We start from the raw sequence: 121,896 nt of genomic DNA, 5'->3' as shown, positions 1-121,896 counted from the left end.
AAAGAACAGATTTTTTATTAGTATAAAAAAAAATGTCCTTCTACACTCTACCTGTTGTACAATGTATGTGTTAGTCCGGTTGTGTGTGAGTGTGTGTATGCGAGTGTGTGGTTTTTGTATTGTATCATTTCGGTACATGTATATATTTGTTGAACCGATGAGCCGTAAGGCTCAAGGAAATAAAGAACTTGTAACTTGAACTTGGAGTCATTTCACACCCCTTGAAATAATACAATACCAACATCGAAGTGATATCACGCCCCATTGGAGTGATTTCAGTCACTCTTGAAAGTGATACCATATCCCCTCCCAGATTTTCACATTTTGCCGCTTCCGTTTTTTGCTGTCCGCTTTTATTGAAACAAACGAATTGTTGGCATGTAATAACTGCGGTTTTATGGAACATGGTTGAAAAAATAGATTAACGAAGCCCCACCAAAATATCTGGATGGCCTCACTTCCGGTTTCACATGACGTCTGCATAAACAAAGATGGAGACTGGCGAGGACATTTGTCAGGAATTGGCAGAAAAGATTGTTGAATTAGACAAATTAATCGACCACGAGCAAATGGAAAAGGAGACAAATCGTGTTATGGATACAAGGGAACGATCCAATCATACTAATGATAACGAAACTGTCATGGGAAACATGGAAAAGACATTGCCAGAAAAACGCAATCGGTCATCAAAACATTCACGGATCCAAAAGAAAAATGTTTGTGCCGGTATCATCAACGCTCCTCAACTGAAGGAATTTCCTTAATTTAAAATGAATTTGACTGATAAGGGATGTGAAATCAAAAGAGATAGATAATTAACCATCTCTAAATATCATCCTGCAACCAGGGCTATAAAAGAAATTTTACTGGTACTCGAACAAGGGGTTATGTTGTTTGCTAGCTGTTGGGTTTACTCGAGCTAAGTAAACCCGTGATATGAAAGGTTTACTTTGTTCGGGTTAACATCAATAGCATTGTAGCTTTCTGCTAGCGTATCAAATATTTTAAGATATTTCCTGTACGGTTGGCTTGATAAGAATTACGATTTCAAAATGTTTTGTTAACATTTTATGTGGTTCCAATGGTTAAATGGTTTTCTTATTAATAAGATTTGCATTAAATTCAATCATTTCTTTCTCCATTGACCTTATTTCATTGACCGAAGGTATCACTTCAAATCTGTTTGTGCCTGAGTGGTCAGATTCTGATGGAATTTCATACTTTTCTTTATGAAAGCAAATAAATGGATACCGACATTAGTACTACTGTGACCAAGATAATTAAGAGATTCAGGAAAGACACTTGACATTTCTAAGTGATTACAATTAACACATTATTAATTAGATCTAAACCACTGTCTACGCAAAGGATCGAATAGGGGACCTCTGGATTGCAAGTCTTACTCTCAACCGACCAAGCTAAAGAGAAGTTAACTCTAGCCGAACGATATATTACGGCTAGTATTTTTCATGGTTATACAGATGTTGGTTGTCTTGCCAGACTCAGTTTAATATCAATATAAGCCTTGAGTGAGTTTATGGAAAATCCATATGGCTACTCGCTGTATAATCTTGACCAGGTCAACGACACGTGTGGTCACTCCCATAAATGATTTTATTAATTGCCTTTTTTGTGCCCACTCTAATTAATTACTTAATATATAAGTGCCATCGCCATTTTTACTAATGCAGTATACGATGAACTATAAGATATTTGTTTAACTTTATAAGGTATTTATTTCAGTCTGAGTATAGAGAAAAGTTATAGCATCACTAAATTTCAGGTTTTTATTCCCGTTTTAGAGTTTTAGAAATAAAAGATAACACTACTTTATATCAAACAAAATAAGCTTCGATATTCAATACACGATTCCTTTTCTACTAAATATCTGAATGATAAAACATTATGAAAAAATATATTTGCAAAATTACCAATTTTTAGTTATTATAATGTTATTAAACAATTCTATAACCTAAAGAGAAACTTACACAGAAAGCATTATCAAGTTGAATTTTATTTTATCTTTTTACGAAAATGGAAACTCATTATCATATTCATTATATGAAGAGTGAAGAGTGCGGATCTGTTTCATAATTTTCTAATCAGCATTTGTGTATGCACCAGTGTAGCAATGCTATTCGACCAAGGAACTCTCTACCAGAGAATGTTGGATCGGCTCCATCCAACAACACCTTCTAAGTTAGACTTAAGTTCTGTTAAGATTACCGGAAAATGTTTTTAAAACCATCATTTCTTCAGTGTCTGAGCTGTGTCTATATATGGAGTTACTGCCCCTTCCCATTCATCCACATTTTATGTACTATGTTATTTATGATCTGTCCCTAATATGAAAAAGAACAATTTGTGTGTATACATATAATCCCCATTTATATATCAACAGCCAGGAGGTGCAATATTATTATTGTGAAATACGAGGGTTGATTGATATGTTGTGAGTCTCGTATTGAAGGAGGTACTCAAGGATTTTCTTTTTAAGTCCTACTATTCTCTGACTATATAGGGCTGTGTACCCAAGGACTGGCCTCATTTTGCTAGTTTATATCGACGACGTAACACTCTAATGTAAACAAGATAAGCAGCTTTTGCAAAATAAATAAAATCGGTTAGGGTTAGGGTTAGGGTGAAAGAGTCTGTCATTGCCATGGCTGCCATTCATGATTGTGGCTTTAGATTGATTGAGCATCCGCCTTATACACCTGACTTCGCTCCATCAGAATTCATCCATTTCCAAACTGAAAACAGCTATTTCATGAACCCTAACCCTAACACTAACCCTAGCATGCAGTGGATGACTTTTTGAACAGCCAAGAAATGGAGTTCTATAAAAGTGGCATTTAGGTCCTTAAACAACGCTGTTAAAGTGTATGGATATTGAAGGGGATTATGTTGAAAAAAAACCCCAATATGTCCGACAAAATTAAAATTCTTCAATATGAGTCTCACAACTTATCATACAGCCCTGGGAAAAAAAATCAATGCGCAACGGGTATGTAACCATGTATGGAGATATTACCATTACTCATTAACGAAATGACGATTAAGTGTCATCAAAAAACTAAACCAAGCTTTCAACGACACCAAGACTGCGAGTTTGTGATTAGTTTGATAAAATGAATAACAATGACACTGTAATATTGTACAACTTTTATTAAATAAAAATTTCGGAGAGAAATTGTAGTTGTCTTCCTTCTATAGGGTGAAACATTTAAGGCAGAATAAACTCTATCAAACTTAAACATGAACGCTCATAAATATAGTTTTATCATTAAGGGATTCATACCAATTGGACAGGTATTACGCTGGTTCTTTCATACGGATTGACTATTCAGAATTATTTAAATGGGATGTTGAAATATGCAAAATTACTGGAACTAACCATTGATTAGATATACCCCGTCTTTTAACGGCAAAATTATGAATTCCCAACAACAAATTATTACAATTTATAAATTCATGTTTTCGTTTAAACTTAATCTTTTGTGTACAACTTACCGAGGTAAAGAAATGTTTTCCCCACTGACAGACCAATGACTTCAAACAGACAAATATTAAGGAAATAATTTACAATTTAAACTTCCATTTAATTACGACTGATACGGGCATACATCACCTTATCAATCACCATGCCTTGTACATAGTCTACTGTCTTTGTTCACGTAATCATGTGTTGATACAATAATCACAATTAATTATTCAAACTATAGCATTGACCAAAATAGTCGGACAAGGGGCAACGAAAACTACAGCAAACAATCAATTTGGAATCTGTACATAATCATTTATCCATACGAAACAGGAAACCAAGTATGAACCTAAACGTTGCACCAGTTGATCTGATGTGGTTTTATTTAGAATTTCATTTTTAAGGAAATTATTTCAGAGTTGTAAACTAAAAAACTCAAAATGAGACTACCTTATAAAATACAGGATACAGGCTTAACCAATCAAATATCTCCAGTTTAATATCACCAGTAATTAATATACGACAAACAATATCACTTCCAATGCCAACGAAAACAATTCACACATGATAAAAATGTTTAGTTGAGTTCACGTCAAAAAATATTTGATAAAAAAATTGCCGTTTGAAATTTATTGTTTCACTTCCATGCTAACTCAGAGAAATGGATTTCATGTCATATTCTCCGCTGTCTTTCTATTGTCTAAAACACACCCTGTGAAATATACACTGACGTAAAACCTTTTGTTGACCACGTTTACTTTTTAATGACCGCATGTATCTTTTAATGACCTTGTTACCTTTTAATGACCAAGTGTACCTTTTAATGATCACGTGAACCTTATAATGACAACGTATAGTTTCTGTCATTATCACTTTTATTCAAAATGTATGAATGAATACATGCATCGGATTAATACTGCAATTCTATGGATTTGTCAAGAAATTCCATCGCTATATTTTCAGAATGATTTCATTACCCTAATGCTTGTACCAACAAAAGTAGATAAAACACCATTACCTGTCGACCAAGGTGATAACCCGAGTGTTACAAATTAGAGTATAAGTACCAACGAAAAATACTTATCTACTATTTCATCGTCAGACATCTCTTAAGCTACACTATAAGTAATCCCATTACTTGTTTTATCGTTAATATCAAGAGTCAATGACGTCATTTATTTTCATGAAGTTGTCCTTATATATTTGGTATAAAACTATAGATATACTTGCTGTATTAATATCTACGTCACGTGATTCGATCCACTTTGGTACACGTACACCGATTGGTTGTTATAATTACGTTTATAGAGTTTTTCAGTCAATCCTTATTCAATACGATAATTATCCACTTGCGCACTCGATATTACTCAACACAAGTTTATATACGGTAAATGAATCCATTGGAATGGAGACAGTTATATATGTTACGTTTGACATTACAGTAGACGATACCATTCAACCCGAGACAGCTATATCCGTTACGTTTGACGTCACAGCAAACACCCTATATGACCTCAATGACTGTTCTATAATCGTCTAAAATCACAAATGTGCAAGTAAGTTAACAGACTCAGAAACATTCGCTACATTCAGCTATCAACTCGGTACGGCGCCATCTTTACAGATCTCAGCGCCACCTATAGTCCGAGTATGTAATCCCGCACACAAGGATCTCTGCACTCGTCCAGAGGCCGGCCATTGTACTGTTGTCCACTCTTGATGAGCCAGAGAAACTGTGCGCCGTCTCGGATGCAGCTTTTGTTGGGACCACAAATCTCTATGACCTCTGACCCGAAGCCCTGGTCACATTGGCTTTTTGTCAAACCATGTCCATTTCCCTGTAAAGAAACATAAGCTTATCTTAATCTACATATTCAATCTAAAAAATGTCCTGACATCTCGTAACTCTATTGTATTCATAATATACTAACACCCATTTTCTTCTGAAATATGTTTTATTCATGAGCATTAATTCTAGACACAACTATCCAATAGTGGTCGAATACATTGCACGTGGGTGTTTTACAGTCGAAACAATTCGGGATTTTCTGCCATCTTGTTTGAGTACTCGAGGAACAACATAAAAATATCATTACTTTTTTTTCATGAGCTCTTTATTACCGGTACGTAAAAAGAAATGTAATACAGCAAATAAGGTCCTAAATAAAACTTCATTATTGCCGAAATTTCGTTATTATTCTCGTTGAATGTATGATCAAAACGCTAATGCGTATTTTTTTTATCATAGATTGTCAGTATCGAAAAAATCATCAGAGCGAAAGAAAAAGAATATTCTAAGTGGAGAGGCTCTCCATTCTTCGTAGTTATGATAACGATTAGATTAAATATATACGACTTGATATGTCTAGTGTGTTTTCCCGACATGAATGGTTCAATCAGGTTTTTTTTCTCTCACGATTATTGAAAAAAATGAAGTTCAAATTATGAATACAATTAATAAGATAGAAAACACATTCACATACAAATCTGGAAAACTTACACAAATATAGCACATTTCGTGTCGGTTACAGAGTTCCCTGGCCTCGTCATCTATGGGAAGTCCCATTTTGTCTGCTATTGCACAGTCAGTATTCAACAGGTCAACGGCCAGGCAAGTGTCTGGAACAGTGCGAAAAAAACCCAAATTTTAATGATAGCTTGCATAATGATACATAAAGGTATATTATCCTCTTGGCTATATAGAAATTCACTAAAGCAGAGAGTGTCATAATTCCACAGTGTTTGAAGGCCAAAAGATATATAACACATATGCATGCTTGCTATGGATACAAACCGACATTAAGGAGTCTTGCAGTAAAATTTTGCGGTTTTTGGTCTAAACGTCATTGATGGGCAATACTTTACAGCGATCGATAATTTAAAGTAAAAGTAATGTAGAAATACATAGAAGAGAGTAGCATCGTATAAGGTGACTTTATATACCAATCCTGGAGATGTGCGTGCGTTATACAGTATAACTATCAATTTTGATACACTGCATTATATATATGTACATGTATATTGTAGTAGTGGTCCAAATGAAAGAATGCTCCGTTTGTTGCCATGGCAGCTGATCCAAACTTCAATCACGAATGAACTCAACGCAATAACGAAGTAAAAGTTGAAGTCTTATTCATAATATTTCTTTTTTGAAAAACCAAATTCATGCCTGGTTAAGAAGTTTCATGATTTTTCTCATCAATTCAAAACATAAACTAAAAAAGAAGATATCCCAAAGGAATCTTAGTGCACATCATTGAATGATCTTTGTCGGTTCTATAAAAGACTATTTTTTTCTACTTCCCCTCTTCCCCTTAATCATTTGATAACATGATAAACCTACATATGGGGTCTAAGAAAGATATTAAAAGAACATGCTGAAATGTATCCATCATCATGGATGTAAGTAGGGACAAAGAGGAACTAACATGTGAAGTTTGAGAAATATATATCGAGTACTTTTCAAAAAACAATGACAACAATGATTGTTTACAGACGGATGACGGACCACGGACGCACTGAAAGACACAAAATACAACAGCCTTGTCAAGTAGTGCAGAAAAAAACCGTAAAATTGGTAAACTATATAACGTCCTCGGACAAATCGGAGCATTAATCCTCATGAATTTGGTTTTATATAGCTTGACGTCCTATTAACAGCCAGGGTCATTTAAGGACGTGTCTGGTTTTCGAGGTGGAGGAAAGCTGGGGTACCCGGAGAAAAAAACACCGGCCTACGGCCAATACCAGGCAACTGCCCCACTTTGGTTTAGAACTCGCAACCCAGAGGTGGAGGGCTAGTAATAAAGTGTTGAGACACCTTAACTACTCGGCCACCGCGGCCCCTACCCACATACGTAACGTGCTCAGATCTAAATAGCAATATATATATATATGATTTCAGGATTTCTTGACCTATCGATTAGTAGATGATGTCGCAATAGATATATTAGCATTTGACGTATGTTAATTAAATCCCATTACCCCCACACTTAACAATTTACCGCCGTATGCAGAAATCAATTTTTACCGCCTAAAAGTCAGTACAAATGATACCGATGAAATAAAAAGCTACGTCATAATCTTTTCACCATAGCATTTCAAAGGTCGGCGTATAAATCTGTTTTGGTTTTTTTTTTCCTAGTTGTTACGTCATCTATACTTTTGATGTTGCTTATTTATCTGCAAACATGGCACATGGGTTGTCTGTAATCGGGATCATTATATGTATTTGGTTTTTTATGCGAGTTCATCAATGGCGATAATGGCCATAAGCCGACAATTCATACAAATTAGACGTCTTTAGAGAGTAATGCCTTCCGCACAACACTGTTCTTTTGCATTTTCATCATAATAGTCAGTATATAATCACCTTTATGGTTCACAATGCCATAAACACTATTGACGTCAGCAGTATGATCAGGCTATACTTGTTAATACATGCATTAGGTCTATTATAGATTATGGGTATCGTCAATGTTGTCATCACAGAAAGGGACACCAGATTATGGGTATCGTCAATGTTGTCATCACAGAAAGAGACACCAGATTATGGGTATCGTCAATGTTGTCATCACAGAAAGAGACACCAGATTATGGGTATCGTCAATGATGTCATTTCAGAAAAAGAAACACCAGATTATGGATATTATTAGTTTTTTAAAATGAGTGAAGCCTTGTCATGTATATCGTCGCGCTGCCATGGTAGAAAGAGTCAAAACTAAGGGTCTGCTAAGTAGTCTTGGAGATTGAGAGAAGTCAGATTGTGGGTATCGTCGGTGTTGTTATGGTAAAAACCCCACACGATTATTGGTATACTTAGTGATCTTTTGAAATGAGAGAAGCCATATTACATGTATGTAGCATATCGTCACCGGTGTCATTGTAGATAGGGCAACCAGAATATGGTTATCCTAGGGTTTTTCCATTGTAAAAATTGGCACACGATTATGATAATACTTTCTAGTCTTGTAGAATTAGAGAAGCTAGACTGCTTGGTATACTTGGTAGTCTTGAAGAATTAGGGCAGCCAGACCGTTTGGTATACTTGGTAGTCTTGTAGAATTAGGGAAGCTAGACTATTGGTATACTTGGTAGTCTTGAAGGATTAGGGCAGCCAGACTGTTTGGTATACTTCGAAGTCTTGTAAAATTATGGTAGCCAGATTATGGGTATATTTCATAGTCTTGTAGAATTAGGGAAACCAGACTATGGGTATACTTGGTAGTATTGTAGAATTAGATAAACCAGACTATTGGTATACTTCGTAGTATTGTAGAATTAGATAAACCAAACTATGGGTATACTTCGTAGTGTTGTAGAATTAGATAAACCAGACTATTGGTATACTTCATAGTATTGTAGAATTAGATAAACCAAACTATGGGTATACTTCGTAGTATTGTAGAATTAGATAAACCAGATTAAGGAAGCCAGATCTTTGGAGTCGTCAGTAATATGTTAGAGAATGACAGACGTAAAATGATAGCTAATGTCGTCCTGTTCTACTATCATTGTCTATTGTCATTGTGTTATGATACACATGGGATTGCTTATTGTCTATATATAGAAGGAGAAACAACAGAACAAGGTAATTGTCATTAATCCCTTCATAGTAAAATGAGTCCAATTATCCTTATCACCAGTATTATCGTCACAGAACGCGAGACGTTTGATAATTAAATATAATTATTAATGCAAATTGAACTGCAAATAAATGTATCATAATTAAGACGATAAAGCATTGCTTTACTGTATATAATTGAAACCAGTAATGAATTATTATGCCTATCGACAACCATGAACCTCTTCTCATCATTGTAAAAGCATTTGGCATATATCTTAAGGTCTAATTACCTTATTGTGGATGACATATGTTTTAATTAGTTTTCCGCAGTATGTTTATCAAATTAATTTTAAAATTGCAGAAATCATAATTCATCATAGTAATGTGGAGTTGATAAATTTACCTGACGTTTCAACATCTGCATTTTCTGAACCCCGCAACAAATTTGCACAGATCTTCCAATTTTTAAATACGTGAATTGTAATGAAATAATAATTTAAATACTGAGCAGAGCTCTAAAAGCCTAAATAATGTTTTACAAAATATAAATAATATATACATTATATGTATTTATGTAAATATCCCCATATGACACCAATACATTTGCCTTTCAGTTTTTTTAAGGAATCGTATCATATATACAATGTATATATATATCAGACATTTCATACTCGAGGTGATTAAGAAGCCTGATCTACAGATGATGTTTTCATTTACTGGATCAGCGACTAAAACATCTGACAGAAGCATGCTACAAATCATATAAATGTACATAATAAGGCGAATAAATTAATGTTTTCACTGTAATCACATCTTTTCCGCATGAACTAAAACGTGTATATTTCCATTTAATGATAGTGAATGTCATAGATATCATACATCTTAATCCAAAGAAAAATATGTTCCTCCTACTGGGAGACATATTTCTAACAAAAATACAGACGCTTACTATCTAATACGCATTAAAATATATTTACACATATGCATGTAAGCTTTATCATACAATTCAATGAATAACAGATTCATGAGTTAATAGTTCATATATATAACAAACTGTTTTGTAAATTCTTCATAATAATCATAATTTTCTAAAAAAAAAGTTTCAATTTATTTTCATGAATATTCAGTTTTGTTTTCTGAGAACTGATCAAGGTCAGTTCAAGGACGGATAAACCCCTTGTATTGCTACGGTGTTAATTGGCGCTACAATATTCGTTAAATGAATTGTTTTTTAGTTTAAACGTTACACCCCGTGGATTCAAAACAACAACAACCTCTGCCTACAGCAGTATTAAGAATTATGGTATATTTTATAATCGTTCCGTGTAATACAAAACCTTTAATAAAAACTGGTTGTATCACTATAGGCACGATTCATCTCATATGTCATACATTAATTAAACACAATACAATTGGGTGTGTCTATTTCATAAACACGTGACACATTGTATTTGGAGAAGTTGTGTGGCTTTTCACTAAGGTATACATTTCAGGTTATATATATTCTACCAAAAGGAGGAAAGTACAGTTTTATAATGATCAACGCCGATCTCATTACAAGGGAATACGATATCTACTTAGCTTACACAACAATTGTTCTAAAGTGTTTAACACCACGTACTATATATGGAGGTTTCACACATGTGGTTTAGCTCGTGTCTTTCGTAACTTTTGAAAAATAAATAACTCCAGTAAAATAAATACCATATCCAACGGTCACGAATCGCGTGACTTATTTCAGCTGCAATACTATGAATCGGCATATGGTGACCTGGTATGTATACACATGCGTTTACTGACATATCCAAATATGGCGGAGGGATATTATCATAAGTCACCGATTAACATTTGAAAATAAAATTAGATTTCCATTAATATTTTATTATTTTCATATTTTACTAGCCAGACTAGCCAGAAGTATATGACAAAGCCATGGTACTTAGAAGTGTCTAAAGCTCTTTAATCCATAAACTAAACAATTGCTAACTATATGCAGGTATGTATGTGGCGCGGCGCCATCTGGTTCCCGCCAATAAAGTCGACTAATCCCTGTCACTATCGGAGTTAAGACCCGTGGTCTGGAGCTATTCTGCGAGACAGACGTTTAATTAATGTGCATTGTTAATGTGCAGTCGTATACAGGGCGTCTTAATATAGATATAGTTACATTCTGTACGACTGAAATTGTTAAAATCGGTCGCGTGTTTGCCTGAGAACATTTTGAAAGGAATCCCGACTTTCTTCAAGACACCGTGTTCTGCGTTTATGATTACAATGAAGCCATGAGTAAAACATCGAAAAAGACAAATTGTTACATTGATCAAAGTGTTATTGAGACACGCAGCAGTTTGCGACAGATTGATTATTCTAGTCACAATCTGGTCGTGATGGTTTGACGCCGAAGAGATTTCTGATGACGTAAACAAAGGTCACGGGGTAAAAATTAAGCGAAAAAAATCTGCTCACAATTAAGAATTTCGACCCATCTGAAGACTTGAAGGTCATACACCGCTAATTGTATATCATATATTTATTCAACAGTTAGACTGTTTACACAGTGGTCCGAGAATAAAATAACTTAATTGCTGTGGTAGACGCATTAAGTCATGTATCACTACTCGTCATGATGATTAAGGTTATAATAATGTTTGCTAATTGGGAGAGAATTACTTATATTAATATATACTATTTACAAGTTTTATTAAGAGACATAATGACACCATATACCAGTGTTTTTGTTTGCGAGCGATAACCAGCTATGGTGACATTTGTCTTTAGTTTACTATGTTGCAAATAAGTTATAAAATAACAAGAATATATTGATTCATATCATTATTTTGCTAGATTTTTCTGCAATAAAAACATTTTTTCACGGAGTTAAATGTAAACTTATTAGAATGGACGAGATAAAGGTATTTCTCTGCCGACTGCTGGTAAGATATTGAGAACATGTTTCCATGTATACAATGAATTTATTGCCGTTAGAACTGTATATCAACTGAAGTGACCTAATAACCGCTTTGTGATTGATTGTGAACTTCTTATCCTGACAAACGTAGGGCAAAATGGCACCACTCGTGGTGCCGGATACAGTAAGTCCACATATAGGTCTAGGTTTTTGTCGTGTTGTCTGTATGACACCATAGTGCGATATTTGTTGTCAATTTCGTGTGTTGGATTTTCCTAGTACATGTATGTTGAGATGTCAAATATATTTAACACAAGATCGAATATTTGAGCTTATTTGTAGACGCAGTATAAAACTGCGAATCTGATTTCTATATATTAATCTTTATTGACAGATTGGGTGTTATAAAAGCCAATTTCATTTCAACCAAATATTTCAGTCATCAATAGAACAAATATAACGTGATGGATAATTAATTGTTTCCGGTCGAATGTCTCCCAGTTATTCCGCTCTCTTTATTGACATCTCAAGAAAACCAATTTAAACGTTTCCCCCAATGCTGTCATTGTTGTGATACTAAGAACTTGAACTGTTTTATTAATTATCAACTCCTCAGCTCTGGTGAACCGTTCCTACAGGTTTGACAGACTGGAGTCAAGAACTGAGGATTAGAGATAGAACCTGAATTCCCAGAAGACAACAAGACGGAAATAATGACGCTCATGTCTGATTGTCTTGTAATAATTGTTAGAAAATTGATATTTTTATATAATTATTTTAAAATTTGTATCCCTACAATTATTTGTAGGAAATGGAAAACTTGTTTCTCTATTTCCATCAGCTTAGTCAGGGTTCACGAGTACGGATACATTTTCTGAAAAGGAAAACGAAAATGAAATGTATCAATACTCACCTTCTTCTATCTCATCCGGCGTATCTTGATCTATGTCTTCTGGTTGAGTTGCGAGGTACTCCGAAAGTGCCAGTCGGACGGCCTTGTCGTTCATCGTACCACCGTTTCTTCTTCTTAAATCTGGAACACCATAAATAGGAGTACTAGGTGGTAGTATTCATGCTTCCTCTGCCTAGTGTTTAAATATTGTACTTGTCCCAGTTGTTCGATGTTTTCGGTGTGGAAGCTTTTAAGATTGTTGTGTCTTTTGTGGAAAACAAATAACCAATTTAAAACTCACCTATTTGCTTTTCGTTAGAATCTCCTTGTTGAAGATAGTTTTTAACGAATCTTTCTAGAACTTTTTGCGCATCTACAAAAGAATGGGAAAATATGGTATTATGTAGAAAGATAAAAAGCTTCAAGAATATATAGATCTGGGCTTTTAACGAAACAAAAGCATATGCTATATTCAGAAATAAAGATTTTACATCACCAAAAGAAAATTATATTTGAACCCACCGGCGTCTTCTATTTCTTCCTCATCATCTGGCAGAGGATTCTCGTACCACCTTCCCATTCCATCCTCATAGGTCGGTTTCTCGTCGTCTGCATCTAGTTCGGTATCGGTACGTTTATCAATGATATCATCAGTGTCCTCATCGATTTCGTCTTCGTCGTCTTCCTCTGCGTCCAATCCGTTTTCGTTTCCCAGTTGTGCCAATGAAGCTATTTGTAGTGCAATTGATGGGTTGGATTTCAGCTCCTGAAGAATTTCCTCGTTTCTAAAAATAAATACCAAGGAAAGACTGATAATACAACGGAAATCCGAAAAAGGAGTGGCTTATTGAGAAGGGTTTAATATAGAACTTTTAAACATGTACATGCATACACTGTCCTTCGAAGAATACAATTTTTTTTCTGATAAAATAAAAGCTTAACACCAATAATAAATAAATAACATTTAGATATGACGTAAAATGCTCATTATTGATTTCATTGTCCAACAACACATGTTAAATTGGCTATTATTTGTACTTTGTGTCCAGAAATGTTTGCATTGCTCTTGGAATTAGGTTTCCGGATATAGTTTTTCGATTTATTCCTCAGTATAAATATACTATCAAACTAATAAACTTGTTGATTCCATGCAGCATTCCATAATTTTTTAGCTTTTATTTGACCAAACTTGTGTGCTATCTTTATTCCCAAATACAATATGCGTTTTAATATCCCAGTGTATAACAGACATTTAAAAGAGGAATTATGATTAGGAAACATAATCACTTGTTTGATAAATCCATTTTATTAGAGGAAGGAGGGGGAGGGGGGAGGGGGAGAGGAGGGGAGGAGGGGATTGGTTGAGGAAAACTGGCTGGCTTAAAGATTATACAAAACCTTCCCATTTCTATATCACCTGTATCATGAACTTGGTTATAATTAGGGTATATGCCGAATGAAACTTTATCCTAAATGTGTTTGTCCTTCAATAATCTAGAACTTCATCCTTCACTTATTTGTCCTTCTAAGACGTTTAAGTGATGCAAATGCTCATCTTTATTTTTTGTCTCTACTTTTCAAGACGCTACCATCTTACAAAACTTTATTCTAAGCCAATGTGTCTTTAAACGATAAGGAACTTCATGCTAAACTCATTTGTTCTTCTAAGATATTTCAGTGATGATGAAAATGTTCATCCTTAATATATTAGTCTTTCTTAGACGATTCAGTGTTACAAATCTTCATAGAAAATCAAAAAAGAAATAAAATGACACCGACATAATAATGAAACCAAAATTCAAACTCAAAATCGATTAAACGAGGGCAAAACTTATTTGTCCTTCAAAGACGCATTGATGATACATAACGTCATCCCAAAAGTATTTGTCTAAGAAGCTTCAATAATAGAAAGCTTCACCCTAAACGTATTTCCATTCCAAGACACTCCAATGATACTGAAAGCCAAAATAAAAATAAAAATCGGTATACATAATATGGTAGGAATGCTGCACATAGCCCATAACTTGATCAAGTGTGTAATGTATGGTGTTAAATATAATTACATGTACAATGAAAACTAATTTGATGTATTCTTGTTATCACTAAGAAATAGCAGCATTGTTGCATATTGCAACGTCCTTATCATTGAATTACTTTCAAACGTGTGTAGAAATCTGGAATCCGAAACAGATACTGTTTATCTATAACAAATACCAGACTAACACGCATGTTTTTATCAATGAAATATCGGATATAAGAGAATTATCGGTACCAGTATATGCTTAATGTGTGTTGGTAAGTTTACCTTATCGCCTTCTCTATGTCTTTGTACTCCGGTCTGAGATAGGAATCCGACCCATCCATCTGGGATAATGTGGCTTCTTTTAGAGCCGAGGCAAGGTTATCAATTTCCTGATCCTCGATACCTTCCATCAAGTGAAGTAGGGCAATCTCGTTATGCAAATCCGCTTCCTCTGATCTCAAACTTTCAGCATTATCTCTCTTGGCGACTTTCTTTTTCTTTTCGGTAGGAAATGAGTTGATCTGAGGAACAATTTCCTCGCCAGTGGAACTGCCATCCTCTTGGCTATCAGTTGGTGTATCCTTGCTCTCTTCCGACGATTCCTGACCTCCAAATAAATCTTTTAGTTCTTCTTTAGTAACAATTTCTGGCTTTGCAGCACCCCCCGAATGAGATTTGTCTCCAGTCTCCTCTACGACAGAAGGTGTTTCAGATTTCTCTGTTTCCTTTGAGTCTTGTGTTTCTGCATCTTGCACTTGATTTAGTAGATTTTCCATTTGCGATTTTGTAATTTTTCTATTATTTGAATGACTATCATCTTTTACTTTGATAGCTTCATCCAAAATTGAATCATGTTCTTTTTCTGACGTTCCAAATAGATTTTTCAATTCGTCAAGAGATGGAGTTCTATTTGGCAATTCTTGCTCCCCGTCCTCTTCCAGCTCTTCTAGGTATTGCTGATAGGCAGGCAAGAGATCCTCGAGACTATAACTCCCATCCAAGCCTCCATATTCTTCGTAAGGGTCATATGATTCTTGCATATCATCTAGATTGCTTCGAAGGTAGTCGCTCATATCCACTCGCCGTCTCTGACGCTGCAACACTTTGAGAGCTCGGGTGAGGTCCGATGGGTTCTGAGGGGACCGCTTTCGTATCGTAAAACTCAGTGCGCATGACAGAAACATAACAAAGACGGCCGCTAAAGGTAGAATGAACTTCCGATCCATGACTTTCTGATCTGTAAAAATAGAAACAGAAAATACATTGATAACGGTTTTAGATTATGAAACAACAGTTTCCTTGATGCTATTTCGAAAACAAAATACACATAAAAACATAGGATGTGCAACATAACTTTGTACACGCAGATAGTAGTAACTTTTAAAAACATTTTATGTAAAGTTCAGTAAAAAGTGTAGAAAGATAGTTCATTATTTGTAAATAACGTCCATATTTTGCAGGGCGGTGGACCTTTTGTTCGAATACAAAATCAACGAATATACATATTTTACGGGTGCATATTCAATTATATTTGTAATTTCATTAATGGAATTTATTTTTGTATTTATTTTTCAGTTATAGAATATGTCAACACATCAGACCACATAGGGCAATTATATAACTTGTATGTTGTTTAAAACCCCTTTTCAGGTTAATATATCTATGTGACGACCTCATCAAAAGGCTATATTTGTAAAGTACTTGTCTATTGGAATCAGCATGTCCTAAATGAAATACAATGCGATAGCATTAGGATTTAGAATGCTGCACCCAATCATGATCTGTTAACCGTACCTAGATAAAACAATGGAAGCGACTATCCAAACTTCCTCGTTATTGGTCTGTCTAGACCTGTTAATCTCACATTCATGCTATGATAATCCAGAAATTGATTCCTAGAGGGTAACGAGATACCTGCATATTGCTGATCTCAAATAATCATTTATTCCATTGTTGTTGATATATAGGTATTTGCCTCACGCCCATACTATGACGTCATAGAAAGGGGTTCGGGTTTGAGGAGCGGCAGAAAGATTATCAAACAGACACGCCTACATTCTATATATGCCTTAACATCCGACTGATTTCCAGCCTCTAATTGCATCACGAGGACACTCTAAACGACTATTGATCTGTACTGAAAAGGAATCCTGTGAAAACAACACTTTTCTCACTTTTGTCTCACCAATTTTCGATATTATTTGACACATACGAATTGCGTGTTGAACACCAATTATTAAAAATACACGCGCGGCATAAATTGGCTTAGGAACATAGATAGAATCGGGCCTGATCTTCTAAATTCAACTAACCACGCTGACAGTGTAGCTGCAGATTATCGGTAGCTTGGTCTTTACGATTAAATCATGTTATCAGTATAATGTTATTACAGAGATATCGTACACGTTACGCTAAAGCCATCCTTGTGTTATTTAATGTCTAGGGCCTTATAACGGAATGATGTCGATCAGACCAGAATGGCACAGAAACCAGTTCCAGCTAGGGGGAGAAACCAGCCTATCAAAGACTCACTTTAAAGTTCTTGTTTCGTTTGGAATATTTCTACTTAAAACAAAGTTAAAATGTGAATTATGATTTCTTTTCCGATTTGTATTTTTGGTATAAACATGGTAGTTGCTACTCTCACAGAACGCTCAGCATTTTGGGGGTTGGGTGACTGGTTGGCCCGTTGTCAATACCGATATGATGTGACCAGGTGGGGTGTCCTGCTGGGTGTTTCGGTATTATCATTCAGTAAGTAAGCACTATAAAATATGCACCAGTTACATGCTATTACAGGGAGGCAAACATACGGATACCACCTCCCCTCCGGAATATAGTATACATCACAGTGGTGGCTGTTCTCAAATGATCATATATAGCTGCCAAAAACAACTTACTTTACACCACTGTCTTTGTTCATTAAGTCGCACTTTTGTTAATTTAGTTATTGCAGATATTTAAGCAACCAACCTTTCATGTTTACAGGAAATAATATTCATCAATATATTTACGGCTAGAGAGCATCATGATAACTAAGTAACTAAGTCACGATCTATATATTTCAATTACAGAAAGACTATAAACCTCTACCAATAACCTTTGATCAATATTCCCATTTATTAACATAAGCAACATCTATTGTCAGCACATTTTAAACAATAGCATAGAACACAAAGCAGATAAAACAATGATTCTATAGCTGTCATTAACTATTCAGTGTTTAACTGTGTTAGTTTGTTTGATAGGTTGGCTGATATTTTGTGCACGTACAATTTACCATTGATCTAATGTCACGTAGTAATAAGTTGATCTGTTTATTTTTTTCTCAGCAACGCGTCCGGGATATATCTACTTTATAGCTCTGCTATTTGATTTTTGATGTTCATTAATACCATGATTCTAAATAGGACGAAATAAGATTTCCTCCTCTCACCATTTTCATTTTACTCCATTTTGTCATGATTAATATTTTATGGTTGGTATGGCAACAAAAATAGTTTCTGTTGGAAACGATTGCATGATTTTGGGATTATCCACATCAGCTATAAATTCATTGTTCTATTGTATCGAGGTTATCGTCTACGTCACAAGTATCGCATTACATGTACTCGACAATGAGACATATATCATATTTGCAATTATCACTCTGAAGAGATAAACTAAATTGGTAAAACAAAGGTATAAAATAAATGAAGTATAACATTATTTTTGCGTTTATCAGCATTTTATAGAATCTATTTAATTCGTTTGTATATGTGTATGTATCTGTCGGAAACTACGGTAAATGTACTGGTGGCGCATTTAAAGTTTAGGAGCGCATTTCCGACTCTTAACACATCGACACATTGGTGAATTGCATGGTGCGCCAAAAATATTTAATATAGAAACAGTTGATAGAAAGTGCAATTAGTGCATTGATAATATATCAAAATTATTTTATTGCGAATAACGCTAAAATAAGTTTACCGCTAAAATAAGATTACCACTAAAATAAGTTTACCACTAAAATGTGTACATTTACAGTAATATATATGATTTTCAAAGTAATATTTTCAAATTTCGAAAAGTACACCATGTCTTCTATTTAAAAAAATTATTGGAAAATCTATAGTATCAGTCACGACACGTTTTTAAATGTTAGATATTTATAATAGTTGTTCTGTGATGATTATCAACATTATAATGTCGATGGTTCGAAGGTTCCATTCAGCTGAACATATTACGAAGAATTCAATTATTGTTATACACTCTGAAAATTAATTAAGCCGTGCATGCCTTGGTGTTTCTATAACAATGCTTTTGGTATCAGCAGGTGTCATATGATAAGTTTCCAATGAACAAGACCTAACTCGTTATACACAATCAGAGTCCAGCAACGTGTGGCCATTCTCAGGTATCAGTTCCACGCTGAGGCTGAAGGTTAAATAGAGGACATAAGAAGCTAGTGGAATAGGATTCGTAATTAATTGTAGTCAGTTTCATCAGAGATCACGACTAAGAACAGATTTTTATTTGTAACCTGACCGGACACTGCACTTACAAATCCCAACGTACAACATAAGACCATTACGGATTTATTAGGCTGTGCCTCTGAAGGTTTGTTATGTCATGTTTCTTAATGGTGTGAGGTTGTTAAGAAGTCAAAGACCAGGTTACTTCCATATAATTCTAGAAATACGGTTTATATTTCCAGTGTTTTCCATATTTTTACAGTAATTGAAACAATATGTGGCAATCAAAGATAATGTTAGGGACAGTTAAATATACATTCCGTGACGTCATATACATGTATATATACTCCGTGACAGTCATACATACACTCCGTGACAGTCATACATACACTCCGTGACAGTCATAGATACACTCCGTGACAGTCGTACATACACTCCGTGACAGTCATAGATACACTCCGTGACAGTCGTACATACACTCCGTGACAGTCATACATACACTCCGTGACAGTCATACATACACTCCGTGACAGTCATACATACACTCCGTGACAGTCATAGATACACTTTGTGACGTCATATAACACTACGTGACAGTCTTACATACACTCCGTGACAGTCATAGATACACTCCGTGACAGTCGTACATACACTCCGTGACAGTCGTACATACACTCCGTGACAGTCATACATACACTCCGTGACAGTCATACATACACTCCGTGACAGTCGTACATACACTCCGTGACAGTCATATAACACTCCGTGACAGCCGTACATACACTCCGTGACAGTCGTACATACACTCCGTGACAGCCGTACATACACTCCGTGACAGTCGTACATACACTCCGTGACAGTCGTACATACACTCCGTGACAGTCGTACATACACTCCGTGACAGTCGTACATACACTCCGTGACAGTCGTACATACACTCCGTGACAGTCGTACATACACTCCGTGACAGTCGTACATACACTCCGTGACAGTCATACATACACTCCGTGACAGTCGTACATACACTCCGTGACATTCGTACATACACTCCGTGACAGTCATACATACACTCCGTGACAGTCGTACATACACTCCGTGACAGTCGTACATACACTCCGTGACAGTCATACATACACTCCTTGACAGTCATACATACACTCCTTGACAGTCATAGATACACTCCGTGACAGTCATGCATACACTTCGTGACGTCATATAACACTCCGTGACAGTCATACATACACTCCGTGACAGTCGTACATACACTCCTTGACAGTCATACATACACTCCGTGACAGTCGTACATACACTCCTTGACAGTCATACATACACTCCGTGACAGTCGTACATACACTCTGTGACAGTCATACATACACTCCCTGACAGTCATATAACACTCCTTGACAGTCATAGATACACTCCGTGACAGTCATACATACACTCCGTGACAGCCATACATACACTCCGTGACAGCCATACATACACTCCGTGACAGTCATGCATACACTTCGTGACGTCATATAACACTCCATGACAGTCATAGATACACTCCGTGACAGTCATACATACACTCCGTGACAGTCGTACATGCACTCCGTGACAGTCGTACATACACTCCGTGACAGTCGTACATACACTCTGTGATAGTCATAGATACACTTCGTGACGTCATATAACACTCCGTGACAGTCTTACATACACTCCGTGACAGTCATACATACACTCCGTGACAGTCATACATACACTCCGTGACAGTCGTACATACACTCCGTGACAGCCATAGATACACTTCGTGACGTCATATAACACTCCGTGACAGTCTTACATACACTCCGTAACATTCAATAATATACTTCGTGACAGCTATTGATACAACTCGATGATATTAATAAATACACCTCGTGACAGTTATAGATAGACTTGGTGACATTCCTAGATACACTACTTGTTACTTACAGATACAACCAGTGAATTTCGCTTACATTCATACTATGATGAATATCGCTTCATAAATAAATTATTCATATCCCATGTTCTGCTATCGTGTTTTATCTTTTGATGATCATGTTGATTGTGAATTAGCTCGGAAATCAATTACAGAAGTCCTTTTATCAGTATGACTACTATTGTATTTCTATCTGGATACCTTGTGTCATTGCACTTTCTAAATAGAGTTTAAATATCATATTAAATCAAGAGTTGATTGTTGGATTATGTCATAGTTTCCACCGCACAAAGACTTTTTCTGTGACGAATGTCATATTAACAATATACAGCATTAACAAAACACACATTAAAAATCGATACGGGAGAGATGACAAGTAACCAAAACAAACAGAAAGGCAGCATGGACCCTAGAAACTAAACATATAAGTTCCTGTGGGTGTCAAAACACAATCTCAGAGGCAGATCAATGATTTCCAGGTTGACGACTCCCTGTTGAATTGTTGATAAGCTGTGGGCAGTCTCTCAGGTTACCTCCGCGATCAGATAGTGTAGGATTAGATATCAGGAATGATGGATGTGTCATGCGATTTACGCATTGTTCTGTATATATTTATTCATGGCTTTATATAAGGATCATCATGTTACTGTTATTGTCGTAGCTTCTGTTGTTGTTGTTGTCGTCATCGGATGTTGTTTTGTTGTTGTTGTTGTTGTCATTGGTCGTTGTTGTCATTGATTGTTGTTATTGTCATTGGTTGTTGTGTTGTTGTTGTTGTCATTGGTTGTTGTGTTGTTGTTGTTGTTGTTGTTGTTGTCATTGGTTGTTGTGTTGTTGCTGCTTGGTTATTGTTGTCATTGATTGGTGTTATCATTGGTTGTTGTTATCATTGGTTGTTGTTGTAATTGGTAAATGTTGTTGTCATTGGTTGTTGTTGCTTCTGTTGATGTTGTTGTTATTGGAGGTTGTATGCTGCTGTTGGTATTGTCGTCATTGGTTGTTGTTGCAATTGGTTGTTGTTGTAATTGGTAAATGTTGTTGTCATTGGTTGTCGTTGCTACTGTTGATGTTGTTGTTATTGGAGGTTGTATTGCTGTTGCTGTTGTCATGAGTTGTTGTTGTCATTGGTTATTAGTCATTGGTTGTTGTCATTAATTGTTGCTGCCATTGGTTGTTATATTGTCGTCATTGGTTGTGCTGTTGTCATTTGTTGTTGTTGTTGTCATTGGTTGTTGTTACTACTGTTGTTTTGTCAATTGTTGTTGTATTGTTATCTTCATGTTGTTGTTAAAGTCGTTGTGGTGTTGACGCTGCTTTTCAAATTCTTGTTTGGATGTTTTTGATTTTGCAGTTGATTCCGTCATCGTTGTTGTCGTAGTTCCCCTTGTTATTAAATTGTTAAATTTCACCAGAGCAGGAGTGAGCGTAAACACGTTTCACAACAGACACTTTTTTGTGATATATACGAATACAAAGCACGCAGAGAAGCATATGATTGGTTATACCTTACAGCGTTAGGCCGTATATAACGTAAATGGATTTTTGTCTGTCTTGCCAGTTCTGTTTATTTTGCCGTCAGACAAATGAAGATAATGGATGCAGGCACGTAACTGTTGAGATTAGTTCATAAACCCACACCTGTGTCAATATTAGGTCTGGGAGTAGTAAACATATATTGGAAATGCATGACAAACACCTTGGCGTCTAAGAAAATTGCTTTACCCTATACACGCTATATACCAAGTCCTACAGTTTTATTACGAACAGAAACGTTTTGTGCGAATTAATGTCAACCGATTCAGTCACAGAACGAACTAGTTAACGGATATATACATAATTGATAGACAATGTGTATTGTCATTATAATCTGGATGATGGTGTTTCCGTGATGACAATAGAGCCTATTGATTGATAGATTGACCGATCGATCGATCGATCGATACATGGCCAAATGGGCCAAGTACGTCGACTATAAAAAATGACGAATTTAGTTTTTAACAATTTTTTAAACAAAGTTGGACACCGTGCAAAAAAAGAAAACAAAACCAAACACGAACCCCCCCCCCCCCCCCCCCCCCCCCCGCCAAAAAAAAAAAAAAAAAAACCCTGCTGGATTTATTGTACATGAAATACTGAGGCCAGGTGTTTAAGTAACAGAAAAAAGAAGCTTTTAAAATTTACTATGATATCAATGACCAGTCTTCAGCATCGATCGGTATAAGACGTATATACATATGTATAATAGATTATTAAGATTTATAATCAATACTACTACGAAGAGTGTTGTTTATATAAACATCTCTGATCTATAAGTGAAGAGCTTTATCTGAAAGATATCAACACAAATATTGATGAGACACCGAAAACATGGAAACAAAACTGTAACAGGACGAACACCCCCCCCCCCACCCCCCGCAAAAAAAAACCCCGGCAAATTATGAAATATTATCAAATTATACGAGAGAATAACAAATTATGAAATATATTCAAATTATGAAATATGATCAAATAATGAAATATAACCAAATTTTGAAATATAATTAAATTATGAATCTTTCGTGCTCCCGACCTGATTTTGACTTTTGATTCCGACCTACATGTATTTAGAAATTCTTGGTCGCCTCTAAGGATCTACACCTTAGGTCTTTAGCATCACTGACGAGTCTTAAGGATGGAGCAAACTATAAAATGCGATTTAATTCATTTTGTCTCTGTTGTACCTACCTATCAAATTGTTTTCAAAGGTGTCCGTATCCTATGTGACTTTGGTAGAATCCTTTGTTTCTCACTACGTCAACAAAAGAAAAGCTTCAAAAATAATGGTTGAACGTAATAAATATGCAAACTATTCATAAAACAAAAATGTGTTTAAGGTGACGAAATTGTAGGCAGAAAGTCTCATATCGTGTCACGTGTTCCCAGATAATACCTGCTTAAATGATCTAGTTATTTGCGACAAATACAGCGTCATGAAGGTTCTTTTTTTAACTATGAGGCGCTGCTATTGGATACTGCAAAAATCTCGAAGCCATCTTTGTTTAGCGTGTCTTTATTGAAACTATCATAATCATTTTCATTCATTCAGATAAAAGTGTTACTTCGAAGGCATCCCAGGATTACAGACTGTTGAGATTGCAAAGCGTATTTATGAAGCTTCATCAGAGCCATTTTACACTCTAACTAACGAATACACAGGCAAAGTAATTCACAAGAAATTCAACTGAAATGTGTTCACATGAAATTCACGTGGATTTCACGCGATTTTCACATGAATTATTTTCACATGAAATTCACATTAAAATTTTGACGTGAAATTCACCTTAAAAAATTCACATGGAATTTATGTAAAATTCACATGACATTGATGTGAAATATTGACGTGAATAATTTCATTGGAATTTCACTTTTTTTTCCCTTTTACGTGAAATTCACGTGAACATTTTCATGTGAAATTCATGTGAAGGAATTTTGCCTTTGTACCTTTATTACACGATACTTAACATAAGTAAAACGGAGATGGCTGAATAATTTTGGTACAGTTCATAATTGTTCATTGTGTGTTGTTGTTATTTCACCATTGTCTGTTGATAACAACAGTATTCAGTGAGGCGCTAGTGAACAGCTACATTGAATCATATATCGTTAGTACACAGAATACGTAGGCCGAATAAGCTGTATATTTATTAAAAGTACATTTATATTTAATTATGATTCATTTAATAAACATTCGAATTTCATCGCATGGTTATCCTTAATTAAATGCAATTAATTCTTTTACTCTTTGATATTCACAGGTTGGATTCTTTGATATTCCATATCTGCTCATTAGCCAGCCATTTGGATCGAGAAGGAAGAACCTGAAATTCAGTTTTACTTTTTAAATTTCATTCTCGGTATTGATAACATGTCTAATGGATTTTACAATGTTCTGTATTCGTGTGCTTAGCCATCCAATTAATATGTTGGTTATAAATGTTCTCATAAATTGATTTAATTTAAAAAACATATTGTCATAACAAATGTCATGGTGACAATGGAAAATGTCACAGAAGTAAAAGTACTATTTTCAGGAGTGTTAATTGTGATGAACGAAGCAGAAGACATTTATGCCGACCAATTAGTATTGATTGACAGAATTTACATCACCTGTCATATTAACGGTTTCTACCGAGAAGGCTGGTTCAGCTCTCTGTAATAGGAACGGCGCCAAGCTCAACATACCAAGTACATACATAACAATTATGTTCAACGACCCTTCTGTAACTATTGAAACTGGAAGGTGGGAAAATATAGATAGAGCTGAAAGGATATGTAAATTGTGTAGAAGTAATAAAACTGGTGATGGGTTTCATTCTATTTTAGAATGTCTAGAATTTATAATACAAAGAAGAAATTTACTTGGAAAATTCTACTGTCAATAAGTTTATATTTTGAAATATTCTCCTGTAAACTGTTCATGGATAAGAAAGCTCAGAAATTTATGTAAGTTTATCAAATCTATTAATGACAAAGTCTGTTCTCCTGTGTAAATAAAAAACTATAGTATATGTATACTATATTATGTTAATGTATTATCTCTGTACCGTTAAGTTGGATGAGAAATAATGAATCTTGAATCTTGATATAATATTCAACAATAAAATGCACGAGCTCCAAAAATGTCAACTGACCGGCCAACACGACCACGTGACCTCTTACCTACACACACACACACACACACACACACACACACACACACACCCACACACACACACACACACACATATATGTAGTCTTATACACCTTGTCCTTTTCAAGTATCACATTGTTAATTTGGTTCATATTTTGATAATATTTTCGATATATAGTTAAAGTTGTTGTTTTCTTTAAACGTCGCAATTTTTATTTTGTTGAATATCTGAACATCAGACGTCTACATCACGCCATTAGAAGTCCGTAAATTGTATCGTTCCGTATTCGATTACCCGTTATATAATTACAAAATACATTATATTAAAGTGAATGCTTCCTGATCAAATAATCTGTGGTCCATTACTACATGATTGGTCAATCGCCTTATCGATCTAACCCGGATATAGATAAACACTTGAGAGATGAACAGACCGGGAATCACGTGACAGACAAACTCGGGTAACGTCATTACCATAAGTGTCAATACGTCCGTCATACTAATAAATCAACTGTTTACTCTACTTATCTGTCCACACCTCCTCGATATGTGCCACTCCATATATAAATGATTCAGATACATTTTCAGTGACTGATCAGTATATGAATTACGATAAAGGCGTTAGTAGTATTTACATTATCAATTAAAACTTGTTTTGTTGAATATGGCCCGACAAGTGCTCCCTATAGAGGAAGTGTCGTAAAATATGTAGTATCAACAACCCTCTACACACAATAACATCAATTTGTTTATTTGTTTGCTGGATTTATTATCCCGTAAGTAGCCAGGGTCATTTTGATGCGTTGTCTAATTGTAGTAGTTGGTGATTACCTCACTGAACAACTTACGGCAGGCCCATCGCATGTCATCCAGAGCAATTAACGTAAGGCGTCTACCCAAGGACACAACCACGACAGCACAGACCTGCCTATTTCCCAGCTTCCATAACATAAACCGAAAACGGAAGGGAGTGTCAAACCACGCATCTCGGATCTTCACCTGAGATCACGAGATCGGCGCTCTAATCGACTTAGCTATCTTGGCCCCTAGCATAGAGTACAAGTACACAACATTGGACCAATCTAATTTTTAAAACAGAAAAACAAAATCATAGAAATATTTTTTTTCACCCAGAGCCAAGAGGTTATGACTATCAGCGAAACAAAACTAGCCGAGGTCTATAGTGATCTCGACTCTTTACAATTCTGTCAATTTATACAATACGCAACATGTTTCATGCCTTCATTGCTTACTTTCATTACTATTTCTTTCAAAGCTAAAACATATCTCTGATAAAGGTTATCAAGAACCATCATAAGTTAACTGAATGTGAAACAGCCTCACTGTGTCTTACACGTGTATCTAATTGTACTGTGAAGAGACGGACAAAGACCGACATCACTAAACAAAAGAATCATTATACACAAACACCCATATCGAGGCCACTTGTTCTATATAATGAAACTATTTATACATTTTATGAGCACCAGTAGCAGGCATCAATCGCAGAAGAAATTGTAGCGTCAGCTGGACGCGATGAAGGTTACTTTGATTAATAAAAAATAAGAGCCGGACATTGGATAGGTTTCATTGTAATCTGGCAGATTCATCAAATAGTGCGCGTGCGATTTCGGATCTTAATCACAGAACGACCTTCACCCTGTACAAGGAGTGGTTGACTGTTAGATACTCCTCGAATATAGAATACATCTTAAGGAAATGTAATTTGGCCAATCCTTTAAAAGAACAATAGTGAGCACGACGAGAAGCCATTGAGCACCAGCAGCTTCTGTCAAACCAACCAATGCCTGGTATTTGCACTAGTGGATTTGACAGTTGGAGAGTTCCAATGGTCCTTGTAAGATGCAGCAAACCCAGATTTTACAATATCATACTTTAAATAATTCTAAATCGTTTGGAGAAAGCTGCATTTGTCTGTGAATGGAATTTATCTTTAGAATCAGTGGTATGGTCAAGATATTGCGCATGTTCAATTTATACGTAAATAGTTAAGAAATGGTAATTGAAACAAGAGGATAGGAATAAAATAAACGGAGCTGATGCTTTTATCACGGAAGGAGGATGGAAAAGCACATCGCATTTTAAATGAGGTTTCATGGAATGTTAGTTTGCAGTGCGAGGGCTGAGGAAACTGGAAACATATGTAATAATTTATCCTTTTGTTATAAGATAATGTATTCTGCGTGTTGATCTGATGAATGAGGTATTTCACTTTGAACATACTGGTATTGCAACTAGAGTCACGAGAAAACGTTAAATTGTTCTTAGATTCAGGGAAAGAGTTTCTATATCCAGGTAATCATCCCAGAAAAAAACAATATTAAACAAAATCAATAAACATGTCCCCGAAGGAAATACGAAATTGATTTAAGTCAAATGTTTACTTTATCGACCTGAAGCCAGCACGATATTTACTGTTCTAAGTCCATGGCGAGTACATGTTGGTGTGGACATGCCGATTTCATCTCCTGTACCGTCAGTATAATGAAATATGCATTATTCCCCATACATCCAGGGAAACTAATGTGTGAATAGTCCTACATAAATAGTAACATATTTAATAATTTCAGTAAAAGGATATCAGTTTAACTGATGTGGGTAATAAATAGTGTGACGACCATAACGTTCATTATGACTTTGAGATGATGTAGTAAATGAAACCTTTCGGATGGTTAATGTCATCATTAATATTCCCTTAATGAGATTTTAACTTCGTGGAGACAAGAATAGCTAAGCGCGCAGCAACCACAATCTAACGAATGGTAAATTTCTCCCGAGAAATAATTAATCTATCGTTTTAAGGCTGTTATATGTGATTAGCTTCTGACGATATACGATGACGTATTTAATTATCTTGTATCTGTTAATAAGTTGAAGCCGTTGTCTTTCAATATTCAGATAAGCAAATGATGTATTAGGTACTGCAGACATTCAGTATAGCCGGTAATATTAGCGGTTCAAAATTTTCGCGATTTTCATCTAAAATGAAAGAATAAAATTTCATCATCTGACTATAGGATATATAATTTTCGCGAATTTTGCAATCGATGTTAATTTACAAAGTCTTTAACACGTGATTGTATATATAAAGATGATTTATATGTTAATATGTCTATAACATACCTTTCTTATGACCCTAACTTAGTAATCTAACATAGCTATCTTAGACCCTAACTTAGCAAACTAGGGCTCTATATTTCTATCACTGGACCCTAACTTTAATGTAAGGCCCTAACATAGCTATCTTAAGCCCTAGCTTAGCAAACTAGTGCTCTGTCGTTCTATCATTGGGCCCAAACTTAGTCATATAAGGCCCTAACGTAGCTATCTTAGGCCCTAGCTTAGCGAACAAGAGCTGTACCTTTCTATCATTTGGCCCTAAATTCAATGTAAGGACCTAACATAGCTACATGTTAAGCCCTAGCTTAGCAAACTAGGGCTCTATCTTTCTATCATTGGGCCCTCACTTAGTAATCTAAGGCCCTAACATACAAAATGTAGTTATCTTAGGCCCTAGGGATCTAACAGAGCTTAGTTAGGGCCCTGTGACAACTGGGTTAGGACCATAGAACCATATTAACCCACATTATTGAAATAGTCAAATGTATCACATTATCATAATAATTACACAAATAACGCACAAGATTCAAAAAGTATAATAAATGTCTTAAATTAAAGTTATTAAAACGAATAACTAACATTATGAAAGTAGTAAGATAAATGACTAAAATCATGCAAGCAGTCTATGTGATCACTCTCGTGACAAATTCAATAACTCACAATATGTAAATAGTAATACAAATTAGTCGCTTTATCAAAATAGAAAAATAAACAACTGGTATTACAAAATAAAAACACTGAAAATATACAAAATATTAAAAAAAATTGTGTAAAAAAGCACAATATTTAATTTTGCAAATGCTATATCTGCCTTACTGTCCTGTAAAACGCAGATTACTTGTCGACAAGCTAAATTCTCGAAACGAAAGTAAAAAAACTAATTCTGTACAAATCTATTAAAGAAGACTACAAAAGATAAGCACATATATGTACCTTAATATGTCTGCCTTTAATATGAGGTTTTCACTAAGTAAAAATTGTGTGAACAAGACCTCGAAATAACTAAAGGTAGATTAAAACACATTCACCCAAAGCAAAGCCAACGTACAGCATGTATTTTTTGTAATTCACCTGATGATGAATTGCATTTCTTTCTCAATTGTTGCATTAGTCAATCGGCTAGATCCAAGCTCTTTCTTCAGAAATCTTTAAAACAACTTTGCTCACACAACTTTGACAAACATCATGTCGTCATCCAACACGAAGATCATACATGACACCTGATATCTATCAAACACTCTGTAGATATGCAGAAGATGGCCTGAATCCAGTTTATGTTGGTTTTATGACGACATTATCTTGTTAAATATGTGATGTTCTTGTTTAGCCATCAAAATGTACTGATAATGGGCCTAATTAAGTTTAAATTGAATTGCATTGATTTTCAAAATGCGTCTCTATGAAAGTACACGTCATTTTGAAGTCTTTAGGAAAAGTACTTGTGCCTCTTATACACCCAGGACTTGTTTCGGAAGTTGTCATGGATTAACCATCAAAACCCATTAGCCATAATGATAAAAAACTAGCTTTCCGTTTAAAAAAAAAACCAATGAGTTGAATTGTACTATTGTAAATCTTCTTCATGATAAATGATAACATTCCATTTTATTTAATCAAACGTTTTTTTTTCAAATATTTTCCCTTGCCCCGTCAGCAGAACAGAATTACACAGAATGAAACATGGCTGACTTCCGGGTTTACACGTGTGCATGTCTGTCATGTTTGCGTTTCTGTATCTCTTTTAGTACGTTTTGGCCTCTGTGCTTTTTGGTGTTGTTTGTTTAACACTGTGTTTTGTAATATTGTTTTATATTGCTGTATCAAGATGTTGAATTGAGACATCTATTGCCTTATATTGATTTAAAACTTAATACTGTAACGGTCTGACACTTATGGGTCAATGGCCCAAAGTTATGAATCCAACTTGAAACTTGAACTTGACCTACCTTACTGCCGAAGTAAGCAGTTCAACGAACATCTGAATATTGTTAACTTTTAATAGAATTCCAGGGACATTTGTTAATTTCTTAGTTGCATGCATTGATAGCAATGCAATCTCTTTTTTTTCGCCATTTCTTCTCATAGTTTAACAGAATTTGGGCTAATCGAGATGGTTATACCTTATAGGTATATTCACTAGTTAGTTGAGATTTCATAGTTTAGCCTTCATGCACATACTAATTTAGGTCTCGTCAGATTAGTGTGTTTATTGATATATGAGATGTTAAGAATGAATTAACAACTAAGCCAGGCCATGAGAGGCATTTTTGAAAATACAGCTTATAGAATTCGGCTAGTCACAAATGCAGATATTAGAGTCGACGTCAACGTTTTTGTTGTAGAGAGGAAAACAATATGCTTTTGATATAGATTTTGAATGCAATTATTACAATGATAATTCGAATTAGAAATCAGATCGAGATATAAGCATACGCGAGGCAGAGTGATATTGGACTTATAAAAAGCGTACAATGGCGTAAAATAAAAGCTGTCATGATACAAGATAGCAATGCAAAGCGGGAGTGGTCGTGTTACAGGTTAGCGATGTAGGTGCAGTAGCCGTACCACAGGGTAAAGGTGTAGGGTGAGAGTGGTCGTGTTACAGGTTAGCGGCGTAGGTTGGGAGTGGTCGTGTTACAGGGTAGCGGTGTAGGGTGAGAGTGGTCGTGTTACAGGATAGCGGCGTAGGTTGGGAGTGGTCGTGTTACAGGGTAGCGGTGTAGGGTGAGAGTGGTCGTGTTACAGGATAGCGGCGTAGGTTGGGAGTGGTCGTGTTACAGGGTAGCGGCGTAGGTTGGGAGTGGTCGTGTTACAGGATAGCGGCGTAGGTTGGGAGTGGTCGTACTACAGGGTAGCGGTGTAGGGTGAGAGTGGTCGTGTTACAGGATAGCGGCGTAGGTTGGGAGTGGTCGTGTTACAGGGTAGCGGCGTAGGTTGGGAGTGGTCGTGTTACAGGGTAGCGGCGTAGGTTGGGAGTGGTCGTGTTACAGGGTAGCGGCGTAGGTTGGGAGTGGTCGTGTTACATGGTAGCGGTGTAGGGTGGGAGTGGTCGTGTTACAGGGTAGCGATGTAGGGTGGGAGTGGTTGTGGTACAGGGTAGCGATGTAGGGTGGAGTGGTCTTGTTACAGGGTAACGGTTGTAGGTTGGTAGTGGTCGTGGTACAGGGTAGCGGTAAAGGGTGGGAGTGGTCGTGTTACATGGTAGCGGTGGAGTGTGGGAGTGGTCGTGTAACAGGGTAGTGATGTAGCGCGAGAGTGGTCACGTTATAGGGTAGCGGTAAAGGGTGGGAGTGGTCGTGTTACAGGGTAGCGGTAAAGGGTGGTAGTGGTCGTGTTACAGGGTAGCGATGTAGGGTGTAGTGGTCGTGTTACAGGGTAGCGATGTAGATTGGGAGTGGTCGTGTTATATGGTAGTGATGTAGGGAGGGAGTGGTCGTGTTACAGGGTAGTGATGTAGATTGGGAGTGGTCGTGTTAGATTGTAACGGTGAAGGGTGGAAGTGGTCGTGTTACAGGGTAGCAGTGTAGGTTGGGAGTGGTCGTGTTACAGGGTAGTGATGTAGGGTGGGAGTGGTCGTGTTACAGGGTAGCGGTAAAGAGTGGGAGTGGTCGTGTAACAGGGTAGCGGTGAAGGATGGGAGTGGTCGTGTTACATGGTAGCGGTGAAGGGTGGGAGTTGTCGTTTTACAGGGTAGCGGTGTAGGTTGGGACTGGTCGTATTGCAGGGTAGCGGTGTAAAGCGGGGATGGTGGTGCTACAGGGTAGCGGTACCCTGGAAGTGTTTGTGTTTCATGGTAGCGGCGTAGGTTGGGACTGGTCGTATTGCAGGGTAGCGGTGTAAAGCGGGGATGGTGGTGCTACAGGGTAGCGGTACCCTGGAAGTGTTTGTGTTTCATGGTAGCGGCGTAGGTTGGGACTGGTCGTATTGCAGGGTAGCGGTGTACAGTGGTGCTACAGGGTAGCGGTACCCTGGAAGTGTTCGTGTTTCATGGTAGCGGCATAGGGTTAAAACTGTAAAAAGAGTTGTCAAAGGAGCGGCCGAGATTGGGAGCGGTCGTATTACAAGGTAGCGATGTAGGCGGCTATGAACTACTTTATCTACGTAATTGTGCATATCTGATCATTAATTCAGCACTATGCGCGTAACTCCGCTGTCGTAATATTAGATGTTCTACGGATCAATGTATTGACCGATCATTAAGTTCAGTCTACTCTGATTTCAGCCATCAGATCGAATCAGGCCGCTTTTTATCACTGTATGACGGTTGTATGCCTGGTTACGTGTTTAGAATCACTTCGATCAAATGATTATGATCTTATCGAGAAGCTCCATATGGCACTGCGGGTAGTGTACGATTGATAAACCCTCTATTGTGTAGGCGTATATAACGCCTATCTTCATATGATTGGTAAATAGCAGCGTCAGTCAACACAGCGAAAGTATTATAGAGAGTTAATATGAGAGAGATAAACAGATGTTAACAGTAGCACGTTAAATATCAGGTTGTGACATACGACGAACCTTGGGGATACATGTTGATGTACATTCCAAAACGAAATGGCCACCAAACAACATGTGACTTTTAAGTCAGGTGTCAGGTGTTTTTCAATATGTGATGTATGAACTGCAGATGCCGAGTGTATATTACTTACTGTTAAGTTCTTACGAGTATTATACGAAATACAGATGTCGTCATACATTAGTACCAATATTCTCAGTTCTAATATATAAATTTAGAGATTATTATATGACCATTCTGACAGCTCACCCCTCATCAGCCCTAGAGTCTTAATATCAGCCTGAGGGCGGAAGGCCCAATGGCTGATATCAAGACTCGAGGGCTGGTTACGGGTATGGTATAGAAATGGTCATGTTACAAACTTTTTATCATATTTCTTTTTCAAATATAAATACAAAGCAAACACGACCTTAAATACATCATTTGATTTATTTATACCGTCGTCATTGTTGTTTATATTTACGCAGACGACAAGTTTAATACACACTTATAAGAAAAGCAAAATCCGGAAACGTCGTTGTTCGGAAACTTAAAAAAAGTTTGTAATTTTGTTATTTTTTATGCATGTAAATTGTTAGTCTAGCCTGATATAAAAGATGAAGATTTCAACAACTCGTTTATTTTCACATTGAAACGGTAACAATATAGGGGTGTGATATCACTTTCGAGGGAATTCGAGTTACCAGTGATTTCAGTATTTAGTAGGAAATGCTTATGTCGAATTCAATCTTTTTATCAAGTGTACAAAATATCTTTGTCCAATTATCTCTTTATCAAATTCTGTCATATATGTATATAGTTAGCATCAGTAATGGTCACCCTAGAACTAAACTATTAGCTAAGGTATTATAATATCCCCATTGTCAAACACCGAGAGACGTGATGACTACATTTGACCTTTGTTCCCTCCTGCAACGTGTGTTGATAGAATCACAGTTCCGGAGAGGTAACTTCCTTGTGTGTACGGGTTCATGCTGTATCTGATTGGTGATTTATTTAATTCTTTCACACCGTATCAAACTGTAAATCACAGTTTGCCTTTTTAGCATGTACCTGACACGTTATGTTGTGTTCAGTATGGAAAATGCGGAGTACTGAATACGTAGAGCATTCATTATGCAGAGTACGTATACTGTCGAGCAGGAAGATTTTTGTTTTGATATTTTGAATTATTGATATTTTTTGTCTCCATTTTGTTGGTTTTTTTTTTTTTTTTTTTCTCATTTAATTATTGCATAAATTATAATTTACACATTCTGGTCATTCAATAGGCTAAGCTTATACATAGTCCTCTCCTCCAAACAACACTGAACATTGATGGTACGGTACATTTGTGTTAATCGCCATTGTGTTGACACTTTGGTATTTGCTACTTACTAATTACGCACCCATACTACCCTTTAAAAAAGTTTTTTTCTTATGAGGTGAATTTCTGACCCCTTGATTTCATTCGATTTAATGTTTAATCACAGACTATGTATATGATGAGAAATGTATAAAACTCACTGTAAATGTTTTACCATTCCATTCGCACTCACAAAAAGTTTTCTGATGAACGAAAATGAATACGTTGGTAAAAAACTAAATGCATGAATTGTATTATGGCACGTTAAAAAGGCAATTCTTTTGTACATGTCTATCACTTTACCGTTTTCCAGACACCGTAACCTCGCAATATGCATGTAGATACATGAATATTCAACAAATGAAGCCTAACCTCAAAAGCCCTGGGTGTTTATACGTCAATCTCGCAGCATATCTCTCTGAAACAAAAGCTTCGAAGGAAATAAGAGTTCGTCTGCATTCTTGCTGTTGTTCTGTATGAAATATGCTCATTGCGATTAGACCTTATAATCAGAAGGACACCAAACAGAAAAACATCTGAATTATTCTATTTCATTCCAATGAATACGTAATTTTAGCCAACTTTGACCACAGACATTCAGTAACTCGAAAACATGTCGCATACATAATGTAACCCAATTTTTCTATACATAAAATACACGTAATTTCCCATTGATAACAAAGACATAATTATTATGATACAGCATTTAATCGCAAAACTGGTCCAGATATTTTCGATAATAGCTTGTAATACATACGGTATCGTATTTGTAGCCCGGCTTTGTGATTGTTGACACTAGACAACAATTCAATATCTGGACTTACATAAATCTTTTATGGCAAGAGTTGATTCTCAGTTTAATCAAAATCCAATAAACACTTTCAAAAAAAAATATCTGGGAACGTCAACAAAACAAAAACAATTCTCATTCGAAAACATCAAATAACTGTCACATAATATAAAAAACATTATGTTGATTTGAAACTAACGCAAAATCAATTTTTCTATGACTAAACCACGGATTGAATTCAGATTAACTTGATTTTAGAAATATTCCATTTTGTAGTTTTCTCTTTGTTGCCCAGTTTCTAACTTGATAATGTGAAACAGGAAATTGGATTATAGTTTTTTGTTTAATGTATTAACAACTGACTGTATAATAATGGGATATTTAGCTAGAACAATCGATCATTGCTGTACAAGGTATCATCCTTGACAACACAATACTAGCCTACGGTGGCGGTGATCCATCGGAGAGGCGAACAATATTTCATTACCACAGCGACGCTTCATTTCAAAGTTATTAATAGATAGTACCTAATCATTGTCAAAACAATTCGAAATTTAAAACGTATCATTTATCCGTGAGCTGATATATGGACAGGTTATATAGCAATGCATAATTTATGGCGGAGTTTCCATCAGGCCGGAAGTGATGTTTTAACGTAGCCGTACATAATACAAACCAGACAGCTAGAATACAATAGTTAGAACAGTTCCGTCTAGATTTTACTGCATGCATTTTCTGAAATTTGCTCTTCAATGTTGCCACGAGATTTTTCTGAGCTTGTCAATATAAAGCATGCACTACATGATTTGATAAGACAACGCACATGTATCTCGAACGTCAATGGAATACACTCAGTCACAAAAAAGTGATGAAATGACCTTGTTGTCACAGTCTATCACACGAAAACATTTAGTGGTTGTTTTGAAATGTATCCGCTATAGAGAACACAGCCTTAGAAATATTATTACATGTAAGAAATATTATCTCTATTTTATATAAATAAATATCAGGTCATGAAAAGAACATTCAAACATAAAATGCAGGAGACGAGTTGATAATCCCTTCTGTATAAGTTATGCCCCAGCTCCAAATCCCCATGGATATATTGTTGCGATAAAGAGGAAAATAATGATTTACATTCTATTGGCTTCAGATCTTTTCTATATTTCATCGCCAGATCATTCCAACAAGCAATGGAGATATGGAAGCTATACAACAGCTTTTAACGGGTAAAACCCGATATTCACCTATGTACAATTGTAAATACTACCGCCAACAATACGCGGAGTAGTCATGTCATATTGCATACTTTATTTATATTGTGTCACAACCAGGATATATTTCAGGTAACAACTAAGGATGATATATAAACTTGAGCCCCATTATCAATGTCAGTAGTCGAACGCTGTCTCATAAAACCTGGATTTTTTTGTTTGTTTTGACAGCAGAATTTTAGTTTCGTATTGCAAATAAATCATTTATCGGTGCATGTATTCCTTTAAAATGCATCTTTGATTTTTCATATCAGTAAATATTTAACTTTATAATGTTTCGTAACATATTACTGATGACATAACTGCTTTGCACTCGTTTACCTTACACAAGTATCACTGAGAAATTTCAATGACTTCCCTTGGTTCACTATCTTACTCACAGTTTAATGGTTTACCTTGCTTTAGTAGCATTGCACAAATCAACGATTTTCGACAGCATTTTCACAGTCCAATGATTTATCTTGCATCAACATCATTGTCACATGTCAATGGCTTACTTGTCATGGTTGACATCATTATCACATCTGGAAATATTCTATTTCCTGGTATGATATGAAGTCAGACGTGTTTGACGCTTGTTATTTTGCCTAGTTGTTCCGTTATCGCCACCCTAACTCTTGTTTAGAGAATGTGAATGTGACCCAGGTATGACCCAGATTTGTTCCTAGATTGCGGGTGTCATCGATTGATCATAAGACGCTCACTTTGCTTGAGCACATGGTCCTATTTTCCTTGTACTTTGTTCGCAGTCTTCATGCAAGTCTATATTGTTGCTTATATTTTGCACTCATTCAATCGATTTTGAGATTTACGGTTTTGTTATTATGTATTCTTTGTTGTTTTTGTTGATTTATATTGTTTAATAGTAACGTCACAGTTCAATGATTTATATTGTTTAATATTAACGTCGCAGGCCAATTATTTGCATCGTTTTAACAGTAACGTCACAGTTTAATGATTTATTTTGTTTCAATAGTAATGTCACACTTTATTATTTATTCATGCTAGCATTTTAACATTTCTAATAGTCATGCAATAGAATTTCAACATTTCAGCAATTTTATATGACGCAAAAGCACTATTGTATATCAATTGTTTGCCTAGCTTCCGGTGCTTAAAAGGTTGGTCCGCGCGCTGATTATTAACCGATTGAATCAGTCTGGATAGCTTCACGTGGCACGTAACAATTGCACGATGAAATCAACAGCTTGATCGATTTCACAAAAGTTTAATGTACATCCCGAAATGGATTACTTGGTGTTAACATAGTAAGGCAGGCACTATATAGCGTAGTATAGTCTAGCATAATTTCATATTCACAAGTAAACTCGGAATCCAGGCAGATACGACAATAAAACAATCACGAACCGTTCCAGTTTGTAATTAAAGCTTACTGCATGCCAATGTATCAGAGACGAAATCCCATCAATGCACGAAATGCAATAAGCGCGATCTAAATTTTCGAATTGCACATTCCTATTTTAAATCGGCCGAGTTAATCGTAGATTCTTCCTCATAAACATTTCTTGTTATATCGAGCGAGTGTTTTGATGTCGCTGTTGTCGTTGATGTTGTTGTTGTCGTTGTTGTTATTGTTGTTGTTGTTGTTGTTGTTGTTGTTGTTGTAAACACTAGGGAAATATAGTATTCTGTTCATTATTTTATATTCAATGACCTGAACAACATGACAAATCACATTTTAAATATCCAATTTATGTTTTGTAATTTTAATTTGATTTCACAAAATGGTAAAAACTCTTCCTCCAATATAGCAGCCAGAGGGATAAGCTTAGGAGTTTATGAGATAAAAGCGGATTAAGGACGTTAGGGAAGACATGTTGATTGTTTTAAGAGATGCAAGTAAATTGTTGCTATCCGAATAATATCATTTCTCTTTGGATCTCACTCCTCTGCGTTGAACTACTCCTATAGTGTGTAATGGAAAAACAGAATTTTCTATGTGGGTCCCACTCGATGTATGTTAATTCTAGTTGTGGGCGAACAATGGATTTGCATGATTGTTTTATACCTATCTTAATTTTAAATCTTTTGATTTTCACATGAAGGACTATTCTAACCGTTAAGTTTGATGTAGACCCGATTTATTTTACCCGTAAATCTAAATATGTGTATGCATTGCAAATAGTATATGTTCCGAAATGTGATTGTGATGCTTGAGATGATCCCTGTAGCGTGGGATTCGACAATGTATTTAGAGACAGGAGGTCACACTGCAGTCACGGTTGCAAACTGACTGTACAAGAGACAGTAGCTCCATGTTAATTGGCTTAAGACTGATAATGAAGGCCAGACTGGAAATTGTGACTATGATTCATTTTTAAGACAAGGAGTATAGAGACATACAGTATGTGTCTATCTAATCAAACAACGACAACGCTTAGGAGCTGAGATGTCCAGTCGACGTTAAACCACCACAGGATCGTCCCATTAGGTATTTATATACAGCATATTAGAATACGGTGTTATCAATAAATAATGTACAGTGTAACACAAGGTCAGTATCTACAGATCTTTCTTTTCAGATACAGAGTACACATAATTGTTTAGACATCTGGCCACGTGGTGTTTAAATGATCATTGTACTAGTATTACAGTATTAAACATGGATATGACAATTCATAACTTCATAACGTCACTGCAGGAGCTTTAATACGTATACTGAAACAGAGGAGGATAAGTTGTGAAATATATTAATGTTGAGTGCATTGTTAGGATGTACGTTTTGACCAAGGGATTAACATTACTGTGTCACCTACTCTCACCTTCCCAAGACCGTATGCACAATAACTTTGACGCATTTCTACATTTATTGATAAAACATAATGATTATTTTTTTGCTATGTCTTAATGATTTAGTCTTAGAGGAAACAAACAATTTCATTGGCTAATATTTTTATTATCACCAACAATTAATAAAATGTTTTTTTCAAAATAATTTTGATTGGATTATAGACAAATATATTCAGAATATACCGTTACTCTCTTGATATATGCTACATTCCAGATAAAACCATCTAGGAAACCAAAACATTAAACAAAAATATATAGCTAAATAAATAAACAAATATATCTTCAAGCATCCAACAATGCTTGAACAAAAGTATTCTACCAAAATGTACGAATGAGCATTCCTTTTGACATCCTTCCTTCTTCATCTAGAATTGCTTGCTTCCCCCCATTGTTTTCCTTTTGTGATCACTCAAATGTTTTTCCTCAATGAGCTCATTTGTGGATGTGTAGTGCAGGAGAAGGCATTAACAAGTGTCTTTGAATAATGAAGTTCAAAACAACATCAGTCTGCATATTTGCCAGCTTCGAGAGTTCCAGAAATGTCATCATCAGGTTTCTGTTAATTGGATTTTACGCGATCTTAATGGTTTAACGCCATCTTGAAGAGGCATAACGTATCGACAATGATGTGTTTTAGCATCCTACAATAAAGTAACCGACATTGGTCGGTAGTTACCGTCTCGTTGTGAAACTGTAGCGGAAGCGAGGCTACAGTGTGGCAGGTGTCTGGGTCCATAACGACTGTAAGCCAGTTCTCAGAGAAGTGATGTAGTAAGAACATTATAACATTACAACCAAATTTGGTATAATTGTAAAAAAAAAATTCCTTCTATATATTTTGCAAACTTTCAATATAAAACAATATTGCTACTCATTCGACCAAAATTATTTTTTTATGGCCGTATTTCTATAAATTAATCAAATGGCGTTATCACAGACAATCAGAAGTGGTCATTAAATTCATAATTCGTCGAGAAAGTAACTCAAAGATGGCAAAAGCAGAGTGGGTACATTTAAGATCAGGATCAAATAATATTTGGATTAATGTATGCCTCCCAATCAAGAGTTTGACCTTTGTGTTGACCTATTTCGAGTGCTTGGCGGTCTCCTATGATCACTTTATACCATTTACATCCCTGACGAGTCCTATAGGGACGAACCAGCTGTATAATGACCCTACCATAAGAAACGAGTCCTTGAAGAACGACACGGCTGTATGCTGTCCATAACATTACTGACGATTCCTAGAAGGAGGAAACATCTGTATAATGTTACTACATGTAACATCACTGACGATGAAACAGCTGTATGACGGAGATTAATACATGTTGGTTCCATTATGTCTATTTGTTCTGAGAGGTGCTTATGACTTTCGTCAATCCTTGTGTTTAATTTTTGGGTGAAAAAAAAACATAAGTTTTTGATGGGTTTTGAGAATCGGGGAGAATTAATTGAGTTAATATTAATATTCAATTTATAGTAAAATCATATACAAACTATAACAATACTCTACTTTCAACACATAATTCGGTTTTATTACTCCGTCTTATAGACGTTTAAAGAAGTACGGAGGCCGAGACTTCATTCAGCGGATGAGTTGTTTTGTATGAGAGCATTGCCTTTTGAACAGTTTGGTGTTAGACATGTATGCAGGATCTGATGGTATCTGATATTATCGAGAACCCAAAGTGATCAGAATGCATAGGAAACTGCCCATGAAGCATCCTCATTGATTAGATATGACCGTCGCTTTATCGGCTGACACGCTGTTATAGCGACGATGTGCTATTGGTCATGCAAGAGACCTTCATTCTGGTCAATAAGCAAACACGTTGATTGTAACGGAGGTGGGTCGTCCTAAGCTTAGCAGTGCTCATTATCACCTCGACATGTTTATAAACATCCTGATGCCTTCAATGACCTATCGTTTCATAGCTGTCGCGACAAGACCTGTATATCTCCCAGAACTTAATGAGGGTATGTCATTAAAATATTCAGCTACAATTACATATACACTTAAGATCACGTCAGTCGATGTGTCAACAACAGCCATACAATGACGACAAACGTCACCAGATGGCAGCAATAAACTGGATAGGTTACTGTCACGGAAAGGCCGTGCCACATCAAACAATGGAGGTCTTCCGGAGCAGAAATGTCAAACCTACGTCATCGACACTCAATATCACGCTGTACAACGGATTGAATAAACCTGCTTAACGTTTTCTAGGTGAAGTTCCCCCCCCCCCCCCCCCCCCCAAAAAAAAATAAAAAAAACCCACCATCACACGTTGATAATGGTTTTCATAAGTGGCTTATCCTCATTTCAAAATATATTTCAAACTAAGCTAAACCTTTGATATAAATAAGCCCAAAACATATAAATGAACAAATCAACCAACTAACAAACAAACCATCCACGACCACAACAGCACATTGGGTATTTTGCTAAATCAGAATTCAGAATATAAAAAAGACGTATGCGGTTGTTCCTTCGTACGTCAATCCTGAAGTTACAAAATCAATATCACTTATCACGAGAACTATATATGTACCTCCGTCTGTCCGTATTGGCTGATTGGTCGTAACTCGTCAATCTTATGTAAAACAGCGTGCTCTCTCCCAGGGGATGTGATGCCCCTCTACAGAACCAGATTCAAGATACGCTGCAATATGCGACAGCTCGCGACGGTATCGAATGTTCCGTTAACAAGCGTTGCAGCGTTATCTTCCGAATAATAAAAGCAAGCAAAAGCACAATTGTACAACATTTATAACTACACGTTTTCCTCGTTCAAATGCTTTGACATTACTTTTCCCCAGACGTACAATAATACATTTAACGATAATATCTCATGATAGAAATATCGCCACGTGTAAAAAAAATCCTCTTTCAATAGTACATTTACCGTGTGATGCATTTCTTAAATATATTATCCATGGTGCATAGAGTTACCTCCCCCGTTAAAATATTTACTCATATCATCGGCAAGGAGGATCGAGTGTTCGTATTTTGTAGAAAATGTCGATTCTTTCTCTCCAAGCCAAGACTATGACCTAAGTAAAGTATTAGCGAACTCACATTGGTCAGATGTAATGCGAATGCGCATGACTGATAGACTTTGGCCCAACCACCGATTTTCTTGGTCAGACCACAGCAAGTAGGCTTCATTTGCGCATGTGTCACCATTTGGAAGCACGGCAGTGATTGGTTGTTGCTTATACTCACATATTAATTTTTAATCACATTGACGTAACACCCTTGCTATAGTAAATTGTTAACGCTTATATGTGTTGCGCAAGGAACCCTGGGAAAGATTGTTTTGTTCGCTATTATTGTTGTACATGTATTCTCTATGCGATCGTGTCAGACCTAAAACCTAGACTTAACCTATATAGAACAAGCATTCTTTAGCCGAACTATGACCATCAAACAGAATAATATATCGAATACAATAAAAGGATGTTGAAAGCGGAGTAAATCAGTGTCTACTGACGTCACAAATCAATGGAGTGGAAGAAAATAACGGTAATGGTATTTTATGGATTCCAAATACAATTGTGAAAACAATAAAGATCTCCGATTTAAATCAAAGCTTTTAGATTCCAAGAAGGACCGGTATCGCTATACAGTATTGACGTAGAGTATGTGTTACTATGAGTTACTCCCAACTGTGTGTTGGATCATATGAGAAATCATATTATTTTAAGCATCAGAAGGAGTAATTGTGATAATATTTCCCGAAATGTAACTGTTGTATTGCACCACTAATATGTCATATGTGACAACTTCGTTTTCACCGTGTGATTATTTATATGTGATGAAAGTCCTCCACAATGACAAACACGTGTTGTTGTCTGACATTTTCATTTTCTCCCTCTTTTTCACTGCCGGAAGTTGACACTTCACGGGCGTACAACATATTTAACAATCAAAAGGATCCGGAAACGTGCGGTCATTCCAGAATTGTTATTAATCATCATAATTCTACTTAACTACATTTCATCACCAGTTCATATATACACTACACATAATCAGAGATGACTGCAGGGAAACTACAGGATCGGAGATTTGGGAAATTGAAAATAAAAAAGTATGAAAAAAGAAGAAAAAAAAGAGCTAAAAATCAAACAAACGAAAAATACCAAAATCTTCTACATCAGGAACCGTAAAATTCCATTGAACATCCAATTTTAAACGGCGCTATCTTGGTGCCAAGCGTAATAAATATAATACGACGTCCTATAATAATGTAAAACGTATAATTGTTAATGGCATTGTCCATCATTTAATAAACAAAATATACCGATATTTCTCCTTGTGCTTGTTATATATATGATATTCCACGGTAAACCATTGAAGCTAATAACTTTATTACATTTTACATGTGGGCTATCAATTCGATAAACTAATACCGATGCTTACTGTTCACAGAAGAGACCAGAACTTGGTTAATCTTGTCAGTATACGTATATAATATACTCCGTGATAATCTTTGTCAGGAAAAAGCTTATCAAAACTGGATATTCCTGATACATAATTAACGTCGGGCATAGCAGGGTCACGTATATACTTTGATATCATTATTAAACATCGTCAACATTTCAAACGTCCCTATGTAGTAACAAATATCCAATATATCTCAACGTACGGTACACACATATTGATAAGCAATATACTAGGTTATTGTAAGTTGGCGTTACTATCTATATCGGCATGTCCAATTAGTAGTGACTGACATTGAATATAAGTAAAATTTGACAACAATGACTTGCAATTAACAATGACAATAGATTAAATTCTTCGCTAAAATTAGTAGATTATATGATTTACATGCAGAATTCTATATGTCAAAACACTTCTGTATTTCTGATATTGTTTAATCGCAAAATACCAGCACAATTTTTTTTCGCCATTGTAAACAAGAGATCCTCAGGAATTTGTCTTTTGTGTAAATAATGATCAAATTCAGTTGAGTGGAGTACAACCTTTCATACACCGTGGTTAGGACTTTCAAAATATACCAGTAAACGATTACCATTCTGACATACACTGTACCAGAGTTACTTCCCTTTGTGTCACTCTGTCAATACAGCCATAAGCTTGACATCCGATGGGGCCAATGTATATCACGTGTTCATCGCGCATGCGTATAGTTTATTGATTTAGACATATCTGGCTTCAATTTATCTGACAGCGAATCCCCGATGTCACTTGAGCATTGCCAACTTCCAATCCCCTTCCTAATGGACAGCTTTAGCAGATTGCACGACGTGAAATGCTTTATACAGAAGTACTACCCACACTTTATGTATATCGTATCTTTTAAAACAATCTTTTTACATTCAGTAGAAACTCCGTTCAAAATAAATACTGATTCTCGAAAATAAATGTCACAGAAACGCTTGAATTGAAAAATCAAATCCGGCTTTGATTGGTGCAGCTTTCAAATCAGCAATACTGTTTCTTTCAGACATATGAGATCGATAAAATGTTTGTGAATTAGGTATCCCATAAGCACTTGTTATAAACGTATGCTTAACCTCGGTTTCAGACAAAATAAGATAAATGAATTCCTGGATAACTGTTGACAAGTGTGTAGATAAAAGATGGAGATAATTATATCATGCGCCTCATCCATTTGTTTGAATACCTTCTGATAGGCTGCCATGGAAACGGAACTTGGTTGTTCCTATTTCATTACTAGTATACAATCTATAAAGATCATGTCGTTTTTATTTACATCGCATTTGTCGTGCAGTCAAAAATAACTTTCTTAATTTTTAAAAAAAAATTCAGAATAGAAGAAAGTGAGATGCCAGCCAAAATGGTTAGTGACTCAACTACTGATTCAGTTTAAGAAAAACTCAACTTTTTTCGATTTTCTAATTATCTCCATTATTTCATCAAGCAGACCTACGCAACTGTACACGTCTCTTTCGAACAGGAAAGTTAATTACTATGTTTTCATCCAAGACAAGTTGATGTTTGTTTTGGTAACTTAAGTGAAAATCAGCTATATTTGGCCTTCTGACGTAGAGCGAGCCTTGAAAAGCTAGCATTAATTATTCAAGCTTATTTTCGTAGTTGAACGGTTCTATATTGTACATACGTGTAGCTCTTCCTGTAACCTCACGAAATACTTGTCCACCGATGTTTATTTTTAGGCCATATTTCGTTTTCCTGAACCGACACTAGGGAATACACGTGACGTGGGTGGAGGTATCGATACCGGAAGCGATCGGTATTCTCTCCTGACATTTACGACAGTGAGTTGTGAACATCTATACATAATTAATAAACAATCTGCCTTACCGGCCCAAACGGGCAACACATGTTCTTTTCAGACAGTCTACACAGATGACGAGACTCTGGTTTCCATTGACCATCATGTTATATGTCGTTATCACACTGTATAATATTTGCCGATATACATTTTAAACTTTTATATTTTTCAAGCACGGCGATATTCCACTCCATATGTTTACAGTATAACAATTAATGTTTACCATACACCGTTGTCTGTTGAAGATATAAGTCTTTTATTTTCTGAGTAGATCAGAAACAGCTGCTTTACCGATATAATAACTATCTTTGACCTTTCATTCGAAATAAAATTTTACATAATATGATGTATATGAAATAACCAGGAATATTGGCCCCGTATGTGTACCCTAGTCTGATCTTCTGTGATAAGAAAATCCACAAACAACAGAAAAATCAATGCGGACTTAAAGGATAACGGAATCGGTCGATAAAGCAAGATACAAAGATTTCGCTTTAAGATAAAATATCGTTGTATGTTTTTGTAGAGCATGAACTTTTTGTACTGAATATTGCTATCCATATGAAGTCCACAACCCTTGCCATTTGGTGTTCTCGCGAAAAGACAACCATTTACGTTGCGGAGAGGGTATTGTGGTTGGTAGCTCCTTAGAGAGACATCTAGCGAGTGGAATAACGACTAAAAATGCCATTCTTTAAGTTTTCCTAGAACATTGACACACGCTTCAACATGCCCTTTTAAAACCGTTTCATTTCCAATTTTCAGAATTTTTAGACATGACATTGTGTTCTATCAAACGTAACATGGAATTTCTAATGGATGGAAGAAAATTGTGAACTAGGGTTATCGATCACAGTCACGTGACACGTGCAAAGCTAGCGTTAATTACCACGGCATTCATGGTTACATGAATGGTATGGCGTTAATTCGGATATTAACAAGGAAAGTCAATACTGATAATTTGTGTCGACTCCGATAACACGCACCGACCGCTTGTTTACTTACCTGTTAAATAAGTGTAGTTTGGTCTCTTATACAACCAAATGACATGTGTGGAGATTTATCACCACATCACGTGACACGTTGGACTTGAAGATTGATTCTGACATTAAGTGGGGATATCGTCATCAAGTGATGCATTGTAGATTTGCCGTGGATGGTGATATCGACTTCGACGTTGGAATTGATATCGACATCTCGCGGATTGCGTCACGTGATGCATTGTTCGCTCGCAGTTGAAGGTTGATATCGACATCACACAATATGTTTGACGTTTAAATTGATATTAACATCTCGTGGTTTAGGGCACGCGATGCATTGCACGTTCGCGTTGAAGGTTGATATTGAAATCAAACGATAATTTTGACGTTTGAATTGATATTAAAATCTCGCATTATGGGTCACGAAATGTATTGCACGTTCGCTTGCACGTTCGCGTTGGAGGTACATATTGACATCACATGACATGTTTGACGTTATAATCGAAATCACCATCTCGTTGTTTGCATGACGTTGATACTGGTTTCGACAACACGTGATTTGTTTGGCATTAATATTGATATCGAAATCACGTGGTTTGTGTGACGTCAATACATGTATTTACAAACATTTCACCGCGTATATATAATCTACACCCAGCCATTCAACAGTACCTTGACTAGTAGAAACTTTCACAGTAAAAGTTCATTTCAAAATGTATCCATGAAAGTACGAATGTTAATCGACAGTTGACTGTATCATATAAATCTATATGCCCAACCTAGTCAGGCCTAAATCATTACTAGATACTACAGAATTAATAGAGATATATAGATTATCTACTTCACGTCTTGCCAGGATAGTCCTGCTGGGCTGTGGACAGTTAACGCTATCGACATTACTGGTGTTATCTCCGTCACGACCACGCGGCTCCTAACTATTTACCCGGAATCGGGACGGGGAAACAAAGCCACGATCGATGTATCCTAGGACCGGTCTGCACTGAGTGATGTAAATTACTATCGTAATCACGACACCGAAGGCAAGTTTAGTTCGGTAAAATGAACAAATAGAAAAGTCAGTTCTTAGATCCGTAACTTTTGCAATTCGGTCTATCGACATTCTTTTAGCGTCAATACCAGGTAAACCCGGGAATTTCACTCGGTAATCACCCTAACATCAAATGTGTATTCATCCATTGGCAGTTAGTTTGTAACACCAGCCAGGAACGTCGATATAAAATAAATTGTCTATAGTTCCATGTATGTAATTTCAGACTGGTTCTATCTATTTGTATGACCTTGACCTTGATTTCTCTAATTGCATGACATTGACTTTGACTTCTGTACCTGTATGGCAATGTCCTTGATGTTTCTATTTGTAAGACCTAGACCTTGGTTTCTCAATTTCCATGACTTTGACCTTGATTTCTCTGATTTGATCCAGATTTATATGATGGGTGTCGTTTATAAAGCAAAGACGCTTACCCTTTCGGACCACCTGGACTTCGTTATGATATTTTTGTTCGTATTTGCCCTCGTTTTATCGATTTTGACTATTTTGATGATTTCGTTTTAACATGGGTAGTTCTAGGAGGCATTCATGAGTAATATGCAGGTATCTAATCGCTTCATTTAGTTCACTTTTCCAATCGGCATTCATATTAAGGGTAGCTGAATGCAATTCGATACATAAAAGAATATTTACCACATTTCCTAAAATCAAGCATATACGATTCATCAAAAATTGCCCAAACAAGTGTATTTATCGTGATTATTCATAGCTCACCGAACGTCAAATGGTAACTTTATACAACGTTAAAATAATCACGTCAACTATCCTTTAATTGCATTTATATGGGTATGAATGACATCTAAATTCAGCAGCATTGTCATGCAGTTGTTGTCATTGCTTGATTGTTTTTGTGACAATACGACCACTATCCTGGAGATGATTTACATTGTACCCCTAATAAATGAAGTTTCGAATGAGGCATGACTTTGTTCTATTTCATTCCTTATAAATTGCAGATGTCCGCCATGTTGGTAGTATCAATGAATATAAATAACATACAACTGTCGTGTAATCCGACCCTGGTTCTACTCAATCTACATTCTAGTGCTCAGTTCGGCCGTGACTCGTGACTCGCCGCAGTCGTACAGCCGAACCTAACACGATCGATTTATTTTGAAAATTCACGGACACGACTGCGGAATTGATCTGGTGGCGGGTGAACCACCGGTAGATGTCGACACCGTGGTGTAAGGTTCCTATGGTACATGTACGTAACACATTATATCATATCGAGTGCCGATCTGACTAAGTCATGTCATGCTGAATGATGTAATAATATATTACATCACTATACTCTATTACTAAGCTCCCCGTAAACAGTAATCCTTCGCTCTCAACAGGTTCATAAGGTTAACATATTCGCGTGAAAAATATTTGTCAAGTTTCCATAGAAACGACTCTCAAGTCAGTCTCATAATCGTTATCATGTTTAGTGCAAAGTTGTTTATGAAACACAATTCGATTGGCCGATACTCGTCTCTGTCAGCCAATCAAGGCATCTGTCACGTGTTCTCTTTATAACTCCATTACAATGAATATATGACGTGTGCCCCGACAATAAAGAAGGCTAAATCTGTTGTTTTTCAAGTTTCGACACATACTGGTGTGGATGGGCATTAATGAAATCGTTTGGATCAAAAACATAAACAAGTTTTTAAATCACCAGACATTGCTTGGTGTAATTGTGAGGTTGATACAGGGATCAGAAAATAAGAAATCAGTAGAAATTGGTGTGATACAAATGTCAGCTACCGGTTGGAATTACATTAGTAATTTCTCAGGTTTTACCTTCACGAAAAATCCTGTTATTTATTTCACGAGAGTGACAGGATAACATTATTTGTAATGAGTATGAAGAGATACAAATTTATTCATAGCATCATGAATAATGAGTTTTAATGATGAAAGCTTCTTGCTTAAATACATAATGTAATTTGTAGAATATTGACGTTTAGTTGAGACTCATGTAACGTGACCTTTGAGTAACACGTACAACAACGTTTCAAGTAAAGTCTATTGACATGCTCAATTTGGTAGGCCACCTCGGTAGAACTTATTCCAATTGAGCCAAGCTGCTATATAGCCACTCGACATCTTCCGTAATTACTTCGAAGGTTAAAAACGAAGGCTACTTGAATCAGCCGAGGTTAACCGAAGACCAGGTTATATTTGACTGGGTCGCATGCCGTATTTTTTCTTCTTTTTCGTCTGACTTCTCTTCGGAGATAAAATGTTGTCAAAGAAATCAATACATATCTAAGAATGTTACTACGATATATCACTTAGCCTAAATTCTTGTAGATCGAAAAACATCGGCCAATTACGTCGAGCCTCGGAATCCCGAGCCCTGACGGATTTGGCCGAGATGTTGCGATTGCCACGAGGGGTGTCGGGGCAACTCGAGCTGACAAGATAACATGGTGTTCTGACTTTATCTTACTTCTCTGTTTACAAACAGTAAGACGATTTGCAGTGTTTTTTAAATCGGAATTCTCATCAATAATTCACATAATATGGATTATCTTCAACAAAATACTTTCAAAAGCTGTTTTAGGAATGAAAAGCAATTTATATAAATTCATTTCTGACATAATTTGAAATGCAAAAGTGGCATTTTACAAATTCTTAGTCAAATAACAGATATTCTTCAAGTTAAGTTTGTAATATTCAGCGAACATATCTTAAAATTGAACTACTAACTAAGGCTCACAGAAAGCGATAGCCACTGTTATCTTTAAGTAACTGATGGAGAGAGATGGCGTTCGCATAAATAAGAATGATTGATGGTGATGATGTTTGATTTTTGCTGGAATTTCTTCTGTAAGATATTTTTTTTAGATAATACATTAAATGTAATAAGATAATAAGAAGATGATATTAATCCTGTTTAATCAATTAACTGAGCTCGAAGACGAGGTAGTGTTATTTGAGTAATTTAAGAGCGATGTCTGTAAAAATCCATTACAGGTTTGAAGTAGGATATGAGTATCCTTCAACGGATAACATAGAACTCCATTATATAGGGTTTTGCTAATGAGCAGTTTTTGAACGAAGACGTTCGTCAAAGTGGCATTCTTTCCGATGGAAAGGATACTATTTGCTTATTGAAAGTTGTTGGAACAGGCAATTAGACTAATTACTGGGCTCCAATCAATATACAGTGTCAGTTTGCGTACAAACACTCGATGCTGTAGCCGATCTTTGTCTCGCCTTTTGTAGATATCAAGACAGCCAACATCTGGTACAAATTCACAGTGGCCTCGGATCCCTAAATGTCTATAAAGTAAAAACTAACCACAAGCATTCTAAACTGAATATACATTTTGTGTTTTATTTTTGATAACACACATGTTGTATCCATAAAACATTTTAATTGTTAGAATCAGTGTAACTATGTTTCACTTTTTTTCGGCATAGCCGCATAATATTATTTTGGTCCCGGATATGACGCAACAGGTGGCGTTTCTCGTCAAGATGAAGTATGTGATTGGTCAATGTAGCGGTAAATGCAAAATGCAGCTATGCAGTTAAAAACGAAACAAAGTTAATATTGAATGCAAGCTGAATAAGTGGATGTATCTTTTCAAATGACACAATAATAACATTATATTCCTGATTCAATTGCAGTCTTATTATCACCAAAAATGATTCAAACTGATATAGATTTTGTATCCGTGTTGAAACGCATTAGTTCGTTAATTTATTTCACCAGCAGTTCTACATTATAGCCACCAGCATTAATACTATGCCTTTTATCTTTTTTAAAGATATTTCTTGTTTTAAATTGTCTCCATAACGTCAAACAATAGTTAAAAGTATTCCTAAAAACTCTCCTCAAGGTTATGACGTGGCGTTAACATCAACAGATCAATCCAAGTGTGCATGTGGTGTATATATAACAAGATCCGCGACCATTTCCTCCCAATGTTAAAAACAAATTGAGGATAATATCTGTTACTGTACAGGCCAAGGTTAGATCAATGACACAGAATAGCAACTTTGTTCAATATATAGTAATTTTTAATTATGGCATATTTAAACTTCGTTTATTACCTCAGATTTTCTAGGAATATTCTATTACAATGTACTTGAATTGTTGTTCTTTAAATGGTTCAATGTTTAACCTCTAGTGTTAAGTCATCCAAAAGACCGCACCTTTCAAACATGTTAAAGAAAAGCTATGGAATCCTATTAGGTTCACTATCAAAATTTACCTAGTATCTTATACGGGCAAGATATGCCGACGTAGAACACACTTCGAACATATTGATCAAAACATCAGCATTATCATAGATGTCTATAATCGTGCTAGATATGCCAAACGTTTTTGTTCGAAAAAAATATGCTGCATGCAGTAGTCATTGTGTTAGGTTACTGGCCGACTGGCATGGCTCCATGCCTAAGTGTCATAAAAAGGTAGCGTTGGAATAATTGATATGAATTTCACTCCCATGACCTTGAATTTAGTTTATGGCAATTGATTTTCGCAATTATATACCTTTCAATACTTGTAAGTTTTTGGCCAAATATTTAGACATTACGAACAATGTTGAGCTTGTGACCTTGGCCTTTGTCCATCGAATAACCAACGTGCAGGATGTTCTACAAAAGACAAATTACTTTCTACATTATTGTTCTTCCTGTAGGTTCGGGGTCCGAACTAACAGTCTTCATCCACCTGCTTGTTCTTGCTATCGTAAGAGACCTACAATGTGAGATTATTGTACAATTATAATTCTATTCGGTGTTTTTCCGTAGGGACACGCGAGAAGTCATCAGCTTTCGATAATGCCTTTTATCAGAAGACTTTCATTTCTTTCAAAGATTGACGTATTGCGTTCATACCAGCATTAATACTCCGTCTAAACTTTCTCATAACGGTAAGAATGTATCCCTGAGTTAGATTTCAAAAGCATACGCTTTATTGCTGCCACTATACAAGTAACTACCGCGGAGGATAACATTCATCAGTGGGAAAGTTAGTTCTAGAATAATCTCCTTTAATTTACCGTGAAAAAATCTTTTTGGGAAGATATTGTACAGTCATGACGTCATAGAGCGAACAACATACAGCACGTGACACAATCAAATGACACGTGGGATTCCGATATCTTTTAAAATAAATTTGTTTCCTTAATCACCAGCCTTTACGACTATAAAGTGTAACCGAAAATGTCTGGTGATGTTAACCACACATTTCCCGTAATACGATTGGCCTGTCTCCTGGGAAGAGAACGACCGCAACACACTGTATGCCGTAATATAATCAGTCAGCCCACTCGATGTGGTGAATCCTAAAACTGCGTACACCTGCATTACACTACTGATCAATTACAGTCTCGTGAAAAACTACTATTTTACCAGTGACGATAACACTAGTGTTCGGTCTGCCACCTTTAGAGTGATAGAGATGTATATCGTTCGTGATACACCGTACAGGGACCCTTGATAGTAGGAAACTACATATTGTACATCAATAACATGACAACAAATACCACCATATTTGAGTTAAGAAAACTGTCTTTTGCAAAATGCAACATGTTAACATGAAGGTTCAAGCGGATCGGCCGATCATAAAACATAAAGGGCATTTTGATATGACACCTCAGGCCATATGACGTCATTATCCACACTCATACAACTAGTCGAGTTCCTTTACTGGGTTCGTATTAGTCGTACCAAATACATGTAGGTACGGTATTACGTTACTTTATTAGGAACCTTATATGCTCGGTATAATTGTGTCGAACTCGAAAAAACTCACGGGTATTACAATTTTACTAAGGTGTTTACAGATACAGATGACGAGGCCACACAACTGAGGTCATATGACGTCGGGGTCTACATATACAGATGACGGGGCCACACCTCTGAGGTTACATGACGTCGACGTCTACAGATACAGATGACGGGGCCACACAACAATTGAGGTCATATGACGTCGGCGTCTACATATACAGATGACGGGGCCACACAACTGAGGTCATATGACTACGGCGTCTACATATATACAGATGACGGGGCCACACCTCTGAGGTCATATGACTACGGCGTCTACATATACAGATGACGGGGCCACACAACTGAAGTCATATGATGTCGGGGTCTACATATACATAGAACGGGGCCACACAACAATTGAGGTTATGTAACTGCGGCGTCTACTTATACAGACGACGACGGAATAGCCTCAGATAACGATAAAACTGCAATACCCGGGAGTTCCCTCGAGTTCGACACCAGTTATACAGAATTTAAAAAGTCCATCATAGAGTGATGCAATTGTATCTCGCGTTTCCAAGATGACTGTCCTCTCTATAAAAAACTACGCTTCAAAATAAAAATGATGATTGATAAGTTTGACTACAATGTTGACATTGAAAAATGCTATGTTGATTGTTGGGACTAGCTATATAATTGCTGTCGGCAGTTCAATCCAAATGACATTCAGCCGTGACAAAAATACGCAAAAAGCGTAAAATGAAATGCAATAAATAAAATCATTGAGATGCATTTGCTGTGTTGAATCTTGTTTTCAATAATTGTCAATATCAGATCGCACGATTTGAGTCACGCGATAAGCCACGGAGGCGGCATGGGGATGACAAATGGACCATTCTCGTTCGATGTCTACAGGTCCAAAAGCAAACATACTGGAGTGTGAGACACACCTGTACAAAAACAGGTGTGACCGAGCGTCAGGAGTATGACGTCACGTGACAACACTGGAGTATGACATCATATGACGATATATCTATCTACAAAAAGCAGGTGTGACCGGGCGTTGCTACATGGTAAAACCAGGAGTATGACGTCACTTGACTACACTGGATTATGACATCATAACACGATATATCTATACAAAACGCTGGTGTGACCAAGCGTTGTCTGTAACGTTATAACAATATAAAATACTGAAGAATTGTCACATAGTCACGAATACCATTATCACATAGGAAAGCGTGCTGTCGAACACTAGGGTAGTATTTGATCTTGTGGCATCTAATTGAAGTATACACAGAGGTATCGCAATGGTCAGGTATAGAGCATAACGACTGAATGTCACACAGTAAAGTGAGAATTCTATACTGGGTACTATGACGTAAGTATACCGTGTATGATATTAACATAAGGTTATTGTTACCAACGACGACCACTGACGCCGATCACCCGCGGGTTGTCTACGTGTGTTATCACCATACTAACGGCGGTCTTGGACATTGGATCCTGGAAACGTCGCTGAAGCTGGAGATTTGTCACCATGAGAATCTGGGAATCGATAACATCGGTCCAACAACGTGGCTTGTCGAGTAGAGCAAGTTCTCAAAACCAATGTAGTCAGAAGCTTTGTTTTACATCAATACGATAATTACCCCTCGCCGTTCCTAACCCAACAACCACTGTAGTCAGAAGCGTTGTTTAACATATTTACAAGTATTATCCCTTCGCTGGGCCTCATCTTACAACCACTGAAGTCTGAGGCGTTGTTAGATGTAGTTACACCCCTTCACATGGCCTCATCCTACAACCACTGTAGTCAGACGCGTTGTTTAATATAGTTACAACCCTTCACATGGCCTCACCCTACAATTTACCCCTCTTTACAGGGCCTCACCCTACAATTTACCCCTCTTTACAGGACCTCGCCCTACAATTTACCCCTCTTTACAGGACCTCACCCTACAACCACTGTAGTCAGAAGCGTTGTTTAATATAGTTACAATTATCAAATGCAATACATCCGTTGTAGTTTGTTGTGATAAAAAGAATATATACCTCTCCACCGCGTCTCTTCGTAAAACCATTTGTTTTTCGGCATAGCCATATAATATTCTTTTGTCCCCGGATATTACGCAACAGGTGGCGTTACTGGTCAAGATGAAGTACAAATGTATGTGATTGGTCAATGTAGCGGTAAATGCAAAATGAAGATATGCAGTTAAAAACGAAACAAGTTGAGATTTAATGCAAGCTGAATAAGTGGATGTATCTTTTCAAGTGACACATGAATAGAATCAAATTCCTGATTCAAATGCAGTCTTATTATCACCAAAAATGAATCAAACTGATATAATTGTGTTATCCGTGCTGAAACGCATTTGTTCGTTAATTTATTTCACTGGCAATTTTACAATATAACAACCAGCATTAAAACTATGCCGTTTATCTTTTTTAAACATATTTCTTGGTTAATGTTGTTTCAAAGAAAAACAATATATAAACCTTCACCAGACCTTGCAGCACAATCTCTGTAGATAATATAACGTTGTCACAGTGTGAATTCATTAATTAACACTTCAACATTTTCACATTAAAACTACTTCGGTTTTAGCGATGTTTTATATTATATATAGGATCTTAGATGACATGAGATTTCACGGAACAAGTATTTTTCCCATTTTACTAGCCTTTACAAAAAAAATTCAAATTTCGAGACGAGTTTCATGAAATCTCAAATGTAACGAAAACTTTGAGACACCTTCATCACATATGTAAAAAAAATCTTACATTTTGACAATATTTATAGCCAAAAATGTGGAGGCAGCCATTTTGCTGGCAATTCAAGACGAAACGTCATTGTCCATATTATGGCGCCACAATCGATTATGACTGGCACAGCCAATGCAAAACACCCCAGGGTATAATTACATGCATGTGTGCAAAAATATTGCATGGGTGAATTCATTGGATAACAGGCGGATTACGTGACAAATAATAACAACATTTTTCACCAGGCCTCTCCCTACAATCACTGTAATTTGTTGTTTTAGAAATAAGTAAATGTTTGCGGTATCATGCAAGGTAGTGCTACGATTATTGACCCCGCCTCTGTCTCTGTGACTCACTTCCCTACTATATTCTATCGTAGGCTTAAACAAAACATCCCTTTCCGACCACCGTGAAAAGCAAGTAATGTAACAAAAATAAATAAATAAATAAAAATATAAAAAAATGGTGGCGTGGTTTCGCTTTGGCGCGTTCATAAACGGCGCCAAATTGGGACTGAAGAAATACAAGAGATCCCAAAGGGATCTTGGCGCCAACTATTGAATGATTTATAACAGTCAAATGAAAGACTGATATTTTTTTTTATTTTCCCCATTTTGTATTCTTCCTTCAAAGCATTTAATAATTTCATATGACCTGGTAATACTACATAACAGGAGCAACCTGCAGTTGTCGAAATCCAATTGGGCCGCCTGTCGGCCATGTTGTTTTCCAATCGGTCCCAAAATGCAATATGCATAACTAGGGACCAAGGGAACATATATATGAAATTTGAGAAAGATCCCTTTAGTACTATATGAGAAATAGCGATCACAAACTTCAATAGTCAAAATCCAAGATGGCCACCTGTCGGCCATGTTGTTATATCTGATCAGTCATAAAATGCAATATACTCAACTAGGGTCCAAGGCGAACTTAAACATGATATTTTTGAGAAAGATCTCTTTAGTACTTTTTTGAGAAATAGCGATAACACAAGGCAGGCGCCCACACACCAAAGCGACATTTTACCGTGCGAACACGCAAAGGGACAAAGAGCCAAAACGTCATTTTACCGCGCCAACACGCCAATGCAAGATGGTCGTAACCGGTCACCATAAAACGCTAGCTACATACTGAAAAGTATATGTTCTGGTCAGTCATAAAATCTAACGATGGAACCTTAATGTAGATAAAAATCGATTTGCTGTCCGCAATGAAATCTGTATAAAATGAAAGATAGTTTTGTGTGACATAGATATAAAATTCTTTTTCTCTCTCATCACATGTCTGAACAAAAAAAAAAAAAAAAAAAGGTTTCATTTAGACGTTTATTTTAACAGTAGAATCTATTTTCTTAGTTATACTAGAAATCTGTTTGTATCTAGGATCAGTTACTTTTATTGCAAACTAGAAATGTTTCTTCGCATAATAGTTACTCTTTCTGTTTATTTCCACCAATACGATGTGTCTAGAGATTTTGAGTCTTAGCCTCACTGATATCATTTTGTCATGACGTACAATGTACGTTTGACAATAAGAAAGTTCTGAATCGACTCTTTAACGCGAAGCTACTGGCAAGGACAGCTTACAAAACTTAATATATAATGAGTATAACGATAAAAACACCTTCAGCCGAATTACATAAAAACATGTCCAATTTGGCTTTCGCGTAATTTGTACATGTCATTGGTAAAAATTGCAAAAAAAAAAAAAAGAAAAAAGGCAAATGAAGAGAAAGCAACAATCTGATTGGTCAATAGTAAACGTTGAGACATAAAAAATGATATCGTCATAGATTGATGTCATTGGTGGAAGTTGAATATGCCAGCGGGGTGACCTAGGGGTTACCTCAGCGATACATTCGTTACCAAGCTTAAGGTTACTCAATATGTTGTTACCCTATGTAAGCCCCTATATCAGTATAAAACAACACATCAACAATTCTAGCGTCACGCTCGTTCTTGTATAGTTGTCAGCTTATCACTGTATCGTGATCTCAATGTAAAAACCTCTTCAGCGCTGCCATCTTGTCATCCATGTCTTGGTGGTACGGTGCTACAGTGGTATATACTTGCATTCGATTTAGGCAACCGGGGTTCGATTCCCCGATCGGACGAGAAAAAGTATGCGGTCACCTGCCTGACCAAGTACTGGGTACTGTATAACTTGGTTTGTAATTATTGTAAAATAAAGTTTACATTTTATTTGTCACCTTATAAACACGTCTGTTTAATTGTGACCTTATACTTGTAGTTGTCAGCTTAGAATAAGGTCTTTGTAACTTCACATTATATCTGAATGTCTGTATATTTGTCCCACTTTTGTAATTTAATGTATAATAGCTGTCCCTTAAGTCTAAGGTAAATACAGTTTTCGTCTTAACTTCGGTTCTTTATAGTCATTACCTCAGAATTCAGTGTTTAGAAATGTCACTTTAAAATCAGGGTCCCTTAGAATCATCATATATGTAGAACTGTCGCCTTAAAAGCAGAAAAAATGTACCTCTCACGCAAAAGAACGGAGATCGATGCAGGCAGACTGGCATAAAGAAATGCAGATAGGCAACAGTATGTCACCTTGTCAGAACTACGCTCGTAACGATGCCTCGTGAATACTTTTTAATATACAATAGTTTTATCGTAACTCTCTTCCATCATTCTACCAGATTCAGGACGGTGGAACTGATTTGGGCGGTTGAGTACAAATAAGGGCAGCTGCAATTCGAAAAGCATGGTGCCAAATGTGAAAGTGAAAGATAAAAAATATATAGAAGACACCTTTCCATACATCGTGACAACCAACCATATCAAAGTACATGTTCGTGTTAAATGACAAAATGCCGCGCGCGCTCTTCTGAATAAGTAGCGAACGGACGATTATGCAGGAAATGTCTCTGTCACGGAACCGGGGCTTACGAAGTGGTAAAGATGTGTGACGGTTTTTGGTAAAAGAACATTATGCGATGGTGTAGTGGAAGGCAGCTTCAACTGATATAATATATATATTGATGTACTTTACAATAACTACAAAGTAAATTTGTTATCAAAACAAACTCTAAACTAAAACGCACGTGATCTATTTATACATAGTCAAGGTTCTTTGAAAGTCGTACGATTATATTGGTTAGCCCCGAAATTAGGGCCAATAGCTTCCGTCTCCGACACAGACGTCACTACGACTGTCGAGGACAACACTTCAATCCCCCTCCCACCCCCACCTCTCTCTCTCCCTCTGGTCAAGTCTCTCGCTTTGTAGAATATTCAATAAAATTCAAACTTCGTGACATTTTTAAATTGGACATGAATCACTATATTTATTTGATTTCAATTTTGATACTTGTGAATTTAATTTTAATCCAGATTATTTCCCATTCTCAAAACTATACAATGATATTGACAACAGCTAAAAATTGCTTTTTCGAAGGTTCATCAAAACAAGGTCAGTTGTGAAGTGTTGTATATTTCATTTTTTTAAACGCATTACCACCAGTGTAGTTCAAGGTAGTTTAACAGCTTTATAAGGACTGCTGATGTGCTCACATTAATAAACAATATAATTATAAGGAAAATTCTTAAAATTCTGTAAACAAAGACATTTCAAGATTGAGAGAGAACTATGTTTAGTATAGTTCTCTACTGAAATGTTATGTTATAAATATCAGAATTAATTCCTAGATAAAGACAGACAAAATTGTAAAATATTTGCAGTAATGTGAAATATTGATCCGCTAGAGAGGTTAATGCCGATGTTTATTTTGTCTGTGTGTATTATATTAAACCTCAGAGGATCAGACAATGGATTCCATGTTAATTAAACACATGTACAGGGATAAAATTCTCCGAGAGGCTCTACTTCATCGACAACGGACAAATTGGCCAGCCCGCATTGATATCGGGACTGAGAGAGGCCAAAATCTCGAGGGATACATTGAAATAGATAGATATCGGCAGCAGTCGATCAATGGTCTCAATTAAGCGTAGCTACATATTAACCAAATACTCACCTATATAAGAACTCCGGATGCAAATTCAAAATATCCAGGAAAGGTTACTGTCCAGACTCACTAGAAAAACGTCACTGTCTAACCGTCGAGGACGGAAAATACAGAATGTCCAGGAAAAATGGATGTCACCACTTATATAGCCTCGGTGCTTCCGACTTCGCTGCTGAGCGACCGCAGGGGAAATGTCGTCTGCGCGTGCTCACAATGTGAAACCAATTCCAGCGTGATGTCTGTATAGGGCAGTCTGAATGTCAGATACGGTACGATCGATCGGCGGTTTGACTGTGCCGTGACTGAAACGCGCCAGAACCCTGTAAAAGCATCGTATATTTGTCGTAAAACGCATCTTTCTAGTTTGGTTTCATTTGCGTTAAAAACCACGAATTGAATTAAAACTGATTTTTGTTTTGCATATAATAACCTTTATGGACGCCTCGAGTGTGTCTTCAACATTATATGATAGAGGTTGACAATTATTGTATTGTATGTCAAATCGAACGTCTCGTTACCAGTGGTACCCTCGGGTCAAATGTGGTATTTTCAAATCAATTGCTTTGTGGCACAGGTTGGAGATACAAACAGCTATCCTGTTAGATCAAATAATGTACATCAGTACTTCGTAAAGAAGATAAGGATATTTGGTTTGATAACCTGACGTTCAATTGTTACTTCCTAAAACAATACTTTCTGGGGGAAAAAATTTTATTTTACGCTGATAATTACTGAACTATTCATTGTTTTCTTTATACACGGAAAGGCAGAGTAAACTTGCCGTTGTTATTGTTTCCCAAAACGTATAACTCGACTACACAGAAGATTAATTCAGTATTACCCGAATACACAGAAGATTAATTCAGTATTACCCGACTACACAGAAGAGTAATTCAGTATTATCCGACTACACAGAAGATTAATTCAGTATTACCCGATTACACAGAAGATTAATTCAGTATTACCCGACTACACAGAAGATTAATTCAGTATTACCCGACTACACAGAAGATTAATTCAGTATTACCCGACTACACAGAAGATTAATTCAGTATAACCAGACTACACAGAAGAGTAATTCAGTATTACCCGACTACACAGAAGAGTAATTCATATTATCCGACTACACAGAAGAGTAATTCTGTATTACCCGACTACACAGAAGATTAATTCAGTATTATTCGACTACACAGAGAAGTATATATTGTACCAAAAAGAATAATTGATTAAGAAACTAATAAAAACAGATAATGAACGGACTTGCCAGGTTTAAAATCATAATATTGGCACAACTTTAATATCGAAACGTAATGAAACTTATTGGAATATGGTATTTATTTGCCTCCCCATTCACTTTTTAACATTTTCTGAGATTGTATAAGATGTTACAAAACTCTGGCAGGTAACGCGATAAACTGTGAAACACGTGACGGTTAAGATTTGTGACAAATTATGGATGTGAGACTTTTCATATCTATAAGTAACTTGACCTGTTGGCATGGAAAAATGTGATATAATAGTTTAATATTGCCTGGTTTGACCTAGATTTATTTTGCTTTTGTCGTTAATAAAGGATTCTTGAACATCCAGCCTTACTGTATAGTTAGTAATATTCGCGGGTGATTTAATTTCGCGGTATTTTCGGTCATTGATAGATATCCAGCGAATAATTATTTTTGCAGACAACTATTGCATATGTGTTCATTGCAAAATATTTACAAGGCCTGGTTGCGCGAAATTTGATACTCGCGAATTATGTCCAACTAGAACAACCGCGAAATATTAGCCCTGTGAAAATTAACAACTATATACAGTATTCACAAAAGTGTGAATCTATGCTAAAGATGTCTTCGTTATACTGTATTCTGTTTTACGAAAGCACAATATGGAATTTCCTTATGGAAGACATATTGATTAAAATAAGTGGATAATATTCTAGATGATTTCAGCGCTAAGTATTTTATCATCTTGTTTCCGAGAATCGACACTAGTTAACCGTCATGATCAGCCATTAATGTACATACAGTAACAGAATGCCGCGTGATCGTTCCAATACGCCAAGAAGGCGTAATTTTTGTGAGGAGGAATCCGAGAAAACTATATTTTCATTTTAAGACGGGTACTGTTAGTTAGAATCTACTTTACAAGTAGTAGAAAAGATTGTAACTCAGGTTATCCAGGAAATATAGAAATCACCTAATATTTTCACGGCTAACAAGGCTTTATCATTTGTATTCGTTTTATCGGTTTTTTGTTAGAATTACGGTTTCGTGTCGCCATTTTCATCTCGTTATAGATATTAAGTTATTACGCATACACTAAGTTGATTTTGTCGGTAAAGAAGCAAAATTAATGTTTCGCCGTTAACAATCTGATACCAAGAAAGCGTTGTTATCGTTTTAATGTAGAGAATGTTTTTCCAATATCTTTTGATAATCTGGTTCATCTGATAGTATTAAAACTGTTATAGATTAACTTAACCCTACCTTCCTACGCCTAAATGTTTTATCACTTACGCGAACTTATATCGGGAGTTATCCCCCTTGGCACGAGAAAATACTTTTATGACATCTCTGTCTTGTACACGAGCTAGGTGACCACAGCTAGTTTGCTGTTAAGAAACACTAGAAATTGATAATGAAGACATAATATGTGTTGAAAAGGTCATTTATTAATGACAAATCAATTTCAGATATAAAGATATACCCCCAAGTTATAAATTAGAGAAATTATGACTATAACAGCAAAGATGGGGTAAAAAATAGGCATGACATAATACCCAAACAGTACACCCATAATATATTTAAATCAATATAAAGATTATATAACCTCAAGATACCATTTTCAACATGATGAAAAGTTGGTATATGCATATTAGCAAGTATAAGGAGTCTAAAATTGACAGTTCAATACATGTTACACTGGGAGGGCATAAGGGTGGGAAATCAAAAGTGTTAAAAAACTTCCATCAGTGGAGATAAACTTTTACACTTGATTTTCCCAATGGAGGTGACGCTACTGAGGGTCAATCTCCTCTGTGATAGGTCCGGTGGCTGGGCTACGTGGCTGCTGATTGGCTGTCCAATCACACGCTTCTATCCCTTAAGCCAAAATGACCAGAGGTCAGTCAAGTCCTGGGAATTTTCCATCACGTGGCCCAGACATGGACCTCCTTCTTAACCCCTCAATGTTAGCCCATTTACATCAAAACCAGAAACAATGGGAGATGCGAGTAGGGCCAATGCCCCTCTCAACATATAATAAACAAACAATTACAGACTGGCATAAATGTATTTATTTATACAGATATAAATAAATGTTATTTATGACATCTCTGTCTTGTACACGAGCTAGGTGACCACAGCTAGTTTGCTGTTAAGAAACACTAGAAATTGATAATGAAGACATAATATGTGTTGAAAAGGTCATTTATTAATGACAAATCAATTTCAGATATAAAGATATACCCCCAAGTTATAAATTAGAGAAATTATGACTATAACAGCAAAGATGGGGTAAAAAATAGGCACTGATGACCTAGTCCAGATATTGTATAGAATGAATATATCTAGGGCAAGGTCATCGCCCCATCCAAGGTCACTCTACATACACAGGGACTTGGGAATGTGTTACAATGTACATGTATTTGGACCTTCCCTAGTGTTATATACACTAGGGAAGGTCCAAATACATGTAGACACATTCTCAAATCTCACTGTGCACTCATATATAACATCTTGTCAAGCGTTTATAGTATACACAATAGTTACAATGTGCTATTTTAGCACTGTTATTTTACGCATCTTGATTTTATCAGGATTTTAAAATTGTTGTTCAACTGTGATAAGCCAAATCATATTTTGAACAATATTGATACATTGTATCTATTCAGATTCTTTTTAGTCAAACCTTTAAGAATAAAGAATAAAATTCTGCACCGCAGCAACAATTGTTTCAGTTTCTTCGTCAGATAAGTCTCTGTGTCCTGATAACAGTATATCGGTGTTTAAGTCCATATCTAGGGTAAAAATGAACTGTTCTCTGTGATTTCGATATTTTTCACACATGAAGAGGAAATGAAAGTTGTCTACTATATATCCACATGTACAAAACGGGTTGTCAGATAAGTTTCCGTTGAACAAATGTTCTTTTAATTTACTGCAATGCAAGCGAAGTCTCGTATGTAAAATTTGTAATCTTTTGCGTTTTCCAAAGCTCCTGTGTGAAGGAGGACGCGTAAGATTTCTATAAAGGAATTTGTTTAAGTTTGTCATTGAAGGGTTATTTCTAATTTCTGGAGGTACGGAGTTCCATAATTCTACAGCTGACGGTAAGAAAGATGATTTATAATAATTTGTTTTTGACTGGACTGATAAGAGCTGATCAGCGTGTCTGGTTCTATAATCATGAAGATCTGAGTGTAAGGAAGGTACAAGGGAACATAGATAGTTTGGTGCTTTATTGTGAAACTATTTTGGGATAATTTTTCCCAGCATAGGTCTTTATATAGAAGTTCTATGTTAACAATTTGGTAGCACCTGTCACTATTCTGTCAGCCTCAATTTGAACTTGCTTGCTCTAATTAGAGGTAGTGCATCCCAAACAGTATCGGCATATTCTAATATTGGTCTTATGAAAGATATATAGAGAGTCTGTAGTGAGTTTCTATCAGGAACATATTTCAGTTTCCTACAGTGTACCTAGACGTTTGGAAGTTTCTTTAAAATGTATTCAATTTGGTCAACCCAGTCAAAATCAGAGGACAAGTATTCACCCAGATGCTTATGAAACGTTACACTGGGTACAATTTTATTTTTCATTAACACTGGCGGATGAATTGGTGTAGTACGTTTTTTTTGCTTGCAAGTAGAGACTCTGTTTTATTTTGATTGAATGTGACCAGCCAATCATTTGCTCAGTTATCAATTTTGGCTGAATCATTATTTATCAGTCAGTTATAGTTATAATAGAATTGTCAACTACAGTCAAACCTGTAATAGCGGACACCCTTATATCATTATATAGCGGACACCTGTCCATAACGGACAGTTGCAGGAATCGCCAATGAAAATCACTATATAAACATCATGCGTATAGCGGACACCTTCCTAATGCGGACAGCGGACACTTATATTTGTCCGTGAAGTTGTTAAAAATTCCGTATAACGGACACGTGAAACCATAGCTGTGTTGTTATTTGTGTGTAAAAAGCTTCTAAATAACCAGCAGAGACTTAATTACTCAACTCCCCTGGCAGCAATGCTAACTTAGGAAGCCAGTTCATCAGTCACTTATTGTCCTGTTACCTGTAAGTTGCTGATGAAGGATATTGGTCTTTAATTTATAACATTGCTTTTGTCGCCTTTTTTAAAGATTGGAATAATATTTTTTTCTATTCATCTGGGTAATAAGAGGAATGTAAAGATTTGTTGAACAATCGACATAGTGGACGAGACAGTTCATTTTGCACCTTCAATCAGTAATTTTGCACTTATCATATCTTGACCTAAAGACTTGAAGGAATCTAATAACTTATTGGATCTTTAACATCTTCAATGGTAAGTATGATATTATTAAGAGTTTCATTGGGTTCATTAGTTAGAGGGGGGGGGGGGGGGGGGGGGGGAGGAAGTGTACTGATGTCATCTAACTGAGTTTGACTCTGAGTTTGAGTCTGACAAAATAATCATTAAGTAAGTTTGCTTTGTATACATCATCAGTAAATTGTGTATCATTTTCTATCATACAGGTATAGAGGTTCTTTGTTATAGAAATTAGTAAATTTGTTTGTTATTTTTCACCAGTTCCTGGAGTTAAGTGGTTTGTCTTTCAACGAGTTAGTAAGTTTGTTATGGTAGTCGGTTATAGCTTTTCTTATAACGTCTACGCATGCGTTACGTGTTTGCCTAAAACTAGCCCAGTTAGCCCAATTTTTCCTAATTCTTATGTTTTTATGTGGAATTGTGTTAGTGGCTGTTTCTAGTATCTTATTTGTTACGTCAGTACAACTGTTATTACCGCTGTTGTTTTCAAGACGCACATGCCGGAGCTGTACGAGATCCCATGACGATGGTGAAGTTGTTAAAGAGGCTGGAGAATAAAAATCTGAGGAAGTTGTTAGGAGTCTAGGATTCTCACCAAGCTTCATAGACAATCGCCTGCATATTTGAGGTGTTCAAAGAGTCGAAGTGTGGGCTGTTGATGACACTATATATATATTTTAGAATCCTATGCAAACTAAAAAACAAAATAAAAAAATTAGAAAATATGTTTTACAAAAATTAAATAATGATGACATGACAATCTGTACACATATATATATAGGCTCAAATTAGGTGTATTTTTCATTATTTGTGTGAATGAGCAGAGTTACATTGTTACAAATAATTGTGTTTCAATATGTATTTGGTAATTGATATTGAAGAGTGATTATTTGTTTCAAAAATGGTGTTTAAATAATTTTATTTACCAAGGGGTTGAGGAATCAGCTCAAAGAAGAGTAATTTAGTATTACCCGACTACACAGAAGAGTAATTCAGTATTACCCGACTACACAGAAGGTTAATTCAGTATTACCCGACTACACAGAAGATTAATTCAGTATTACCCGACTACACAGAACAGTTACTCAGTATTACCCGACTACACAGAAGAGTAATTCAGTATTACCCGACTACACAGAAGATTAATTCAGTATTACCCGACTACACAGAAGAGTAATTCAGTATTACCCGACTACACAGAAGATTAATTCAGTATTACCCGACTACACAGAAGATTAATTCAGTATTACCCGGCTACACAGAAGAGTAATTCAGTATTACCCGACTACACAGAAGATTATTTCAGTATTACCCGACTACACAGAAGATTATTTCAGTATTACCCGACTACACAGAAGAGTAATTCAGTATTACCCGACTACACAGAACAGTTACTCAATATTACCCGACTACACAGAAGAGTAATTCAGTATTACCCGACTACACAGAAGATTAATTCAGTATTACCCGACTACACAGAAAAGTAATTCAGTATTACCCGACTACACAGAAGAGTAATTCAGTATTACCCGACTACAAAGAAAAGTAATTCAGTATTACCCGACTACACAAAAGATTAATTCAGTATTACCCGACAACACAGAAGATTAATTCAGTATTACTCGTTTACACAGAAGATTAATTCAGTATTATCCGACTACACAGAAGAGTAATTCAGTATTACCCGACAACACAGAAGATTAATTCAGTATTACCCGACTACACAGAAGAGTAATTCAGTATTACCCGACTACACAGAAGATTAATTCAGTATTACCCGACTACACAGAAGAGTAATTCAGTATTACCCGACTACACAGAAGAGTAATTCAGTATTACCCGACAACACAGAAGATTAATTCAGTATAACCCGACTACACAGAAGATTAACTCAGTATTACCCGACCACACAGAAGATTAATTCAGTATTACCCGACAACACAGAAGATTAATTCAGTATTACCCGACTACACAGAAGATTAATTCAGTATTACCCGACAACACAGAAGATTAATTCAGTATTACCCGACTACACAGAGAAGTATATATTGTACCAAAAAGAATAATTGATTAAGAAACTAATAAAAGGAGATAATGAACGGACTTGCCAGGTTGAAAATCATAATATTGGCACAACTTTAATATCGAAACGTAATGAAACTTATTGGAATATGGTATTTATTCGCCTCCCCATTCACTTTTTAACATTTTCTGAGATTGTATAAGATGTTATAAAACTCTGGCAGGTAACGCGATAAACTGTGAAACGCGTGACGGTTAAGATTTGTGACAAATTATGGATGTGAGACTTTTCATATCTTTAAGTAACTTGACCTGTTGGCATGGAAAAATGTGATATAATAGCTTATGGTTTGACCTAGATTTATTTTGCTTTTGTCGTTAATAAAGGATTCTTGAACATCCAGCCTTACTGTATAGCTAGTAATATTCGCGGGTGATTTAATTTCGCGGTATTTTCGGTCATTAATAGATATCCAGTGAATAATTATTTTTACACACAACTATTGCATATGTGTTCATTGCAAAATATTTACAAGGCCTGGTTGCGCGAAATTTGATACTCGCGAATTATGTCCAACTAGAACAACAGCGAAATATTAGCCCTATGAAAATTAACAACTATATACAGTATTTACAAAAGTGTGAATCTATGCTAAAGATGTCGTCGTTATACTGTATTCTGTTTTACGAAAGCACAATATGGAATTTCCTTATGGAAGACATATTGATTAAAATAAGTGGATAATAAACTTAGTTGATTTCGGCGTTAAGTATTTTATCATCTTGTTTCCGAGAATCGACACTAGTTTAACGTCATGATCAGCCATTAATGTACATACAGTAACAGAATGCCGCGTGACCGTTCCTATACGCAAAGAAGGCGTAATTTTTGTGAGGAGGAATCCGAGAAAATTATATTTTTATTTAATACGGGTACCGTTAGTTACTTTACAAGTAGTAGAAAATATTGTAACTTAGGCTATCCAGGAAATATAGAAATCACCTAATATTTTCACGGTTAACAAGGCTTTATCATTTGTATTCGTTTTATGGGGTTTTTGTTAGAATTACGGTTTCGTGTCGCCATTTTCATCTCGTTATTGATATTAAGTTATTACGCATACACTAAGTTGATTTTGTCGGTAAAGAAGCAAAATTAATGTTTCGCCGTTTTAATGTAGAGAATGTTTTTCCAATATCTTTTGATAATCTGGTTTATCTGATAGTATTAAAACTGTTATAGATTATCTTAGCCCTACCTTCCCCCGCCTAAATGTTTTATCACTTACGCGAACTTATATCGGGAGTTATCCCCCTTGGCACGAGAAAATACTTTTTTTGTATGCTATCTTTTTCTCGGAGTTTAACTCTACATACACAGGGAATTGGGAATGTGTTACAGTCTACATGTATTTGGACCTTCCCTAGTGTAATATACACTAGGGAAGGTCCAAATACATGTAGACACATTCTCAAATCTCACTGTGCACTCATATATAACATCTAGTCAAGCGTACAAGTCATTACTAAATTCGTCTAGTTTATAGTATACACAGTAGTTACAATGTGCTATTTTAGCACTGTTATTTTACGCATCTTGATTTTATCAGGATTTTAAAATTGTTGTTCAACTGTGATAAGCCAACTCATATTTTGAACAATATTGATACATTGTATCTATTCAGATTCTTTTTAGTCAAACCTTTAAGAATAAATAATAAAATTCTGCACGGCAGCAACAATTGTTTCATTTTCCTCGTCAGATAAGTCTCTGTGTCCTGATAACAGTATATCGGTGTTTAAGTCCATATCTAGAGAAAAAAAATGAACTGTTCTCTGTGATTTCGATATTTTTCACACATGAAGAGGAAATGAAAGTTGTCTACTATATATCCACATGTACAAAACGGGTTGTCAGATAAGTTTCGGTTGAACAAATGTCCTTTTAATTTACTGCAATGCAAGCGAAGTCTCGTATGTAAAATTTGTAATCTTTTGCGTTTTCCAAAGTTCCTGTATGAAGGAGGACGTGTAAGATTTCTATAAAGGAATTTGTTTAAGTTTGTCATTGAAGGGTTATTTCTAATTTCTGGAGGTACGGAGTTCCATAATTCTACAGCTGACGGTAAGAAAGATGATTTATAATAATTTGTTTTTGACTGGACTGATACATGTAAGAGCTGATCAGCTTGTCTGGTTCTATAATCATGAAGATCTGAGTGTAAGGAAGGTACAAGGGAACATAGATAGTTTGGTGCTTTATTGTGAAACATTTTGGGAAATTGGACAATTTTATGCTTTTTCCTTCGATCTGATAATTTTTCCCAGTATAGGTCTTTATATAGAAGTTCTATGTTAACAATTTGGTAGCACCTGTCACTATTCTGTCAGCCTCAATTTGAACTTGCTTGCTCTAATTAGAGGTAGTGCATCCCAAACAGTATCAGCATATTCTAATATTGGTCTTATGAAAGATATACAGAGAGTCTGTAGAGAGTTTCTATCAGGAACATATTTCAGTTTCCTACAGTGTATCTAGACGTTTGGAAGTTTCTTTAAAATGTATTCAATTTGGTCAACCCAGTCAAAATCAGAGGACAAGTATTCACCCAGATGCTTATGAAACGTTACATTGGGTACAATTTTATTTTTCATTAACACTGGCGGATGAATTGGTGTAGTACGTTTTTTTGCTTGCAAGTAGAGACTCTGTTTTATTTTGATTGAATGTGACCAGCCAATCATTTGCTCAGTTATCAATTTTGGCTGAATCATTATTTATCAGTCAGCTATAGTTATAATAGAATTGTCAACTACAGTCAAACCTGTAATAGCGGACACCCTTATATTATTATATAGCGGACACCTGTCCAAAACGGACAGTTACAAGAATCGCCAATGAAAATCACTATAAAAATACCATGCGTATAGCGGACACCTTCCTAATGCGGACAGCGGACACTTATTATTTGTGTGTAAAAAGCTTCTAAATAACCAGCAGAGACTTAATTACTCAACTCCCCTGGCAGCAATGCTAACTAAAGAAGCCACTTCATCAGTCACTTATTGTCCTGTTACCTGTAAGTTGCTGTAATAAGGGGCAGTAATTACTAGAGAGTGACCGATCGCCATCGGCAGAGATGTTTGTTTACTCAACCCCACCTGTGACAGCTAAGCTTAGCCATTCAACCACGGCCTAGACAACAAGAATGGTCAGGGGGTAATTAAATCATTAACAAGACCAACAAAAGAGGGACAAAGCAATAGTTATGTATGTTATTATTGTTTTACTTACAAAAAGAACCGTATGCAAATAATGATTTTCAGCCGCCATTTTCTCACACTCGGAACTCCTCGGAATATGACAACGCAACATATTAAGAACAGCTGAAGTATTCCGAGTGTCTTTGTATACACTTTAGTAATTGACTGAACCAGAAAACGGTATCTATTAAATTAAATCCCTACATGGATTTCCGGAAATATGTCTCAAAATAAATGCTTTGGGATTATAATTATCAGAGGAAAATGCACTTTCATTTATAAAGGGTGAATGTTGTAATAGAAAAGATATTTATTTTCCAAAATATTGATGATTAATGAAAATTGTTTTAATAAGAATTACCCTAACTTTTTTTACTATGTTGAGTATTTGTCTGAATAGATATTCAGTATAGTATGATATTGTGAAGATTTTTTTGAAACTATAGGCTTAATATAAATCATTAAAAATATCAACTTCGAATTTTGTGTCAGATGAATGATCGGAAATTGATAAAGCATTTATGTTTAATTGTTTGTCTTTTATTAATTTGTTTTCGTGTTTAAATATAATAAATCAGGAGATATATAGTGTACTGTAATCAGACTTTGGTTTGTTTCTTCCTTTATTAGGGACATAGCTCGTTGAACCTCTATATAAAGGACACTTAAGCCTTGTCCCTTAGGTGTCCTTTATACACAGGTTCGACTAAATAGCAGTATCATCTGCAAAGAGTTGTGTACTGCCAATGTCATTAACAATATCATTGATACAAACGAGGAACAGAAGAGGACCTACAATTGATCCCTGGGGAACTCCTGCTTTAATTTCCTTGAAGATAATTTCCTGTTAATTACAAACGTTGTTGCCTGTTTGAAAGATAATTTTTGAACCAGTCAGGAAGTTTTTCAGGAGTTACCGCCCTTTCCAGTTTGTTAAATAAGCCTTTATGCCAAAACCTGTGAAAAGATTTACTGATATCGCTAAATATAACCTGTATTTCTTTCCCGTTATCAGGAGCCTTACGAATATTGTCCGCAATAATTACCAATTGGTTTACAGCGGAGTCCCCAGGGATGAAACCAGATTGTGACTTACTGAAGAAGTTTGTTCTGTGCAAAAAGTTGTATACATATTTAAATACACATCTTTCCATCAATTTACCTAAAATGCTGATGAAGGATATTGGTCTTTAATTTATAACATTGCTTTTGTCGCCTTTTTTAAAGATTGGAATAATATTTTTTTCTATTCATCTGGGTAATAAGAGGAATGTAAAGATTTGTTGAACAATCGACATAGTGGACGAGACAGTTCATTTTGCACCTTCAATCAGTAATTTTGCACTTATCATATCTTGACCTAAAGACTTGGAGGAATCTAATAACTTATTGGATCTTTAACATCTTCAATGGTATGTATGATATTATTAAGAGTTTCAGAGTTTCATTGGGTTCATTAGTTAGGGGTGGGGTGGGGTGGGATGGGGGGGGTGGGTGGGGGGGGTGGGGGGGGGGGGGGGGGGGGGGGAGTGTACTGATGTCATCTAACTGAGTTTGACTCTGAGTTTGAGTCTGACAAAATAATCATTAAGTAAGTTTGCTTTGTATACATCATCAGTAAATTGTGTATCATTTTCTATCATACAGGTATAGAGGTTCTTTGTTATAGAAATTAGTAAATTTGTTTGCTATTTTTCACCAGTTCCTGGAGTTAAGTGGTTTGTCTTTCAACGAGTTAGTAAGTTTGTTATGGTAGTCGGTTAAAGCTTTTCTTATAACGTCTACGCATGCGTTACGTGTTTGCCTAAAATTAGCCCAGTTAGCCCAATTTTTCCTAATTCTTATGTTTTTATTTGGAATTGTGTTAGTGGCTGTTTCTAGTATCTTATTTGTTACGTAAGTACAACTGTTATTACCGCTGTTGTTTTCAAGACGCACATGCCAGTCGATTTCTACTAATCTGTCTCTTAAAGGATTGAGCCAGGTTTCGGTAAAAGCAAGGATATCGTATGAGTGAAGTTCTGTGATCAGAATGTCAATTTCAGGTAATATACCTTGAACGTTATAGTGTACTATACTAATGTTGTCTTTAGAGTTGGTCAAATAGATAGAGCAGTTGAAAAGAGGTCCAGGGTTTGATTCTATATCACCACAAAGAGATGAATTATCACAATAATGTGTGCTGCTTTCTAACTTGTTCTGCTTTGGAGGGACTAAGTTTTTAAAAGGTGTACCGACAGAGCTATTATTTGTTATAGTGAACATTGTTAGAGCTATTATAATGGCCAGAGAAATACCCCCGTAGCAAACAAACATGTTTACATACAATACGGTCGAGATCAAACAGTTTTCTATGAGGTAAAATGCTAGATTTCGGTTGGAAGTTGTATATTGATATACAGAATGTTAGAAAACTGGAATGGATTTGTTCAAATGTCTATAGTCGCATAAGTTTACTCTTGTGGTAGTGCTAGATAACAGGCCCTGATTACAAGTGATATTTCAGTAAAGCATTTTTATTGTTTATTTACCGTTGTTTTATTTATAGGTGGTGATGGAGAACTTATCTGGAGAAGAGGATCATGACAGGATGTTCTTATTCTTTAATCAAGGGAATTACAGGGACTTGAGAGTTTGTTAAAGTCTACGTGTATTCGGACCTTCCCTGGTGTGTATAAAACATTTCTAGATGTTTTTTGGGCTGAATTAAATTCGATAAAATTGACAACCTGTTCAGGACGTTTAGGGGGCTAGCCCCAAAACAAGTCTGAAATTATGCTATACACATTAGGGAAGGTCCAAATACACCTAGATTGTAACAATTATCAGGCCCTTGTGATGGGAATGAACTTCACCATAAATCTTTGTGTTTTTCAACACATCAGAGAGAAGACATTGCAAAACAATACAATGTAATATAGTATGACACAATACATGTACAATGTAATATAGTATGACACAATACAATGTAATATAGTATGACACAATACAATGTAATATAGTATGACACAATACAATGTAATATAGTATGACACAATAGAATGTAATATAGACACAATACAATGTAATATAGACACAATACAATGTAATATAGTATGACACAATACGATGTAATATAGTATGACACAATACAATGTAATATAGTATGACACAATACAATGTAATATAGCATGACACAATACAATGTAAAATAGACACAATACAATGTCAACAATACATTACGCTTAATAGTCTAACATACACATATATGTATACGTACACTTTAGTATTACTATAAATTATAAAAATGAACATAACGTCACGCTTAGACTGAACACGAGGACCGGGGCTGGAGTTTGGTATCTACCAACAAGTCAACTGGGGCTTCATGGGAAACCTTACCATTACAATTACGACGCACGTACAAGTAAGTTTGTTCTGAGCACGGATGCAGTTCAAAACTCGAATATAGCGGTGCATGGTCATGAAGAAAGGAAGAGTTCGCCAAAAGGTTACGATGAAGGTCAAGGGAAATCCCTTCAATCATTGGCAACGTCATCAGATGCCTTGGTGAATAGTTTGACGGTACACTTGGTGACAGCAAGAACCAAAAGAACAACCAGGCTCAGGGTGTACCTACGGATGGAGAAGATAAACCAGTCGGAACTCCCGGGGCTGGGATGTACCAGCAAGACATGCTACCGAGATTGACATGTCTGCCGGAGCTGTACGAGATCCCATGACGATGATGAAGTTGTTAAAGAGACTGGAGAATAAATATCTGAGGAAGTAGCTAGCAGTCTCACCAAGCTTCATAGACAATGGCCTGCTATATTTAAGGTGTTCAAAGAGTCGAAGTGTAGGCTGTTGATGACACTTTATATCTAAAAAAATCCTATGCAAACTAAAAAGAAAAAAAAAAAAAAACAAATACAAAAATTAAATAATGATGACATGACAATCTGTACATATATATATATATAGGCTCAAATTAGGTGTATTTTTCATTACTTTTGTGAATGAGCAGAGTTACATTGTTACAAATAATTTTGTTTCAATATGTATTTGGTAATTGATATGGAAGAGTGATTATTTGTTTCAAAAATGGTGTTTAGATAATTTTATTTACCAAGGGGTTGAGGAATCAGCTCAAAGAAACCAGCGTGGCATGTCAACATGCCATTTAGTAAATAAAGACTAATAATCACCTGTGTGTTATAAATGATCTCAACATATTTGTATTAGTGCATATAAGTTATCAATGGACAAGATCTCTACAGCTTTAAATTAGAAGTATTCCTTTTATGAAGCATGACACTATCAGAAAAAATATTGAATGTCTTATCAATGGAAAAGTACCAAATAAGCTTAATTTAAACTGTGTTATATTTGTCAATTTCCATTCAACAATACATATACAACATACAAATGATACAAAAAGGAATCAGAAACAAGTGTCAAGACACTTACATAAATCTGACACCTATATATACTGGTTGATGTTGTGAAAACATCAGTTGGAATTTGATCAAATAATTATTTAGATTATAGTTATTAAAAAGGGAGAAAAACGTGAAAGTTGGGTTTGTTGCTTGATAAGTATATTCATGTATGTATAATTGTAAATGTCAATTCCATTATTTGACATGAATACAAAGTTCACATTTCAGTTTAATGGAAGAATGTACAATACCTGCGTAAGATACAAGTCCAACATAATAAACAACTATATAATTATGTAGTCGTAGTAAGTATTAATTTAAGTTCCATACCCATTATTAAATCATGGTATATACTCATATAACAAAATAGTTTCCTTACTTTGGACTTTGGTCTTTAATGAATCACTCATGACAGGACACATCTCTGTAATTCGACTTTTAGCGGCAGCACGTAACAAATCAATTAAATGTTTCATGCTTGTTTATTGTATACGTAAACTATATTTATTTATTCGTATTTATTCATTTATTTTTGTAGTAGTTTAGGCATACGAAAATCAACTTCAGGAAATTTTCTACGACATTCAACACACTACGGAGGCATCCATCGACGCAGTGCTCTAAATTTATTATTTCTATTAAAATCAATTATGTCATATATCTAAGTAGAATTTTAAGTGTAAACCCCAGTAAAACATGAAGTATGGGAGTTGTCGAAAACGGCAGGGTAAATAGTGTCGCTTGTACTTTTTACATATCACTATAAAGTTCTCTTTACATTTGAATAAAAATATATGAAAAAAAAACAAAAAAAAACCTTGCATCAACATATAGGCAAGGATAGTTCATTAGGAGTTTCATAAAAGAATTTGTGGCTTGATAAAAAAATTAATATGAAACCCCGCCTCATCCAATCAAAGGCTATACCAAAAGGTTAAATATTGCTATTAGCTTGCCTGATGATTTTCGCTAATCTGCTAAAAAATGTGATATACATCGGTCTACTTTTGTAAGCCATAGTCAACGGACTGATTTTATCAAACCCTTGATTAACAAGACTTGTTTTACGTACAGTATGCAGATAAAGGGGAGTAACTCGAAAAGAGGATCGAGAAAAAATGAACATGTCTGTTTTAATTGTATCGTTGGATACACACGATTGATTGTGCTACACCACATCGTGTAGACTTGTGCAATCAACCGTGGATATCCGACAATGTTTATATTGATGTATACAGTATAAAATGTGTAATGAGTGTAACGTACGATGCTCTCTTTTACCTTGAATATCATCTGCTAATATTACTTATATTGCGAGTTAAACATACTCATTTGGTATTAAAGTGAAGCTTATAGCCTAGACAATCCAGGACTATAAAATGATGATTATAATAATAATAAAATAAAAATAAAATAAATAAAAATACGGGGAACAAAAATTGAGCCCCAAAAATTCGGGAATTCATCTTTAATAAACATATTTCAGACGTGTCTTATATGTAACTACTTAATAAAATGATATAACGTTCTCTCAACAATGAGGAATCTGGAATGGAACAATAACGAAACGAGTTCAAAAGTGCAGTGAATCCCTTATTACAATTTTCTGAAAGTTGTGAGAAGGAAATTTAAAATATCGAGAAAGATTTGGGCATAACACAACTCTTTTTGAACTGGAAAAGGTGACTCTGTTACATACAGTTTTCTGCGTTGTGCAGCTAAACTCTTTTTCAAAGATGATTCAGGTGACCCGCTGCTAACATCTATTTAATTAAAGGAAAAACACATCTCAAAACCTATCAACAATTTTCTAGGAGACAGATTTAATATCATAGTGCAAATGAAACTTTTTTTTTATTTCTCCTTACCTTCAGAAATATTTGACAAACTGTGAATCCACTATCAACCTGACCCTAAATTTCATCTTAATCTGCCTTAGAGATTCCAATGTGATGAATATTTGCCAGAGTCTCGGTATTATATCGAAACTGATTACAGAGCCATATTGGATCAGAGCTTGCAATGAACTTAACACTGTCTATCTAAACAAAACACTACTACGAAGGCCGATACCGGCCGCTAACTTTTAAACACTTTTATACTAAAAAGTGTAACGCGTTACAATTTTGCACGTTACACATTTGACTGCTATTACTGTTAAAAGTGTACAATATTCTGCTTTTGATCGTTACACTTTCAAGGGTCAATATATTACAAAAAGATGAAAAACAGCAAATTGGACGATAATCGGCCGGGCACTTTAAATACCTTTTTACGCTAAATGTGACCGACCTATTCCAACAATGGTACACATGTTAATGCTTTTGTAGTTAAAAATGTACCGCTTTACTCATCTGTGGTACATATTTAACTTATTTTATATTCAAAAGTGTACCGGCCGGTTTCGGGTACATTACACATTTGTATGACGTTTTGTTCAAAAGTGTTTCGGTCGGTTTCTGCTATAGTACACATGTGTATAACATTTTGCAGGTACCCGCGTGTGACAGAGTAGAGGTAAATATTTAAACAGCGCCATTTTAGCCCCAGATCTCTGTTCATTAGTGATGCGTCTCTGTTTGTAGATGATAGATTTAATTATGTTATTATTTCGGTGTAGTACAATGTAAAACCATATGATTTCTTGATCATCAGCAATGTTATTACGTGGGAACGAAATATTAATGCGCGGTAACGTGATGTTATTACGTGGGAACGAAATATTAATGCGCGGTAACGTGATGTTATTACGTGGGAACGAAATATTATTGCGTTCGAACAAAATATGACTGCGTGGGAACGAAAAATTATTGCGTTCGAACAAAATAATAATACGTGGAAACGTGAGAACGAAATATCAATGCATGAGGAGGAAATATTAATGCGTGATAATGAGATATTATTGCGTGTGAACGAAATGTTATTGCGTGTGAACGAAATATTATTGCAGGGATACCAAATATTATTGCGTTCGAACGAAATATTATTGCGTGGGAACAAAATATTATTGCAGGGATACCAAATATTATTGCGTTCGAACGAAATATTATTGCGTGGGAACTGTTTCATAGTATTTGAAGATCATATAATTCGAGAACGTCTGACAGGATGGCTGTGTATGATGTTTTAAATGGTGTTGTTATTGAAAGGCATGGTTTTTATGATATCAGAAAGACAGCTTAGGCGTATACTTGCTCAAATGCACCTTTGGAGAACGAAAAACTATTCGGATTGTGTTTCAGTAACAGACCTTATTCGTATACTTAAAATTATGGACCCAGTAGGATGCATGTTCAAAACACAAACAACTGTTACATTTGATTCTTAACTATATATTCCTAAATTGAAGTGTCGTCACTTTTATATACAATGGAAATTATACCCGTTCGTTTTGATATTGCTATCACTGAATGCAAACTAAATATTCGTAAAGTAACACGGCATTCATACCTAAAACTTGTGTTAGATTTGAATGTTCATTAGCATTACAACAGTGAAACAAATAAACAAAACATTTATTTTATTTTTACGATATTTTCCTACATTTAGCATTTACCTGTTCCTGCAGTAGTCGTATGATTGTCTGTCCAGTGAGGATTTACTTCAGCCGTGTAATAATGTTACCACAAAAAGCGTTTAATTTGAAGGACATGTCCGATACCCGATATATACAACGTCCGTTTATCAGTTCAAAAGTTTAAACTTTGCAATTATGCATTCAGGTTATATATTGTCTATATTGTATCTAACTACCTTATGAACCATTTAAACCGCATTGATACATACAGTTTAGTCGACTCCTTTCATAATCAGTACCTATGGCAAGTTCTATGTAAATAAAATTGTCTTCCAAACATATACATTTACGGAAATAATTCGGCCGGGAATGGTATACACAAGCAGTATGTTATTGTTGATAACACATAAAAGCACGATGTTCTATGCTGTAATATTTCGTACCACGGCCACGAAATAGTATTTGTTCTCCAACACAATAATATTCCGTTCCAACACAATAACATTTCGTACGATTGAAAAAATATTTCGTTCCCACGTAATAATATTTCTTTCCCACGCATTAATATTATGTTCAAACGCAATAACATTTTTAGATGATGTCCGTTACCAGCCATCGTATGAATGGACAGTTTTGTTGGTTTTTTGTTGTTTTTGTTTGTGTGTTTGTTTGTTTTTGCTTTTTGCTTTAAAACACAGCCTCACTTTAAGTTTTAACAACAAGCTTGATCAGAAAGTTAGAATAGCCAGAATAAAACATAAAGCAGTCATCAGGAATGATTCCTGCAAAGTAGGTAAATATGACACACAGGTTTCTAAAAAAAAAGCGGAAAAAGAAAGTAGAAAAAGAAAAATTAGGGTCGCCTCACCATAAAATAGCTACATTCCGATTCATATCGGGCGAATCGATAGTACATGAAATCATTTTGCGCTACCTATTTTCACGTTGCTGTCGTCAGTGTTTGACTCTGGATTGCGATTTGACCCGAATATTCGTAAAATATTTGACTCTACCATTTCTTGTACCTCAATTTGCATATAGATGCCTGAATGTACAAAACCATTTTAATATACTATTACGTGTATGTAAAAAGTCATTTGGAGACTGTCTGCTAGTTTGAATGTTCTTTGAAATGTAAAACTACTCCCTTATTCGTTTGATGGAGTGATCCACCTAGTTATTGTACATGTTTTACTGCATGCCGTTCTGTTAGTAAGTCGGTACGCAAGCTGTCGAGATTTAATACATAGACGGCTCGTTATCGCCGTTCCATAATTATTGGTGTTGAGATATCAGTGTGTATATTAACCTTTGTCTACTTCTCTCAAGGGACACATTTGTATACGAATCGTTTTTTTTATTTTGTAATTAAAAGTGTCCAGTGGCCGTTCTCGACCGTTAGATACGGTTCACTTTAACACCAAAAGCAGTCAAATGTTTGACATAAAAAACTTTGTAGCGCGATAATAAAAGGCACAAAAAGCAGTCAAATGTATACCATATAAAATTGTAACGTTGTACACTTTTAAGTAAAAACACAACATAAATGTGTACCAAAGCTGAAACCAGTCGGTACGCTTTTGAACAAAAAGTAATTTAAATGTGTACCATAGCCGAATTCGGCCGGTACACTTTTAAGTAATAAAGTGTTCATAAGTGACAGGCTGGTATCAGCATTCCTACATTACAAACCAAAGCAAAACTCTTCTTTTGAGACTTTTTGGCCAAAGATTAATTCCATACTCCATCAGAAACAATGTTAGATGCTGGCTTAACATGTCCTCCAAACAACGTCAAAGTTGATAAACTCGTGGGTAAACTGGACAGTAAACTAAAATATGCTCCAGACATTACCAGTGTAAACTTGGAAAGTTAAAGTTCCATCATATTAAACGATAACCACACCGCAGAGTGGCTGTAAAACCTTCCGGACAAGGACAGGGTAGATGTGATGCTGGAGACCCGGATGAACAAGCAGCCATTACAGAATGAGGTAAAAGAGCGGAAAGAGCAAGTAATGAACGATCAAATAATTGAAGACAGAAAAGAGAATTTGGCAAAGAAAAGAAAGAGAGAAGGAAAAGATAAAGCACCGTTGAATGAAGATTTTGACCAATTTGGTGTGGGACACCAAGGAAAAAATGGTGAATGTTTCAAGGATTTTTGCTCCAAAAAGGAAAAAAATATTATTCTTAAGAACCAGTTGCCAATATATAAAAAAACTATTTGACGCTGAGGCTAACCTAACGCACATGTTCCAATAAGTCACAAATGGGAAGTATTTGGTGTATCAGAACTTACAAAACAAATGACCACTATTTCGAGTAAAGGGAGATTTGTACCAGCCAGTTTGGAGAGAATAATGTGGGAAACAAAATCGACCACATATGGAGTGATACCAATGGCGATAACACAGTATTGAAGGGAAGAGTAATGACATGTAATAACGGATCAAACAATTCACTCTTACCGCACTACACCTATTGTTCCAAACCCAGCACTGACTCGTATTGTTGAAGAGGAAAGGATTCCCAAAACTGTAATTCTAATTGTGCATTATACATAGTTATTTATAGTTTATTTTTCCATTCACACCCTGTCGAACCAAATAATTTGAGTCAATCTTGCAGTAACTAATCAAAATCATAAGATTGGGTTACAATATAGTGTTAAGATATGTTATTTTGTACTTCTATATCACCCCTAATTATAACATGAAACAAACATTGCTTGAGGTGTCAGTTATATTATTCATGTAGGACAAATGCAAGATAGCGTTACGTACCAATCATATATTGACTGGAAGCAAGGACAGTTGCAGATACATATGTAATAATGTTGAAATTCAAAACAGCCAATATCAATTAATTTTTGCTTCAGTAAAAGTTTACCACATTGACTTCAACATACTAGTAAATGGCATATTTTTAACCAATGATGTGGTAAAGTTACTGACTCAGCAGAACTATAACATTAATCACAAAGCAACGTTGGTAAAGGTAAACCATACATGAAACAAATTATGGTGGATGGGTTCACATTCCCTTTATACCTGTTGCATGTTTCTCCTCCAAAGTTTGCAGGGACGGATTTAATTTCTTTCCACATTAACGTACAGTGTATAAAGAGGTATCTTTAAATTGAGAAATTGTATTGTTTTTTTTTAAATTTTTTTATGGGACAGAACTAAATTTCAACTATATTTAATGATTAATAATCTTTATATGATACAATTTTATTACACTTAGACGGTATACTTCCTCTGTTTTTTTATATATATATTTTCAGCAATATGGCCGTCATACGACGCCGATTACAGAAAGTGCATCTCTGGGCCGTCGCACGTGTATTACTTCCGCGCATTATAAACGGAAAACATATCAATGCAGGGGTTGAGAAGGTAGGGGTCATGGGATATAAGCACATACAAAGAATTTTTACAACTGTGGTTAATGGCCGATACCTAAACTAGGCCTTCACAATCCCTGTCAATTATTGGGAATGTTGAGAAAAAAGCGTCTTGATACTTAAAAACGTAATCTTTGATTAAACTCCTATATTATTTAACTCCGCTAAAAAAGAAACTTTTGAACTCGAGCTGAATCATCATCTTCTCATTATATAACAATGTGAAGGCATAAGGTCATTATTACACAGGTCACCAAAGGTCAAATGTAAAATAAGTTATCAACCACCATAGTATACTTTTAATATGTAGGCCATTAAAGGTCACAAGTCAAATACTTTTCAATTTCACATCTTAGCACAATTTAAAGTCATATGAAAGGTCAATGTTCAGTTCAACCAAGGTCACAGGTAAAATAAGTAATTGATAAAGATGAGTACGGTATATATCATATTTGTGTATCTGTTGCTTTAGTTCATCAAGTTAAGCTGACAATATACACAATACCGACTTTTTGGTTTCTTGCCAAAAACCTCATTAATTATCAGCATTGTCATAACTCTGTCGAGGCCGATATAATCAGTGATCTTTAGATCATGTGCACGTCCGTAAGAACAGGTGCTTGTCATATGATAAATTAATGCTGACAAATTGACTATAATTGTAACAAGGCAAGTGTCTGCGAAACAAGGAGACATTTCGGTTGTCTGCTACACGTATTCAATCCATCGTCTGAAATCGAAACAATTTTTACGATTTGTAGATAGATTAAAGAAATGTATTAAACATTTTCACCCACATAAATTATAATGATATATGTATATTTTGTATATCCACGCGCACAATATCTCATGATATCTGATAGTCCCTGCAAGGGCCTCAACTTCATTTTATGGGGCAACACTGCAATCGACCTGGCTCATATTTCCTACTGGGGCAGATATATATCTCTGACTTTTATTTTCAAAGGCCATATCTGCTATTAGATAACACTATACAGCCGGTTGTATCATGTTTCAATAAAATGCCTTATCCGTCTCACAACTCGTAATTAATATTTAACATAATAGACTATACAGCTGGTTGTTTCATGTTTGTGCTTATATAATCGGAAACATTTCGGAACCTTTTACTCATCATCAGTTCAACCTTCTAAATAGACACAAATCTACACACATCTATCGAAAGTACAAGGCGATTTCAAATTATAATTTTGGCAACATATTATGTTAATGCACGCCATGCACACTGTAAGTAACAACACCCCTTACCAAAACTAAGTTCACTCACCTGTTCAAATAGAAACTTTCTATATAAAGTAACAAAAAAAGAAATCATGATGAACATTCTATTTAACGGTAAATGTTTTTAGAAATGTTTCAAGGGGAGGTTACTCTGTATTGTGTAGTTGTATGGCTAGTTATGTTGCTAGCCTCTGTGTCTGTCTGTTATTTAGAAATATTACAAGGGAGTATAATTATGTAGTGCTGATAACCTAGTGGTACATCCGGAACTCGAGAAATCTACCTATACCCGATTAGTTCAGGATGTGTCTAGTGTTTACTTAAGAATTGTACCTCATCAACTACGGACATACTACCGTATTCGCAGTCAAAATGAGATACAATCCTTATATTTACGTCAAACAAATCGTTTAAATACAGAACGAAGAAAATAAAATTCAGGGTGTGTTGCGACGTCAGCAGCCTTGGGTGCCAAGATGATATAGTTCCATTGATTATATGTACAGACACCAGTATTGTTAACAAAATGAAAATAAACAACCATTTTTGTTTAATACCTTTTACGTTTTTAATTATTTGATATGTATGTACAATCCACAATTTCCCTCTTAGATTAACTATAGTTGCCAAACACAACGTGTATTGGTACAGATTTAAGTAGTGACAAGGTCAAATGTATTCTTGGAACTGTAAGCTTCAGCCATTTGTTCTTAGCTTACCTCATGGAGAAGCTACATTTGCACCAATTTCTGCAATATTCTGTTTAGTTTTTGACAAAATACTCACTTTACGTTAGCTTTTTGTGCAGATATCATCGGGTAACAGGAGAACACGCTAAAATTGCGTTGATAAGTCCTTTCAAATGACGCCGTCTAGTTGACGTTCCGGTTACCTCACAAAAAGACGACGTCATAATTATGTTACCAATTCCCGCAATTATTAATCCGCTGAGCGTTTTTTCACTGCGTCTACGCAAATTTATTCGCAGTCAGAGTTTACAAGGCTGAAGAAGGGAGAGATGTAAATAAAATGTTTTAATGTTTTAAAGAAACAGAAGTGTTAAGTACAGGGACGTATTTAACATTTGAGCATAATCCGACAATTCCACAATAAATCAACTCGTATATATTTCTATTGACATGGTAAGGAAGTTAGAAAGGGTTTCTGTGATATCAGCAAGGCGTTTGATCGAGAATTGGCACCGATGTCCTTTTTTTTTTAATCAGATCGTTAGGTATCACAGGAAATCTTTTAATTTGTTTTAAACTACTAACATCGCTGTTAACGTGTCGTTATAAATGGTTAACAATACTAGTTAGCAAACATCGCAGCAGGGGTTCCCAAGGGATCTGTTTGTGTTCATTATCAATTTCAATTTTTCATCAGTGACAATGCTCAAGACATCAATTGCACTATATAACTACATTGAATATGTCAAAACATTGACACGTCAAAATCTTAATAAATATCAAAATATTAATATATGTCAAAACATTAATAGATATTAAAATATGTCAAAACATTGATATAACAAAACATTGAAATGTCAAAACATTGAGAGATATCAAAATATTAATGGAAATAAAAACTTTAATAGAAAACATGCAAAACCTCTTTTTATTGCATTTTCTTTCCCTTGGAATAACGGTGAATCTCTGCTTAGTTGCCGTCACTTAGTTGTGACGTCACGATAGTATTATTAGTATCACAGAGTTAGTCATACGGCATGATGATTGTATATGAGGGCTCCCTCACTTTAGCTGTAATACACTAGGGATTAAGTAGCATACAAATATCATTCTATATAATAATTCACATCACGTCGAACCCAAAATATATATATAAAAAAATGTTTTTCATTACTAGAACAAAGGTTAAAAACGGCAGATATTTAAAACACCAATACCTTATCGTATGGACGTACGTATTGTAATACATCAATGCTCGTCACGGCTGGTTAGCTACATATATAGGTTTATATATCGTCACCGGGCCATCGTCAGTACGAATGGTCGGCAGCATGGGATCCAACTCGGCCTCCTGGCCAGAGATCTTCCTATGGATATACATTCTGTCGATATTGTCATCATCAGCAGGTATTATATGGCACGAATTTTTATTGATCTTTACATGCAAGTTCCTAAAACGAAAAATACTGTTGTATGCGTCGTACATGTGATGCCTACAACCTTTTATTTGGCAAATCTTTAATATTGTGTACGGACTCACACACTCTATTTGAATGGACATTGTTTTTGAAGTATTTCATTATTGTGTTGACGCTGCTTCTCCGCATATTCTATGGTATTCTGGAAATCGTGTTATCTTACGCACATTAAAGGTAATACGTTTAAAGTATTGAAATTCGTCATTATAACCACATACAGAATCATTAAATCTTTGCTGTGTTTATTAATATGATGCCAAAGAGATGTTTTACTTTGAAATCTGGTTTGTTCTTCAAATTTGGTTATTTCATTCATACTTAACGCCAACCGTTCCAGTATAATATTTTTGTCCTTTGATAAAACAGTAAATATTTTCATTAGGTTTCTATATGGCAGGGTTGAAAATGAAGTATCGTCAAATTTATTTAAAACATATTCGTTTTCTAATTTCTGCTGAATATCCAAGACAGAGACTTGTTGTACTTTGCTAAATTTTGATTCTACGACTGATACGTTCATTTGACTTAAATCAGTAAACCAGGCGACGCTAAAGATAAATTATCACGTTTTGACTACCTCTTGACATTTTCCTCAAAAATGGTGCTGTCTTAAGCTGTTGATTCGCAGATGGTATGTTGATTTTTTAAATGAATATTCACTTATCTTCAGATCTTGAATAACCATTCCTTTGATTTTCTCTGAGAGTGGTTGTGGTTGGGACGTCTTTGCAATATGAGCTGCTATGGCTCTTTGTCCTATTATCTTATATTTTCATAGTTAGTAAAGTGTCCCCATGATGCCCACATGCGCCTGCCATCCAAATGGGACATGTACATCATGTTTTGTTCACCTCACTTTTGTTGGTATAGTTGAATTCCACCTGTGATAATAGGCAGTAAATATTTTTAGATAACAGTATTGATATTTATTAATGTTTCGGGTCATGTGACTGTTAGACATTATATGTTGTATAAATGAACAGTATAAAATGTCAATGATATGATATTAAAGTATAATGTATTTGATATATTTACCCTGATCTGTTGTGATGTTTCAATGACAACGGTAACAGTTAACTGTTCCACAGTTATTTTCATCAGGTTTCCCCGCAAAATGATAGGAAACGATTATTTTCTAATACTATTATATATAATCTTGTACTCAACTCACAAGAAAAATCTTATACTTAAACATGACAAACTCAAACCACATCTTGTACTAAAATTGGACACGCTCAAACCACACCTTGGCTCAAACAGGACACGCTTAAACCACATCTTGACTCAAACATGACACACTCAAACCACATCTTGTACTTTAACATGACACACTCAAACCACATCTTGAATCAAACAGGACACACTTAAACCGAATCTTGTGCAAAAACATGACACACTCAAACCGCATCTTGAACTCAAACTGGACCCAATCCAACCATACACTGTACTTAAACATAGCACACTCAAACCACATCTTGAACCCAAACTGGACCCAATTCAACATTATCTTGTACTCGAAAATAACGTGCTCAAACCACATGTTTTACTCAGACAGGACATTGTCTAACGACATTTTATGCTCAAATAGGGAGCCCCTCACTCTAACCTCATGTTGTACTCAGACAGGACACTGTCTAACGACATTTTATGCTCAAATAGGGAGCCCTCACTCTAACCTCATGTTGTACTCAGACAGGACACTGTCTAACGACATTTTATACTCAAATAGGGAGCCCCTCACTCCAACCTCATCGTGTACTTAAACATGACTCATTGCACCCCAGATCTTGTACTCTTTTCAAACATGACACACTGAATCCGCAATTTGTACCAACAAGGTCCAATCAAATCACATTTTATATTCATCTAGGACACGCTGCACCCACATCTTTCATTCCAAAAGAGAACATTCTAACTACTACATCCGAACACAATATACAGCTGAACGCATAAGTGTAGGCGTTTTTATTGTTTTAGCAGGTGAATTCGTTTTCAAAGAAAACGACGAGGACCGTCTGTACAAAGATATGATGAAATACTACGTGAAATCGTCACTTCCAGTGTTAGTGAGCAACTCTACTAGCGTTAATGTAGATATAGTACTCAACAGTCCAAGACTGGAATTACTGGTAAGTTCCATGATACAACGACAAAATAAAGCGATGATTTGTACCATAATCAAATTAATCTATGACAATATACATATACAATATATTAATTTGATGGTTTACATCATGGTGAGAAAATACGATGCTTTATATCATAATAGATAATATTATGCTTTATATCTTGATAACATATTATGCTTGATACAATTCATTAAATAATTGATGCTTTATATTTTGATAAAATAATATGATGTTTGTATCACTATATAATGTGACGTTTTATACCTTGGTATGACAATATGGTGCTTTATATCTCGTAAAAGATGAGTCCCCATGTATTTACGCTCAATTTTTATTCTCGTGAAACTATTTGATAACCTTTATTCTTCCTGGGTTGCCTAAATTATGGAATGTGTTCAATCCGGTGACAAAATGATACCCAATTACGCATAAAAAATTCCCCCGATTCAGCAAATCGCACAAATACAGTATAGATACGTTGATCGTCACTTCGAAATTTTGGATTTATTTACGATATTTCGAATCATCAAAGTTTTTCCCCTTTAAACGTCCTCTAAAGGGCAACATAAGCAATGGTTAAATCCACGACCTTCACCTGTTGCGTGATGTGTCGTACGTGTACAAGTATACACAAGTAATAACCTTGGATTCAGTAAAACTAGTACGCTACGTTAATGGACATATATTACACGTGAAATACAAACCTTTTACATTTTGTTCAGTCGTTTTAAAACAAGACTGGGAGACTTGTTATCTCAGTTTTAAAATTCCACTCCACAGAGTTTACTTACGTTTATTTCCTCTACAGGATCTTAAGAGATCCTCTACACCGGACTCAGTTAATAACAATGAAATTTTGAATAATTACAATTATGACGTTGAATTAGGTCAAGGACATCAATCAGATTTATAATCAAACTTCAGATTTTTTTTCTTCAACATTAATTAAGTTTGATTTTGAATGAATTAACGGTTTGTGCTGAAAGTTTTGACCACACGAAGAGCAAAGGATTGCTTACGGATTTCAAGTTTGGAGTGTAGTGGGAACATTTTCTTAGAGTGTCCTCTTGCTCCATATCTGTTTGACCAATCCTTTCAAAATTGATGCATAGCTACCATAAACATCGTTTGAAATGCAAAAAACAAAAACGCGATGATGTTTCTTACGTTTCGTTCAAAGATGTACCTATATTTGATATATGTCAATTTGATGTCCAATCTCTCAAATTAAAACTGCGTCCTGCGGAGGTTTCTCCTGAATGGCACAAATCACGTGCTAGTGTATTGTAAACACGTAGTAACACCAAATACGTGTCTATACTTCGTTCGTGTATTGGTTGGATTAGGAAAATGTATTATGCGTTTTGATATCATATCTGTCACGTGATTGTCTACAAGTGACTTTACAAATATGGCATCAACGCAAAGTTCATAATTTAGACAATCCAGGAAAGATAATAAAGATTAGACATATTTTTTACGGGGAACAAAATTAAGAGCAAAACCGCGGGGACCCTTCTTTAAATAATTTGATGTTAAATGTGGAGTTTTATGGATAATACTATAACACTCATATTTTTTTTGTGTTTAATTACAGGAAACATCAACTGATACTATGACGATTTACTTTTTACTTAGAATAGTAAGTGATTGGGCCATTAAATATAGTTTTTGGTACTTAAATTGACATGTCTCATTCAGACACAAAATGTAAGAATTCTGTTTAATCAATAAAATAATTTTCACTTAAATCTATTTTGTCCTTAGATGTATTTCAATGAAAATCTATTACAGACTTGGCAAGATGAAAGGTTGCAATGGAACGCTTCGGAATATGGAAATTTGAAAATCATGAGACTCCCCCCAGATTCAATATGGCTGCCTGAATTGGAGGTTTATAATGTGTGAGATGTCTTATATCGTTTTGGCTATTGGGTTTTACATAGTGTGATGGCCTATTTAACTATTAAGATTTTATAAGGATGGTATTTTACTGGCGTACCAATTCATACCTGTGACCTAGTAGAAGAATAAAGACGCGAAACATGGAAACGGCTATGGTAACGCGAAACGGTATGGTAACACGAAACGTTTATGATAAAACTAAATTGAAACATTCTTTTTTAATCTAAAGTAGATTTTCTAAGCAGAAGATGAATGGTCACGATTTTCTTTTTTTGTTTACTAATTAAAAGTTAAGCGTTTTGATCTTTTGACAGTTCACCGTTTCATCCAAGCAGCAGCAAGTGCCAAAGTATAGTGGTCAATTCTACGGGGTTCGTAACGTATGCTCCTATGCAAATAATTTCGTTCTATTGTCAACTTGACTTGTCGAAGTTCCCTTACGACACGCAAACATGCTCACTTGAGATGGGGCCCTGGTCATACAACAGCGCATACCAGAACATGACGTTCAATGGCAAGACTGGACTACAGGAAGTATTTGTGAGCAGACGAGAGAGAGGTCATCCCCAATGGACAATAGATACAATAAAGACCAACATTTGGCATTACAAGTATACATGCTGTCCGGGGATATTCCAGACTCTTTGGGTATCTATCACTGTTACCAGAGTAGAATCATACTACAGCCTTGCTCTCGTGGGACTGCCAGTCTTCCTCGCCATCCTTATCCCTGTGGTGTTCTTGCTTCCTCCTGATCAGACATCCAGAACAAATTACGGTATGTATAGAAAGAGTACATCGCGTTTCTGCTAAACAATGAGTCACCATTTGGCAAAGACATGTAAATTTTATATGTATTTTGAAAACAAATATGCCGTTTTTTATGACCTCTGGGAAATTTAGTAAATTTCCAAAAACTATCACAGCAGAATGTTTAATTTTAAATTCAACATCATTTGTATAGAAATAGATCACCATCCTTCCAGAACATGCCCTTTATAATATTATTTCTCCTGTACGACACCTCATGTATGTCTCTTCCCTGGACAGGGAGATCCACAATCTCAATGTTGTGAGATTTTCTTTTCTCATTTTACGTTAAGTAACCATGTCGTAAATGATGACGTCATTAATTTTGACTCACATTCCAAGAAGCATTGAAGATGGCGCGATGAAAAGCTTTCATAAAAGCTTACATTTGCATACAAGTATGTGCGAAAAATAAACTAGGGTCTGTTCCACGATCAAGGATATCAGTTCCATGGACAAGAATATCTCAACACTCTTGTAAGATTTTGGCTGGCCAGCACTTGGCAAGCCTCGTGCTGACTGGCTAAACTCTTACACTGGGATTGAGATATCCCTGCCCACGGAACAGACCCAGGTTAGATTCTATTAATATCAACCCCCGGGGCAAGACAATTAAGCTGCCAAATACGAAGCTTAATACTCTTCCCCCACGGGTTGAGATTCCCCTGTCTCACCTCCAAGAGGGGGGAGATTAATAGAATCTTTCAACCCCTTGGCGGGGAGATAGGGGAATCTCAACCCGATGGGAAGATCCTTAAGTTGTCAAACATGAGGCTTGTCGAGTGTTTGGCAGCTTACTGATCCTACCCCGATGGTTGAAATTCCCATGTCTCGATTCCATGGGGGTGAATGATTATTTTTCTCTTACCCTGTTTACCCCATAATGTATCTAATATTGACGTTACTTCAATGAAAGGAAATGTTGACGAGACGTGATTGAAATGTGGACGTGACGTCATTGCACTGTTGCTGTGACGTCATTGTATTGTTCACATGAGATAAGAAAATATCACCCTGGAAGAATTGCAGATATCCCTGTCCAGGGAAGAGAATATATTAATCTCACCTAGGGTTGGGACAAGCGACACATGCTCTTTTCAGGATCTCGACCATTGTATGACGTCACGTCCAAAACTTCATCACGTTAGGTCATCACGTTAGGTCATCATTGCCTTGCATTCATTTATTTAGAACGAGAGTAAACAGGGTAAAAGAAAAACAAGCAAAGACAAGCAATAAGCATTCACCCATTCATTTGGAATCAGATGGAATGGGTGGATAGGGGGGATCTCACTCCCTAGGATATGAAAGATTACATTAATATCACTCTATAGTAAATATCAACTAACAGGCTATGAGGGTTACTCGTTATACTAGTTCTATGAACAATTTGACAAATTATAGTAAATGAAATGTAATCTATCATGTAACCTTGTTTCTTCATTAGGTATGATACTGTTGATGACTATGACTGTGATGATGATGGTCTTTCAAGAGGCTGTACCGTTCGATCACGCCACAACCCCAGTTCTAGGTAGGTACATCAAGAGGCTGTACTTCTTGATCATGCAACATTCTCAATTCAATGTAGTTAATCAAGAGGCTCTACCGGTTGATCATGGCACAGTCCAAGTTCTAAGTAAGTATATCAAGAGGCTCTACCGGTTGATCATGCCACAGTCCAAGTTCTAAGTAAGTATATCAAGAGGCTCTACCGGTTGATCATGCCACAGTCCAAGTTCTAAGTAAGTATATCAACAGGCTGTAACGTTTGATCATGCCACAGTCCAAGTTCTTAGTAAGTATATCAAGAGGCTGTAACGTTTGATCATGCCACAGTCCAAGTTCTAAGTAAGTATATCAACAGGCTGTAACGGTTGGTCATGCCACAGTCCAAGTTCTAAGAAAGTATATCAACAGTCTGTAACGGTTGATCATGCCACAGTCCAAGTTCTAAGTAAGTATATCAACAGGCTGTAACGTTTGATCATGCCACAGTCCAAGTTCTTCGTAAGTATATTAACAGGCTGTAACGGTTGATCATGCCACACTCCAAGTTCTAAGTAAGTATATCAACAGTCTGTAACGGTTGATCATGCCACAGTCCAAGTTCTAAGTAAGTATATCAACAGGCTGTAACGTTTGATCATGCCACAGTCCAAGTTCTTAGTAAGTATATCAACAGGCTGTAACGGTTGATCATGCCACACTCCAAGTTCTAAGTAAGTATATTAACAGGCTGTAACGTTTGATCATGCCACAGTCCAAGTTCTAAGTAAGTATATCAACAGGCTGTACCGGTTGATCATGCCAAAGTCCAAGTTCTAAGTAAGTATATCAACAGGCTGTAACGGTTGATCATGCCACAGTCCAAGTTCTTAGTAAGTATATCAACAGGCTGTAACGTTTGATCATGCCACAGTCCAGGTTCTAGGTAAGTCATGCCACAGTCCAAGTTCTAAGTAAGTATATCAACAGGCTGTAACGTTTGATCATGCCACAGTCCAGGTTCTAGGTAAGTCATGCCACAGTCCAAGTTCTAAGTAAGTATATCAACAGGCTGTTACGGTTGATCATGCCACAGTCCAGGTTCTAGGTAAGTCATGCCACAGTCCAAGTTCTAAGTAAGTATATCAACAGGCTGTAACGTTTGATTATGCCACAGTCCAGGTTCTAGGTATGTATATCAGGAAGATGTACCGGTTGATCTTACTACTGGTTCTTATCCTTAATATTATTCTTGATGAGTGTTATGCATTATATATATAGTCCCGTCCTTGAAGGTAACCGAAGTAATACCAGACAACACTCCTTATTTTTGCCATATTTGTTGCTTGGTTCAGCCATGTTCTACATTGTCATAAGTTTTGCTTCTGTCGTATGATATTTTGCCATATTGTTAGTTTTTTTCAGCTGTATATTACTTTGTCATATTTTTGTGTGTCAGCCATATGATATTTTGCCATACTTTTCTGGTTTCAGTGGTGTTCTACTTTGCCATCTTTGTACTGCAGTTCTTCAGCATTCTCTGCTGTGTATTAACCGGTAATCTGCGGCACAGGGGAGCAAGGAGAAAGCCTTTACCGGCCTGGCTAGGTTCCGTACGTGTCTTCCTAATATATTGTGACGTGATAAAAACAAAAAAGATGAAACCTAGTAATTAAATTACAGTTTAATGATATATCCAAAACTAAGTAAGTTAGAGAGATAATTTACAAGTACAATTAAGTGGTATACCAGGTGGTGTATTAAATTAACACTGTTAATTACTTTTCTTATAACAGCTGTCCTTGATTGATCATTTCATATCCGTTTCTTCAGAATTAAGAATGTTCATGAATCAGTAAACAGTTCACAGTACCAGGCAATTGAAACTCGTTCTGAATAGCAACTTGCCTCTCACACTTGTTAATGAATACTTGTAAACAACATTATATCTTCATGTTCTAACTGTGTCTGGGCATTTCTAAAATCATAAGAAATGTCCCTTGACAAAACCACATACATACATCTTACATTTCTATAAACGTTGTCTCCCTTTAGTCACTGGTACATACAACAATATATATATATAGTATAACAGTATACATACAACAATATATATATATAGTATAACAGTATACATACAACAATATATATATATAGTATAACAGTATACATACAACAATATATATATATATAGTATAACAGTATACATACAACAATATATATGGGGTAAAGAAGTAATTCAAACAGTGTAAACAATAAGGTTTGTTAAATTTTCGAGGCAATCCGCCCCTTTATCAAAACACAAAAAATCACAAATACAATCACATAATATATATAAGAAGTACTGGAAATACAATAAAATACAATAAGAATGTTTTAGTAACTGGAGAAACCACAATGAACCCTTCGGCAAACGTGGGCCGAAGGCGGATACTAGCGTGACTGCATCATGTTCAAACACTAGAACGCTATGCGACCAACGGCAGAGATATTTTGAATTCCCCCGCACGTGAAAGTATTCCGAAGAGTTCAAAGACGATTCGTCCCTAAACACTGCTAGTGGACGACATTGCATTTATATAAAAAATGTTGCATTATCGTCTCTACAGTGATTGATATAGTATAACAGTATACATACAACAATATATATATATATAGTATAACAGTATACATACAACAATATATATATATATAGTATAACAGTATACATACAACAATATATATATATATATATATATAGTATAACAGTATACATACAACAATATATATATATAGCATATACATATGCAGTTTTTTTCAAGAAAACGTGAATCCGGGGTACTATTACAAATCAAACATTTGGAACAGAACATATCAGTTACCAAACGTTTCATCTCGAAGCGATTGTACAGCGTTATGCTGCGATTAAGTGAAGTCGATAGGGGAAGGGCCGTTGAACTGATTATACAGGGGCAACATAATATAGACTAGCGATAATGTGTAAATGACACATCAATATCCCGTTTATTTGAATGTCTCAGAGCCACAGGCACGTGTGTTGTGCACTGACGAGTCTCGCTTTACGCTTTACAGGTCAGATAAATGAAAACGTGTCTATCGGTGTTGAAGTGGGCGTTATTCCGACGCTTGCGTAACGGAAAGCGACAGATTCGGGGGAGGGTCCGTTATGTAATGGGCAGAGATATATCGAGGCGTGTTATCCATGGTAATCTTACAGCAGTAAGATTTCGGGATCAGGTCTTGAGACCACACATTCTTCCTCTTATCCATCAACGTAATCTTACGTTGCAGCAGGACATCGCGAGGCCCAATGTTGTTAGGGTTTGTCGTGACATTCTGGCTCAAAACAACGTTCCAGATCTAGATTGGCCATACAGTTAAGATTTGCTCAATCGAGAATTGGTAGGAGGAGCTAGACAGGAGGGTTATGAAGCGTGTCAAGTCCCATATAACGTCGCTCAACTCCGAGACATACCAGAGTCTTTAAAATGGTACTTCATACTCCTGGTTAGCGCTCAGCATTTCGGGAGTGGCATGACTGGTTAACCCGTTGTCAGTTTAATGTGACCGGGTTGGGTGTTCTGCTGAGCGTCTTCTGCAGCATGCTTCAGTGAGGTAACACTATAAGACCGCAATCGTTCCAGGATATCACAAGGAGACTTAACACAAACATGTCGCAGCCTCCCAAAACACACATACGCACTTACCACACAAACGAATTTCACACAAACGAGAGTCCGTCAGCTGTTGATAGGACGTTAAACAAATACAACCAAACCAACCAATCAACTCACGACGGCCTTAATTTAGGTCAGGCAATTTCTTATGGTACCCTTGTTTTAACGGCATTTACGCAAAAACCGTCTGTGATCGGACAAAAAATCATCAAAAAGTATACGGTGTTGATAAAACAATCAAGAAACCTATAATAAGAACACATCATCAAAACATCATGTAAAATAATAACTATTGAATTTTTTTTCTGTTATTATATAATCTGATAGTCTCTATAGCAGGGATGTATTGTAAGTGATCGTTAAGTAATGGTATGATGGACATTGAAATCAGAACCTTAGTTTGTAATCAGATCCATTCCGTCACTCTGTATATCAACCACACAAAACAGTGTAAAATATGCTCTCCAGTGGAATTGAAATAAAATAATTTCTTTATCATATTTAGAAAATGTTCCATATTTAGCTAAATAATAATAAAAAAAATCTAATTGATATTTAGAATGAATTGAATGCATGTCATGACCGAAGTCTATCACGAGGGAAATGCCTTTTGATTTTTCCTTATAGCTGTGTATACGGTTTCGCGCTCTACGGAGGTGTCTTTGTTTGGACAGTAACTTCCCGGGATTCCAGGAATCTTATACTCAGATGAACATACGTTCATTGGAAGAATCCAAGGACCTGGCACAGGACACTAGACTGGACAATGTCGATATTGCAGTGACGGACGAACACTTCCGACACATAGCGAACAACACAAAAATTATGGCCGGAAAAGTCCTCCGAAAGAGCACGTACGAAAAGCTGGCACGTGATTGGCAGGAAGTTGGTCGGTGCCTCGACATATGTTTTTTCTTTTTGTTCCTATTGCTGATCATCATCATTGCTTTAACTACAGTACTGTAAAGGATCACAGATTTCCCATTTACTAGTAAAATGTATATATCATCACAGGCTATGTTAATATAAAACCTCATGTTATCTGTTTCTGCACATGGTTGCTTGCAATACTCATTCCGCTATCAGAACATTTAATAGCCGCATTTAGAGTAACAGTAAAAGTTCCAAAAGAAATTAAAAAAAAAACAACTTTGTGTATGTAAAAATAATGTGATCATATGTCATTGATATGATTTACAGTCTTTTTAACGCTGATGTTGCACGTACAATTCTTTAAACATTCTCATCATTTTATCCTTTGTATAGCATATCTTAAACGATATATCCAATAAAGTATATTCTAACAAATGGCAGTTTCTTTTTTTCGCGAAATTCTGGGTAACATGAGCGATCAGCAGTGTTCCTCATCGAGTCTCCGAAGATAACAACCACGTATCACAAGGCTGATGATTTGTTCGGGCTCCCTAAATGAGCTCTAGGGATATTCCAATTATTGTCTGCTTTAGATCAAACCCGTGCCTTCTAACTTGTCTTGCACTCAATCGATCGAGCTAATGAGTCGCCAACTCTGGCCGAGTGACTGGTATACTTCGTTTAGCATTTTATCGGGGTTAAAACCATGAACCAACTTACGTGTACTGGATTAGCAAGCGGTCTATAACAAGGAACCCTATATATGTTATATGGTTTCGAACTTAAAGGGTCTATTCTATAGACATGTCGCTCACTATTCGTTTTTATATATGTAAGACATTAGAACACGCGATAGCTCACAATACCGTTTTAAAGACAGTGTAAACTAGTGGGCAGGACAGCTCACTTTATTTCTATTAAAGACACGCTAGACTAGTGGGCGTGACAGCTCACTATACCCTTTGGAACACAGGGTACACTAGTGGGCGTGACAGCTCACTATACCCTTTGGAACACATGGTACACTAGTGGGCGTGACAGCTCACTATACCCTTTGGAACACAGGGTACACTAGTGGGCGTGACAGCTCACTATACCCTTTGGAACACAGGGTACACTAGTGGGCGTGACAGCTCACTATACCCTTTGGAACACAGGGTACACTAGTGGGCAAGATAGCTCACTCTGCCTTTAAGACATGTTACACTAGTTGGTGCGATAGCTCACGATCCCCTTTTGAAGACACTGTAAACTAGTGGGCGTGACAGATCACTATATTCTTTTAAAGACAGGGTACGGAAGTGGGCGCGACAGCTCAATATACCCTTTTAAAGACAGGATACACTAGTGTGCAATACAGCTCACTCAGCTTCTAAGACAGGTTACAGTTGTTGGTGCGATTGCTCACTATTGCCTTTTGAAGACAAAGTCAACTAGTGGGCGCGACAGCTCACTATATTCTTTTAAAGATAGAGCGCACTAGCTGTCACGATGGCTCATGATCACTATGCTTTAAAATACGTGGTCGCGATAGTTAAGTGCACCTTAAGACAGGTTACTCCAGTAGGCACATTAGTTCATGGTCACAGTACCATTTACATTTGTATGACAGGCAGTAACAGGGACCGATAAAAGAAGAATTTCTTTGTTTTTCGAAAAAGAAATAGATTCTTTATTGTAGTTTTGTGTAAATTTCGGTTGTATTCGAATTATTCCTTTTATCCAAGTTACTCAAACTTAAGTATTATCTATATATTCATATTTACAGATATCGAAATATTCACTAAAACGTATGCGATTTTCATGAAGTCTGAAGAAAGCATAATTTTATAGTTTAAGAAATAGCTAAACATATTCATCATTATTAACTTGAACTTGGTGAAACCAATAATATGATAGATGGATCAATTCGAAAATAGGCATATTTTCATTGATACTGCTTTTCAAAGCCGCCATGAAAATGAAGAAAAAAAATCTAATTTTAAATTTAATTCAAATAATTACATTAGGGTGATTTGGAATAAAACGTTAAGAACAATGTTTTTTAAATTTTCAACTTTTGACAGCTATATACAAAAAATTAATGGAACAGCCGGTGATCCCGCCAATGCAACCTGTTTTCGCAGTTTACACTGGTTCTCTCACTCTCTCGTTTTCTTTTCTTTTTACATTCGAAACAAAATGATACAAAATAACATCAAATAGAATAGCTCGTGTTAAATTAAATTTATTTTATTTGAATAGATGGCAAAGGAGACACATTCTATGGAAATGAAACGGGGACTATTTTCCTGGGGTATTGATATTAAAATGATGTATTGTGTGGAAAATCGGTATGTGAAGCAATGTTTTCATTCTGTATTCATAGTGTTTTCATGGTCAAATGTTTGTTGTTTTCACTTCGCATATTCGTGTAAAACAACAACACTCAGAATGTAACTATACTATTATAAACAGCATTAGTTAGACCTCATAGAGAGTATGCAAACACAGACTTCTTTAAGATGTATAGCACCGAGCACCAAAACAAGGACATGGACTTTAACTTTTATCATACACGGAACGTCTATAGAAAGGAGCGTTATCGACATTAGCATATATATCACGTGGTAATATGATAGAGGTTTCCGAAATAATTTCTGGTAAATATGACAAATAAGTAGCAAATATTTTTAGAATTAAAGAAAATATAAAAACTCGAGGCCGTCGCAGTGAATTGTTGACACGTGGAATAACCTCCAATTGAATATGGTGAACAAAATGACAGTTAAGCAATTTGAATTTTCCCTTGATGAATATTGTTTTAAAGATAAAATAAAGCTATAAAATTATCAATACGACGTATATTGTAGTATGACCTGACTGTCAAAGGATTATGAATCCTGTACAAATGAAGTCCAGTATTAATACGTGTTATTTCCCCATATGGCAAATTCGGTTTACGCTGTAGTTTGTTGGTTTGGGGAAAGAATAAGATTATATATTACTTAGAATGGCTGCTGTATACATCATGTTCAGTAACTTTATTGTTAAACTGCAAAATACTCAAGGAGTCCTGATACGTGCAAAATGTATACATGTATAGAAGCCTGTCTAGCTATACGTACGGCATGTATATAGGGGTCTCCCCAGCTAGCTTTACCTACAAAATGTATATTGTAACGTGATTAATCCAATTTTCTGGTAGAAATGCTGGCTTAAGAGATATAGAAAACATATTACAATATACTAAGTATAAATAACATACAAATTGGTTTGGGTGAACTTCAGACCATGATTTATTTGCATAATACATAATTATAACAGAGTAAAATAACAATAAGCAATATCATTTTTTTTTGTAGTTAAAACTTAAACTATGGTCCTCCTACTACACTAATCACTATACACTACAAGTTAACAAATACTAAAACTACACATAAATAGATTTAATGGTGAATGATGATTTGAGGGTGGGCGGGTGGGAAATCTCAGGTTAGAGAAATCCTGCTGCTGAAGCTTTGCCAGAAAATTCTGAAGTGACCAGCATGTAGGAGGGGAACAGTCTGCTGACTGTTTCCCCTATGGGGGTTCACTCTAGCAGGGAAGTGTCCATCCCATTGGTCAAACAGATTACATATAACCAAATTTAGTCATCTGCTATTTGATCAGGGTGAGGCCTGCTTTATGTAATGTATGTGGCCCTGTTCACAGTTGGTGTCCCAGATGCCAGCTGACCCTTTATTTACACAACTGTAGCAGTTAAAGTAAAGCAAGCTGGACCCCTACTAGTGAGGGATCTGGTTACTGGTGTAATGAGATCTAGACTCCCTTGTAATTTTATGCAGATAAAATTGCCCACCACTCAAAGTATTAATAACATATTAAACTAAATTAATATTCTCATTAAGACATCTTTATCGCTCGACGTGTTTGTATTAACAACCACCAACACGTAATTACCGCGTTGATGGACGCGCATGATTGCTTGAACGATCTAACCCTCATCACGTTGTAGTTATATTTTTTTTACTATTCTAAACCTTAGAAGTAAATCCGCAATCATTGGTAAAATCGATTAATTTACGTTCAAGCAATCTGATGTGTTTATTTGATTGATTATTTTTAAACTCAAAGATGACACACTCGATCCACATTTTGTACTCACAAATGAAGCTTGTATAGTCTATAGCGTAGCGACACCATCTCAATAATACATTTATCATGTTTTTACAGGATCAGCCATTTGTGTTATTGTGCGATGTTATTGAGTGCGTTTAATAATTTGATATGTCTTCGGAAAGAGACATACATATATCAAAACATTAAGATATTAAATCATTAAGATATCAAAACATTAACATATATCAAAACATAAATAGATATCAAAACTGTGATAGATACCAAAACTTTAATAGATATCAAAACATTAATATACATGCATATCAAAACATTTATAGATCAAAACATTAATATGTATGAAAACATTGATAGATGTCAAAACATAAATGCATGTCAAAACATTAATATATATCAAAACACTAATAGATACCATTTTTTTGTAGAGAGAGAGTATTACCAAAATGAGTATTTTATAAATTATATTTAAAGACATAATGTACAAGTAGAATGAATGTGAAAAAAATATCTGAATGACGTGTGCATGCCCTCCTGTGAGAGGACATATTTGTAATATGTTATATACTATGTACAATGCATTTCTCCTTAAGTTAACTCTAGCACTTGAGCTGTAATGCACTAGGGATCATGTAACATACATATCTCATTCTATCTAATTATCCACAGCACGTCCGCCCAAACGACAAAGGTTAAGTTCGGTGGATATTTTAAAGCACCCATATAGTTCCTATACCTCCTAACAGGGACGTTTGCATTGTTATACCTCACTGCTCGTCACATCTGTGTAGCTATATGTATAGGTTTATATTGTAACCGGGCCATCGTCAGTAGGAATGGTCGACAGCATGGGATCCAACTCGGCCTCCTGGCCAGAGATCTTCCTTTGGATATACATTCTGTCGATACTGTCATCATCAGCAGGTATTATATGGCACGAATTTATTTATATAGGGTATGGACAAATAAGTACGATAGTCGACAGCGGGCGTACTTATCATGCAACGAGTTATTCATAAATATTTATAGAATGACTTATGTACATATACAACATTAAAAAAGGAAAATATGTACACAATATGTACTGTACAAATAAAACGTTTAAAAAGTTAATTTGTACATAATGACTTATATACAAATATAAGTTTTTAAAAAGTAAATATATACATAAAGCCAATTTTCTTGCATTTGGTAACTATAATTTGTTTGTCAGAACCAACTTCTCAACTGTAAACGATCTTTCACACCGCTGCAGCTCTTACCACTTTTCTCAGCTAAAGTTCCAATTTTCCGTGCAGTCGGCAACCATTAATCAACTCAAGCAATCAGTAACCGAATAGCTGAATACAGTTTTTTAAAAAGGTTATGATGTATCAGAGTATTGTAGTATTACAATCTAAAATCATTTTCTTGTGAATTATGTGCCCGCTTTATTCTTTTGTTGAACTTTCCCATGACAGACTAGAGTCCAATGACCTCGCACCATTTATGATTTTTTTTTTATTTATATAGCTATCGCCGTCCAAATGTTGTTTATGTTGTCAATATTTGTACGTTATAAACTATAGTTATAGTGGACATTTTGAGTATCTGCATGTTTACATTTGAGGGAATTAAAATTATTCAAAATACGTTCATATTTACTACTTCTATAGAAAAGAAATTTAAGTCACAGACCTTATTAGAGAGGAGGAACAACAGTTAAAACGACCACCCCTACTTGAGCTGGCGCACTGCGTACGAGTTGATAAGGAAGAAATAGTAAGGCCGTGTATATGGTGTTGGCTGCGGTGTAAAAATAACACAATACCTATTATCAGGCATCACAACATACAGCTACAAATGCACATTTAGGCTAAAAATATGTTTACATGGTGAAAAGAAGCACATTATCAGACCGATGGATATAGTTCTCGGGGCTATAAATAGCCCCAGAGAACTTACAAGGGCATATAATTTCAAAGGAGTGTATTTAGTTCGGTCCATCTTGTGAAAACTCAGATCAGTAATTAATTGGAGATTGCATTTTGCAGGTTGTGTTCTGTTCTGTTCTAAGAGGAAGCAAAGTACTTATAAGAATGAGTCATTTTAACGACTTTGTAGCATTAAAGTCACCATGGAAGCATATAATGTGTTTATAGATTTTGAATATTATTATATATCTAAAAATATTTTACATGTTGTATCTTAAAAGGAAATGTCTCTAACAAACCATTTATTGTACTTCATAAGGACATGTTCAAAAAATCTTGTACCCAAAAGGATATGCTCCAGTCACAATATCAAACACAATTCACCCCGACATCATTTGATAGTCAAACAGGATACAATCAAACAACATCTTGTGCTCAAACATGACTTGCTTCAACAATATGTACTCACATGACTTGCTCAACCAACATCTTATACTCAAACATGACTTGCTTCAACAACATGTACTCATACGACATGTTTCAAATGACATCTTGTACTAAGACATGACTTCCTCCATTAACATGTCTTGTACTCAAAAAGGAACACTCCAACAACATCCTGTATCCATTCATGACGCCCTCCAACCAGATCTTTTACTCAAACAGGATACACTCCAACAACATATTGTACTCAAACATGACGCCCTCCAACCAGATCTTTTACTCAAACAGGATACACTCCAAAACCATATTGTACTCAAACATGACACCCTCAACCAGATCCTTTACTCAAACAGGATACACTCCAAAACCATATTGTACTCAAACATGACGCCCTCCAACCAGATCTTTTACTCAAACAGGATACACTCCAACAACATATTGTACTCAAACATGACGCCCTCCAACCAGATCTTTTACTCAAACAGGATACACTCCAAAACCATATTGTACTCAAACATGACGCCCTCAACCAGATCTTGTACCCAAACAGGATACACTCCAAAACCATATTGTACTCAAACATGACGCCCTCAACCAGATCTTTTACTCAAACAGGATACACTCCAAAACCATATTGTACTCAAACATGACACCCTCCAACCAGATCTTTTACTCAAACAGGATACACTCCAAAACCATATTGTACTCAAACATGACGCCCTCAACCAGATCTTGTACTCAAACAGGATACACTCCAAAACCATATTGTACTCAAACATGACGCCCTCCAACCAGATCTTTTACTCAAACAGGATACACTCCAAAACCATATTGTACTCAAACATGACGCCCTCCAACCAGATCTTTTACTCAAACAGGATACACTCCAAAACCATATTGTACTCAAACATGACGCCCTCCAACCAGATCTTGTACCCAAACAGGATACACTCCAAAACCATATTGTACTCAAACATGACGCCCTCCAACCAGATCTTGTACTCAAACAGGATACACTCCAAAACCATATTGTACTCAAACATGACACCCTCAAACCAGATCTTGTACTCAAACAGGATACACTCCAAAACCATATTGTACTCAAACATGACACCCTCCAACCAGATCTTTTACTCAAACAGGATACACTCCAAAACCATATTGTACTCAAACATGACGCCCTCCAACCAGATCTTTTACTCAAACAGGATACACTCCAACAACATATTGTACTCAAACATGACGCCCTCCAACCAGATCTTTTACTCAAACAGGATACACTCCAAAACCATATTGTACTCAAACATGACGCCCTCCAACCAGATCTTTTACTCAAACAGGATACACTCCAAAACCATATTGTACTCAAACATGACGCCCTCCAACCAGATCTTTTACTCAAACAGGATACACTCCAAAACCATATTGTACTCAAACATGACACCCTCAACCAGATCTTTTACTCAAACAGGATACACTCCAAAATCATATTGTACTCAAACATGACGCCCTCCAACCAGATCTTTTACTCAAACAGGATACACTCCAAAACCATATTGTACTCAAACATGACGCCCTCCAACCAGATCTTTTACTCAAACAGGATACACTCCAAAACCATATTGTACTCAAACATGACGCCCTCAACCAGATCTTTTACTCAAACAGGATACACTCCAAAACCATATTGTACTCAAACATGACACCCTCCAACCAGATCTTTTACTCAAACAGGATACACTCCAAAACCATATTGTACTCAAACATGACGCCCTCAACCAGATCTTGTACTCAAACAGGATACACTCCAAAACCATATTGTACTCAAACATGACGCCCTCCAACCAGATCTTTTACTCAAACAGGATACACTCCAAAACCATATTGTACTCAAACATGACGCCCTCCAACCAGATCTTTTACTCAAACAGGATACACTCCAAAACCATATTGTACTCAAACATGACGCCCTCCAACCAGATCTTGTACTCAAACAGGATACACTCCAAAACCATATTGTACTCAAACATGACGCCCTCCAACCAGATCTTGTACTCAAACAGGATACACTCCAAAACCATATTGTACTCAAACATGACACCCTCAAACCAGATCTTGTACTCAAACAGGATACACTCCAAAACCATATTGTACTCAAACATGACACCCTCCAACCAGATCTTTTACTCAAACAGGATACACTCCAAAACCATATTGTACTCAAACATGACGCCCTCCAACCAGATCTTTTACTCAAACAGGATACACTCCAACAACATATTGTACTCAAACATGACGCCCTCCAACCAGATCTTTTACTCAAACAGGATACACTCCAAAACCATATTGTACTCAAACATGACGCCCTCCAACCAGATCTTTTACTCAAACAGGATACACTCCAAAACCATATTGTACTCAAACATGACGCCCTCCAACCAGATCTTTTACTCAAACAGGATACACTCCAAAACCATATTGTACTCAAACATGACACCCTCAACCAGATCTTTTACTCAAACAGGATACACTCCAAAATCATATTGTACTCAAACATGACGCCCTCCAACCAGATCTTTTACTCAAACAGGATACACTCCAAAACCATATTGTACTCAAACATGACGCCCTCCAACCAGATCTTTTACTCAAACAGGATACACTCCAAAACCATATTGTACTCAAACATGACGCCTTCCGACACGATCTTGTACTGTAACACCACATCTTCTATTACGATGGCCGATATCAGCCGTCACGTTACTCGCATTTATATGATGCGAGTAACCTGACATAGTAGAATTCACATGACAGGTTACTAGCATGTGATGCGAGTAACCTGACATAGTAAAAATCACATGACGGGTTACTAGCATGTGATGCGAGTAACCTGACAAAGTAAAAATCACATGACAGGTTACTAGCATGTGATGCGAGTAACCTGACATAGTAAAAATCACATGACAGGTTACTAGCGTGTGATGCGAGTAACCTGACATAGTAAAAATCACATGACAGGTTACTAGCATGTGATGCGAGTAACCTGACATAGTAAAAATCACATGACAGGTTACTAGCATGTGATGCGAGTAACCTGACATACATGTAGTACAAATCACATGACAGGTTACTCTCATGTGATGCGAGTAACCCGACATAGTAAAAATCACATGACAGGTTACTAGCATGTGATGCGAGTAACCCGACATAGTAAAAATCACATGACAGGTGGCTTTGTACAGTATAGTACATAAGGTTCCAATTGACTATTTTAGTCTATTTGTGTTGCATACAAAATCTCTCGTCCAATGTCACTCAAGTGTATAATATTGGTCAATTTCTCTTATTTCCTCAACTCTATTTGGTGAATAAAACCATTTCCCCCAATTTAGATTTTAGGGCATTTTTTTTCTATCACATAAATATACCAATCTACAGGAAAAATTTAAAAAAATCTGTTGCAATTAGTATGTGGTCAAATAATGAATTGACAAGACTACACGAGCTCCATTGTATATACATGCCAAACCCTGGCTTATAAAACCATTTTCTACAGTTGCCATGATAACCTCTTTTGAAAGGCCTAGTAAAACTATACTCTGGAATGTTAATGGGTTTTGTAAGTGTACAGTCATCTCATTCGCGACTGTGTACAGTTACTCGCATCACACGCTAGTAACCTGTCATGTGATTTTTACTATGTCAGGTTACTCGCATCACATGCTAGTAACCTGTCATGTGATTTTTACTATGTCAGGTTACTCGCATCACATGAGAGTAACCCGTCATGTGATTTTTACTATGTCAGGTTTCTCGCATCACATGCTAGTAACCTGTCATGTGATTTTTACTATGTCAGGTTACTCGCAGCACATAAATGCGAGTAACGTGACGGCTGATATCGGCCATCGTATTCTATAGCTACAAGACTCGCTATAACCACATATTTCATTATAACAGGGCACATTCCAAGTACTACATTCGTACAATTATACAGCCGATCACATACGTGTAAGAGACGTCGTTGTTTTAGCAGGTAAATTCGTTTTCAAAGAAAACGACGAGGACCGTCTGTACAAAGATATGATGAGATACTACGTGAAATCGTCACGTCCAGTGTTAGTGAGCAACTCAACTGGCTTTAATGTTGATATGGGAATGGCTAGCCCAAGACTAGAATTACTGGTAAGTTCCATGATATTACAACAAAATAAGGCGATGTTTTGTACTGTGATCAAATTTGTCTTTGACAATATATATTTGAATAATGTTATGATTTATATCATGGCAAGATAATACGATGCTCTATATCCTGATAAGATAAAATAATACTTTATCTCATGATAAATAAGATAATGTTTTTATCATTTATAAGATGATATGATGCTTCTATCATGATTAAATAAAATTATGCTTTATATGAAGATAAACTGATATTCCGTTTTTTATCATGATAAAACAATGTGATGCTTATAAACATGATGGATTGTGATTTATATCATGATGAAATACTATCTTTAATCATTTATAAAATAATAATTTGATGCTTTTGATCATGATAAAATAATGTGATTTATATCATGGCAAGATAATGTGATATTTTATATCATGAAAACATAATGTGATGTTTTATAGCATGGTAAGTAATGTTATGTTTTATAGCATTATGAAATAATGTGATGTTTTATAGCATGATGAAATAATGTGATGTTTTATAGTATGAAAAAATAATCTGATGTTGTATAGCATGATGCAGTGATATGATGCTTTATGTCACAACATAATGTGACGTTTCTGAACTTGATATGATAATATGGTGCTTAATATTTCGTAAAAGATGGGTCCCCGCTCAATTTTTGATCCCCTGAAAATACAAACAAAATCTGTTTTTACTATGTTGCTTTAGTCATGAGTTTTGCGTTAATAACATATCTGTAAAGTAACTCGCAGCATATATGTAACCTAGGTTATAAAGAATAAGGTATGTATATGATTGCATTATCCGTCACGACAGGTTACACTTAGATAATCAATGACGGTCTAGTTTTAATTTGCTATAGATATATTGTATGTATGTTATGTATTGTACCTGTTTGGCGTATTGTCCTGTTTATCTAGACTGGTACCCTTTTCAGGTACATAAGCCTTGCATATGCACAAAGAGTATGAGCGGAGCGCAGCCCTGGCGGATAGTAGAAAACTAAGGGAGGGAACTAGTCTACAATGTGCATGTCCATCATAAAAATAGTAAAATCAAGTAGAAAGATTTCTTTCAGAACATTTTTGATGTAACTGACTAAAAAAGAAGGAACAGCAATGATAAAGTTGAAGATTGTGTTTTTTTTTGTACTATGTAGGGTTGTAACATCGGGCATGTACAAGACATACTCTTGATTTTCACTTGTTGCATGATGAGCCCTACGTATTCAATTATACTGTAATTATAGCCCAAGGTTCAGTAATACTCACAAGTTATTGCTCTGGTTTCAGTAACACTAGCACACTACGTATATGAACTCACAAGTTATGTCCCTTGGTTCAGCAATGCTAGTACACCAAATACACGTACTCAAATGCTATGACCCTTGGTCCACTGATACTAATACTAGTACATTAACATATAGAAATATAAATCTTATACATTTTGCTCAGTCGCTTTAAAACAAGACTTGTTGAGAATTGTTGTCTTAGTTTTAAAAATACACTTTATAGAGTTTACTGAAGTTGATTTACAGTACAGGATCTTATGAGGTTCTCGGCAGCGGACTCAGTTAACACGTATTAACACAAGTACATGTCTATACTTCATTCGTGTGATTGGTTGGATCGGAAGAAGGCATTATACGTTTGAGTATCACGTCTGATACGTGATTGTCTATTTACTAAAGGGGGGGGGGGGGGGGGGGGGGGGGGGGGGGGGGGGGGTGCTAATGCGTTGTTTGAGTGGCTATACTGGCGATTAGAACATGAAATTTGGTTTGAACTCGAGACCGATAGGTCGAACATGAAATTTGGTTTGAACTCGAGACCGATAGGTCGAGCGTTTAAACCAAATTTCATGTTCTAATCGCCAGTATAGCCACGCAAAACAACGTACAATCCCCATTCAAACACGTTTACTGTTAAATATATTTCAAAACATCGTTTTACATCGCTATAACAACGATGTTAAGTACTCTGTGACGTGTCACCGAAGATTTAACGACATATGTGGATTTACTCTGCAGTATGCATAACGATATGTACGTTTTGACAAAATCAGTGTTGATGTGTTTCTATAGGCCAAACCGGTATGTGAAATTTTGTGCACTTGTTTCATTTCGGATTTTACTTGACTAGATGCCTACACACGGACGGAATGTTTGCTCTTTTTGTTTAATATACATTTTGTATTCAACTAATTCATCCTTTTCGATTTCTTCACTTTCATTCCAATCCCATGAGTCATCAATCATAAATGTTGCGGAGGCAAACTTGATGCGATATTGTTTTGACTAGAAACGGGGCGTGGCTAAACACGATTGATCACGGTGCTATCGCAGATTAGAGTATGGTCCGTAACCAATCAAAACACACGTTGCAAACGAATCGTGTTAGAATTCTTTATATGTTGTTCTTTCGACCTGACACGCCAAATAGGTCATTTTATTACTTATACAGCGATTTCTTAGCTAAGATAATCGAGGAGAAATACAAAAGATTGAATATTTTAAGGGGAACACAAATCTAGAGAAAAAACGCAATAACCAGTTCTTAAATATCTTGATGTTTTCATTTGGCGTTTGTTTCACATATAGTATGTTAACATTAATATTTGTGTGTTTTGTTGCAGGACACATCGACTGACACTATGACGATTTCCTTTCATCATCAAATAGTAAGTGATTGAGCAACTTAAATATTTTCTGTGGCGCTTTACTTAACATGTCTGATTCAGAAAATGTAAGTATTCCGTTTAGTTAGTTACCTTTTTTTACTTAAATATCTTTCAATGAAAATATATTACAGAGTTGGCAAGATGAAAGGTTGCAATGGAACGCTTCGGATTATGGAAACTTGAAAACTATGCCACTCCCACCGGATTCAATATGGCTGCCTGAATTGGAGGTTTATAATGTGTAAGATATTTTATCGCTTTGTCTACTTATGTTTAACATTGTGAAATGCCCTATTTTATGACCATTCAAGGACTGGGTGCCAATTATTGTCATTGACTTCTAAGAAAATAAAGACGCAAAACATGGAAATTATTATGCTGACAATAAATTATTTTTATTTCAAATTTTGTTTTGGCATTAGAAGATGAATGGTCACGATTCTTCTTTTCCTAGTTACTAATTAAAAGCTAAAAGTTTTGATCTTTTGACAGTTCACCGTTCCATCCAAGCAGCACTAAGGGCTCAAGTCTAACTGTCAGTTCTACGGGGCTTGTAAACTATGTACCTATAAAAACGATTTCGTTCTATTGTCCACTTGACTTGTCCAAGTTCCCTTACGACACGCAGACATGCGTACTTAAGATTGGGGCCTGGTCACACAGCAGCTCATACCAGAACATGACGTACTATGGCAAGACTGAACCACGCGAATTATTTCTGGACGAAAGTCAGGGAGGTCATCCCCAATGGACAATAGATAAAGCGGTGGCTTACATTCAGCGAATAAAATATGTGTGCTGTCCGGATGCCTTCGTGAATCTTGCGGTAAACATCACCGTTACCAGAGTAGCTTCATACTACAGACTTGCTCTCGTTGGACCGTCAGTCTTCCTTGCCATCCTTATCCCTGTGGTGTTCTTGCTTCCTCCTGATCAGACATCAAGAACAAATTACGGTATGTGCTGAAAGTAAAGTGTATGTTTCACCTTTTGGCAAAGACATATATCTTACATGCATTTTCAAAACAAGTATGCAATATCTTAAGACATCTGAGAAATTTCGTAAATATCAGAAAACTATCACAGCAACATATTTAATTTCAAATGAAATATCATCTGTACAGAGTTAGATAACGATCCTTCAAGCATGATCTGAATGATATCATTTTTCCTAAATAGCAGTACATGAATCCTCTGCAGGCAATACGATTAAAACCAGTAAGCTTTGATGGTTACTGGTTATACAAGAACTTTGAGCACAAAGCTAAACTATAGTTAAGAAATTGTTATCTATCAATGAACCTTGTTTCCTTATTAGGTATGATACTCTTGATGACTATGACTGTGATGATGGTGGTCTTCCAAGAGGCTGTACCGTTTAATCATGCAACAATCCCAGTTATAGGTAGGTATAGCAAGAGGCTGTTCCGTTTGATAGTATGCTAAGAGACAATACCATTCGATCATGCTATTAGTCTAATTCTTGATATATAATATATCTCGCCCCGTCATTGATGGTGTTCGTTAAAACGTCCCATTCGTGTTTATCATATTTTTTGTTTGTTACATTAAAATGTATCTTTGTTTCAGCCATGTTCTACATTGAAATATATCTTTGTTTCAGCCATGTTATACATTGTCCTATTTTTGTGTGTCAGCCATATGATATTTTGCCATATTTTTTTTTCAGTGGTGTTCTACTTTGCCATCTTTGTACTGCAGTTCTTCAGCATTCTCTGCTGTGCATTTACCGGAAATCTGCGGCACATGGGAGCAAGGAGAAAGGCGTTACCGGCCTGGCTAGGTTCTGTACGTGTTTTCTTCATTATTATTTATATCTGATAGCTTCTATAGCAGTTATATATCGTAAATAATTAGATAATGTTATGATAGGCATTTTATCATTATAACGTTCGAGTGCTGCTCTCCAGTAGAATCTGAAAAAGATGTTTCGTATTGATTTTTTTTTTTTTTTTTTGCGTTTTGCAATTTTATCGTCAAAGCGGGTACATGTTTCGATAAAAAGGATATTTAGAATAAATTGAATGCATGACATTACCTAAGTCGATCATGAGGGAAATGTCTTGCTTTTTCCTTACAGCTGTGTATACAGAGTCGTAGACTTCGGATGTGTCTATGCTTGGACAGCAATTTCCCGGGATTCCAGGAACCTGATACTCCAGTGAACATACGCCTTGTTGGAAGAATCCCAGAACTTGGCACAGGACACCGGACTAGGCAATGCCGAAATTGCAGTGACGGACGAACACTTACGACACGTAGCGAACAACACAAAAATTATGGCCGGAAAAATCCTTCGAGAGAGCACGTACGAAAAGCTGGCACGTGATTGGCAGGAAGTTGGTCGATGTCTCGACAGAATGTTCTTCTTATTGTTTCTATTGTTGATCATCATCGTTGCATTAAGTACAGTACTGTAAATGATCACAGATTTCCCATCTACTAGTTAACTATTAAAATATATATCATCACAGGCTATGTAAATAAAAAACCTCAATTTATTTGTTTCTGCTCAGGTATACCAGAAATACTCCGCTATAAGAACATTAAAATGTGTACTTGGAGTTAAAGATAAAACTCTACAATTTTGGGGGTATCTTTGTATATGTTTATTGATGTGGGCATACACATCAATAATATGTACCATTATAGTTTTTTTTAAGTTCAGATATATATTTGTATGAGTTTTGAAGTTGTACTATCTACGCATTGACTAAATTGTAATTGATAAGAAATAAAGACTCACATGTAATTCCTTAAACACTCTTATCATACCATTCCTTGTATAATATATTAAAAATTTATTCAATAAAGTATTTTTAACAAATATTTTCCCCCCCTTTCTCTTCGTATGAAAATTTTGGGAAAAACGAGCTGTCAGCAATCCGCCTCATGTAGTTTCCATGTAGATAACAACCATCTCGTATCAAACGACTCATGATTTGTCCGGCGTCCCTAAATGAGCTTCAGTGTATTCCAAACATTTGCTATGATTTTGAATAAAAACGTTAAGAACATAGTCATTTCTAAGTTTTCATTTTTTGATAAGTTTATACAAAAATATTCAAAATTAATGATTGCACCATTTTTGGACCTTTTTATTCAATTTAGCGTTTATTTTGTTTGCAATCTTCTGTAAGAATTCGCTACGCGGATTCATACAGTTCGCAAACAAAATTGTTTTCATACCTCTATGAAACTAAAAAGTAATTGACATCAACGCTTATAATTAATTTTGAAAATAATTTTCTAATTTTAAACATGTTTTATGTACAATTTTACTGGTTTTATAACTGTTTTATAATATTTTTATATTCTTTTTCTCAAATCAATACGCAACGTCAATTGTCGTATTGTAACGTCACATTTTTCGCGCCTTTCTCGGATATTTTTTCATAATAGTATGAAAAAAAATCTCGACCAATCAGAAAGCCGCATTCTGCGTACAAACAATGGAAACTTAATTATAACAAAATGATATTAAATAACATCATTAGGATTATTCAAACAAAGGTTGCTGTATGATATAAAGCACCGAGCAGCTTATCTCCCGTATGACATATTCGGTGTACGTTGTAGTTTGTTACTAACAATGCCAGCTGGATACATCATGTTCAGTAACTTTATAACTATGCTGCAAAATACTTAAAGAGTCCTGAAATTCGCTGATATGTACATGTATAAAATGTATATAGAAGTCCGCCTAGCTATACCTACAAAATGTATATAGAAGTCTGCGCAGCTATACCTACAAGATGAATAGCGACAAGGAAGCAAATTTTCAGTTTCCGAAGACATTTTAATCGCGTTTATTGGATTTCAGGATTATTTAAGAATGTGTATGAAATATCGATAGCAAGTTTTCCTTGATCACTGTCAGTTCTTTACCTTCACCAATTCTCCGTATGGTCTTAATTGTGAGGCCAGCATATACTATATTACTTAAGGGAACGATTTGGTAAAGCTTCATGGTTTTTACCATGCTACTTTTCTCTCTCTCAAAATTGTTATTTGATACATATTGTTTCCCTTTCATTGACAACGACCACTGTTCAACGTAAATACCACTATGATGGTCAAGTTTTAGCCATATTTATACTACCATTCTAACACTATAGAAGAAATTCCTCCACCATTGGTCACATCAATTAATTTATTTTACTTTCAACCAGTCAGATGTATTTATATAATTGAATTATATTACACTCAAAGAAGACACAAGTAATCCTCATCTTATATCAAAACGTGTCAAATTCCAACATTATATTATTAAAACCGGCCACTGTCGAACCACATTTTTGTACTCAAACATAACACGCGTGTATAGCGTAGCGATACCAAATCAATAATACATTGATCATGTTTTTACAGGATCAGCCATTTGTGTCATTGGCGATGTTAAATACTTCCACTTAAGTTGTAATACACTGGAGATCAGGTAGCATACATAGCTCATTCTATCTAATTATTCATAGCACGTCGCGCCCAAAAGATAGAAAATTGTCCCATCACTACTTGAACAAAGGTCGACAGATATTTGAAGCACCCATGTAGCTCCTATTTACGCACTGCTCGTCGAAACTTAGTAGCTACATATATAGGTTTATATCGTCACCGGGCCATCCTCACTAGGAATGGTCGGCAGCATGGGATCCAACTCGTCCTCCTGGCCAAAGATCTTCCTTGGGGTATACATTCTGTCGATACTATCATTAGCAGCAGGTATTATGTGGCATGTGCTTATTTCTATAGGGTATGAAAGCAATGCACTTTTGTCGAATGCAGAGATAAGGTTGAGTCGACAGATAACGATACCCCTATATAGTTTAGACCGACCTAGCCTCGGTTCTATTGATGCTTACATACAAGATGTTAAAACGAAAATAACGCTGTTGTATACATGCGATAGCGCCACTTGTTTTTTTAAACCATAACATTATATATCTTTGTGTTTGGACTGGCGTACATTTTGTTGATATGTATTATTTTGAAGTTTTGCATTATTGTATTGACACTGGTACTGCTTATATTCTATGGTATTCAGGAAGGCTGGTTATTTTACGCTCATTTCAGGTAATAAACGAAAAGTATCGAAAGTTATCATTAAAACCACATACCGAGTCACAGAAAAAAAATAAACATGGTTTGCGGAATTAAGAAAGCAATGATAGATTTCGATTGAATATGTTTACCTGCTTTGAATAGGGACACGAACCTGCGATGATATACTGTTGTTACAGCTATTTCTAGTCGAGCTGTTGTGCGACATTTGCTAGATCAGGTGCAGTATTCAGTACGTATCCAGTTTCTGTGACTATTGTACATACAGCGAAATGTCGTCCCCTTGTACATCATTGCTATTCATTAGGTTGCAAAATATGGTGTAGTGTTGTTTGCACACTCCAACAAAATCTTATACAAGATAAGGTAAGATTAGCTTTAATCTGGTTTGGGACTAATTTATGTCCTCTATACAAATCAAAAATACATAATAAATAGATATATTAGATACTTTTCATATATATTATTTATCTATGTTCTGGTTGTATCTTTATATTTGAAATACAGTTCTAAATTTTCCAGTGATTATCCGATCTTGTTTTAAAATAATTGATATTTATTGCTAATACTACATGCTCTGTCAGTTCATTCCAAACTGTTACTATTCTGATCGAAAAAAAACAACACTTTTTTTCTTCGCATGGTAGCTGCTCGTTTAAGAAATATTCTTTTTGTGTGCTCTTTACAGCTGTGACGATAGGATGAATCTTTCCTTAGTGATATGTTATTGTTTTATCAATTTGTTTTAGCTGTGGCGCCAACAAGGAACTAGCATAGTCGAGCTGCGCTCTCACTAAACATTTAAAAATGGGATGAAGAACTTTCTGTCCATGAGCTGAGTGTTCTCTCTAGAAGTTTTAATATAGAGTGTTTTTTTGTTTGTTTATTTTTTTAACTTTCAACAGCTGCGAGATCAGAATCTATGATTAAGCCTATGTCTTTTCTTGGTTCTTCTACCTATCCTCATATGTTTACACTTTTCAGGATACATTTTGAGTAGTTTCGCTCCACTTACACAGAGTATAAAGATCATTCTCTGTACTGTCTTGTTCACTTTCTTTTATTATAGTGTACTATATTATTTGTGTCGTCTACAAAAAAGCACACATCGGAGTTTACCGCTCCTGTGAGGTCATTTACATATATTACAAAAGTCACAGATCCTGTGGGATTTCTGATGTAACGTTGATCCATTCGGAATCTGCACCATTCATAGATACTTTTGTTGTCGGCCTATCGAAAATGATGATGTCACAGAAACCAATTGACTTAAAAGTTCTATGAATACAATGTATTGATGAGTCTAGTGCATTATCGTATCGAAGGCTTTTTGGTAGTCTTATAAATACAATCAACGAATACTTTATCAAGATCTTCTGTCCATATATCCAATACTTTTTATAGCTGTGGACATGTTGATCTCCCTGATATAAAATCGTATTGCTTGTCCGAGAAGTTTTTGTTGTTCCTCATGAATATAGTCATATGGTTCCTTACTATGGACTCCAAAACTTGAGGGGGCGAGTGGTTAAGGTCTCCCGACACTTTATCACTATCCCTCCACCTCGGATTGCGAATTCGAAACCCACGTGGGGCAGTTGCCTGGTACTGACCGTAGGTCGGTGGTTTTTCTCCGGGTACTTTAGCTTTCCTCCACCTCCAAAACCAGGCACGTCCTTCAATGACACTGGCTGTTAATTTGACGTTAAACAAAATAAACCAAATAAATCAAGCTCCAGAACTTTTCTTACCACCGACGTTAGGTTTACTGGCCTGTAGTTACCTGCTTCACTTTTATTTCCCTACTTAACTAAAGCAAAGAGCCTTCTTCAAACCGTCTGGTAGTGTTACTGTTGAAAGTGATTGGTTGAAGTTATTGGTTCATATATTTGATATTGATGAGGCACTGCTTTTGAGAAACATTGGGTGGAGTTCGTCGAATTTAGGCAGCTTTTCTTGTTTTAGTCTAGTAAGCAATTACACACCATCTCGACGTTGGCTTTAAGCATTGGAATCTCCTCGGCTATCCCCTATTGTTGTAATGTTTGTTGTAGTGTATTTCCTGTCCTTTCCTTCACCAACACGCTACTGAGAAAAATGAGAGTGCATAATGTTCATGATTTTCCTTGTTTTACGAGTTATTTTTCTTGCTTTGTTTCCGACCTTATTATGTTGATTTCTTACTTCCATGTCTTTGTGTCTTGACGCTTTTCTAAACAGAGTATTCCTTTTTAATGCACCCAACGTGACTTGGCCATCTTGTACTTACAGAGAACTTGCTTCTATTACACCCTGTACTCACATTTGACTCTTTAAAACATCAACTTATACTCTAATACGACCCTCTAGAACCACATTTTGTATTTAAACAAAAACATGTTTCAAATCAGATATTAGACTCGATCAGAATGTTCATACTCACATTGAGGATACTCCAACTACATTGTTTGCTATAATAAGACACACTCCGGCCACTTCTCGTACTCAGACATGACTCGCTAAACAATATCTTGTACTCATACATGGCACGCCCCATCCGCATCTAAAACGGATACTCTTCAATTACATCTTATATTCAATCAGAACGTATTCAAACAGGACACACTTCAATTGTATTTTGTACTCAAACAGGACACACTCCAATTACATCATGTACTCAAACAGGACACACTCCAATTACATCATGCACTTAAGCAGAACTTATATAGTCCAACATCATTGTATACTAAAACAGGTTACACTCCAATTACATCTTGTATTCAAACATGACTTACACCGAACACATTTTGTACTTAAACATGTCACTATCGATCCATGTTTTATATTCCGACAGCAATCATTCTAACCGAATCTTGTACTCTCCTCAAACATGACATGCTCAAACTAAATCTTGTTTCCCAACATGACACGCGGAAATCACATTCTCTATCCTTACATGACGCACTATAACCATATATTTTATTATAACAGGGCACATTCCTACTACTACATATAAACACAATATAAAGCTGAACGCATACGTGTGAGCGTCTTTATTGTTTTAGCAGGTCAATACGTTTTCCAAGAAAACGATGAAGACCGCCTGTACAAAGATATGATGAGATACTACGTGAAATCGTCACGTCCAGTGTTAGTGAGCAACTCAACTGGCTTTAATGTAGATTTAAGCTTCTCCAATCCAAGACTAGAATTACTGGTAAGTTTCATGATATTACGTCAAAATATAGCAACGTTTTGTACTTATCATACTTATCTTTCACATTATCTATTTGAAGTTTAATATTGTGATGCTATATATTGTGATGAGATTATAAGATGGCTTATATCATGACAAAATAATATAATGTTTTTATTGCTATGTAATCTGACGCTTTATACTTTAATAAAGCAGTGCTTTATATCTCTGAAAAGATGGGTTTTCCATGTATTTACGCTTTTTAAGTTTTAAACGGAACTGCAATGTATAAGCGTTACGAGTTTTGGCTTAAACGGAACTCGGAACTGGGACTAAAACCAATAAAGCTAATACATATTATTTCAGTTTTTCTTAAACGGAACTCGGAACTGGAACGAAAACCAATAAAGCTAATACATAACATTTCAGTTTTTCTTAAACGGAACTCGGATCTGGGACCAAAACTAGTAAAGCTTATCCATTGCAGTTCCGTTTTTCTTAAACGGAACTCGGAACTCGGAACCAACTTCAGGCCCCATGCATGAACTCAGCTCTGATTGGTTCTAATTTAGATATTGTCCGATCTTGATGAAATTAGATATGTAGGTACATGATGGGACACCGCTCACTCTTGTAACTTCACTTTCACATTGAAACAAAATGGCCGCCATTTCCTGACATCTGATTGGTCCGTATTTAGATATAGTTCGATTTCCATTTAATTTGATAAAAGGAGGCATTAGGGGACTGCAAGGTCAACTGTATGTTTTTTTTTTGTTTTTTTTTGTTTTTTGTTTTTTGTTTTGTTTTTGTCTTAGTCTCTTTATTGGTCGAAACTTAGATATTGAGCGATTTTGATGAAAACTGCTGAAACAGAGTTATCGCCCCTCACTACGCTCCATTCCTTCTGTGACATCCTTCAGGTGTCACCTCACTAGTACCAAACATGCTAGCAACAAATGATATAAAGGGCAACTTTTCAGTCTTTTCTTGTCTTTCCTTGAAAAATTAGAGGCGTAAAAGACTTCTAATTCTAACGAAAAACTATTCTGCTCATTTGTCACCAAGACTGCATTCATCTTGATAATGAATACCACATGCCGACCGTTCATAGACGGAGTGAAATTTCTGGTAAATGTCAAGAGATAGACGGAATGCGATTTTCTGTTGATGTCAAGAGATAGACGGAATCAGATGTCTGGTTACTGTCAAAAGATAGACCTCCGATAGCTCTCCGATTACTGTAAAGAGATAGACCGAATCAGATATCTGATTACTGTCAAAAGCTAGACGGAATCAGATATCTGGTTACTGTCCAGAGATAGACGGAATAAGCTCTCCGATTACTGTCAAGAGATAGACGGAATCAGATCTCTGATTTCTGTTAAATGAAAGACGGAATTAGCTCTCTGATTACTGTCCAGAGATAGACGGAATAAGCTCTCCGTTTACTGTCTAGAAATAGACGGAATAAGCTCTCTGATTACTGTCAAAAGATAGACGGAATCAGCTCTGGTTACTGTCAAAAGATAGACGAAACCAAAATTATAGGTACTTTCAAAACATATTATCCAGATAAAGACGGAACCAGATCTGGTTCAATCTCCATTTTCCGTCGTTTGTATGACTTTCTAATAACGACTTAATTTCATGTTATTATGTTTGATACATTTATTTTTTTCGTTGTTGCATTTCGCAATGTTTTCTTTGCGTCACGAGTGATTTGTGTACTTGTGCTGTTACGTAAACACCATCGGATGATTAATACTTACAATATATATCATATGATACGACCTTTTAGAGGAATGATATGTTTGCTCTTACAGATAATACTATATATCTACTCAATGTTATTTTTCATGTCAAGATATAGAACCAAAATAACGAGGACAATGGTGCGATAAGCCTTATCGAAAATCTGAAGAGTCCCAACGTTTGTCTAGAATCCTATTAAAGGAAATCCAATTTATTACCGATTACATTAGTAATATGTAAATATGATATAAGCCATCTGTGCATGCCTGACCATAATATTGCTATTTGAACCATAACATGCTTACTATCTGGATATTGAACATTGTTTATTTGTAGGCTGTATTTTTTCCATTTCCCACGTGTTCCTTCTTGATTCGTACTCTATTTAATGAAAGTTTAGTTCATGATTTTAAATAACGAAATATAAAAAAAAGATTACACAAAAGACGCAAAAGATATTAACATCTTACAAATAATAGTAAAAGATGCAGTAGAGCTACAATGACACTGTATCTACGGCGGTTTCGTCCTTCTAGGGCTCGTCAATGATGGGAGATAATCATAAAGCTACATTGCCCTTCTAGACCTAGGGATTGGCGATCGTTCTATTTTATGACCAGAGGTCGGAAACAGCTACAATCATTCTACTCATCACATCGACGATCACATGAGAATCTGTTGCTGATAAAGTTATACCTCCTTTATAAGAGGCTGGAAGTGGATTCCGCCATCAGAGGACAAGGAAACATGGCTAAAATCCATACATTGTCTGTACTATGTGGTACAGTATTGTTACTGCTGTTTACCGTCGGGGAAGCGAAACAACCACATATAGTGTTCATGGTAGCAGACGATTACGGTAAGTATATATCGTTTTTGTCAGTTGAGATACAGATTGTTGTAGTCTTTTTACGTTTGATGGGTTCATCCACGTATAGTTATGTTCTCTCTTTATATATGCATCTGTGAACCGTTAAACGCTAATCCCTTCTGTTTAATGAATACCGCTGTACATTCATTGCAAACGTAAATAAAAACAAAATATAAAAAAACTCATTTATAGAAGGTATTAATAACAAGGATCAACTCGTATAAGGAATCTATCTTTCACTACGACCAACAGAATATTTAATCATTTTCATTAATGGCTGCGAAAGGAAACTTTACAATTATAACTCTTGGACTTTTTCCCCCCGGGGAAATTTACTTTTTTAAACTCAAAAAAAGGGTTTTTTAAATCTGTTAAATTTTTTTCCTTTAAGAAAAAAGGAAAAGGGGTTTAAACAAACTTTCATGTAAAAAAGGTTTTTTTAAAATTTTTTAAAAACCTCCCCCGGGGGAAACTTTTTTTTTTTTTTAAATACAGTCAAAAAAAAAGGGGGTTTTTTCAATTAATTTTTTTCTTTTAAAAAAATTTCTGGTTA

The 121,896-nt window shown here is 35.9% G+C and overlaps 4 protein-coding genes across 7 annotated transcripts in view; 3 read left to right on the top strand and 1 right to left on the bottom strand.

The window, feature by feature from the left end:
• Nucleotides 1–3,153: 3,153 nt before the first annotated feature.
• Nucleotides 3,154–60,847, bottom strand: LOC117342134. The gene is made up of 7 exons (XM_033904144.1): nt 60,654–60,847; nt 15,156–16,110; nt 13,373–13,635; nt 13,152–13,223; nt 12,872–12,991; nt 5,985–6,103; nt 3,154–5,322 (listed from the first exon to the last, which is right to left on the bottom strand). Exons 2-7 carry the CDS (start codon nt 16,097–16,099, stop codon nt 5,122–5,124), a joined length of 1,719 nt encoding a protein of 572 aa, XP_033760035.1. The 5' UTR covers nt 16,100–16,110; nt 60,654–60,847; the 3' UTR covers nt 3,154–5,121.
• A 25,228-nt stretch (nt 60,848–86,075) lies between these two features.
• Nucleotides 86,076–97,545, top strand: LOC117342048 (neuronal acetylcholine receptor subunit beta-3-like). Its single transcript, XM_033904017.1, has 8 exons — nt 86,076–86,157; nt 88,206–88,357; nt 89,955–89,999; nt 90,152–90,261; nt 90,577–91,040; nt 92,520–92,606; nt 94,055–94,173; nt 96,865–97,545. Exons 1-8 carry the CDS (start codon nt 86,082–86,084, stop codon nt 97,201–97,203), a joined length of 1,392 nt encoding a protein of 463 aa, XP_033759908.1. The 5' UTR covers nt 86,076–86,081; the 3' UTR covers nt 97,204–97,545.
• A 4,413-nt stretch (nt 97,546–101,958) lies between these two features.
• LOC117342049 (neuronal acetylcholine receptor subunit alpha-6-like) lies at nt 101,959–113,500 on the top strand. Of its 4 annotated transcripts, none has more exons than XM_033904020.1 (8): nt 101,959–102,150; nt 107,620–107,768; nt 110,416–110,460; nt 110,592–110,701; nt 110,953–111,416; nt 111,779–111,865; nt 112,151–112,269; nt 112,562–113,500. In XM_033904020.1, the coding sequence occupies exons 1-8, from the start codon at nt 102,063–102,065 to the stop codon at nt 112,808–112,810; spliced, it is 1,311 nt and encodes a 436-aa protein (XP_033759911.1). In that variant the 5' UTR covers nt 101,959–102,062; the 3' UTR covers nt 112,811–113,500. The 4 variants fall into 4 exon arrangements, with proteins under 4 accessions (XP_033759911.1, XP_033759909.1, XP_033759912.1 ...); XM_033904018.1 differs by having other exon boundaries at nt 107,617–107,768; XM_033904021.1 differs by lacking the exon at nt 107,620–107,768 and having other exon boundaries at nt 101,985–102,150.
• A 7,536-nt stretch (nt 113,501–121,036) lies between these two features.
• Nucleotides 121,037–121,896, top strand: part of LOC117342043 (arylsulfatase B-like) — a 221,545-nt gene continuing 220,685 nt past the window's right edge. The window contains exon 1 of the mRNA XM_033904008.1: nt 121,037–121,331. Within this exon, the coding sequence (XP_033759899.1) occupies nt 121,085–121,331 (247 nt within the window). The 5' untranslated portion in view covers nt 121,037–121,084. The remainder of the gene's footprint in view (nt 121,332–121,896) is intronic.

Source organism: Pecten maximus, chromosome 14, assembly GCF_902652985.1.
Source record: "Pecten maximus chromosome 14, xPecMax1.1, whole genome shotgun sequence".
NCBI lineage: Eukaryota > Metazoa > Mollusca > Bivalvia > Pectinida > Pectinidae > Pecten > Pecten maximus.
The sequence above is the reverse complement of the archived record's forward strand: the minus strand, read 5'-3'. Positions and strand labels throughout refer to the sequence as shown.

Excerpts from the sequence above, each read along its gene's own strand:
- LOC117342134 (XM_033904144.1), bottom strand. The coding sequence starts at position 16,099 with ATGGATCGGAAGTTCATTCTACCTTTAGCGGCCGTCTTTGTTATGTTT. Across the intron at positions 13,224-13,372 it reads GGAAGAAATAGAAGACGCCG|ATGCGCAAAAAGTTCTAGAA; the intron begins GTGGGTTCAAAT and ends ATTCTTTTGTAG. Across the intron at positions 6,104-12,871 it reads GCCGGATGAGATAGAAGAAG|ACACTTGCCTGGCCGTTGAC; the intron begins GTGAGTATTGAT and ends GCACTGTTCCAG.
- LOC117342048 (XM_033904017.1), top strand. The coding sequence starts at position 86,082 with ATGGGATCCAACTCGGCCTCCTGGCCAGAGATCTTCCTATGGATATAC. Across the intron at positions 86,158-88,205 it reads GATATTGTCATCATCAGCAG|CAGGTGAATTCGTTTTCAAA; the intron begins GTATTATATGGC and ends TTATTGTTTTAG. Across the intron at positions 94,174-96,864 it reads TACCGGCCTGGCTAGGTTCC|CTGTGTATACGGTTTCGCGC; the intron begins GTACGTGTCTTC and ends TTTTCCTTATAG.
- LOC117342049 (XM_033904018.1), top strand. The coding sequence starts at position 102,063 with ATGGTCGACAGCATGGGATCCAACTCGGCCTCCTGGCCAGAGATCTTC. Across the intron at positions 102,151-107,616 it reads GATACTGTCATCATCAGCAG|CAGGTAAATTCGTTTTCAAA; the intron begins GTATTATATGGC and ends TCGTTGTTTTAG. Across the intron at positions 110,702-110,952 it reads GAATTGGAGGTTTATAATGT|TTCACCGTTCCATCCAAGCA; the intron begins GTAAGATATTTT and ends ATCTTTTGACAG.